This window comes from Mixophyes fleayi, chromosome 2 (assembly GCF_038048845.1).
Source record: "Mixophyes fleayi isolate aMixFle1 chromosome 2, aMixFle1.hap1, whole genome shotgun sequence".
In the NCBI taxonomy this organism is placed as follows: domain Eukaryota; kingdom Metazoa; phylum Chordata; class Amphibia; order Anura; family Limnodynastidae; genus Mixophyes; species Mixophyes fleayi.
Window position 1 is genome coordinate 305239324 of NC_134403.1, and position 144179 is coordinate 305383502.

The 144179-nt window shown below is 39.6% G+C and overlaps 1 protein-coding gene across 1 annotated transcript; it reads left to right on the forward strand.

Annotated features, from left to right (window-relative positions):
• Positions 1-30445: 30445 nt before the first annotated feature.
• Positions 30446-87773, forward strand: LOC142139150 (interleukin-5 receptor subunit alpha-like). Its single transcript, XM_075196511.1, has 11 exons — positions 30446-30692; positions 48715-48823; positions 52953-53104; positions 54533-54674; positions 59443-59551; positions 59647-59828; positions 62239-62390; positions 79002-79149; positions 82007-82097; positions 85748-85835; positions 87605-87773. Exons 2-11 carry the CDS (start codon positions 48730-48732, stop codon positions 87677-87679), a joined length of 1233 nt encoding a protein of 410 aa, XP_075052612.1. The 5' UTR covers positions 30446-30692; positions 48715-48729; the 3' UTR covers positions 87680-87773.
• The last annotated feature ends 56406 nt before the right edge of the window (positions 87774-144179 follow it).

Sequence of the window (144179 nt, forward strand, 5' to 3'; positions counted from 1 at the left end):
GGTCACATTTGAGACAGAGCAGCCATTCAGAGGGAAGAAATTGGGCAGAGTTGAGCTGAGCAAAGACATTTCTAGCGAAGTACAGGGTAGGCTCACTTTTGCTGCTTGCTTTATGAAGCATCCAAAACCAGCCAAAGGGCTATTTACTCTAACAAGGAGAGCAAGAGCTTAACCTTCCCTTACATTAGTGATACCCAGCTACAGGCTGGACAATGCAGGTTTGGTACCTCTATTGGGGAAGGGAGGATGAAAAACAATGTGCACTACCACAGGTTTTCAGTCTCTTTCTGAAAAGTTCTATGTGTCTTCCCCACCCCTTAAGAATACAGGGGGTAATATTGTGTGGTGTTGTACATTGGTATACCATCTTCCTACCATCCCCTTGTGAGGACTGAACAAGATTGGGACTCATTGAGTCAAATCCAAGTTCAAGTTATTCTAGTGTACAGTACTACTTGCTACTAGACGTGTTTAAAAACTCAAAAGTGGCAAAACAATTTCACCTTAAACATTAATTTTTGTAAGCAAACAGAGGCACCCATATAACATATTCTTGGCCTATAGTTGCATTCTTTAGATTGTTGGTGCAGTAATTTATTACTATTCTCATTAACTTTGTTAATCCAGATGCACCAGTATTTAGAACATAAGAAGTCTGAGTAGCAGAAAAATTGGAACTGTCCTAGAAAAGCTGGCACACCTCTCCAGTAGTAAGTTGCCAGCTTCTAAATAATTCCTGTCACGTTGGTGCTTGTGACCTCTAATATTGTTTGATGATACAGTGTTCTTAATAGGTCTATTCATTTTCACAATATGGATAATAGCAAATCAAATATTGCACTATTGTATAACAGATACTGTTCAAGGCTTTTACATGTCCTTGAAAGCCAGATTTACAGCACTTCTTTTTAATGGAATCAACACAACTCATAAAAGATAATAAAAGCAAAAGAAAGGTTTTTATGAGCTTTACAATAAGGGACAATATGCATTTATTTATGTGTACAATTTTTTTTAGACAAAACAATCAAAGGAAAAATAACATTTTATTCTACTTACATGTCATCATACAAATCAGTCCGTGATGTCCTGACCCTCCTAAATTAGCTGTTCTTTTATATTATTTTATATTGGTATATTTTTAAATTAATATTGACATATTATGTTAAAACATATTTTTATTTAATCTGTAATGAAAAAGAAAGCTATTACCTTTTAAAAGACACATGAAAAATTTTAGCATTATGAGAAAGGGATGGAGGAAAGGCTTAGATTGAAGACAATCAGTTAAGAAAAATAGACAAAATTTGTTAGATGGAATAACGTGTGATGCTATTGGTCATATTGTATTTAGCAAAGTTATTGTATTCTCTAACACATAGTTCCATGCTAATCTCTGGATACCATGAAACAATCAGCACAGTCTGATTGGTCTTCTTCTACTCTCTGGATCTTTGTAATAGTGATTTTGTCTAAAGAGTTTTTCAGAAAACTCAAAATAGGTCCTGATAAAAATAAATATTTCACACTTGTAAGAAAATAATAAAACTGGAGATTTCTGCTGAAGAATGACACCTCCTCCACAATACAGGACCAACAACTTATTCTGCAAATTTCAAAGTGCCGTTTTGGACATACCCAATTGCCCTTCCTGGGTTACATCATCTCTGGTATCGGACTCTGTATGGACCCCACCAAGCTCAAAGCTATTTTTGACTGGCCTCAACCTTCAGGTTTGAAAGCTACCCAGAGCTTCTTAGGTTTTACTAATTATTATCGACAATTTATCAAGGGTTATTCTGACTTGGTCGCACCCATCTCCACGTTAATCTGGACAACATCTAACGCCAAGTAATGGCACAAAGAGGCAATACAAGCCTTTAGTTCTCTCAAGAAGGCCTTCCCTTCGGCTCATGTCCTACCGCAACCCAATTGTCATCATCCTTTCTTTCTTTAGGTGGATGCAACTTTTTAAGGGACTGGGGCTGTCCTCTCTCAGCGTGACTCCTCTTGGAAACTACACCCCTGTTGTTTTTTTCTCACAAGCTCCTACCTGTCAACAAAAAATTAAGGCATAAGAGATAAAGAACTCCTAGCAATCAAATTGGCTCTCTCTGAGTGGAGACATCTTCTAGAAGATGCTTTGTTCCCAGTAACCATCTATACTGAACACAAAAACCTTGTCACTGAGTAAGGGTCAGAGGACTGCCCGCACAGCCGGCTCATGTGATATTAACTCCAGAGAGGCGCGGAGTCTAACGGTGAGGGAGATGTTCGCCAGGTACTCCCGCAAGGAAATTTTGAGGTAGCTGCTCCCAGTCGCGGCCCTCTTAGGGGGTGAAGAGTAAGGCTGTATTGAGAACTAAGATAATAACTGAAGATGCCACGGATGAGAAGTAGCTCCATGACTGAGAGGCTAAGACGCAGTTTCCAAGGGCAACAGTAGAGCCAATGTACTGAGAGTAAGGAACAGCAGGCGAGTATGCAGGTTATACTGGAGACTGGTAGCGATGATCTGCGGGTAGATATGCTGGAGACTTTGAGAACAGGTAGCAATAATCTGCAGAGTGCTACCACAGGTTAGGGGAGTAGACACAGTGGCAGTGATGATCTGTGGATAGGTGTGCTGGAGACTCAGAGAACAGGTAGCAATAATCTGCAGAGTGTTACCACAGGATAGTGGAGTAGACACAGAGGCTGTGATGATCTATGGATAGATGTGCTAAAGACCTCAGAGAATAGGCAGCAAACAGGAGCCAGGGAACAGGACATCTAAACAGGAGAGTAGACCTGAAGATATGACAACTTGGTAGAGAAGCAGGTGCTTTAAATAGACAGAGCTGACAGGCAATTAGCCAATGAAGAGGAATCAGGAAGTATTGAGCAAGCCAGGTGTGTGCATGCTCAGTTCAGACCAGCAAGTGAATGCAGGAAGAGGGAAACAGGTGAGAACAGTGACCATAATGCAGGTTTAACTGGTGCAATGTGTGACAAACCTCTTGTATTTACAGTCAGCTAAGTGCTTGAATCCCTGCCAGGCAAGATGGTCTCTGTTGTTCTCCCAGTTCAACTTCATTTCACCCAGGTTTGAAAAACAAAACAAGAAAGTAGATGCTCTCTCCCATTCCTTCGACCTCTCTGACGCAGAACCTCCAGAACAGAATACATTTATTTTGGACCCTAAAAGTGGGGTGGCTTTAAATCCCAGAAGATTAATCTTCTGCCCACAGGGTAAGATTTTCATTGCTCCTAAATTACTTATAAAATTACTACGTTGGGCCCATACTTCACACTTCTCTGGCAATACTGGCATTAGAAAAACTTGGAATTAATCAATCGGCGTTACAGGTAGCCATCTCTCTTTCTTGATGTCAAGCAATTTATTGCTGCATGTCTAATTTGTGCCCAACACAAAGTGCCTTGGCAAAGTCCATATGGACTCTTGATTCCATTGCCTGTTCCTGATTGCCAATGGTCTCACCTGGCAAAGTATTTCATCACAAATCTACCACCTTCCAATTCATGTACATATGGGTCATTGTAGATCTCTTCTCTGGAGCCACTAATTTTGTACTTCTCTAGGGTCTTCCATACTTTCCTCTTAAAACATGTTGTTTCCAATTGTTGTCCTCTGCTAATAGTTCTCCACCTGCAAGTTTGATCCAAAATTAACAGGAGTACGAGATCAAACAAATTTTAGACTCTCGTATATCCAGGGTTATATTGCAGGTTTTAGATTGGAAGGGCTATGGTCCAGAAGAATGCCCCTGGGCAAAGCTACCAATGAACATTCTACCTGGTTACTTAAGATTTTTCACATAAAATTTCCTGACAAACCTTTTAGGATTTCCACCCTTAAAAAGGGATTACTGTCACAAAACTTACCTACTCCATCTCTTCCGATTCTCTCTGCCTTGGTGTGGCTGTCGTTGCTTCTGGCTTCTGCACGGTCATGTGATCACACCTGGGGGTGACTCTTTTGAATCTCTTTAGTATTTTAGACTAGCTCTAACATTGTAGCACTGTCAGAGTAATAGGTTTCCATGCCTGTCTGACTTCCTGTTATGCTGCAGTAGCTGAGTTATCCTGTACTTATCGTTTGGATTGCCTCTCAGCTATTAACTCTTTCTGTACCAGTCCTTGCCTGTTTTTGGCTACACTCTATTGGATCCTGATTTTGTACTGCACTATTGTCTGTGTACCACTTCCCGGCTTGTTATTGGACTTCCCTTCTGCATACTGATTTTGTACATAGTTGCCACCAGTGTACCAGTCCTCAGCCAGCTGGCCTGCTTTTGGATTTCCGTTTCTCTATATCTGCTCTGTCTTGTATCCTAGTGGCTGATCAGAGGGCAGCAACCTGGGTGTTCCCGGTTGCAAAGATCATCCAACTTTGTCTTGGTTCTTGATGAAGACCGGGGAACCCGTTAGACTCCATGCCTCTGTTTGGCTAGTGCTAAACCAGACTAAAACTTGTATCCATCACCTCAGCTCTTTCCTCCTGATAGAATCGTTACAGTGTGAGAGTGGAGGTGATAGCACAAGCAAAGGAGTTAGAAGGTGTAACGGATTAGCTCGATTAGCGCTGGCTTACCTGAGGTGCGGAATCTAATGAACTCCCCGCTGTTCACTAAGAACCTCCGCAAGTCGGGATGGAATAAGCCGCCCCGAGTCACAGATCGCGGTCCTCAGGCTTGCCTCAAGATGTAGTATAGCGGGAGGAGAAGTGAGTAGAGAAGATGTAGTCAGACAGCCGGCACTGGTGCACGGAGGAACTACAGTACAGAATCGACAGGCAGACTCAGCGTGAAGAAATCCGGGTTCGGTACATAGGCTGGAGGCAGAGGTACAAAAGCAGAGGCGAAGAATCGTCGGACAATTCGGATGAGGATCACAAGCAATAAGGAATGTTCAGCAAGCCGGGTCGGTACACAGGGACAGGAGATCCAGAGAGGTGAAACAGCCAGGGACTGGTACACAGGAACACTCACAGAAGAAGCAGGCACAAGGATCCCCGAGGAGAACAGGAGCCAGGAAGCAGGTAAATTGCTATGATTCTCACTGTGTGTCAGAGTGAAGATTAAATACCTGCAGAGATTCAAAACACCCGCCCCGAGTTGCAGTCATGTGACCGTCAAATCCGGAAGTGCTGCTTCCGGGACAGATGGTACGGCGGTGGAACGAGGAGAAGGTAAGATCCTAACAGAAGGAGGGCTAATAGGCTTGACTAAAGAAATGATTTTTAAGGGCAAGCTTGAAGCATTGAAGCAAAGAGATTAATGTGATAAGGCATGGGAGATCATTCCACAGGTGAGGTGCATCCTGGGCAAAATCCTAGAGGTGTGAATGGGAAGACGTAATTTGTGTGACAGTAAGACGGTAGATAGAGATGAGGATGGAGACGTAAGTTGGGGAAGATTGACAGAGGGCTTTGTAGGTGAGGATGAGGAGTTTAAATTTAATTGTATATGCCAGGGGTAGCCAGTGAATCAACTTGCAGAGAGAAACAGCAGCAATAAGGCAGACAATAGCATTGAGGATAAACTAAAGTGGGGCAAGGCAGAAGTTGGATATGCCAGGGAAGAGGAGGTAATCAAGATGAGCAATTATAAGAGAGTGAATAAGAGTTTTGGTAGCTTCCATGATGAGAACAGGCTGGATTTTGGCAATATTCCAGAAGTAGAAGCCACAGAATTTACAGAGGGACTGAAAGTCAGGTTTGTAGGAGAGAGAAAGGTGGTACTGGAAGCTAAAGGAGCTGATAAGGTGTACAGGGAAAGCACTGGGTCAAAAATGGATCCTTAGGAAATTTTGGCAGGTAAGGAAAGAGGGAGGAGATGGAGTCAGGTGTGGAGACCAAAAAGAAGTGGTTAAAGAGGTAAGAGGAAAAACAGGAAAGAACAGGAACAGTGTTACAGATCACTATAAATTAGAGAGTTTGCAAAAGGAAGGGATGGTCAACAGTATCAAAAGCAGCAGAGCGGTCAAGAAAGATGAGAAGGGAGAAGTGTCTCTTTAATTTAGTGGTTTTGGTGGAGTGGAAAGAGCAAATTCCAGACTGAAGTGTGTCAAGGAAGGAGTGATAGGAGAGAACGGAATTAAGATGGTGATAAACAACCTATTTGAGAATTAGCAGAAATGCATAAAGGGAAATTCCCAGAATTGTTCACAGTGGGACAAATATAAATGTGTGGATCTGTTTAGTACAGGCACTATTAGCCACAAATCTTAAGAGGATTTACGCCTAAGGAAAAAGTTATTGCACAGTGTTGGTGAAATAACGTCTAGTAGTCCCAATAATTGTGATATCCGTAATCCAAAGAAAATATTAAGGAGCTCCTAATTTTAAGTATAAAGGCTCTGAGATGGTGCTGTGCCAATGATAACAATGACAGGTAGTTAGTGTAGCCGTGATTATAAAGTCTCCTTGTAAACGTCAGTAACTTCTCCACACCCCCTTTCCTCTTGGCTGCATATCACCCTTTATTAGGAAACACAGGTGTCCCGAATTCTATTGTTGCTATTTTTAACCTATTTGAGAAGTTTGCAGGAAGGAGTGGGATTTGTGGATATGGAGGCAGAGAGATTGGTGTGAGAAGGGACTGATTTAAGGAGATGTTGTGACATATGGTCTCAATTCTATATGTGAAGTGAGTAGAAAAGTTGAGAGCAGAGAGCATGGAGGGGAGGAGGAGAGGAAGGGGAGATGAGGGAGTTGAAGTTGGCAAAGATGTGACAGGGGTTGGATTGGGATGAAATGAGACTCAGACTGTTCAGAGAGTGATAGGGTAGAACTCTAAAGAGGTCACACTGGAATTAAAGTGAAGGAAATCAACATGACAACTTAGCTTTCTTTAGAGTTGCTCCACTCTAAGGGACCATTTGTGAAGGTAGCGAGTAAGCTTGGAGTGCCATGGTAGTGATTTGATAGTGACAGCTTGGGTGACAGTGTCAAGGGCAGTGCCATGGTGTGATTTTTGAATGAGACAGTCTGATAAGGGTAAGAACGGCTGGTGATGGGTAGGTGGAGGGAGATAAGGAGGAGGAGAAAGTGATAGGATATATGATATCCAGGTTGTAATTGTTGAGTGTCGCTTTAGGGGACGGGGATAGAGAAGGTTATGACAACAACCACACCACAGAGTAGAATTAATGGACACAGTTTTCAACCCAGATCTATTTACAAATGATAAATTCTGTTAATGTGGAATCTACAAATAAAAGTGTGGAATGGCAAAGCAAAAGTGGAAATTGAGGATTTTATCACCGAAACTTTGCACCTCTGCAGCTTGCCTCATCTTTAGGCCATCCCCACCAAATCAAAACAAATGCAAATACACATGCATGTATATTTAATAGAAATTTCCAGTATTTATATATAACGGATTACAATTATTGACAGTATTGACAGACTGGCACACTAATATTCTCTTTATCAGTAAAGAACTTCAGCAAAATTACATGTCAAAATAGGTATAAAAAATGGTATGAGCAGTGCTCCACTGAATAATAATGATCTGTAGATAAAAGAAATATATTGAAGTGTGCACATTGCAGCAAAGGACCTCATAAATATTTTTAGAAAATTTATGACAGAGAAAGACATGATTTTAGATTGACAGATCAATAATCAGTGCTTAATGTCAGTATATCTCTGTAGGAATGGGTGCAAGCAGAGAAACAATTTCCACTCTCCTCTCCTCCTTGGGCTCTGTCCCATTATGGTGACCTGACAGACTTTTAATCATACCATAATGGGCGTGATTCGTTAAGGAAAGTAAAGCAAAGAAATGAGTAACTTTGAACCTTGGCAAAACCATTTTGCATTGGACAGGGAGATAAATTTAAAATGTGATGCAGATTTATAACTGGGATAACACATATCCTAGATCATCTTTTCACTATCAAGTCTTTGCATCCTACATGAAAAACAGCCAGTATTTTCCTTATGTGCAAAATAATAAACTCATTTGCACCTCTTGCATTGCAACATGGTTGTCACGGGCACTAGGAGTCTTTACCCAGGGATCACCAGGTGGTAGGCTTACCAGAGCAATGTAGATGGTAATAGGGTACTCTGGTAGCAGGGTGATCACGGAACAGGCAATGGTAGAGGATGAGATGCTCAGGAAAGTCTATGACTAGCAGCACTGGTAATATGGAGGTAATAATACACGAGGAACTGTATGGACAAGGGCATGTGAAGGTAGTCAGTGGTCTGCGATAGCAAGTTGTACCACTGCTATAGTGAGGAGGAATGTCCAACAGAAACGAGGTGGTGATGAGAGTCAGCGGTCTGCGGATAGCAAGTGGTACCGCTGTCTGAGTGAAGGAATGGAATCCAAGTGGAGGTATCCGGGTAGTCAGTGGTCTGCGATAGCAAGTTTTACCACTGCTATGTGAGAGTATACTGGAACAGGTGATACAGGAAACAGGGATCAGTGGTCTGCCTTCAGCAAGTTGTACCACTGAATATATATGTGAGGAGGTGTACGGGGAGAGACTGCAACACAGGATGTACACAGGCACCTTAAACACGATCCACAGTAATATGCACAATATATATAAATGACTGAACAGGTCTGCAAATATAGAAAGTCTCTTGAAGTAATCCAGCACAAGATAACACAGTCAATGATGGCAATAGACTCAGCGGATAGCAGACTCCAGAGGAGAACCAACACAGTCCAGCAAGATATGCAATACACCAGCACAGTCAATGAGAAGTATGCATACCGTGGTTCAGAAGTAGGCAGTCAGATAGGAGTGCAGCGATACCTGAGCGGCAGGAGGCCGGCAGGATGAGAAGTCCCTGGATGGATGAGGCAGGGGTCTAGTAGGTGCAGCGCACAGGTAAGTAGACCAACAGGGACACGAATCCACAGGAATCAGTAGAACGTGGAACTGGACTCATGGAGGACCCAGGAGAATGGAGATGATCTAGCAGAGGAGTAGCTGATGAGATACGAATCCAATGCTGACAGGAGGGTAGAGACCAGCGGGACACAGGAAGGCGTGGAGAGCGGATCAGCAGTAGATGGACGATAGCGCTGACAGCAGCAGCAGGACTCTGCGGACACACGGAGGTAACCAGTAGCAACCAACAGGTGCCAATAGCGATGGAACACGGGAGAGCAGAGTAGACCAGGAGCTGTTGATCACGGAGAGTAGCGGATGGCAATAATAGCAGCAGTCTCGAGGAAACACGGGAGAGATGAGATGAGGCTGACTTGCACAGGGGCAGCGGATAGGAATCAGCTAACAGTCACGATGATGAACACAGGCGAGTTGCAAGCTGGAGACTGTAGTGCACGGAGGCAGCGGCTAGGAATCAGCTAACAGTCACGATGATGAACACAGGCGAGTTGCAAGCTGGAGACTGTAGTGCACGGAGGCAGCGGATAGGAATCAGCTAACAGACTTGATGATGAACAGGTGAGTGGATGTGGAGAGAAGGCTGTAGTGCACGGAGGCAGCGGATAGGAATCAGCAAACAGTCACAATGGAATATGATAGCGTTGAAGTGGTATAGAAGACTGTAGTGCACGGAGGCAGCGGATAGGAATCAGCAAACAGTCACAATGGAATATGATAGCGTTGAAGTGGTATAGAAGACTGTAGTGCACGGAGGCAGCGGATAGGAATCAGCTAACAGTCACGATGATACAGTTGATGGTAGAAGTGGTATGGGAACCACAGTAGTAGAAGTGGTTTGGAAACCACAGAGGTAGAAGTGGTTTGGAAACCACAGGAATCAGCAGCGCTGAATACACGAGGAAACACAGGAACACCTTCATGGGGAATGAGACTCCAAGATCAGGCAACGTGGTGTTGACCACAGGTGCTTAATATAGGGAGTGTTGCCTGATCTGCCAATTGAGTTAAAGGGACATACACTGAAGTATAGGAAAGGGCTGCGCATGCGCAGACCCTCAGGATGGAGGACGGCCACGGTTCCTAAATGTCCGGGAAGAAGCACTCACAGTCCGGTGAGTGACAATGGTTTTGCCAAGATCCAAAGTTACTCAATTTTTGCTTTACTTTCCTTAATGAATCAGGCCCAAATTGTTTAACCTAGTGTAAGTAGCAAATGACAGGGGTACATTAAAACCACTGATAAGTGAAGTTAATAACATTGATTATCTCATTACAATGGCACCTATTAAGGGGTGGGATTTATTAGGCAGCAAGTGAACAGTCAGTTCTTAAAGTTAATGTGTTGAAAGCAGGAAAAATGGGCAAGCATAAAGATCTGAGCGACTTTGCAAAGGGCCAAATTGTGATGGCTAGACGACTGGGTCTAAGCATCTCCAAAATGGCAGGTCTTGTGGGGTGTTTCCAGTGTGCAATGGTTAGTATCAACCAAAAGTAGTCCAAAGAAGGACCACTGGTGAACTGGTGACAGGTTTATGGGTGCCCAGGGCTCATTGATGCATGTGGGGAGAGAAGGCTAGCCTGTCTGGTCCAATCCCACAGAAGAGCTACCATAACACAAATTGCTAAAAAAGTTAATGCTGGCCATGATAGAAAGGTGTCAGAACACACAGTGTATCACAACTTGCTGCATATGGGGCTGTGTAGCTGCAAACCAGTCAGAGTGTCCATGCTGACTCCTATCCACCGCTGAAAGCACCTACAATGGACACATGAGCACTAGAACTGAAACATGGAACAATGGAAGAAGCTGGCCTGATGAATCACGTATTCTTTCACCTCATGTGGATGGCCAGTTGCATGTGCGTCATGTACTTGGAGAAGAGATGGTACTAGGATGCCCTGGTTAATGATCTTCTGGAAAATCTTGCATTCATGTGGATTTTACTTTGACACGTACCATCTACCTAAACATTGTTGCAGATTAAGTATACCCCTTCAAGTAAAACTTTTAATGATTAGGAGTACTTGTTTTAATAAAACAAGCAGAATGCTATTTCCTTGTCAGCAGGGCTGATGGTAGCATGCCTGGTGACCCCTGCAAAAAATAAATGTGCGGCCTCCTCTTTTATAAATTATTGTTCATTCAATAATGCTTATTCTTAATACAAATCATATAATAAAATTTTAACAATTATTATTATTATCTTTGACTTATAAGGCGCCACAAAGGGTCCGCAGCGCCGTACATTACATATACAGAAAACAGAACCAAGACACAACATGATACACAAATATATACAAACACAGGTGACAGGGTAAAGCAAATCAGATTATATCTGACAGATAGTGAAAGGGATAGTAGAAATCAGCAAGAAGAAGGCCGAAGAATAATAAAACAGGGAAAACAGGGCTAGCGAAGCAGGCCAAGAGATACAGAGTGTGAAGGAACAGTAGAAGGAGCACACAAGGAAAGAGGGCCCTGCTTATGACAGCTAACAACCTAAAGGGAAGGAGGAGACACATAAAGAGTGGTACTAACTAGGGGAGAGAGCCAGGACAGGAAAGTTAGGAGGACTGATAGACTTGAATAAAGAAATGAGTGTTAAGGGCACGCTTGAAGCCTTTGAGAGTAGATGCTAACCTGATGGAACGTGGAAGATCGTTCCACAGCAGGGGAGCTGCCCGAGCAAATACCTGAAGACGAGTGTGAGAGGAGGTGATCAGTGAAGTAGTGAGGCGGCGGTCAGAGGCAGAACGGAGGGGGCGGGTAGGAGTGTAGGTAGAGATGAGATTGGAGATGTAGGGAGGGGAAGATTGACTAAGAGCTTTAAAGGTGAGGGTGAGGAGTTTAAATTTAATACTGTAGGGTATGGGGAGCCAATGTAGTGGCGGGAGAGAAAAATGAGACGGGCAGCAGCATTGAGGATAGACTTAAGAGGATCAAGGCGAGAATCAGGTAGGCCAGAGAGAAGAAGGTTACAGTAGTCAAGGCGAGAGATAATAAGCGAGTGAATAAGGGTTTTCGTGGCTTCCGTGGTAAGAAAGGGACGTATCTTAGATATATTCTGAAGGTGGAAGTAACAGGATTTTGAGAGGGACAGAATGTGAGGCTTAAATGAGAGGGAGGAATCAAGGATGACCCCAAGGCATCGGACTTGGGGGACAGAAACGAAGGTAGTGTTATTAACAGAAATAGAGAGGGGGAGAGGTGGGAGAGTCCTGGCAGGGGGAAGACTATAAGCTCGGTCTTGGAAATATTGAGTTTAAGGAAGCGTTGGGACATCCAAGATGAGATGGCCGAGAGACAGGAGGAGACACGAGACAGAATGGAAGGGGAGAGGTCAGGGGATAAAAGATAGATTTGGGTATCATCAGCATAGAGGTGGTACTGGAGGCCAAAAGAGTGGATGAGGACACCAAGTGGGAGGTGTAGAGGGAGAAAAGCAGGGGGCGAAAAACGGAGCCTTTAGGAACGCCAACAGGTAGGGGAAGAGGGGGTGATGTAGAATCATGAGTAGAGACTGAGAAGGAGCGGTTGGTGAGGTAAGAGGAAAACCAGGAGAGGACAGTGTTACATAGGCCTAAAGATTTGAAAGTTTGCAAAAGGAGTGCATGGTCAACGGTATTGAAGGCAGCAGAGAGGTCAAGAAGGATAAGAAGGGAGTAGTGTCTATTGGATTTAGTGAGGAGTAGGTCATTAGTGAGGACAGTTTCAGTGGAGTGGAGGGGGCGAAAACCAGATTGGAGCGGGTCAAGTAGTGAGTGAGAGGAAAGAAAGGAGGTGAGACGGTTGTAGACAACCCATTTAAGGAGTTTGGAGGCAAAAGGAAGAAGCGAAATAGGGCAGTAATTAGAGAGAGGCGGGATCAAGGGACGGTTTCTTGAGTATGGGGGAGACAAGAGCATGTTTAAAAGAGGAGGGGAAGATTCCAGAGGAGAGGGAGAGGTTGAGGAGGTGTGCAAGGTGGGAGCAGGCTTCGGGAGAGAGGGAGCAGAGGAGGTGGGAGGGGATTGGGTCCTGTGTGCAAGTGGAGGGGGGAGAGGAAGCGAGAAGGGTATGGACTTCATCTGCAGATACCGGAGTGAAGGAAGAGAAGGAGGGTGAGATAGCTGGAGGGGAGGGGAGAAAGGAGATAGCAGCAGCAGAGGAGGGTGAGACTCTGCCCTCCTTCACAGTGCCCCCTCGTCATCACACTGTGGCCCGTCCTCATCACTGTGCCCTCACCTCATCAGTGTGCCCTCTCCTCATCACTGTGCCCCCTCTTCATCACTGTGCCCCCTCATCATCATACTGAGCCCCCTCCTCATCACTGTGCCCTCTCCTCATCAGTGTACTCCCTCCTCATCACTCTGCCCCTCCACATCACATTGTGCCCTCTCCTCATCACTGTGCCCCCTCTTCATCAATGTGTCCCCTCCACATCACACTGTGCCCTCTCCTCATCACTGTGCGCCCTCCTCATTTTACTGTGCCCCCTCCTCATTATACTGTGCCCCCTCCTCATCACTGTGCCCTCTCCTCATCAGTGTGCCCCCTCCTCATCACTTTGCACCCTCTTCATCACTGTGCCACCTCATCACTGTGCCCCCTCCTCATTATACTATGCCCCCTCCTCATCACTGTGCCCTCTCCTCATCAGTGTGCCCCCTCCTCGTCACTGTGCCCCTTCTTCATCACTGTGCCCCCTCCTCATCACACTATGCCCTCTTCTCATCACACTGTGCCCTCTCCCTAACTGTGCCCACTCCTCATCACATTGTCCCTTTCATCATCACTGTCCTCCCCTCCTCCATCACATTGTGCACCCTCCATTGCTGTCCCCTGAATCGCACTGTGCCCTCTCCTCATCACACTGTGCCCCCTTTTCAACACTGTGCCCCCTCTTCAACACTGTGCCCCCTCTTCATCACTGTGCCCCCTCTTCATCACAGTACACCCTCCTCCTCACACTGTGCCCTCTTCTCAACACACTTTGCCCCTCTTTCACTGTGACCCCTCCTCATCATAACTGTCCCTTTCATCATCTCTGTCCCACCCTCCTCCATCATATTGTACGCCCTTCATTGCTGTCCCCTGCATCACATTGCTGCCCCCTTCATTCTTTATTTACCTTTCTATGACCTTCTTTTTCTTCTCTTCCTCTTCTGTTAGTGTGTGCCTCCTCTCTGCGCTGCTGCCCACTGACAGTGTCGGGACGTTATGATGTCACGCCTGACACTATTAGTGAGAAGGGAGCTGAAAGGAGGAATACTTCACCACCTTTTATTCTTGTTTTGTTAGTGTCGGCGGGCAAGCGGGGATGGCAGACGGAGGGGACCGCCTCTCAGACTTGGCGCCTCACCCCGGCCTTGCTTACCCTGCTTAATGCATTCCACTGGGCCTGCTTGTCAGTAAAGTTCACTGAAGTGGTAAATTGTGTCTAAGGGTTAAGGAGATATTGAAATATCAGACTATGTGATATAACTGTATGGATTTTCATTAGATTCTTATTTATGATTCTGTTTACAAACTCCAAACCAATGAAAATCATATACTCTATAAAGTGTTTAAATTATTCCTCTCTAGTGTAGAGAAAATGAAAAAAATATCTCTTTTGCCTTGAACAGGCTTATTGACGGCACAAAAAAGTTACTCCTTAACAACCCTTTTGGTAATTCACATATTATGCTGACAAAGTCACTATTTTATTTTTGCAAGTGTACTCCTTACTAGGCAAAACTTTTGCCTACCTACAATAATATTATCTAAATGCCATCCCGATTCACCTATTGTCCAGGCAAATTCTGTGGGGACAGGCTAAGTTGACACCATTCATTTATTTCTCTGTAAATATTGCTTTTGTTAGCTTCATGCATGTCTTAAATTAATCACAACAAATATGTGTACCATTAATAGAATCAATACTTGCTGTGTTCAAACCTGTAAAATCTAGAATACCTTACAAAAAGTGCCTCCTCCATACCCAGTCGCTCATGGATAGACAAAAGTAGATGTACGATATGACTGAAGAGCCTTTGTTCTTTTGTACCATCTTAAATGAGCCACAGTATTATATTTTCATATGTATTATATACTGCATGATCTGTGTTATGTACTGTGCTCACTTATCTATATATTTTACAAGCAGGTCCCACTATTCCAGACAATAATCCAGTATCAGGTTGTGAAAGCTGCATTAACAGGTAGGTGAGAGCTACCCAGTTTTAATACAGTTTTAATACATAATATGTCATGTCCTCACAACCCTTGACCCAAAAAGGTTTCTATACCAGGGCCCCAAATTCCTCTTGGTGGCCTTGAATGGGAGATATAACAATTGGAAAATTTTGTTTGCACATTTAATAGATAACAAGGCACAGACAGTATATGCACTCATTTATTTTGTACATTACAATCTCCCTATCTGCTTATATTTATATAAAAATAATATAGCATAGTAGGAGAGGGGTATGAGTGGGGTGGCAGAGAGATGCATTAGCATTACTGGAGTGGTAGAGTTGAAACTATAGGGTGCTATTTTTCCTACTACGCCATTAACCACAGCTCTTCGGAGACAAGAGGGGCACCGGGACTTTTCATCCCTATTTGAGGTAGTGCATGTTTTAGCCCCACGATCAATGGATTGCTGCTGGTTACATATTTGAGGTGGCGCTATGCTGTCTTTTTAATTTATTTATGTGCAGATACTTATTAGAGTTTTCCTATTCGTGAATATGCTAACCAGCGCATGCACAGATCGATTGCTCCATATGAGAAGAAATAAGATAGCTCTCGTGTACTCCCATATTATATATTGTACAACTGCATAGCAATATAAATGCCCTATATGGATACAAAATGAAAAGACAGTTGTAATCAGAGTTTGTCCTTACCACTGCTTCAATATGACATCTGGTGGGAGAATAAGTGTACTGCATGTTAAGGAATGTAATTAAGTCTTAAAGCTCATGAAACTTCAGTAAGGTGATACAATGTGTTTCCATGAAGCACAACATCACCCTACAGTAATTCAGTTATTTCAGTATGACACACAGGTTGTCACTGTAATGCTTGCTGTAAATAATACAGCAGTTGCCGCAATATGCAGAAGTCATGTCTATCTGCAGTAACAGCTACTGTAATTACTTTGTGGATACATAATATTATTTTAGAATTTATGTAAGTTAGAGGGATTCATGCCATGGGACTGGCAATCATTTCTCTAATCTTGCACATGTTAATCCATGTGTGAATGTTAAGAAATATATCACCCAATTTTCCGCTAGTGTATTACTATTGTTGAAAAACTAAATAATTTAAGGCTGTCTTCCATATGTCTAATATGTGTATTCTCCCCACCATTATAAGCAAGCTCAGTGCCAAAAGCACTAACCAAATAACTTTGCAAGTAGAGTTTGTTGCACATATGGTACTGAATTTGTTTTCTCCATTTAACTCAAATTCCACATATAGTCACATCTAAACTAATCAGAAATCTGTCACAAGATAGCATGGAATCACCCCTCAATCCATAATCATGGTGCATAGTTCACTGTTCATCTGTATGGTAGGAAGCAGGCCTCATCTACAATAAACACGGATTTTGGCAATTTACTACTTTCCATAGCTTAGATTTGTTATTTAAATGAAACGTAACTGCTACAATTATTTTATGCCAGTAAAAAGTAATAAACACATTCAGTTTTTTAGTTTAAAAATAAAACTATCGGTGACCTTTAAATCCGGCATGGCACACAACTATTCAATAATGTTCATCGATAGTGCTATTTGTTCTGCTCATGTCACTTGAATACTTGAATGCACATGCAGGGCATATCTCCATATCTCTCTCATGATAGATAGATAGATAGATAGATAGATAGATAGATAGATAGATAGATAGATAGATAGATAGATAGATAGATAGATAGGTACAATGCCTATGGAAAATGATCATATCGAAATCATTAGCTCTTGTCAGATTACAGTTGCATTTGCAGTACAGTTCAAAGCACTATTAAGAAGTGGATAGTTTATGGCACCACCAACACCTTGCATAGATCGGGCTGTCTCTCCAAACAGGATGACACAGTCAGGAAGATATTGAACAGGGAAACTACCAAGGGGTAAATGTATCAATCTCCGGTTTTGTAAACTCGCGGGATTTCTGTCATCTTGCCGAACTCCCGCGAGTTGACAAAACCGGAGATTGATACATTTACCCCCAAGAGACCAATACTAACTTTGACAGATTTAAAAATCTTTATGGCTGAGATTGGTCGATCTATGCATTTGAGAACTGTCTCACAATCTTTACACAAAGTTGTATAGCAGGGTGGCCAGAAAGAAAAAGTGCCACAGTCAGTCTCGTTTGCGCTTTGCAAAAAATTACTTTGAAGATTCTGAAGCCATATGGAGTCAGCAGTCCAGAGAAGCAGAAGCCCCAGGTTCAAATCTTGCCATCTGCAAGGAAGAATGGGCAAATATTCCCAAATCTAGGTGCACAAAGCTGGTAAAGACACATCCAAACAGATTGATGACTGTAATTATAGCAAAATATGGCCCTACAAAGTATTAAATCATGGTACTGGTCAATTTTCCAAGTCTGTTATTCTAGTTTTTAATTTTTTATTAGTTTTCACAACTTTTTTCTTTTTTCTTTAGTTGAATGCTGTAAGGCGAAATGTGTAAATAAGTTGGAAAAGTTTAATGTAATTTATTTCAATTTCCATGGTGTAAAATGACAGAAATCAATAATTTTTATGATGAATTTGAATAAGTATAAATAAAATATAGTGATCAGATACAGCGCTGATGAATAGACACCAGTGGTCAAAGAGGGCCAGTATACAACATTGTACCTTACTGTCCCTTCTGCCACTTCTTTCAGAAGGACTGATCAGCCATCTGCTGTTCCATCTACCCTCTTCCTCTTCCTGTATCTCCATCAAGACTACCCTCCTCCTGATGTACCCACTACCCCAGCATCTCTCTTCACATCATGGTAAGTAACCTAGAAGAGTGGCTGCGATCACGCCCCCCCCCCAGCAGTATGACTCAAATTGTGCACCCCAGCAGTGTTGCTCCAATTGTGCCCCTCATGCAATGTGGCTCCGATCGCAGCCCCGCCCCGAAGCAGTGTGGCTCCGATTGTGTACCCCCAGCAGTGTGGCTCTATTCGTGTGTGCTCCCCATAGCGGTGCAGTGGCACATTCCCACTACATGAAACATGATGCATGCATCCCATTCACTCGCCAGGTGAAGCACAAGTAAGAGGGGAATACAAGTGGTTAATGAAGGAACAGCAGACCAGCTGAGAAGTGATAGAGAGTAGGAATGTTCTAAAAGAGAACAGTGGGGAAGCAGAAAGAGTAAATAAATGAGTGAGAGGAAATAAAGATAGATTAGAGGAACATGGGAGAAGATGGTGCTGAGGGATAGGTGAGAGGGATGGGGAGAAGGTTGTGCAGGGGGATAGGTGAGAGGGACTGGGAAGAAGAAGATGGTGCAGGGAATTAGGTGAGAGGGACAGGGGAGGAAATTGTGTAGGGGATAGGTGAGAGGGAGGGGAGAAGATGGTGTACAGGATAGTTAAGAGGAACAGGGATAAGATGGTGCAGGGGATAGATAAGAGGGAGAGGAGTGAAGATGGTGCAGGGGGATAGGTGAAAGGGACAGAGGAGAAGATGGTGCAGGGGTAAAGGAATGCTGAAAAGATTTTTTTATCAGAAACTATCAAACAAGAGATTCCCAGGAGTTTCAGATGGAGCCATGTCTTCTTCTGTTTCAAAATCTCAGTCAGATCAGTCAGAGTAGCCAGAAATACTGTGGAAGTATTGAATTGTTTTCAGGGATGCTCTCTTTTGTTTTCTAGTCTGCTTCTACATGTTATTCATATAAAGCTCTACTCCGAGTTCCCAGGCACGGTCTGTGGTAACTATCTATTGCTGTCTTGTGGGTCTTCACAGTGATTACGGTACTCTGTGTAAATCTGCATTAGCATTACTTTAGAGACATTGTTTACATTCTTGCATTGCCTCAGACTTTGCAAACCTGCACCAATATTTCTTCAAAGGTATCGGGCCTGATTTATGCTCGAGTGAAACTTGCGCACAAGTTGCGTTTTAAAAAAAACCACAAAACTTGAGCGTAGCTCTGACCGCATCGAAATACAATTGTATCTCAAGATATGTTTCCATTTGAATCTGGTAGTATAGACATATAGAATATAGCTGATACACAATATTTATATACTGTCCAAATATTATTCATCCTCTCATTAAACTTACTAAACAACGTAATTCAAAATTCAAAATTGAAAACCAAGAAAAATGTGATTAATATAGAGTATTTTGCGCAAAAGATCGTTGTAGATCAAGTTGGATAGATCACATTCAATAATATATATAGGGGTGCAGTCGTACTGAGGTATCAAAATTGAAAACCAAGATTAATATAGAGTAATTTGCGCAAAAGATCAATGTAGATCAAGTTGGATAGATCACATTCAATAATATATATAGGGGTACAGACGTACTGAGGTATCAGGGAGCTTTACTCATTTACTGGTAGAAGGGGAGGTCGTAGATGCTACATTAGCAATCCATGTTTATACACAAATATACACAATCAAGATATTCAGATATGGTCAAGTATGAACAGTGATGGTCAAAGATGGCCAAAGGTGCTACGAGCCATCGCGATTCATTTCTTCCAATTGGTCCGGGTCCCGGTCATCATGATTTGTTCATCATGAACAGTGGCAACATAGGCTGGAGAGAGCTGCTCATCACATCTCCGTCTTTACAGATCATAAGAATCTCCAATACATACAGTCCACCAAGACCTTGAACTCCAGACAAGCTTGATGAGCCCTCTTCTTCACTTGTTTCAATTTCCTCATCCCTTTCCGTACAGGGTCTAAAAACATCAAAGCCGATGCCCTGTCCCGAAGTTCTGAGAAGTCATTCCTCTTCAGTTTGATTCCTGTCCGATCATCCCCATCTCCATCATTTTCAGACTGACTCAAGACTTGGGCATGACTCTTCATCAGCTTCAGCACCTGACATCTCCTGAAACTCCTGTGAACAGGCTGTTTGTTCCCAATCATCTGAGAAGGCTAGTGTTAGCTGAGTCTCATGACTGCAAAACGTCTGAACATCCAGGGGTGTCTAAAACCATTAAAAACCTGTTCCAAGCAATCTGGTGGCCCTCCTTGCCTGATGATACTAGAGAGTTTGTGCTTTCTTGTGAAGTCTGTGTCAGGAGCAAATCATGCAATGCAATTATCCTTTTGATCCACTCATGCCCTTATCCATCCTGATAAGACATTGGACACATATATCCATGGACTATTGTCGACCTACCTCTGTCTTCTGGATTTAACAATAACTGGGTCATTGTGGACCGGTTTAGTAAAATGGTTCATTTCATTCCTCTGGCTGGATTACCGTGGGCTAGAACCCTGGTCTCTCTGTTCACCCAGCATGTCTTTCGGCTCCATGGTCTCCCTGTCAGTATTGTGTCAGATCATGGATCCTAATTTGTTGCTACCTTCTGGAGATCTTTCTATGCCCTGCTTGGAATTAAGCTCTGCTTATCCTCACCCTACCACCTACAGTCAAACAGACAAACTGAAAGGGTTAACCAATCCTTAGAGCAATTCCTCCATTTACATCTCTCAAAGTTTTATGATAATTGGGCTATTCTACTTTCATGGGTGGACTTTGCTTGCAATAATTCCTGTCATTCTTCTACATGGGTCTCCCCTTTCTTCTGTAATTTCGGTCTCCATCCTCGGGTCAACTCTTTGGCCTCACTGATGCGTTCAAAGTCGCTTGGTGCTCATAGTACTGTTATTTGTCTCCCCAAGATATGGAGAAAGGTACATATTGCACTCAAGCAAGCTTCCTTTAGGTCCAAGCACTTTGCAGATGTGCATCGTAGACAGTGTTCTCTTAAAGTTGGAGACTGGGTTTGGTTCTCAAAACGGAACATCAGGCTTCATCAACCATGCGATAAACTTGGATATAAGTTTATTGAACTGATTGTCATTATCAAACAAGTTAACCCTGTGGCTTTCAAGTTAGATTTCCCAATCTCCCTTAGAATTCCTTATACTTTTCATTGCTCGCTCCTCAAGCCAGTGTCCTTGTCCCACAAGTTCAAGCCTCGTCGTAGGCATAGACCTTGCCCTGTTAAGGTGGATGGATGTCTGGAGTACATAATAGAAAAGACTCTCTAAAAGAGTCCAAAGACAAGCCCACTTCCCCATACACTAGAAGGATTATGGCCTAGAGGAGCGTTCCTAGATATCTCATAAAAATCTACATACAAATAAGTTACTTAAGGAGTTCTTAAAACAATTTACCAGGAAACCAGGATGTCGGGGTCCCCTGACCCCTCCTCAAGGGGGGGGGGCTAATGTTACGAGCTGTCATGGCTCGTTACTTCTGGTTGGTCCACGTGATGGCAGCTCGCTATGTGTTTACGCTGGACCTTAGTAAGGGGTGCTGGCAGATACCCCTTATCAGGGAGGCACAGGAACAGTCCGCATTCACCACTCCATTTGGTCTATTTGAGTTTACTGCCATGCCCTTCAGAATGAAGAATGCCCCGGCCACCTTTCAGCGTACAGTAGACCGTTTGCTAACAGGGTGTGAGGAGTTTGCCCAGGCATACCTGGATGATATAGTAATTTTAGTGAGACCTTGAAGGACCACCTGCAGCATGCGGCCCAAGTATTAGCCCGAATTAGCCAGGTTGACAATCAAACCAGAAAAATGTCATATGGGGATGGCGGAGGTGTTGTACCTTGGGCACAGGGTTGGTGGAGGAGATATTTGACCGGAGCCGTCAAAAATTTATGCCATCCTGAATTGGCCTCATCCCACCAACCAAAAACAGGTACGCGCCTTCCTTGGGACAGCGGTGTACTATCGCAAGTTCGTGCCCTTTTACAGCACCATTGCAAACCACTGGCTGATTTGACACCCAAAAAGTACTCCCGACAAATTGACTGGACCCCTGATTGTGAGCTGGCCTTTTCCCAGCTTAAGGATATCTTGTCCCGGTCCCCAGTATTAGCAGTCAAGTGAAGTGAAGTCAGATACAGAGTCAACAATACAACTAGCGGATAAATGGAGGCTAATGTAGCTTTGGCAATATAGCCTGTAGAGTAGTGGCACAAAAGATAGAGGCAGCGTGAACAGTCCAGCCAACAAGGCCACAGGGCCAAGTGCAGCTTGAGCGATACAGCCTGTAATATAATAACACAATGAAGATACTTGCAGCACGAACAGTCCAGCTAGCAGAGTAACAGAGACAAGTGCAGCTTAGGCGTTTGGGCCCGTAGTAAAGCAGCACAACGAAGACAGGTGCAGCATGAATGGTCCAGCCAGCAAGGTAACAGAGACAGGTGCTGCTTGAGTGGTATAGCCCATAGTACAGCAACACAGCGGAGACAGGTGCAGCGTGAACGGTCCAGCCAGCAAGGTAACAGAGACAGGTGCTGCTTGAGTGGTATAGCCCATAGTACAGCAACACAGCGGAGACAGGTGCAGCGTGAACGGTCCAGCCAGCAAGGTAACAGAGACAGGTGCAGCTTGGGCGATATAGCCCGTAGTACAGCAGCACAGCGGAGACAAGTGCAGCGTGGATAATCCAGCCAGCAAGGTAACAAGGACAAGGAGGCAGTGAGGATCCAAGTAAACACATAAGAGACAAAGTCCAATCAGGCATCAGGCAGGTAACTTGATCAACAGGCAATGAGGAGAAGGAGGAAGTGCCTTTTCAAGTTTGGAGCCAGAACTGAGATCCAATTGGAAACATGCAGAGGACACAAAGGCTTAGGGTCTGTGCATGTACAGAGCCAAAGCCAGGATGCCAGGATTTGAAGCATACTTCAATGGGGAACAGGTGAGCGTCTTGGTCCTCGGTTGTGGAAGCCGAATGAGCGCTGTGTGACAAGAGGCTACCCTGGAAGCTCGATGTGGGTGACTAACTTGGCCAAGAGATGATGTTCTGCCAGAGTTAAGGGGCCATGCTGTATTTTATCCTGTTCTGCAGAATAAATCATCCTTCTATTTTTCCCCTAATACTGTGACCAAGGGATTTGGGAACCACGTATCTTCACAAGAACCAAAACAAAAATACCGGGGTATGTGCACATGCAGTCATCGTGTTTTTGCTTCGGCCTCTTCAAGAGCATATCTTGATGCGGTCACATTCATACTCTATATTTTGAATTTCACATATCTTAAAATATTTGCAACTCAAAGTACAACTGCTGAATTTAGTCTGTACTTCTCAAGGAACTTCTACTGTTGGCTAAGGCAAACCTCTGCTTCTACCCAAGCACCACCAATTTGTTATGTAAATCGTGATTTTGTGGAAATATAGATGCACCTGCTCAAAATGAAGCATACAGCACCTTCAAGTATAATTTTACATTGTGCCACAGGTTTTGCACATCATAAACTAGTCTTTTCTTGTTTAGGCATTAATTAGGCATGTTCTTTTTGTGTGTGTGCTAAAAGTCAATGTCCATAGTTTTCTGACTGTGATCTTTACAGGAAACCTAGTCTGTGCCTTGGTTTGACCAGCACTATCCTTCATTATCCTTGATATACTGTATGTTACTACACTTGGAAATGTAGATAGGATTAAACTACATAACCAAGTGACAACTCCACATAGATCCTTCTCTGTAAGTCTCAAGTAACAACTATAATGTATTAGTGTACTTTGTAAACAAATCTTTATATTGTACAATATGCTGCAATATATTCAACTGTGAAATATGCAAAACAATATTATTGAATAATTTCATTTTTAAATCACTTGATGAAGGTTTTATTATTATAATGCATTATTTTCAGAGAGCATATCAGATGCATTAATGTGACAGCAAAATTAATTTTTTTGTGGCTTTGTAATTTGCAACATATTCTGTGCTAGACGTAAAGATCAGCAAACATTTCAAAACTGATTCGCCAAATATTTGCCTCTGCCTTTCGGCCACAAAAAATGTACGTTTCACCTGCATAATTTGGCCATAAGCTTTCCAAGTTCTATCCCTAATGCTCCACACACCACAATGCAGTGGCTGCCATGGTTCCAGCTTTATTCATAGACTATAATTTCCTCAAAATTAGATCTATCAGTAGGATGGCATACTATGGAATGGTGAAGCAAAATTAGAACTTAAAGATTGTATTCCAGGAACTTTGCACCGCTATGAAGCGGCATGTCTTATATAGCAAAATTCTATTCATTTCAAGTTTCACTCACCTGTAAGTGTGTGTTTTTTAAAAAAATCACAGACACAACTCAACTTGCAAACACATACTTTTGCTTTTGCTGTCATGTTGCTTACTACGTTATATATCTTTTTTTCTTAAGTTTCCAATTTACCAGCTTTATCTCCATAAGGATTACAAACAGTGCCCAGGGGGGGGGGGGAGCTGTATATTGAAATTATTTATACATTGTATTTCAGCAACAAAACTTTGCTTTTCATTGTGATTTATTAATATGTTATCACCAGAGCAACTCAATGACATTCAGCTTCCCCAGTGAAAGCTATCCAGAGAAATGAGTTACTTATTTCTGTGGAGACTCCATTTTGCCTTGCTTAACATGTGCAGGAGCCTGGTGCATCTGTGGAACTGGAATCCAAATTTGAACTTTCAGCTCACAAATATTAGAAACTGTTTTACAAATATATATACAAAAACATATAGCGGTAGATATAATATATCATTTATGTTATATGAATCCTTGTATTCATTTCAAAGAGTGTTGCACTGAAAAAAAATTCTGTGGTATCCTGCTGTTAATACAACTCTGTATTGGCGCTAACAGTATAGACATTGTGATGGTACAAGTACCACTTCAATACTTAATAAATAGGCTTCCCCATGCAAAAGCCCTATTGCAGTTTTAGATGGTAATAGGGCTTTTTACCTTTGATAACGAGGCTCTATAATACCAGTATGACCTCAAACATAATACTAGCAAGGTCCCCAAACAGTACACTCACCACACCTAGTATGTAGTTCTTTCCAGATGAAAAGTATTTTGTGAAGTTGATATGATTAATTTTATGACACACAAACAATAATATTATTAGATCTTTTAAAACTAGGGATTGTAGAAAAGATTTCCTAGATCCATTACATATCATATTTTGCTACTTTCAGCCAGGAAAAAACAGACATTTATGTGGGGACTTTCCAGTTAACCACAAGATAGAGAATTAGGAAGTAAGTTACAACATATAGTTTCTTTTCTAACCCAATACTGAATATTTGTCTTATATATTGAAGAAATGTATATAGAGTATGGAATACATGTACACAATTTAATTTTTTACAAATCACTCATCCATCATTTTAAATTTACTCAAACAGATATCCAAACCTCTTGAATCTCGTCATTCATTTCAAAAGAAATTTATCTTAAATTATAAAAAAAAGAAGCACAATGGAACAGTGCTGGATTAAGTGTGTAAGTAATCACAAATATACATGCATAAACCAACACTATGTATACCAGAACAATATATAAGAGCTTTCAAACGGATAAATAATACAATTAGTAGTAAAATAAAAAATTAAAATACTTGACTTAAAAGTTAAACAATAGAATGTAATCTTAAGAAACAAAGTAATAAATAATATTCCAAAAACATACATATAAGCAAATGTATATCTGCGTACACATGTGCATTTGTATTTAAATTATTTCTATGTGATGTTAAATACATCACATAGACTGATGTTTGTATAGTATTGTTCTTATTGTATTGGGCCATGTCCAGGAAATGTATCTGAGATCATGAGTAGTTGAGAGTGAGTCTAATGGTTGGGTGAAAATTGTTGAAGTTTTAATGGAAAGTCAGCAGCTCATCTTCAGAACCAGTCCAGATTAGCAGCAAATCATCAATATAATGGAAGTATGCTAGAGGTTTCATTGTACAAGTTAATAAGAATTCCTATCTTAGTCTATCTTGATGATCTGCCCCCCTGTACAAATTTCATAATGTAACAGCTCTTAAATGTTGTGCCATTTGTAAACTTGCTTGATAAAGGGGACTCTGTGCTCTGAAAGCTAGCAAATATAATATTTTTTTTTGGTTAGCCAATAAAGGTATCATTCCTATAATTCTTTTGTCTTTTTTGACACAAAAGTAGCATCACATAGATTTTTCTGGCTAACACGGTACTGCAATAATAATAAAAAAAATATTTTTTGGTACACTTTTGATAGTGGAAGATACCCCAATGTACCGAACACAGATGGATCTTACTGAAGGAACTGGCACAACTGAACAGCAACATCTTCTTCCTATCCAGATACAAAAAATAGAATCTTTTTTCCAAAGGCCTCATGATCAGGAATCCAACTTGACACACCTACAATACTCACTTCTCATAAAAGCTTTGCTACAGATGATCTGAACGACTGCGAAATCACCTTAGTGGACTTTTCTATAACAAGAGGAGACCTATTCAAGATAAGATTAATTCTCTAAATACCACAATACAGGGACCTGTTTCATATCCAACCAAGAGAGTACTACGTGATTTATTTTATAAATTACAACATCACCTAATCATGAATAAGAAAAAGAAACTCAACAGACTAAGGATGAAAGCTGGTCTCAATGTGCCAGACAAAAAGCAAAATGCACATAACAATATGGACACATCGTCATCTGTTGTGAACCTCTCACAATATGAGCCAAGCAGAGTGGAAAAGAGTGTTTTGTCCAGAGGTCTTACATTCTGTCCCACAAAACCACTTGACAGAGATCATTTTTACAGTGATGTGGAAGAATTCTTTCGAAGATTGCGGCTAAAGCAATGCTTTTATGACAAAACAGACATCACATTACAAACTGATATGCAACGAAAAAAATCCTAGACAGAAAAAGAGGACAAACTGGACCCCACAGCCGGGACACAACCAAACTATTGATCACTATATAGACTGTTTAAAAAAAAGTTAAATCTGAGATTTTGGACAAACACGGCAAAGTGACACACAATCTCAATGCGGAGGAGAGGAATGCTATACAATCATTAAAATATAACAATAATATCTGACACAAGACACCGCAAAAACATTAATTCATGCACTCATCATCTCCCGCATCGACTATTGCAATTCCCTCCTTACTGGTCTTTTCAAAGTCAGACTTGAACCCCTACAATCTATTTTGCATGCAGCGGCTAGATTGATTTTCCTTATTAACCGTTTTTCCTCTGCTGAGCCACTCTGTCAGTCTCTACATTGGCTGCCTGTATTTCAACGAATCCAATATAAAATTCTTCTACTAACATACAAGGCCATCAACAAAATTGCACCGACATTCATTTCCTCACTGGTCTCGAAATATCTCCCCACTCGACACCTCCGTTCTGCACAAGATCTACGTCTCTCCTCCACTCTCATCACATCCTCCCATTCTCAGTTACAGGATTTTTTCCGGGCTGCACCCACGTTGTAGAATTCCCTCCCTTGCACAGTAAGACTTTCCTCTAGTCTTCAAACCTTCAAGTGTTCACTGAAAACCCACCTCTTCAGACAAGGTTATGATATTCCTCAGCCACCATCTTAATTTCCCTAGATTACCCTATTACCATCCTCTACACAGCTAACGCAAGACAACAACCCTCTGACCAACACTGCAACACACACACCCCACTCAATACTTTTACCTTTGCGTTCTAGCTGGTCCATTGTGCTATATGATATAGCACATCCCCTTGTGTTTCTAACTCCCATTGTCCCATAGATTGTAAGCTTGCGAGCAGGGTTCTCTTACCTCTCTGTCTGTGTGTATTACCCAGTATTGTCTTATCAATGTTTGTTCCCAATTGTAAAGCGCTACGGAATTTGCTGGCGCTATGTAAATAAATGTTGATGATGTTGATGAATATCATCATTAAATCAGCAGATAAAGGAGGAGCTGTAGTTATTATGAACACATCAGATTACATTCAGGAAGCATACAGACAGCTCTCGGATAAAAAAAATACTACACTCTGATTATGGAAGACCCCAACAAAACAATACACAGAAGAATTTATAAAGATCATAATTGGTTTCAACACTGTATCATCCTCTCTACTGGACCTTATACCGGACAATCCCAAAATGGGTACCTTCTACATGTTACCCAAAATACATAAAGAAGGTAATCCAGTGAGACCAATAATTTCTGTTACTGGGACCTTAATGAAAAATATTTCTCTCTGTATAGAGAATGTTCTAAAACCCTTGGTGAGACGAACATCCAGCTATATCCAGGATGCCACGGACATTCTCTGCAAAATTTCAGCCCTGGGTCCACTACCAGAAGGCTAAATACTGGCAACTATGGATGTGGAGTCTCTGTACTCTAACATACCCCAGAAGGATGGCATTGCCGCATGTCAACACAATCTTCAAGGAAACAGTGTACCCATGGAGCCCATCCTGCAGCTGATCAGGTTCGCACTCAGTCATAATTACTTTTCTTTTGGGGAAAACATATACCTGCAGTGTATGGGAAGAGCCATGGGTAGTAAGATGTCACCTCAGTATGCTAATCTTTTCATGGCTAAACTAGAGGAGGAATTCTTATCAACTTGCACAATGAAACCTCTAGCATACTTCTGTTATATTGATGATTTGCTACTAATCTGGACTGGCTCTGAAGATGAGCTGCTGACTTTCCATAAAAACTTCAACAAATTTCACCCAACCATTAGACTCACTCTCAACTACTCATGATCTAAGATACACTTCCTGGACATAACCCTATACAATAAAAACAATACTATACAGACATCAGTCTATCATAAACCTACAGGCCACCCAGCATATTTAAGATGGAACAGCTTTCACCTAGGACACATAAAGAAGTCCATCATTTACAGCCATGCTCTAAAATAATTTCAGATTTGTTCAAACAGTGAAGACAGAAAACAACACCTGGTATCACTGAGAAATACATTCCTACAACAAGGATACCATCCAATAGTTATAGTTGAACAGATCCACAGAGCCACAAGAATCCAAAGGAGTAGCCTACTAGATTACAAACAGAAGGAGGTTAACAGCAGGATGCCCCTAGTGGTCACTTACAATCCCCACATGAACATCTTGGGGAAAATTGCTGCTAACCTTCAACCCATATTTCAGAAAGACAATAGACTGAAGAAAATATTCCCAGATTTACCTCTCCTTTCATACAAGCAGCCTCCCAACTTAAGAAATCTCCTCGTTAGAAGTGCCCTCCCATCACCATCAGAGACTGGCACCTTCCCTTGCAAAAACAAAAGATGCAAAGCCAGCAGCCATGTCCTACCAACAAACACCGTCCACATACCCAACACACAATAGGAATATAAAATCACTAACACATTCTCATGTACATCATCCAATGTGGTGTACATGATACAGTGTACAAGGTGCCTTGAGGGAATTTACATTGGAGAGACCAAGCAGAAACGTCAATCCAGGATGAATTTACACAGACACACAATAAAAAAGACTCTGGACACCCCCGTGGTTAAACACTTCTCTGGACCAGGACACTGTATGACAGATTTAAAAGTCCTAAGACTGAATATTGTGCCTTTTTCTAAGTCATACATTTGTAAACTTGCCTGATGAAGGGGCCTCTGTGCTCTGAAAAAGAAAAGCCAATAAAGGTATCACTCCTATAGTACTTTTGTATTATAGGAGTGTATTTTTTGACACAAAAGTATTTAACATCACATAGATTTTTCTGGCGATACTGCAATAATAATAAAAAAATATTTTTTGCTGCACATTTAAATTATTTCTAGTTATGATTTTTATATTTTTTATTAGGATAATTTAAAATAAAATTGTATTGTTTAATAAAATGACCCACTGGTATTAATAAAATATCAGTAACCACAAATGTCACAAAATAACACTAATTTCAAATTGAACAGAATACCTGAACTGAAAATGTAAATATCAACCAAAAAAGGCTCAAATGCAAATAACAAACAGCGAACCTCAAACACTATCTGCAAGCTGCAAACATATTTGAATTTTGAATTGACTCAAAATGTTCTAATTATCTACTCACTGACTTCTCATGATGGATGTTAGATAGCAAGTTTATAAAAGTCACAGGTACTTAAGTTATTCTGTGATTAATGAAAAGAAAAACTTTACCCCGTTGAATATCCCTCTGTCTATTTGTGAATAGTTTTCAATTCATTTGAAAATAGTATAGAAGATGGGTCAGTCTTTTTATACTGTTTTCCAATTTATTTTCAACTGTGGGTCAATCCAAGTTCTTGGTCCACAGAGCAGCTTCACTGTACTTAGTTTAATTTTTAATTTAGACTCATTATCCTATTTTAGGGGAAGCCAAGTCTTCTTTACTATGTTTTACCAGCGAGTTGCAATAATTTAATGATTACACTTCTTACAACAACAAACAAATAAACATCACCATCATTTCTTTGGTTCTTCTGTGGTCACTCCTCTAAGTTCAGCCTTATGATATATCATCCTATTATTTTTGTTTCTGTATCTGACACATTTCCTTTTTGCTTACTTCCCTGTCTGCTGTGAGATTTCAGTTTGAATTGCACAAGCCAATATTAAGGAACTTATGATTTGTGATTTAACTAAATAGCCATGCACGTCTCACATATACGATATCAATTTAAATCTTCATCATAAAATAGAAAGGAAACAAGCCATTTCTGGATTGTAGTTTCAGTTAAAGGGCTGTTCACTGGATGTAGTTTATTTTGTGTATTTTGGCTATTGGGATGCAACAGCTGTGAAACTAGAGGTTAGTAATTGAGCTTGTGTGTTCTGTAAATCTATAAATTGCTATCATGTGTATAAAGATTAGGATATATGTTCTAAAAAGGACAGGAAATAATTAAAGTCTCACAAGTCACCTGAACCTTGATTGTCAAGTATTCACCAGACTGCAGAAATCGTAAGATTGTCAATTCTTAAAAGGAGTTTATTTGTCAAATATCATGTGATCTGGGATTTTTGCTCTATAGTAAATCACTTTATACATTTTTGTGCAGACATTTTTATTACAATTGTAGTAATAATATTTATAAGTCTAAACTGGCAACTGAAATGCTTCACAAACAGTGGTCAGTATACAAAATGTTACATTCAGAAGTTTAACCAACCTAGGGCTATGAGTCTAGACAAATGTACTCAAAATATTTTCTCACATAAACAAGTGATTTAATATAAGGGTGATACCACACAGGAAGTTTTAACACCAACTGTTTTCCATGTTCAGAAGTGTTCCTAACTATTAGGAAAATGCAACACTATTAAATATCACTTTCTCCACTTATAACACTGTCAGTCTTATTTTTTTTTTTCAATTAAAGCACACATTTTCTACTCAGAGAAATTAATTATTTAAATTTGGAGAGATAAGATGCTGCACTTTAAACATAAAGTGAAAAGCACTCGTGTGACATCACCCTAGAAAGAAAAGAGCAGCAAATGTCAACTGTAGTGAAAGATTATTTTTCTTGTCATTCCAAGTAATATATTTAATCATCTATAATGTTATTTTTAATCTTTAATAGCAAAATCATTTGACTTTGTACGCTAATGAACTGTTTACAATACTCAAATGTTTAGCAGAACTGTAGTAATATTGGACTTGCAATTCTTAAAAATAGAGGAACTAAAAGTATTTCTAAATTCCAGATTTTACATGTAAGCACATGATGTAAACCATAAAATAGAAATTCCACCTGTGACACTCAATATGTATATAAACCATGCATGAAATATTATTCTCCACCATTAGTTGTCCAGACATAACCAAATCTATATAAAAATGTACACAGTTGACAAAAACTCATATTTATAGTATACTATCATTTCTTTCTTTCTGGGGAAAAAATGATGATCAAATTCTTGCATTGTAGCTGCACTCACTTGACCAAGGTGATAAAAATTCTCTTATAACATTCCTCCACATGTCAGATGGCCTCTATAAATTCTTCCATCTCCTTATAGCATTCATACATATGTTTCTGTAAATTATTTTATCCATTCTTTAATCGGCTTCCATATTTCTTATGAGATATTCCAACTTTCGTTCATGTACTCAAAAAGATATAAGACAAAGATACCAGAAAAATCTGCCATATTACCCTTTTTAATGGGGTAAAAACTAAGAAATGAGATTTACAATTTATTAAAATCTTTAAAGCATAATATAAAATACAATGTACCTTTCTGGGTCATTTGCAGGTATTCGTATTGGATGCACACTTGAAGTTTGCATTTCGGTAACACTTATAGATGAATATCCCAGGTCATTGTGTGTTCCTCAGGAAATCAAGGGTTTTGTCCAATTGGATACCTGCCAACACATTCAAAAAAAGTTTTTGGAACATTTGCAAATGTATTTGGCTTTGTCTGGACTTTAATGTTAGATAATAATAGTTGATGCATAGTTTATATATGTACTGAGCACCATAGGTGGAATTCTGATTTTATAGTTATATGGGGATTTATTTGAAGTTTGGTGGAATTTTACAGGTTGTCTTCTGAATTGATTAGTGTTGATGCGTTTTATGCACCAAAGGGGTTCCACTCTTTGTAGACATGATAGGCTGTAGTTTTATAGTCAGTAACAAGTGTTATGTGTATACAAATACAGATAAGTAAACTTACCTTCCTTATTACTTTCTTTATCACTGCTGTCAAATGAAAGTCAGGCAATAAAACTAATGATTAACTAATTAGGTGTCCTAAAATAAAATAGTTGTACTTACCGTATTTCTAGGGACCCTCTCTCATCAACATCATCATCATCAACATTTATTTATATAGCGCCAGCAGATTCCGTAGCACTGTACAATTGGGAACAAACAGTATTAAAACAATTACTAAGAGATCCCTGCTCCTTAGCTTACAATGTATAGGACAATGGTTTGATACACAAGGGTAAGTGCTCATCATATTGAATATTTGTTAAGCTAGAATGCAAAAGTTACAAAGTATTTAGTGGGTTGTATGCTCAGTCACACAACTATGTTGGTCAGAGGGTTGTTGTCTTGTGTTAGCTGTGTAGAGGGTGGTAATAGGGTAACCTATAGAGATTAGGAGGGTGGTAGAGGAATTTTATAAGTTTGTCTGAAGAGGTGGGTTTTCAGAGAACGCTTGAAGGTCTGAAGACTCGAGGAGAGTCTTGTGGTGTGAGAGAGTGAATTCGATAAAGGTAGAGTAGAAACTGCTAATTGAGGAGATGATACCATTTCAAATCTGATCTTATCAATTTTGTCCTTGCAATAGGAAGCAAGGTCCTGGGCACTGATGGTATTCCAATGATTTGAGGTGGAAAGATTGATAAGAGATTTAAATGTGCTAGAAGCCTGAGCATAGATGAGAGATTGGAAGTATGCTTGTTTAGCAGTGTCCAGAGCATCTCAATAGGAGTGTTAGATAGCAGTATATGCGCTGAATTCATTAGATGTACAAGATTTACGCCAGTGATGTTCAGCTTTACAAGAAAGTTTTTGTAGATTTCGTGATACTTTAGTGTGCCATGGTTGACATCGAAGTCTATGCGGAGTATGAAGAGTTGCTGGAGACACCTGATCAAGGGCAGTTGATAGGGTATGGTGAAATTGAGGAACTGCCATATTATGGGAGGAGAATGTAGAAATTGGGCAGAGAAGGTGTTGGAGAGAGGTGGAAAACTGTTGAAAATGAATAGAGTTAATATTCCTGCAGGTCTGAAGTGACTTGGAAAAGTTTGACAGCAGGGAGGTTAAAGAACTGGGAGTGAGCGAGTAGCTAATAAAATGATCATCTGAGAGTGGGAAAGGAGTGTTAAGCAAATTAGAAACCTGAATATAGAATTGAGAAAACAACATCAAGACAGTGGTCATCCTGATGAGTAGCAGATTTAGTCCACTGGGAGAGGTCAAGTGAGGAGGTTAGAGAGAGCAGTTTTGAAGCAGCAATGGAACGTGGATTAGCAATAGGGATGTTGTTGGTGGGGATTTCAGAAGATAAGAGGTCAAGAGCCATGCAGAGAAATGTTCAACAAACTCTTTGTGGTGTTCAGGGGGGCCATAGATCGCAACGATATGCATAGAGAATGGGTTAAAAATCCTAAGAGTATGTATGTGAAGATACTGGGTTTTCTAGCCCAATTCTACCCACTTTATGTTGGCTGGCCACCCAGGGGCGCCTTACTATGCCAGGAAAACCTACCCAGTACCTTCTAGGATTCATATAGTCACTCAGGCAAATGCAGTTAGAAAGTAAAACAATACATTTATTGTAATAAAAAAAATTAATAGAATATTATATATACACAGTAAATAAATGCCAGGCAAGTTCACCACATAATCTGTCCCTTACACCACTAGCTGAAGAAGTTACAATCACCTGGCTGTCCTGATTTGCAGAATCCAAATACCATGGATCTCTCTCAGCTGCATATGTAGTCTCTGGTAGAGAACAGAAACTCAACACCAGACCTTGCACCTTCCAGGAATTAAATCACAGAATGAACATCATCTCCCCCCTGGAGTGGCTCCTTATATCTAGGGTCAAATTTCCACATTGTTTTCCCCTCCCTGGGCAAACCCCTGGATCTCTCCCTCTTTAAACATTGGTGGGTGCTGGATCAGGGGGTTGGAGGGGGAGTGGAGATGAGCTATTATTCTACAGATGTTCCCCTGCAGTTTTGCAGACAGAATGTCTCAGGAAGTCCTGTAGAGGACAAGGGGTACTAATTGGCCTTCCCTACCTCCAACTATCAGATAACAGTTCATCCCTCTTGAAATTAACCCCTTACACTACTTTGTGATGTCACAGGGTCCTCAGCTGTTCCATGCTCGCTATGGAGACAGGGGGTGGGGGATAATGAATGTAGCGACAGTCCCCTCACCTGTATCATGGAATCTCATTTTTACCCATAACCCACATGGCTTCACTTTAAGAACAATCAATAACAGCTTCACTGCAATATCAACAATAAACAATATACATATTTACAATGAGCTTCAATGTCCTCTTATCTGCATGTAATAAGACACTGCAGTTGTACTCTGTTGAGCTGGGGATCAAAAACAAGGCCTGTTAAAAGTACATGCCATAATCCACATTTTGTGAGAAACAAGGGACAGGCTGGTTGAGGAGTTATCAAACTCGTTTTGTCACAATGTACTTCAAAAGATGTGAACGTGAGTATTGGGACATTTGGTAGAACTGTGAATGTAGTTCAACCCCACCAACTCCACCTCCTTGTCTGCCTCCAGGTCTGGGTGTGTGGGTGAAATTGAGGCCACCATGTGAAAGGGCTGAAGGTGAGGCAGTGTCTGATTGCGTGAGCCATGTTTCTGTTATTGCCATAAGGTTAAGGTTGTTTGAGAGGAAGAGGTCTTGTATGGAGTTAAGTTTGTTACAAACAGAGCGTGCATTCCAAAGGGCACATTTAAAGGACTTTGAAAGAGAGGGGAGACAGGTGATGCATTTGAGGTTTCCTGGATTTCAGTTGTGTTCAGATATATGTGTGTGGGAGAAGTGTGGGGGACCTGGATTAGGTAATATATTACCAGCTAATAGAAGCCGAGAGGAAGAAACATAGGAGAGATGATTGTAAGATGTGTGTCATTTTACTTTCTGGCGACAGGATGAGACTGATATAACTATTGAATTTAAATAGTACAACAGTTCATGAGTGTTAACTAGAGGTGAGTGAAGTAATGAAGGAGCAATGTGGACAGAGGTGTGTGTTGCAGGAAGGGTGAAGGAGGATATAGTTGTAACTTATGTTAAATAAGAAACTAATTTGCACCCCTTTTATTGTAACATGATTTGTCCCAGAGAACATTTTTATTGCCTTACTTTCCATAATGCCTTATGCCCTCCATGTACAGATTGGGGTGCAAGAGGGGGTTGCCCACATTGTATAGACAAAAAACTGGGATTTCTGTACATGGAGAGTGCAAGTTCCATCTCTCTTGCACCCCATTCTTTACATGAATTAATTCCAACTTGTGTCAGGTGAGTCCCAGGTCTCCCATGGCTGCCAGTGCTTGGGAAAGACTTGCCTTTAAAAGCTGTATACAGGTAAGCCTTTAGCCCAGATAAAAAAGCATAGCATTGACAATGTTAGGACTGACCAGAATGGGAAGACTTCGACGTGAGTTGGTCAGCTTAACACATATCACAATATGTGGAACTAACATTCCCTGTATTTAATATAGAAAAGTAGTTAATACAGCATTAATTACATGTTTGGATAGTGCAGAGTATCCCTGTTGTCTCTCTCTCTCTCTCTCTCTCTCTCTCTCTCTTTCTCTCTCTATATATATATACATATAATCTTTAATGGCTGAAGTACACAAATTCTACAGCCTCCAGACAGGAAAATGAGGTACAAAGGTTTGTTTTTAACAAAAGCTACACCTTCTACTCCATGCAGTCTTGCAGAACGTTGACTGTTTTAAAACTCAAGATATTTTATTTTAAAATAACTTTTTCCCCCCTCATCTTTAGCAATTGAGCAGTTGATATGGAGGGAAAGAATACCTAAAAGTCCCCATTGCTGTTTGATGACATTATTATGCTGGGTGTGCAATGATGTAACTAAGCCCTGTCCCCTCCCATCCTCAACACTACAAACAATTCTAAAGAGCAAGGGTTTGGGGATTAAAATCACCCCAATCCTAGTACCCACTTTTTTAAATTATGTGGACCCTGAGAAGTAGTTCTCTGGAGTCCCTACACTGCAGAAAGTGTTATTAAGTTCAGAGATTGGGAGGGCAGTCCCCTAAAAAAGAAATCTACAGAAAATAAACAACATAGATGTTATCAGAGCATTGATTAGCTACATAAAAACATATAGCATTTATTTATTACAAATTCACATGTGCATTTCAAAATAAAAAACGATTATGCATCAAATACCAAAAATAGAGGAGGTTCAGAAGCACTTGCATTAAATAACACTGGTCAACATGATTTCTTTTCACAAGAAAACTGAATAGTGAACTGAAGAGTGACTCTAGTGCAGTTTAAACTTCTGAATTTAGATATGTAATTATAATTTTACCATGAGGCATAGTGTGCTTGTGGCAGTTACTTTTCTTTTTTCCTATTTTAGTGTTCTTTATGGTCTGTCATACACACACAGGCAGACAGATAGGGGCGTACAATATATGGAGGCTCTTGGACATCAACATTCGCCAGATGAGTGGCGATCATTCATAGACTCATCAAAAGTTAGTTTGAAGATTGTTTTTCTGCATAGCGGCAATAAATTCTGATCAATACCTGTAGCGCAATGCACTGATATGAAAGAGATGTATGAAAATATGAATTTGCTGTTAGAAAAATATGTTTGAAAAATATAACTGGAATATCTGTGGTGATTTGAAGGTCATTGCTGTATTGCTTGGTTTGTAACTTGGGTACACTAAATTCTGCTGTTTCTTCTGTGAATGGGACAGCAGGGATCGGAAGTCTCACTACATTAGAAAACAAAGGCCTGAACGTGGATCTCTTAGGCTACAGAAAAAGTAAACAATTAATGATATACCAATGACAGGATAAATTAAAAAAAATCCCGATCAGCATGCCGATTGATGTGTACACACTATACATGATTATATTCAGATCTCTGCTCTTCGTCTGCCAAAAGTGAAAGCTCAGGTCTTAATTCATTGAGAGACATCCAGCCCTGGCAATTGTATTGGGCAGCCTGTCTTGACACAGCACTGTGCCGAGTGCTGCAGAACTGTTTCAACAGATGGTTGGTGTTAAAGTGTGTCATCACAGTGGGGATTAGGGCAGAAAGGGTGCATTGCTCGAGCTGTATGGTCTTCTGCAAGTGATCTTTAAGGAGGAAGAGCAACGGAAAACAACAAGAGTGCAAAGACTTATACAGCATAGCTGGCTGTAAATACAGTGTGACAACTTTATCTCTGACAGCTGAAGCTTGACCCCAGGAACGGATGCTGCTCTAATCTCCTCATACTGCGATTTCCAAGCACTCTGCTTATGATACTCCAATATAGTGTGGGACTTCACTGGCTGTAAATACAGTGTGAAGGCTGTATCTCCGATGGGAAGCTTAACCCCAGCAACTACGCTGCCCTAATCTTATCCGTTCTTCCATTCTAGCCAGCACACAGAGGGTTAAGAGGACATATGGAGGGGAAGAAAGGGGGGTGCAGCCCGTACCATTAATATCAGTCTCTTCTCTAAAGCAAAATTTTGAAGGATATTTTACCATGCTGCAAGCCCCCTCATCCTACCTGCTCTCCGTCCCCAGAGTTCCTCTGACAGCTACAGACAGTTGACAGAGACTGTGGATCATGACAAGGTCAGCAGCAGGCAGACAAGGTGAATGAGACCTGTCACTCTGAGATCCACTATTGGCCGACAATCAGGTGAATTCATACTAGAGATGTTCACTGACTCCCGAGTTTTGGTTTTGGTGTTTCGGTTTTCGCAAAACCGCCCTCGCGTAAAACACGCGAGGGCGGTTTTGGATCCCGTTATTTTTTCTAAAATCCCTATTTTTTTGATATAATCACATAATTTGTCTCTTTTTTATCCCTACATTCTTATTAATCTCAATAACATTAATTTCCAATCATTTCCAGTCAATGTTTGTCAAGTGACAAGAACACTGCTATCCCTCTTGTTTCTGTATGAGCAATGGCACTGAGCAATGGCACTGGAGACTGGAGAGTGACAAGAACACTGCTACCACTGTTTCTGTGTGAGCAATGGCACTGAGCAATGGCACTGGAGACTAGAGAGTGACAAGAGCACCGCTACCCTTGTTTCTGTGTGAGCAATGGCGCCGGATCTCCTAGGGAAGAAGGTACTTATGGAATCGAAAATTGGCGAGATCTGACAACGCAACAATGATGTTTTGCCTCGATTCAGGTCCGAGGATGCGCAAAAGTAACGAGCCAGTTTGCAAGCCTACTTGGATTTCCTAAGTTCGGGTGGGCTCGGATTTCAGAAAACCGAGCCTGAGCATCTCTAATTCATACACACTGCAGGATCAGAAGTTGATTGGAAGGTGATTGGTCATAAAATATTAAACAGTACGACCAACTAAATGAAGCGATGATCGGCACTCTGAGACGACTTTAGATCATTGTGTAGCAGGGGCGCACGCAGGGGGGTTTCTGGGTCTCCAGAAACCCCTCCGCTAACGAAGTGCCCCACATATTGGCACTGTACTATACAGCAGCTGCAGCGCTGTCAAAGAAGCGTCCGCAGCAGTGCTATATTGTATACTGCACCGCCAGACGCGCAGCAGCTCTCTCGTGTGTTTTCTTTTTTTTTTTTCTTTTTTTTCCCCCCAGCAATCCTGCGTGCGCTACTGTGTAGGAATACACACTCACGCGATATCTGACTGATATCCGGCTGATTTGCCCAATTATTGGACGAAAATGCTCCAGTTTGTACATAGCCTTATTCCTGAGCAGTAAATTGTTTTAAATACCTCTTTAGTGGATCCTGGAAAAGTGTATTTTCTCTACTACATATTATACTAGGGCTGATAATACAATATGTAAAAGCAATTGATAAAACCTCTGCTGCATTTATGCATTTGAAATGTAAATTTCCAAAAGTAAATGATGCAAAACTGAAAGAAGAAATTTTTATAGGGTCACAAATAAGATCATTAATGGTTGATGAAAATTTTCAGAAACTGTTAAATCCACTGGAAAAAGCAGCCTGATTGTCATTCAAAAATATCTGTTCTTGTTTTCTCGGAAATCATAAAGCAGAAAACTATCGTGATATTTTGAGTGATCTAGAGAATTCATACAAAGATATGGGAAGCAACATGTCTTTAAAACTTCACATCTTGGACTCCCACCTAGACTTCTTCCCAGAAAATCTTGGAGCTGTCAGTGATGAGCATGGCGGGCATTTCCATCAGAAGATTTCTACGATGGAAAAGAGGTACCAAGGCAAATGGAGCCAGTATGCTGACTGACTATTGCTGGAACACAGTGGAAAACAAAATACGGCCAAAAATATAATTTATCATTTAGACTTACGAAAGAACTCACTTTCTAAAATTTAAACGTATGTCACAAGAAAACCTTGCCTGATGGAAAAAAAATAAAAAAATAAATAAATAAATATATATATATATATATATATATATATATATATATATATATATATATATATTGCAGTAGTTGATACAGCTGGTTAGTTTAAACTCTATTTAACAGGCGGTGGTAAGCGATTTCATTGAGCTTGTGATTTCCACTGCTGTTTAATTTCAAGTGCTGTTTGTTTAACATGTGGAGTTAGATCCAATAAGGATTGCTGTGATGTGTTGAGTGAGTGATATACATTGGGGAATTATGCTGAGTGTTTATTGAAGGGCATTTGTTTTTCTGTGTGTTCATTAAGTGTCTTTTTTTTTCTCCTGTTAGAGCTAGTGGGTGTGATTTAATTGCATTAGTTGATACAGCTTGTTAGTGCCAGCTCTATTTAACAGGTGGTGGTAAGCGATTTCATTGAGCTTGTAATTTCCACTGCTGTTTGATTTCAAGTGCTGTTTGGTTAAAGTGTGGGGTTCAATTCAGGAAGGGGTTTAATCTAGAGATGGGCAGGCTCGGTTCCCCAAGATCCGAATTCATCCGAATTTTTGCCTATCCGAGTACAGAGCCGAGCAGGCTTAGTACTCTCCCGCCCATTCGGAATCGAAATCGAGGCAAAACGTCATTGTGACGTATTCGTATTTCTGAGCTCGGTTCTCGCGAGATTTGAAAAACATAAATACCAGCCTCCACAGCAATCCATCGCCATTTGACAGAGGGAGAGAGCAGGGTTAGGTCAGAGGCTAAATTAGCGCAGGGACAGAGCAGTAATTGTACACCTTCATCATCATCATCATCAACATTTATTTATATAGCGGCAGCAAATTCCGTAGCGCTTTACAATTGGGAACAAACATTGATAAGACAATACTGGGTAATACATACAGAGAGGTAAGAGACCCCTGCTCGCAAGCTTATAATTTATAGGATTGTATAGATTGTATTCTTTCTATTATTCTTTCATTTCAAATCTATTCAATTCTATTATTATTAAATCAAAATCTATTTGCAATTGTTAGAGCAGCAAGACAGGAGGAAAGAGGAGGCTTATTTTTCAATTTGTTTGCACTACAAATGCTTTGGGGTCTCCCATATTCCACAGTGTTTTAGACTAATTTTTCTGGCTGTCAAAAGTGATATTTGTCAGCAGTATTTCTAAAATTTGTTTGCACTACAAGTGATTTTGGTTGTCCAATATTCCCCAGTGTTTTACAGTAATTTTTCTGGCTGTCAAAAAGGTCATATTTGTCAGCAATATCTATATAAGACAATATTTTGCACTACAAGTGATTTGGGGTGTCCAATATTCCCCAATGTTTTACACTAATTTTTCTGGCTGTCAAAAAAAGTCATATTTGTCAGCAGTATCTTTATAAGACAATATTTTGCACTACAAGTGATTTTGGTTGTCCAATATTCCCCAGTGTTTTACAGTAATTTTTCTGGCTGTCAAAAAGGTCATATTTGTCAGCAATATCTATATAAGACAATATTTTGCACTACAAGTGATTTGGGGTGTCCGATATTCCCCAGTATTTTACACTATTTTTCTGGCTGTCAAAAAAAGTCAAATTTGTCAGCAGTATCTATATAAGACAATATTTTGCACTACATGTGATTTGGGGTGTCCGACATTCCCCAGTATTTTACACTATTTTTCTGGCTGTCAAAAAAAGTCATATTTGTCACCAGTATCTATATAAGACAATATTTTGCACTACAAGTGCTTTGGGGTGTTGAATATTCCCCAGTGTTTTACACTAATTTTTCTGTCTGTCAGAAAAAGTCATATTTGTTAGCAGTATCTATCTAATACAATATTTTGCACTACAACTGCTTTGGGCTCATTAAAATGTATTCAAAGCAGTCCACATATGAGCAGAATCAGCAAGCAGGTGCTAGCACCAGTTCTAATGGTAGTGTTCCCAGTACGTCATCTGGTAAAGCCGATGTAAAAGTACATAGTCTTTTTAAATCAGGGAAAAAAACACACACCAAAAAAAAATGTAGCGTGTTGAAGCGAAAAAGAAGTGTAACTGAGGAAAAATTAACTGCCGATAAAAAAAAAATTGCCAACATGCCATTCTACACATGCAGTGGCAAAGAAAGAATGAGGCCTTCGCCTTTCTCTATTACTGCCAGATCTAAAAATATTACTGAGCCTTCTTCTTGTAAGGTCACTCGTGAGCAAGCAAGACCAAGCAATTTGAGTCTAAAAGTGGTGCACAACTACTGTTACGCAGGAAAGCCGAGCTGCAAGAAAAAAGTAAGGCATTAGAGGATAATGTATGCTCTGAATCAGAAATGGCACCAATCCCTGTGGAGAGTCCATCCACCAGTGGTATGTGTAATCGTGAGCATTCTGTTAGTGACAGTGTACCCATAAAGAATGGTCCTTTCAGCAGTTCTGCTGATGTGTGCCTGAACAGCCCGAGTGTAGCCGGTGATACACAAATTGAGGATGCCACTTTGGAATTAGAAGAGGATGAGGGGGAGATTTGTGTAGGCGACGAGGGCGCTAATGATGATGTTGATGATTATGATGCAGACAGATACCAAATTGCCTTTCTCAATTTCTATTTCTATTCTAGATTATATAATGGCTGAATAGTTTTCTATTTTACTCCTAGTGGAGAGGGGATCTGATGCAGACAGATACAAAATTGCCTTTGTCCATTTCTTTTTATATTCTAATTTTACAGTCTATGCAGGCTGCTTTATTTTCTATTCAACTACAAGTGGAGGGCGGGGGGGGGGTCATAGACAGCCACCAAACTACCTTGGTCCATGTATTTTTTATATTGTTCAGTCTATGCAGGCTGCTTTTTTTCAATATAACTACAAGTGGAGGGGGGGATATAGACACAGAAACCAAACTGCCTTTGTCCATTTCTTTATATATTTAACTATAAGTATAGGGTGTAATATACATCCAAAGACGATGGCTGCATTGCCAATAGGCTAAGATGAAGATGAAGACAATCAGGTTTGTGTGCAAAATGGTAGGATGGCCTACCACGGATTAAACTGTTTTCTTCCTAATTGATTAGCTTTAGAATTACCTTACGTATCCAAGAAACAGGTGGAGCACTAAATTCAGTTATTTTATGCCCAAAAACATTGATTTTTAAACAAAATAGCAAAACAAAACCAAACAAAACCAAAACCAAAACACGCAATGGTGGTTTGGCAAAACCAAAACCAAAACACGACGGTAATGCAGATCCAAAACCAAAACCAAAACATGGGGGTCAATGAGCATCTCTAGTTTCATCTGGTAAGTGACTAGCAAAGGTTAGTACTGTCGAGTTCACTGTAGGCTATAAGAAGTTAGGTTAGCCATAATAAGATGAGTGGTAGCAGGCTTGATGATCTCACTTAATGCATATATTGTCATATGTATGCACACTTGGAGCAGTTGTTCCAAGGTTTATACCTCTGTGAGAAATGTGAGCAATTGGTCTCTTTGGAAGCGCAGGTAACTGATCTAAAGCAGATCATTGCAACATTGAGAGAGATTGCCAGCCTGGAGTAGTGTTTACAGCTCACCGTTAATGCGTTGGCTGAGCAGGGAAAGAGGAGGATGCACAGGTAGACAGCTGGGTAACAGTTACTAGGGGTAGCAGAGGGAGGAAGAGGCAGGTCAGTTCTAAACTAAGCAATCCCAGCAGATTTGCCAGATTGGATGAAGATACTGTGGAAGGCAGTTCAGAATTGGTTGAGTTGGGTGAGACTGCTTCCTCTAGCAACCAGGGGAACGGTCTCTTCAGCATAGAGGGGACCAAAGTTACTCAGGGACCCAGGCAGATTCTGGTGGTAGGGGATTCAATTATTAGGAAGATAGATAGGGCAATCTGTTACCGAGACCGTGCATGCCGAACAGTGTGTTGTCTCTTGGGTGCTCGGGCTCGGCATATTGCGGATCGGGTGGACAGATTGTTGGGAGGGGCTCGGAATGACCTGGCGGTTTAGGAGCATACTTGCACCAATGACCGAGTTAGAGGAAGAAGGGGTGTCCTAAGAATGATTTCAGGGACATAGGTCGCAAACTTTAGGCAAGGACATCCAAGGTAATATTTTTGGAAATACTACCTGTGCCACGCTCTAGTCCATGGAGGCAGCAGGAGATTAGGGAGGCTAATGCGTGGCTAAAAGACTGGTCAGTTGCTATCTTTATTGTCAAAATGTATTGCAGCTGAATGAGGAGGGCGCTGCTGTGCTAGGATAGAGGATGGTTAGCAGGTTGGATGAGATTTTAAACTAAGCTTTGTGGGGGAGGGGCAAGCAAGTATTTATGGGATAGACATTGAGAGTAGTAAGGAGGAATTTGACAACAGTCAAGGGGGTGGAGAGGGGTGAAAGGGAAGCATAGCTGATAAGGAGAGGCCCTTTTTAAAGCAAAAATAAATATCTAAGAGAGGTAATAGACTTAAGTGTATGCTTGCAAATGCAAGAAGCCTGACAGGTAAGGTAAATAGGGGAGTTAGAACTAGTAGCAATGAATGAGCAGTATGATATTATAGGTATTATGGAGACCTGGTGGGATGATACACATGACTGGGCAGTAAACTTGGAAGGCTATACTCTCTTCAGGAGGGAGAGGGTAAAAAAAGGGGGAGGAGGAGTATGTCTTTATATTAAGTCAGAGTTAAAACCAAGTATTCAGGAAGTTATTTACGAGAATATTTGTGATTATATAGAGGCATTGTGGGAGGAAATATCCAGCAGAGGAAAAAATTCAGGGAAGCTGCTGATAGGGATACGCTATAAAACGCCAGATATTAGTATGAGTGAGGAAGACCAACTTCTACAGCAAATTGAAAAAGCTACACAACTAGGTCAAGTTTTAATTATGGGGGATTTTAATTATCCGGACATTGATTGGAGTACTAAGACCTGTGGTACAGCTAGGGGAAATAGGTTTCTGAGCATGTCCCAATTAGTAGAGGAACCAAATAGTAACCTGACTATACTGGACCTAGTAATAACAAATAATGTAGACGTAATATCAAATATTCAAGTAAGGGAACACTTGGAAAATAGTGATCATTTGAAATTAGTTTCCAGAAGCAACAGTATAAGGGATCAACTAGGATTTTAAACTTTAGAAAGGCAAATTTTAATATGCTAAAGGAGTCTATATATGTATAGACTGGGACAAAGTTTTTGAAGGAAAAAATACGAAAGAAAAGTGGGCTGTCTTTAAAATGTTGTTGGAAACAAACACGTATAAGTTCATTCCTATGGGAAATAAATGTAAAACAATAAAGTCTAAACCAATGTCGCTAAATAAAAAGGTAAGGGAAGAAATGCAAAGAAAGAATCGTGCATTTAAATTGTTTAAGTCTGAAGGGTCTGAGAAGTCCTTCCGTAGGTACAAGGAATGTAATCAAACATGCAAAAAGGAAATTAGATTGGCTAAATTAGAAAATGAAAAACAAGTTGCAAAAGAAAGTAAGACAAACCCCAAAAAGTTTTTTAAGTATATAAATGGCAAAATGATTAAAAAAGATAATATAGGAGCCCTAAGAAGTGAGATGGGTGAATTGATAAATGATACTAAGGAAAAAGCAGAGGTATTAAACACTTTCTTTTCTTCAGTATTTACTAGAGAGGAACAAATGGTAGGAATAATACATAAAAATGGGAATGAAACCGTGCCATTAATTAATACTTGGTTGACAGGGCCAGGAGATGTCATTTAATATATACAACCAAGGGTTCTAATGGAGAAAAACTCAGAAATAGCTTGACCGCTATTCTTAATTTTCATAGATTCAATCTCATCAGGCTCAGTACCAAGGGATTGGCAAATAGCAGATGTGGTGCCGTTTAAAAAGGGGACGAGATCACAACCAGGGAATTATAGACCTGTAAGCCTGACATCGATAGTGGGGAAACTACTGGAAGGTATATTAAGGGATAGTATTCAGGATTACTTGGTGAACAATAAGATTATTAGTGGGAATCAAGATGGATTTGTGAGGGATAGGTCATGTCAAACTAATCTAATTAGTTTCTACGAGGAAGTTAGTGGGAACTTGGACCAGGACAGCACAGTAGATGTGGTCTACTTAGATTTTGCTAAGGCCTTTGATACAGTGCCACACAAGAGGTTGGTTTACAAAATAAGGGAACTGGGTCTAGGAAACAACATTTGTACTTGGATCAAAAACTGGTTGGAGAACAGTAAACAGAAAGCTGTGATAAATGGAACATTTTCTAAGTGGTCAAAAGTTTTAAGTGGAGTACCTTAGGGTTCTGTGCTGGGGCCACTCCTTTTTAATATACTTATTAATGACCTTGGTGATGGTTTAGAGAGTAAAGTTTTTATTTTTGCAGATGACACTAAACTCTGTAAGGTAATAACATCAGAGCAAGATGTAGCTTCTCTACAGAGGGACCTAAATAAACTGGAGGATTGGGTGGCAAAATTGAATATGAGGTTTAACATAGATAAATGTAAGGTTATGCATTTAGGGATCAAAAACAAGAACGTAATCTATAAATTAAATGGAATTAATTTACGAGAATCTATAATGGAAAAGGATTTGGGAGTGCTCGTAGACAGTAGACTTAGCAATAGTGCTCAATATCAAGCAGCAGCTGCAAGGGCAATTAAAGTATTAGCATGCATAAAAAGTCGTATAGATGCAAGGGAAGACATTGTAATTTTGCCACTGTATAAATCATTTGTAAGACCTCATCTTGAATATGGAGTACAGTTCTGGGCACCACTCTATAAAAAATATAATTTGGAACTAGAAAGGGTTAAAATTGATAAATTGATAAAGGGTATGGAGTCATTAAGTTATGAGGAAAGGTTAGCCAGGTTAGGCATGTTTACTTTAGAAAAGAGGCTTCTAAGAGGAGATATGATTACTAAGTACAAATACATTAAGGGTCAATACAGAGAACTTTCATGGTCACTTTTTACCCCAAGGACTATACACAGGACACACGGTCACCCCCTAAGGTTAGAGGAGAGGAAATGCCACAACCAGAAAAGGAAGGGGATCTTAACAGTAAGGGCAGTCAAGATATTGAATTCACTGCCAGGGAAGGTTGTGATGGCAGATTCAATAGATATGTTTAAGAAAGAGTTAGACAAATTTTTAGCGGAAAAGTGTATCCAGGGATACGACCGTTAATTAAAATGAAGAATAGTAGTGGATATAGGTTAAAAATAGGACTGCCATATTGGGTCTGGGGGGATTTTCACAATTGAAATAGATTGGCGGTTGTTTACTCTGGATCAAGTTCAAATATAGTTGAGGGATCGCAGGAGATCCAAAATAGGTTGAACTTGATGGACTGGTGTCCTTTTTCAACCTCATCAACTATGTTACTATGTTTTATATATATATATATATATATATATATATATATCTATAATATAAATGTCTAGTGGCGTGTGTTAGTCTGTCTGTGTGTGTGTGTGTGTGTGTAAAAAATAAAACCAAGCTGCAGCGCCACCTGTTGGGTGGAGTTATACACTGACCTACTAAATTCTTAGTGTGTGTGGAAAAAAAAATTCAGAAAGGGCTGAAATTTGGTATACTAAGATGTTTTTAATTTGTTAATTTAATTTGTTAATTGTTAAAAGTGTTTATAAAGATTTAAAAAAAATATATATATATTTCTTGAAGGAGAAGTGACAGTTGGGAGTGGTTGGTGGTTGCCGGGGGTGACAGTGGGGAGTGGTTGGTGGTTGAGGCCTGGGCTATGGCCCAAATGCATGACAAGAACCTTTTTAACACCTTAAGTAGCTTGATTTGACTAGAATGCATGAGTATCATGCACGGGTTAACTTGTATATATATATATATCTCATGGCAAATCTACTGCCCATACACTTCCCTTGCTGCTTCTACTATGTTAGTGGCATTCTAGCCAAATAAATGGAAATAATTAGTGGTCTTCCAACCTGTATTTAGGTTTTAACAAAGCTGAATGGTGTGTAGTCTCTCTATGACCAGTAGTTCACTGGCATTTGAAAAAACATGGATTTACGTGTGTTTTTTAATGCTAGTAAAATCATATGCCATAAATGGTTTTGGTACAATGGTCACATACCCACTTCTGACTGCTCTTAGCATTGAGACAGGTGGTAGCATGGCAGATTATCTTGAAACTGAATGCAAACACTAGTAGGTTAATTAGCTACTATTAAATTGACCTTAGTCTCTCACGGTTTGTGTGTATGTATGTTAGGGAATTTAGACTGTAAACTCCAATGGGGCAGGGACTGATGTGAGTGAGTTCTCTGTACAGTGCTGTTGAATTAGTGGCGGCACTATATAAATAGCTGCTGCTGCTGATGATGATGATGAAATGGGTTAATGGGGTATCCTTCATTGACTGCTCGGTCCACAGTTGCAATTGCTGGTCCTCATGTCAAACATAATTGCATTTGGCCTGTTGTGTCACTGACGTTTTCTTAATGCCAGTGGGTAACTTCCCGTAACGTGCACAAGCGAATTTATAAATTGAGGTCTCAGAACAGATAAATTGCAAATCCTTCTTTTTAAAAATACCAGTGAAGGTTTCTTTGACGTTAAAAGATCAGCTTTAAGCAATAATAAAAAAAGTACAAATCATGTAAACTTTATTAGGTTGTAGGTACTCATGTTGTAGGTAAAAGTGAAATTTCTACAAAATTTTATGTATAATAAAGTATGTTGATTCAATTCTCTATTTATTTTTATTTTTAAGGGACCAAGTTGAATAATGGCTTATAAAGTCAAAGGATGGTTATGGATGTTATTCATGGCAATCATAGAGGTTTATGAATTGTCACATGTGGCAGATAACAGCTTAAACTGTAAGTTTATGATATGATATGATAGCTGGGGCTTTGTATTTCTGCTTTATTTAACAGCATTTGAAAAATTACAAAACAAGTCCTAAAATTATCCACCAAAACAGTGTGTCCCTGCTAACTTTCAAGCTGTTCTATGAGAGGCTACAACACTTTAATCACTAACTTAAACCTAGATCAGTGCACCTCACCTAACGTTAGGGTCACATTGCATTTTAGCTCTTAAGTTCCACGTAGCTTTAATGGGAAGCACTGTTTCCCTGCCATGCTTGAGCACTAAGCAGCACTAAGTAGCACTTTAGCATTTTATTCTTGCTGGAAAAATATTGGGCCTGATTCACTAAGAAAAGTAAATGAAAAAAATGAGTACGTTTTCTCCTGGACAAAACCCTGTTACAAAGCAAGGGATGCAAATTAGTTTATTTTGCGCATAAGATAAATACTGGCTGTTTTTTTATGTAGACCATAAATACTTGATAGCTTTATTTATACACTGAAATTTAAAGTTGATCTAGAACATGTCTTACCCCAACTATAAATCTGCCATCACATTTTAAATTTGCCTCCCTCTCCAATACAACATGGTTTTACCAAGGTGCAAAGGTACTCGTTTCTTTTGCTTACCTTTCCTTAATGAATCAGGCTTACTGTGTTCAAAATGCTTGTGTTATATTATACTAAAGGGGCTTTAAACAGGAATATTATGATTTAATTTCTAAATATTTGCAACATGTCCAAAAGTGTCATGGGTAATATCCCTACCCCCTAGCAGATATCCAGTCATATTTATATCACTTACAGTACAAGCAACAATAAGCACATGCTGAGAGTTCCACAGCTTTAAATTCTGAACCTTGTGACTGACAACAAAATCTCCAAAAATTGACCTGTTTCGAGTTCTGGTCCTGCTTGTTGATTGATTTCTGTTTGCTAATAAACTGGGCAAATGTACTGTATTTGTTGGCTGGAAAATTATACATGGGTCATTGTACCCCCTATTACAAGTTATAAGGCTATTACAAGTCAATCAGAAGTTCCAAAAGCACAAGACAGTTGAGTAAATTCTTTATACACATCACGGAACTCCAAATGACTATTAATGCACGTTTCAAAAATATAGAGTATACAAATGCATAGAGAAAATAAGACTGCACAGTGACATACAAATATAGAGCAGAGACATACACTGAAAATAACAGATATACATAACACAAACTAACATAGAATACACTACCAAATAAATAATGATGCACATTTTTTTTTGCCCACCACAGTAAACCCAGTGACTCACTTCCCACCCCAGACCTTTGCGACTGATTATGTAACCCTTTATATTTGAGGATGTGCTGGGTCTCTGTAATTTTGAAATCCACAATGTTCTTGACATCATTCACAAGCCTTAGATACCAAGGGCTAGATTTACTAAGCTGCGGGTTTGAAAAAGTGGGGATGTTGCCTATAGCAACCAATCAGATTCTAGCTATAATTTTGTAGAAGGTACTAAATAAATGAAAGCTTAAATCTGATTGGTTGCTATAGGCAACATCCCCACTTTTTCAAACCCGCAGCTTAGTAAATCTAGCCCCAAGAGTAGTTAGAAAAATACTCTGGCAGCTTGGGGCATGCGAAATGCTCACCCATTGCTATGGCTAGGGCTTTCACCGACAGCAAAGGATGAAATGATGGCTAGCAACAACTGCAGAATGTATAGTATTTATACAGCTATGAGTTACAATTTAGTCAATGGATGCTTATTATATTTGACTATTTTAAAAGGTATTCATTTCATTTCTTCAAATAAGACAAAGAGAATGTTATATTGTCATGCAAATTACCTTTCTCTTATTATATGGGGTTGCTCTATAACAGATGAACAGCCAAAAACACACTTACATACAATTTAAGGGTTTTATGGGGCACTGAAATGGAGAAAAGGTGTATTGCTGTTCTCCTAATTCCTTATAATGTCATCTATTTTCCTTGGATTTTCTTTACTCGCCTTAGTTTAGTTTCTTCTTCGCATTATTGTCATATTAGAAATTTTAGCCAATCAATGTTTCAGCCACCAAAATTAAAACAAGTATTATTAATGGTTCATCAACCAGTCTCTACTCACACCTTGCATGAGTCATCAAGGAACGCTATATATATATATGCTTTTTCTTTAATAGGTCACAAATTGTGCGCACATATGCCTGTATTCGAGTACAAGCGGATCTCAAGAAACAGTTGCTCATAATTGCACGCACCTGTTCCGGTATGCATATGAGTCTGTCATCACTATCAATCGGCACTTACCCCTGCCCTGTAGCTGGTGCAATCAATATGGTTAAAAATCACATACATGAGAGATGCCCAGAGCTTGAATCAAAGTAATATGCGCGCGTTCGACCTTCACACCCCCTTAATGTACATTTTCTATGCTCTTTCCCAACCCCCATTCGCCCATGAAATCATTGACAGTTGGTGTTGTCCTTTGCATTCAAAGATGAATTGCATGCAAGCATAGCAATTTTACACAACATATGGCACGTAATGGGACTTACAACCATTGATGAATCAGGCTAACAATGTTTACTATAGAGATAAATATTCTCTAATTTTACACGTGTTTGAGCTGATTTCATCATGCTGAACACAGCCAGGAAAAAATCTATGCTAATATATATTTCCTAGATTGACTGTACATACCCTAAGATTGGACCATTAGCTTAAATTACAAGTTTTCATGCATTTTTTGCACTTTATAAATGTAAATCCTTATTATAACACGTAAAAACACATAAAAATAAGTTTGTTTATATTTGTCAAGTGCACATTAGGGACAAGTTTGCAAGTAGATTTCAATGTCCCTATGTGATTATAGAATTTGCTTTGAAAATGAATAAGATTGTCATGAATTTTGGTGGGCCAAGCCATATAATATGTGGTTTGACAAAGCAAAACTGTATAAACTTATATATGATTTTTTTTTATTATTCCAATTGATATTGCTGTGGCTCTTAATAGTGGATAATATGGGCTTGCAATGAATTACAGTGGCTGAAATATAATGCTGTAATTATTTAATTTTCATCAACTACGCAAACCTAGTGTCATGAACCTAAACAAGTTATCATTCAGGGTTTACAATAGGGAAGAGCAAATAATTTTGTCCAAATCTTAAATTCAAATGCGTTTATCTGATTTAATACTGACGAATACATTTGACAACTGGTCCTGCGTCAGAGACATAACAATAACCATATTAAAATCACATCAGTCACAACCAGTCAAATGAGGCAATTACAAAGTAATAGTCATCATTATATGACTGCAAGCATACAGTGGTAGCATGTAGCCAATATGAAACTCACTATGCCCGGTTGTATGAGAAAAGACTCTTAATGCTCTTACTATCAAACACCCTTAATTTACAACTTGCTTAGCGCGAGTCCCACATCCCCAGAAGCAGGTCAGTGTAATTGCCAGAATCACGCAAGTCTGCAGAGATGCATATGCTTGCACTCACTTTCTAAGCATGCACAGAGTGATTTCACACAAGATACACCAAGCAAACTGGAGTAACTTCTACTCCGCATCAGCCCCCAGGTCTTTATAAAAAATATATTTATTTAAAACAATTTTTGATCACAACAAAAAAAGTGAATAAAAATATTAGCATATACAGCATTTCGGAGAGACCACAGACTCCCATTCCTTGTGAACAATGATATATTTTCAATTCATATCAAGCAATTTGCTAAAACAACTCAAAAGTTGAAAACTGAACACCAAACACCCTCCCTTTCTAAAATCCAAATAGTTATATTAGCGATATAACAAGATAATCCTGATTGTGAAATACTTTAATCTACTGTAACAACACAGAAATTACTCTAGGAAACTATGTTTTCACTAGCAAACTACTGCATTGTTTCAAGGAGTTGTTCTGACTAATTTTATCTTGTTATCATTCACTATAATATAATTTAAAAGATTACCTTCCCAAAAATTAGCCCATATAACAACCATGTTTGCTATAGGGGCTAAATAATTACTTAATCTCCATTAAAAAAACTTTTTACATATACATGTTGTGCATTTCTCATTATTTATGTTTTATTATTAATTCATTGCATTCTATTTACAGTTTTTCTTAAACAGCCTAAAGTTAGAATATCTGGTTATGGCTTGAATTATGTCAATGTTTCCTGGGGTTCAGAGGTGACTACTGAAATAATGAATTTTGATGGTTGCTATAATTTTTCATATCAATTTCTGGATAAGACAACGTGGATAATGGTAATCAGTGCTTTAAATGTATCTGTTATTCATTAACTAAATCTAATTTTGTGCATTAATATACATTTAGTGTTCTTTATAGTGCAATTGGTTTATTGATAAATTGAATTGGTCATGAGTTTAGGCAACCTTTTACAGGAGCAATACTTAACATTTCTCATTATTTTATCATTAAGTTTTAATTATCATTGCTTATTCCACAGTATTCATTAGTAAATCCTTTTAAAAATAACCATCACTTAGCTAATAATTGTGCCATAAGAGCCAGTGATTAATCCATAAAGACATGATGGCATAATACCTTATACCAGTGTCTGTGGAGTGCTGGAAGTTAAAGACCTTTCGATTTAGAAAGCAGATCACATAAGGCAAAAAAAATTCAATATTGCATGGAGACCTGTACACATATACTGGCTTATATCTCAAATACTAATTCATTAACAAAACACTTTGAGGTTGATGCTGAGTGGATGCATATGTATCCAAAAAAAAATCTCTAAAAAAATGCACATAAAAATAGCTCATTTATTCCCGTATGCTGAGTCGAATGCATTTCAAGATGTATCTAGCTCTGCACCAGCAGCATATGCGCCAGGTTTATGTCAGGTGTACATCAGAAACACTTACACCTATCCATGTCATAGGCGCAAGAAGTTTTTAACATTAGTGTTATGTAAGCAAAAAAACCATTTGCGCTCTGTTTGATTTAAATTAAAAACCCTCTATAATATAGCAGGTATCACTTTCCTTCTCAAAGTAGCAAATCATTCAAAATCATTCTACTTTATACACCAAAAATCATATAATAAAGTTATGAGCAATGGAGAAAGAACTGTCAGCTTCAAACATGATTTCACAATCAACCAATCAGTGACTGTCATCACTGGTGTGTATTTGAACCAGCCCTTATAGACATGGACAAGTCATACACAGGTGCGGGCTGGCCCGGGTGGCAGGGGCGCATCGGATCCCCGGGTCGCTCAGTTTTAGCGCTGTTTACACGCGATGCAGCCGCGTCCGCATCGCGTGTCATGTGATGCGGCCGCCTGTGCGCCCCCCTTGCTGATATATGCCAGCCCGAGCCTGGTCATACAGCTACTGAGTGTTATTCTAATTTGCATATGAATGAAGGTGTACACTTTATTTGTGGGCATGCGCAGTACAAATATTTTACACCAAACAAACGGGTGTATGCTCAACACAGGATGAACCCCAATAAGAATCTGAATAATGTGTGCAGGAGAGTGTGTATACAAGGGTTAAAATGTTAACATATAGTTAATACTGCTATTAGAATTTTATGGTTTGTTCTTTCCCAATGACAATAACCAGAATAAAAAAAACTATCTTTTTTCTTTTTAAGCAAACATTGTAGTTATAAAGTGTTCGATGATGAAGATTCTCCAAATTTGTTTTAATCATTCTTAGGAGATACTGACAGAAAACTATAAGATTATTAATCTTCGCCTGCATCCTGGGTTCATAGCATCAGTATCAAACGCACTTTGTGAGAATAATGTAATAATGTTAGAAGGCAACCAGACTGAAATTGTTTACAAGGCTGCGAATAGTAAGTGTAAATTATCATTAATATGACATTTAAGTACCAATTGCTAAATTGCATGTGTATATAATATGATGCAATGATGGGCAACATGCAGCCCAGTCTCCTTCATGTTTAGAAAGTATACCATTAGAAGACTAAAAGGAAATTATCTTTTTCTAGATTGACCTGTGCTTCTATCACATATCACATGCAGCAATGTACACCATAGGTTATCATCCAAGAACTAATTTCCTACTATAACAACATAACACAAATCACGTGACAATTTGTTGAATTGCAAAGTAATGTCCAACCACAGTGTAAAAAAATTCTGGAAGTTCTCTGGCATGGTGTATCTCTCGTTATGAATGGGATTTATTCCTCTTTCTCCAGGTGAAACATGTAAAATAAAGCAATGAAAAAACATCATAGTGCAGACCACACATTAATTTTATATTTAATATTTTAAATGATCCACATTAGCATTCAATGTTTTATAAAAGTGTCAGTAAGAAATAGATAATTGTTACTTGTTAGAATCTCTCATACTGACTGTGTCTTGGATAACATTTTTACCCACCCTCTCGAAAAAAAGAGGAAGAAACATCAGGTGGATTTCCAGGGGTGTGCCCCCCTTTTCAGGAGAACTGCCCTGGTACCAGCGTTCCTTTTTTCAGCTGCTGATGCCCAATTAAGAGTATATCTGTAAACCAGTGTAGATGCCTCCTCGCATAACACGGCTTCTTGATTCATCCTCCATTGCTCCATCAAAAATTTTCAGACCTTCAAAGGTGTTGCTTTTTAAAACCCCCAATCCACTGTTGAAGAGTAGTTAGCAATTTATCCATAATAGGAGTTAGAAGCACCGCATTTTCAATCTCTAAACTTTTGTAGATGTGCCTCACAGGCAATGTTAAAATACTGCAGCTTCCAAAGCTTTACCTCTCAGTTCAGGGGTTAAGTACTATGCCCACTGCCAGTCAGCTGGTACTGACTGCACGTTTTTTGAAATCCCACAGAAAATTGTTCAAATCTCCATCTTTTTTGCACAAATGGGTCAGCTAATACAATCCTCTCTGGTTTTCTAAAGAAATGGGGAATTTAGTAGAGCAATCTTTAAGCCTCTCATTCTACGCCCTTTGTGCTGCTTTTCTCTGCAGCCTCTTGCTTGACTAATTTTTCTGTCTGGCACTGTGGTAGCAGTTGCATTTTTGAAGCAGTTTGCAAATAAATGTCCATAGTAGTATCTATAGTTGAATTATTAGAATCCTCTTCTGAAAGCAACAGTCCAGTAACTTGTGCAATTTCCATGGCCAGACCATTCTCTGAAGCAGGGCTGGGCCACCCATCTTAGCTTCAAACATCAGACAAGAGAGTTCTATTAATCAATCTTTGTTTTTGCCAATGTTGGAATTCCACAAAATAAATAGGGACCACAAAAAGGGAGTGAGCTGCTGCAGATTATGTCTTTAAAATATTGTAAGCATTGAGTTCTGTCTTTGGTGGATAACTAAGCTAAATAATTGGTGTAATTCTCAGGAACTCCTGGCCTTATTTATAATTTAACATTCAATCAGCCAGTCACAAATTTACACATAGATACATATGAAATCTGACAATATTAGGTACATTTTTTGGGACAATATGTTACTACTAAATCTTCTCTCTGGGGTTACCATTTAAATTAGACATATGTCATGGTCCTATCTTCATCAATTTTATATAAATATAGTCATTGATGCCAGTATGATTTATGAACATTATTTCTCTGATGTATTACCTTTCCTATATGTATATATATGACATGCTAGACCTTATGGTTAGCATCACTTTTATGATTTCAAAGAGAACAGGACACAAGCCACAGCAGGATGTCTGGATAGGACAGCTAGAGAGCAGACACAGGCATGGTTAAATTTACCACTTTATTACTTGCCCACATTGAGTAAACATGATAAAAGCAACTCAACATGGGAATGATCATATATATATATAGTTTTATTTTAGTCACTCCAGACAATATCAAGGTCAGAACTTCACCAATGACTTCAGGATTCTCCATAATGCATTATAATCTTTATACTGCTCATGAAGTCAAGGTTAGGTTGAGCACAGATCTTGATGCTATTGATAATAGACCTTCAATATCCTTTCAAAAGCATGTTAACAACATACTGTATTTATTAGATTCTAACACGCAATTGATTGTAAGAAGTACACTAAGACTGAATCCTGTCAATAAAATAAAACACTAAAATATTATATCTACTGCTAACAATTTTTTTTTATTATACCAGTGATAGAAAGCAATTTACCGGCACTAAAAACAACAATAGGGAAACACACTAGGGGGTATATTTACTAATCTGCGGGTATGAAAAAGTGGAGATGTTGCCTATAGCAACCAATCAGATTCCAGCTATCATTTATTTAGTACATTCTACAAAATGACAGCTAGAATTCGATTGGTTGCTATAGGAACATCTCCACTTTTTCATACCCGCAGATTAGTAAAAAACCCCCTAGTGTGCAAACCCACAGTTTAGTAAATCTAGCCCTAAATGTAAAGAATATACACAAAACAATAATACTGTACAAAATTTCACCACCTGCATTATTCTTTCTGGGGTCAGCTTCCAAGCTGTTGATGTCCATTCTGCCAATTTTGATGCCGGTCTTCATTTTTCTGGAAGGTGTCAGCGGAAGGTTGTCAATCAACAGCCGGGAATCATATTCCTTTCTCAAGTAATCCTTAAATGATTTGTTGACTGAAACATCGAGTGACTGTAGTTGGCTAGTTATGCCACCAGGAAACACAACAAAGTCAACACATTGTTGTACAATTTTATTTTTGACTTAGTTGGACAAATGTCCACAAAATGCATCAAGTACTTGGATGTTTAGGTGGTGTGAGAGAAGCACTGGTAAAGAAGTGAGTGGCAGGTATATAACTCCTAAATTCCTGTCATTGGTATTTTAAACCACCAGAGAGATTGTTAGGTGTGTGGGAAAAGCGTCCCAGTGCAGTTTTCAGAGCAGACTAATTAGGAGTTGCACCTGTTTGCTGCCTGTAAAAGACTGCAGCTCTGATCACTCTCTCTCACTGTCTGGGGAGGAGGTCAGATGGCTCCTGAGAGAAATTTCAACTTTGATCTGTGAGTTCCATTGTTTGGTTTAAGCGAGGGACACTAGACCCCTCACTCTAGAGAGAGAAATACCCCTGAATTAGTAGCCGAAGGCTAGGATTTTGTTTAGATTTTGTTCTGTTTGCAAGCTGGTGAATAAAACTAGTTGAGACTATTGAACCTGAAATACTGGATTTGTGTGATTTATCTGGCTGAAGTGCAAACGTCCACCCCAGAGGACGGCAGCCCCATTACGATCTTGTCACAATGGGTTACAAAGACTTACGGGACATTTATTCCACACAACATTTAGCCAGTTTCCGATAAGCTCTGCCATACCCATCCATTTTTCTGTGCATGCACAATAAGATCTTTGAGAAAAATTTAATTGTTCGGTATGGTTTTAGAATTATATATGGTGCAACTTTCGACAATCAGCGGTGATGAAATGCATCACAGTGATATGCTGCTTTTTGTTGTCAGTACTTGTAATCTTGATTTCTTTATCACCTTTAAAGTTGACTGAGTAATTTCGAGGCATATCAAAGAAGACCAGCGTTTCATCAGCATTTCCAATTTGACTGAACTCATATTTACTTTTTTTCCTTAATTTGATCACGTATCACTGAAAGTTAATTAGCTGCTGTTGAAAGTCTGCTGGAATTTTTTGACAGAAAGATGTTCAGTGTCTTATTGTTGATAATCTGCTACAATGCATTAAGTGTGTCACACTTAAAAAATCTTTTAGTATTTTTCTTCAGAAATTTCTCGCTATTACTTATATTTCTTAACAAACTCGGTGCCAGAAAGGATTTCAGGTTTTTTTGTCCTTTTAAATATGATATCAGGTTTTTCCGCCACTATAAGACCCAAAATAGGATCCATGCGAATGATCTTCCAATGTTTATTAAGGGTATATTTTATCTTCTTTTCATCTCTGCTAAATTCCGTAATAAAAGGGATCATTTAATTTCTAACTTTTTTGGCTTTATAGGTTAACAATGCTTCTCTCTCAGTATTATTCTTTTTTTTCCAATGCTCCAGTTATTATTTTCTGAGGGTAACACCTTTACCTAAATCTATCCACATAAATCTGCAATTGTTCAGTACATACCTCCCTATCTGAACAATTTATTTTTATATGGTTCAATTGAGATTTACGAATATTATTTTTCCATTTCAAGGTGACAACTGTTATAATATAACTAGTTGTTGGTGTGATGGAAAATTCCTGTAATATATACAAATACTCATCACGACTAAATATCCCATTTTTCAAGGTCTGTTGAACTAGGTTTTTTAGTTCACCTGCAAAATAATTAGTAGGATCTTTATCCAATATTCTGTATGACTTTTCATCTGCCAACAATCTTTCAACTTCTAAGATGTAATCAGTCCTATTTAATATGACAATTGTCCCCTCCCCCTGTCAGCCTGCTTAATAACATTCTTGTCATTATTCATTAAGTTATCAAGTGTCCTCATTTCAGAGTAGGAGATGTTCGTTTCACTAATTTCCTCTTTGCATTCTATGGTTGCTACTGGATAATTTACTTTGCACAATTTTTGTAAAAATGTACGCCACCATATCGATGATGTCCTGAGGTGGGCTGGTTGTGAAATTTACTTCTTCTTATTTTCACACTCATATATTTCTCTTCTTTCAGTTTACATCAACAATGTGTCATGTGCACTATACAATTTAACCAATCTCAATTGTACGTGGGACTTGAAAAAAGATGCTCCAGAAGACACAGACTACTCTTTTGCGTTGCGGTACTTTACAGTTTGCAATAGTTTATTTCCCTGAGTTGTTTTCTCTAAGTTGCTGCAAAATTTTAATGAATAATTATTTAACTTGATTTGTTTAGATTAAGAACTAAATGTTTGGGTTGCAAGCAATATTTCAAAAAGCAAGGAAAAAATATTGGATGTCACATGAAAGATCTGTTTTCGATATATGATAAAAATGAAAATCTGCAATATAAAATTAGGATTCAGCTCTTCAATCATATATACAATTTTACAAAAACCTTTAGAACAGAAATAATAGGTGAGTTTCATTTGATATCTATCTATCTATCTATCTATCTATCTATCTATCTATCTATCTATCTATCTGTCTATCTGTCTATCTATCTATCTATCTATCTATCTGTCAATCCTCCAGCAGAGAATTAAATTTCCTGTCTTGATATGGCATGTTTTCATAACATTATGAAATTACAAAACAACATTTAAAGGCATTGTAAATATATATTAATTATCACTAAAACTCCCTATCAGTTCCTTCACATAAACTTTCTTCCCTTATTGTAACCTGCCAGATTACCCTTTCCGTAGTAGCCATGCTATTAGTAAAACAATCTTGCTCTCTAAAATATTATATATTCATCAACACTCCATTTATCAAAGTGGCAATTTTCAGTTGCCCACCCTGAAAATTTGTTGTACCTGATTTTTTCACAATTCTAGGTAAACAAACTTTGCCCTTGGAAATGTTGCTGAAGCAATGAATATTGAATAGTAATGTACTGTTATATGTAAAAAGTTTATCCATACGCACAATGTACCCAATCACCCCACTACATAAATTGTCAATTAATGTTTCAGCCATTGGCTAATGAAATACTTACTCCTCCAGATAACTTACCCGAGAACCTGCTCTGTGAAAACACAATGTTGGCAGATATGCTCTTCTAACCAAATATGATAATAATCTGTTAGTGTTATATGTACATGTAAAAGAGAGCTTTAGCACTCCTTGTGTTCAATTTCTACTGGAGGTTGTGGTCAACCCCCAGTTGCGTCACTGCATGGAAAATCAGTTTGTTAATAGGGAGATTAACATCTCAAGCTTTCCCATTATTGGCATCTACTGTAGAAAACATGGGGCCTACAAAAACATCCAGGTTATATACCAAGTTTTTCGTCAAGTTGCTTTCCGGCCTTTACCTGTTATTAAGAAATTGAAAACTTTAATATCAAAAATTGTGGTTTATGACATGGAGGATCTTCATCCGCAACTAATAAATTGATTCTATTTATAATCCACGAGGCATATCTGACTACAGCAAGGTCGCACCAAGTCTAATTATTGACAGACACTAGTTGTCAACATTAAGGGCAACCTCATGCAGATTTAAGGAATTTAGTAAGGCTTTGTCTTCATTTCCCCACATTGGTATAGTCTGTTAGGAAGCAATGTATTCACAAACAATTGTATATATTTGCCAATTCATGTAGAAATTAAACTATGCCTTGTTTGACTAGTTGCCTACTATAACTAACAAGTTAAGGGAAGACAGGAAAAAATTCTGAGAGAGGAGACAATTCTCCCTGAGAGAGCTTATCAAAAAGCGCTGTCCATCTTATTAAACATCTAGTTGTAGGAGCATGGTGATGTGAATTATGTAATCTCATCTCTGCCACTCCATTTATTGAGGTGGGTGAGAGCTAGAAAAAGTAGAAAAGTATACTTTTGGGGACTGAATCAGTGAATTTCTTTCAGAGAGACCTTATTAGGTTGCAAGGAAATACATGACTCTAATCTAGATTTCACCATTTTTTGCTCACTATAGCAGCCTTGATTGAGGAGCACTGTGTCAATTTATTGATCAATTATGCAAATATTAAAACTTTACATAGCAAGATGCCATAACATTTGCATAATTGATCAACATTACACGAAAAATCTCCTCCTACACAGATGTGGTAGTGTTAGCACGAGGGGGTGCTCCCTTCTCCCCTGCTTTGAGTTCTCTCACTCTTGCAGCCTGAAAGAAACTCTTGAAAAAAATGTCCAGATACATGCATAGATATATACAGTCAAAGTGGTTGGTATATAGTATACTGCCACTTCTCCCACTGACTTCATTGTAAAACTGTTTAGCCCAAAAGCTCTGTTAATGCTTATAGTTATGCATACTTAAATAGGAAAGAAAGTAGGCTTATCTGGAGTAAGAAATCTTCTTTTTCTTCAATGATCAAATATATTGATTCTTGAAGTCTCAGTTTTGTCTGTTGTTGGTTCTACAAAGCACCCACAAATAAACCAAAAAGGCCAAGAGGCCATTAATATGGTGTAAATTATTTTTATTGGTTAAAAACATAAGTAATAACCCGTACATTGTTTAAATTGGTCAATAGCTTATCTCAAATCCCCTAAATAAATAAAGTTGAAGACATCACTCATCAAAATTCCTGACATCAACCTTTTTTTTTTTAAAGCAGGCACATTTTTATCACATATATAGCTGGTAAATTAGAGTAAATTAGACTAATGTGTGTTATTCAAATTAAAGGAGAACTACTGTAAAGGAGGGACCAGGGGGATAATTGGCCATTAAGGTGAAGAAAAGGATGGAGTAGTAATGTTATGCCAGTTATAAAGTTTTAAACATGTCTAACTGTTTAAAGAATTGGTCATGCTTTAATTTTAGTTTACACTTTGTTGATTGTAGAAATACTGAATCCTCCAATCAATATTTCAGTATCATCTGAAAATGGAAATACAAAACTTGAATGGTATACTCCTCCAAGTGTGATATCTACACCAAACTGTTTTCAGTATCAAATAAAGGTTATAGAGACCCAGATAAATCTAATATTCAAGGTAAATATAAGATATAAATCATTAAATAGTATGGAATTTTAGCAAAATGACAGTACAAATGTAAATAAATAGATTACTAGGTTTTATGGGTTTGGTTAAAAATGGACTTTGTGTTAACGAGGAAAAATACATTTGATAGAGTCAATTCTTATATGTTTTACACTGAATGTAATTAAAATGTATATAGACAAACATTGTCTTAGCGAACTACACATATTTCAGTATTCACTTACCAGATGTTCCCAAAGTAGCACAATTATGCCCTAGTGTTCACAACCTAGAATGTTATTAACAACTACAAGTGGGACCCTCAGTCGGGGAAAATATTCTGTTAGCCACATAGGTACGTGGAACAAAATTACAATCTACAAAACTGCAATCAGATTTATAACATTTTGGTTGATTCATAGTCTTAACAACTTTAGCATGTATCTGTAATAAAGAGTTCTCTCCAGAGTAGTCACCATAATTATTTTTATCTTGTTTTAAATCAGGAGGCAAAAGCCAATGATCCACTTCATGACAGATCCCATACGGAAATAAGAAACTTCTTATCATTATTATGTGTCCTGTATTTATGGAGTGGCATAGGGAAGGCAGCTTTGGTTGTGTGCCTATCACAGATGCCTGCATTTCCTTCAAATGATAAGTAATTTTTATCAGATAAGTTATGGTCCCATAATGGGCTTTAGCTAACTCAATGGCCAGACTTAACACCAGATTAGGAAGTTGTTGTTCTAAGGCTATGCAACACAAGAGGTAAGGCCATTGTGGAACATTTTGTTGGGTGACTTCATTAGAGGAGATCACCTGGAGTATATTATACCTGGAAACAAAATTTTGCACAAATTTCTGTTATACTAACAGTCTGTGAGGTCATAGGATAGACCACTACCTATCCTGAAAACAAATCTACACATGCCAGTACATACTGTAACTTTCTCACCTTAGGAAGTTGGAAGAAGTCAATCTGTTTTACCTGGAAAAGTCCTTCAGTAGGTGGGAGATGAGAAGGTTCTATTTGCACTGGCCTGTCTGGATTGCTCCTCAAACAGATAAGGCTACACTCATAATGTTTAGAAGTAAAGGTGGGGAATCCAGGGACATACCAGCAGACTTACCATGTCCCTTTTACCTACACAGTTTAATCTGTGTGACAGCTCAGCTAGTACAGGTAGGAGAAACTTAGGTACTACTGACTTTCCTTCTTTACTGAACCACAATCTATGTGCACCAGTGATAAATCTGCTATTCTTCCATTGGGAGAATTTCTGTTGAGAAGAAGCTGATTTCATAAATATTAGAGTCTGTTTGTCAGGTACAATAACAACATTCAGCATCATGGGGATATCTCTGCGATCTTTTGACACCTGGGGGTAAATTTATCAACTGGGGTTTTGAAAAAATGAAGATGTTGCCTGTAGCAACCAATCAGATTCTAGCTGTCATTTTGTAGAATGTACTAAATAAATGATAACTAAAATGTGATTGATTGCTACAGGCAACATCTTCACTTTTTCAAACTCGCAGCTTTATAAATTTACCCCTTGGTCCTGTCCGGAGGAGGGTGTATGAAAAATACTGGAATGAGTTGTAATACATTTAAGCTCCTGTTAGTACTCCAGAGACATTTCAATTACTCTTGAACTATTGACGTATACTTGCAAAAACATTTTCCCTCAAACATACATGCATTTTCCACACATTCATCCACATACAACAACAATTTCAACTTACAAAACATTTTTCTTACAAACTTTCTGTCATAGAGTATACTATTTTTAAATGAGAGATTCTGCAGCATCAATTTCCACACACAGCCCTTCTTTGCTTCTTTTTAACACACAGAAGGACACAGAAAGGGTAGGGCACACTCTTTCCCAGAGCTTCTCACAGATCTTCTTACAGAATTGGGAGCACAGGAGAGCTGTAATACATCTGATTCAAAAAAATTCATATAAGGGGAAAAGTTCATTTGTCTTGTGGATTCCCCATCTTTTACGATATCTCATAGCAGTTATACAATCTATCAGATCTTTGATCCACTCACTTAACCATAATGTGTGCTACATATCAGGAAGGAAATAGGCTATAGGCTTCTTAAAGCAAACTAGTATATGCTTTCCACTCTTTTACATCTTTGCCCAGCACAGTCTGTAATTGTCCCAAAATGTGCACGTCAAAAAGCCAGACATAGGAAAGAAACATGGTCTCAGTTCTTTCTGTTCCATTTGTACATATACAGTCAAGTCCATAAATATTGGGATATCGACACAATTCTCATATTTTGGGCTCTATACACCACCACAATGGATTTTTTAATGAAACTAACAAGATGTGCTTTAACTGCAGACTTTCAGCTTTAATTTGAGGATATTTATATCCAAATCAGGTGTACAATGTAGGAATTACAATGGTTTCTATATGTGCCTCCCACTTTTTAAGGGACCAAAAGTAATGGGACAATCGACTCAAAAGCTATTTCATGGACATGTGTGGGCTATTCCCTCGTTATTTCATCATCAATTAAGCAGGTAAAAGGTCTGGAGTTGATTCTAGGTGTGACATTTGCATTTGGAATCTGTTGCTGTCGACTCTCAATATGAGATCCAAAGAGCTGTCACTATCAGGGAAGCAAGCCATCATTAGGCTGAAAAATCAAAACAAACCCATCAGAAAGATAGCAAAAACATTAGGGGGTAAATGTATTAAGCTCCGGATTCTTCAACATTCGCGAGTTCGGGCATCTTCGGCGTTTAAATTTAAAGCGGCGCTACCTTGTAAAGGCAAACTTCCCTTTACAAGGCAGCGCCGCTTTAAATTTAAATGCCGAAGATGCCGAACTCGCGGGTGTTGAAGAACCCGGAGCTTAATACATTTACCCCTAGGTGTGGCCAAATCAACTGTTTGAAACATTCTTAAAAAGAAAGAACGCACCAGAGAGCTCAGCAACACCAAAAGACCCGGAAGACCACAGAAAACAACTGTGGTGGATGACAGAAGAATTTCTTCCCTGGTGAAGAAAAACCCCTTCACAGCAGTTGGCCAAATCAAGAACACTCTCCAGGAGGTAGGTGTATATGTGTCAAAGTCAACAATCAAGAGAAGACTTCACAAGAGTGAATATAAAGGGTTCACCACAAGATGTAAACCATTTTGTGAGCCACAAAAACAGGAAGACCAGATTAGAGTTTGGCAAACATCATCTAAAAAAGCCATTACAGTTCTGGAACAACATCCTATGGACAGAGGAGAAAAAGATCAACTTGTACCAGAGTGATGGGAAGAGAAGAGTATGGAGAAGGAAAGGAACTGCTCATGATCCAAAACATACCACCTCATCAGTGAAGCATGGTGGTGGTAGTGTCATGGCGTGGGCATGTATGTCTGCCAATGGAACTGGTTCCCTTATATTTATTGATGATGTGACTGCTGACAAAAGCAGCAGGATGAGTTCTGAAGTGTTTCAGGCAATATTATCTGCGCATATTCAGTCAAATGCTTCAGAACTCATTGGACGACGCTTCACAGTGTAGATGGACAATGACCCGAAGCATACTGCAAAAGCAAACAAAAAGTTTTTTAAGGCAAACAAGTGGAATGTTATGCAATGGCCAAGTCAATCGTCTGACCTGAATCCGATTGAGCATCCATTTCACTTGATGAAGACAAAACTGAAGGGAAAATGCGGCAAAAACAAGCAGGAACTGAAAACATTTGCAGTAGAGGCCTGGCAGAGCATCACCAGGGATGAAACCAGCATCTGGTGATGTCTATGCCTTCCAGACTTCAGGCTGTAATTGCCTCCAAAGGATTTGCAACAAAGTATTGAAAAGTAAAAGTTTGATGTAGGATTGTTTAGTTTGTCCCATTACTTTTGGTCCCTTAAAAAGTGGGAGGCACATATAGAAACCGTTGTAATTTCTACACTGTTCACCTGATTTGGATGTAAATTCCCTCAAATTAAAGCTGAAAGTCTGCAGTTAAAGTACATCTTGTTTATTTCATTTAAAATCCATTGTGGTGGTGTATAGAGCCCAAAATATGAGAATTGTGTCGATGTCCCAATATTTATGGACTTGACTGTATCTCATATAATTTAACCCAACTATCTCTGGTGTCACATCTGGAAGTTTTATTCCATCGATGTTTGGCGTCTCCCAGTTCTCACCCACAAAAATCTTTATAATCCTGCAACTAGTGACATAGGAGTGTCCACTCGCCAATAGGACAAAAGTCAATTTACCTCCGCACTTAGTGGAACAATGCAAGACTCATTCAATCTCACTGGGTATCAATACAGACTGTATAGCAGGAGAGTAATACATATATCTGCTGTTGTGTATTAATAAAAAGAAGAACATTTGAATCTTACCTAGAGAATTCAAGGTCGTTTTCCAGCTACGGCAGCACTTCTCAAAGTCAACAAGACTTTCTCTTATAAGACAGGAAGTGAAATAAAAGGTAAAGGTAATAAAGCTCACATTTTAATTCCGGGCACAGTCAATCCCTGTCCTATGATTAGGAGTTATCATCTTTCTTCAAGAGAGAGCTGTCTGTGAAATTCGAGTCACACTGCACCAAGTTGTTATAGTTAGGATTTTTCCAATCAGTATGAATTCAAAAATCATAAGCCTTTGACTTAAATGTGAGTTTCTTTATTTAGGCTTGAAAGCATAGGTGAACCATTATAACAAAGATCTGAACAGCAATTAATGCATTTGCACAGTCTTTAATACCGGTCTTGTTAATGGGCAGATTTTAGTTTACAGTGTGTGACCTTTTCTGGGTCCTCAGTACTTCTGGTGTCTCTTGTAACTTGACACAACCAGGTACAGGAATGTGTCTTATCTCTCTGTTAGGCAGCAGTCTGTGCAGACTATTAGCTCATGTTAACTGTTAAACATAAATATATATATATATATATATATATATATATATGACTCAGTTTTGCGCCAGTTTCGGATCTCAAAACAAGGCACAACATAATTTCTGAGAAAATAGCCGTGCTCTGCTCTGAAAATACCGTTTACAGTTAAACTGTAGAATACAACGTTAGACAGGGTGAAAGCAGGACGGAGAAAACAATAGAATAGTTGTCATTATTGTAAAGCAGTTCTGTATGGGTCAGTCAGCTAGAATAGTTTGCTGATTAATTGGTTGTAATTTCAATCTGTCAGGGAGTTTAGATGGAGTAATGGCTACTGATTGTTATTAATGCACATCTATATAGTACTAGTATATATACTAAGGTAACTATCATTCTGAACTGACTAGTATATTTAGTGGAGAAAAACATTGTGCTCTGGCTATACTACTCTTAGCAGCACAACCTCCCCCCAAAATTACATTTATTCCTTTTAAAATTTCAAGCTTTTCTAGTGGAATTAATGTGGTGTGGAGCAGTGACATCTGTTTTAAGATGGAAAAAAATAAGATGTTTGTGTGTAAGGGTCAGCAGCATAAACCTCAAAACATTTTTCTGATGTTCATTACTTGTGAAGTTGTTAAGGGTCATTCAATAACATCTCTATAAGGTGAGAAAAAAGGGTGCGTTTCAGCGTCAGCAGATGAACCCATTATGGAACCAGCAAGGAAAACATTTTGCAATCCTGTAGGCGCTGACAAATCCATGCATTTTCCCATAAATCTTAATGCACGTACACAAAAGTAGGTACAAGACATCACATCCTCGCATGACAAGAGTGTTTCTTTATGGTATGAGTAAGGTAGAACTGTGCTGCAATTCTGTCCTTGTGAGTCAAGCAAGGGGACTGATATATTTGACGGTTACCATGTATATCTACATCCATTTGTTATGTCCAGTTTCGTCCATGCCAGGAAGCTCGGTGGTGTTTGGAGTCTAAGGTACCTGTTCCTCTGGGGGCACAGGGTCCATAGGTGACCTAAAAATGCAGTGTAAGAATTATGTAAAACAGACAAAATAGAAAGGACAATGGTTGGCTTTCCCGCACAAGTATGTATAACTGACTTTGATGCAGATTTGCTTGACTAAAACATCTGTCTTAACAAGACGATGCATTTGAAAGCCCACATTCGGAGATATTAAAATGAAAGCATTTGGCACTGGCAAAGAATACATGTATAGATGGAAATATGATGGCTGACAATTTATGCTACATGATGAGGTTAGAGAACCGTGTAGACTATTTCATTATTTTTTTTAAATGAATCAGAGAAAGCAGATGCAACAATGGTAAAGTTGCAAAATCCTTCATCAAGACAGCTCACTATAGACTTGGGCCAAAATTGGTGAAAATTTGGACAGTGTGATTTTACAAAATAGACTGGAAATAACTAGAAATGAATGTTAAAACTATAAATAGAAATATAGGAGCAAAAACAGCTCAAAAATCACATAATTTTACCTATTTTTCACAATTTTTTTATTAAATTCACATCTAAAACCAAAACCTTTTAGGATTTTTGAGCAAAACCAGTAACAAACCCAAAACACAAAGACATTTTAGTACCAAAATCACATCCAAAACAAAAATAAGGGGATCAGCGCACATCTCTAATATATTCCTTTATGAATTTGTTTTTTCATCCAAGTTCCATAAAATTCATAACATAAGAACAATCATAGTGACCATTTTGTTAAATCCAAAGTCCATTAAAACAATAACAGACCCCCCCAAAATAGATCTTAGACTGCAGACAGTGTTATAGATTTTTATACCTACAGAATGAGTAGCCTAGAAGCTGTTTCCTCCTTCTTAATCAGAGAACTGTCATAATTGTTGTGTAGGCGGGTTTCTGGCAAGCTGGAAGCCCACTAATTTTTGTTTCTCTGGTAACTAAATTAATTTGACTTGTATATATTCGATTTCAATTTTACAATTTACAATCCCTATGAGATTTCTCATACATAGAAATATTACTACATTAATGGGTACATAGCAAAACGCATACATTTTAACTTATGTAGGAAACACCATTAGGTTTATTCTTGAGTTTCCCTGGTATTTCTAAGAGGTGCATATCCACCAGACTTAGAATCTCCCTCTCCTTACTCCTTCCCCAAATATTGCCTGTTACACCATGAAGTAACCAAGGGATGTTATGAGGCCCATCTTTTGTGATTGGCAGATTATAATAGTAGTAGGTGGAGAGATCACCCAGGGCCCAGAGAAGCAGGGGTCCCACTTATATAACCCCATTTACTTTTGTCTTTTCCACCTTCTTCTGCTTGGCAGATATGTGCCCTGTTATTGCCGTGGGTAAAAGTGACAAAGGGTACAAAGAGCTCAAGATCCTGACAGGTGAGAGCAGCCACACTGGATTTACTGCCCTATTACTAAAGTGGGAGGTGGGAGGCTACAGCAGAGGGTTCAAGAAGGTCAGTATTCTTCTAGGTGTGAGCACCCTTACTACACAATGCGCCTATCAAAAACATTTGCATTCAGCTTGTGGCTTTCCAGCTTTTTGAACTACAAGTTCAAACATGAATTACGGGACATACTTAGACTTCAACACTAGTTCTACAACTTGCTTGATTTCAATACTAGTTGTACAACACCTAAGGGTAAATGTATTAAACTATGTTTCTGGCCAAACACAACTATTCAGCGACATTGCCAGCTAGGTTTAAAATAGCTATTTAATTAAAGAAACGCTTTGGCTTTAATCAAATTGTCATTTTAAATTTGGCCATCAATATCACCGAATACTGGAGATTTGCCAGAAGAACAGTTTAATACATTCACTCACTAAAGTGACAAGATGTCTACCTCCACAAAATGGTGTAAATCAGCATAATCTGTTGATAATGACATTGCGACTGTCAACAGTATTTTTGTCAACAGTCACAATGTCAACATTTTAAACATGACAACAGAATGAATATGTTGACATTTATACTGGTATAACTGTTGACAAATTCATCATCGCCATATCGTACCCAACCCTGTGTGATGATGGGTGAGTGCTATCAATTCACGATTAGCAACGTTGTAAGATGTGTATATATATATATATATATATATATATATATATATATATATATATATGCAGTTCCTCTTGCAGCCCTTCACTTCTCATAATGTTCATTTGACCATTTGACATGGTGTCACGGGCACTAGGAGTCTTTACCCAGGGATCACCAGGTGATAGGCTTACCAGAGCAGTATAGGTGGTAATATGGTACTCTGGTAGCAGGGTGATCACGGAACAGGAAATAGCAGATGATGAGATGCTCAGGAAAGTCTATGACTAGCAGCACTGGCAATATGGAGGTAGTAATACACGAGGAACTGTATGGACAAAGGACACGTGAAGGTAGTCAGTGGTCTGCGGTAGCAAGTTGTACCACTGCTATAGTGAGGAGGAATGTCCAACAGAAACGAGGAGGTGATGAGAATCAGCGGTCTGCGGATAGCAAGTTGTACCGCTGTCTGAGTGAAGGAATGGAATCCAAGTGGAGATATCCGGGGAGTCAGTGGTCTGCGTTAGCAAGTTGTACCACTGCTATGTGAGAGGATACTGGAACAGGTGAAACTGTAAACAGGAGTCAGTGGTCTGCCACTAGCAAGTTGTACCACTGAATATATATGTGAGGAGGTGCACGGGGAGAGACTGCAACACAATATATACACGGGCACCTTGACTTTGATCCACAGTAATATGCACAATATAAATGTATAAATGACTGAACAATACTGCCAATATAGAAAGTCTCTTGAAGTAGTCCAGCATAAGATAACACAGTCAATGATGGCAATAGACTCAGCGGATAGCACACTCCAGAGGAGAACCAACACAGTCCAGCAAGGTATGCAATACACAGCACAGTCAATGAGAAGTATGCATACCGTGGTTCAGGAGGCAGTCAGACAGGAGTGCAGAGATACCTGAACGGCAGGAGGCCGGCAGGATGCGAAGTCCCTGGATGGGTGAAGCGGTGGTCTAGTAGGTGCAGCGCACGGGAAGGTAGACCAGCAGGGAACACAGGAAAGCGTGGAGAGCGGATCAGCAGTAGATGGATGAGTAGTGCTGAGGAGTAGCAGCAGCGGGTCTCTGCGGGAACACGGAGGTAGCCAATAGCAACCAGCAGGTGCAGTAACGATGGGACACGGGAGAGCAGAGTTGAACAGGCACTGTTGATCACGGAGAATAGCGGGTAGCAATAGTGGAGGCAGACTCAAGGAAACACGGGAGCGTTGACAAGGACTGAAGACTGAAGCGCACAGAGGCAGCGGATAGGAATCAGCCAAACAGTCACGATGAAACACAGACGGGTTGCAGGTTGAAGACTGTAGTGCACGGAGGCAGCGGATAGGAATCAGCTAGCAGTCACGATGATGAAACACAGACGAGTTGCAGGTTGAAGACTGTAGTGCACGGAGGCAGCGGATAGGAATCAGCTAGCAGTCACGATGATGAAACACAGACGAGTTGCAGGTTGAAGCCTGTAGTGCACGGAGGCAGCGGATAGGAATCAGCTGGCAGTCACAATCATGAACAGGTGAGTGGATGTGGTTGAAGCCTGTAATGCACGGAGGCAGCGGATAGGCATCAGCTAACAGTCCCAATGATACATGGTAGAGTTGAAGTGATTAGAAGACTGTAGTGCACGGAGGCAGCGGATAGGAATCAGCTCACAGTCACGATGATTCAGTAGATGGTAGAAGTGGTATGGGAACCACAGTAGCAGAAGTGGTTTGGAAACCACAGAGGTAGAAGTGGTTTGGAAACCACAGGAATCAGCAGAGCTGAATAAACAAGGAAACACAGGAACACCTTCAGAGACTCATGGGGAATGAGACTCCAAGATCAGGCAACGTGGTGTTGACCACAGGTGCTTAATATAGGGAGGTTGCCTGATCTGCCAATTAAGTTAAAGGAACATACACTGAAGGTTTGGAAAGGGCTGCGCATGCGCAGTCCCTCAGGATAGAGGACGTCCACGGTTCCTAAATGTCCGGGAAGAAGCACTCACAGTCCGGTGAGTGACAGTACCCCCCCTTTTAAAGGTGGGCACAGAACGCCTGGAACCGGGCTTGTCCGGATTTTTGGAATAAAACTTCTTCAGAAGGGCAGGAGCATTAAGATCTTCAGCTTTGATCCATGAACGCTCTTCAGGACCAAAGCCCTTCCAATGAACGAGGAAACGGAGGACTCCTCGCGAAATTTTTGCATCCAATACCTCAGTAATCTCGAAATCCTCCTCCTGATGAACTTGAACTGGCTGCGGTGCTGAGGAAGGAGTCGAGAAACGGTTGATGATGAGAGGTTTGAGCAAGGACACATGGAAGGCATTGGAGATCCGAAGATTCTTAGGAAGAAGAAGTTTAACACATACTGGATTGATAACTTGAATGATCCTATATGGACCAATAAAACGAGGGGCGAATTTCATAGATGGAACCTTCAAACGAATATTTTTGGTAGATAACCAGACACGATCTCCAATTTTTAGTGGTGGAATAGCCCGCCTCTTCTTATCTGCGAAAGACTTATATTTGTTAGATGTCTTCTTTAAACAGGTTTTGACCTGAGACCAGATATTTTTGAAGGTCTGACAAGCAGTCTCCACAGCAGGAACTTGGGTGGGCGGGAGGGCAGGAAATTCCGGAAAAGACGGATGGTGACCGTAGACCACAAAGAATGGAGTTTTGGATGATGACTCATGGTACATGTTGTTATGGGCGAATTCAGCCCAAGGGAGCAATTCTACCCAGTTGTCTTGGTTGGCTGAAGAGAACATCCTAATAAAAGTCTCAAGATCTTGATTGACTCGTTCCGTTTGTCCGTTAGATTGCGGATGGTAAGACGATGAGAGTGCTAATCGTATGCCCAAGGTTTTACAAAGGGCCCGCCAGAATCTGGAAACGAATTGTATTCCTCTATCTGACACAATCTCAGACGGACATCCATGGATGCGGAAGATTTCTTTAATGAAATGTTCAGCCAGAGTAGACGAGGAAGGTAAACCGGACAGAGGGACGAAATGAGCCATCTTCGAAAATCTGTCTACCACTACCCAAATAGTATTGTGATTCTTACTTGGTGGCAAATCAGTAACGAAATCCATACTAATATGGGTCCAAGGCTTGGACGGAATGGGTAGTGGTCGCAGCAACCCTGCTGGAGTTCTGCGGGAGGATTTGAACTGAGAACATAAATCACAGGAAGCAATAAACTCTTTGACGTCTCTCCTCATTGAAGGCCACCAGTAACTACGAGAGAGAATCTCAAAGGTCTTATGTTCACCGGCGTGTCCAGAAAAACGAGAGGCATGGAACCACGAAAGGATTTTCCTCCTCAGAGTAGGAGGCACGAGGGTCTTCCCAAATGGTAGCATTTTGGTGGATGAAGCAGCCAGAGAAATACATTTGGGGTCTAGAATAGCATGGTTGGGAACCTCTTCTACATCAGAGGACGTCACAAAAGCTCGAGATAGAGCGTCAGCTTTCTTGTTCTTAGCAGCTGGTTTGAAGGTTATAATTAATTCAAAACGGGAAAAGAAAAGAGACCATCTTGCTTGACGAGGGTTCAAGCATTGAGCAGATTGCAAATATGACAAGTTCTTATGATCCGTGAAGATCGTCACCGGATGGCGAGCTCCTTCCAACAAGTATCTCCATTCCTCTAATGCAGCTTTGATGGCCAGCAACTCCTTGTCCCCGATAGTATAGTTTTTCTCTGCGGGCAGAAGACCCCGAGAGTAGAAGGCACAAGGATGTAATTTTTGTTGCTCCGAGCGTTGGGAGAGAATAGCTCCTAAGCCCACATTAGAGGCATCTACTTCTAGGAAGAAGGGGAGTGTCACATCAGGTTGTCGCAGAATGGGAGCAGACGAGAAGGACTCTTTGAGGATTTGAAAGGCTTGGAGAGCCTCAGATGACCATTGCTTAGTATTAGCCCCTTTCCGAGTTAAGGCCACAATGGGAGATGCAATGGATGAGAAGTCTTGAATGAAGCGTCTATAGTAATTGGCAAAACCTAAAAAACGCTGGATGGCACGAAGAGTAGTTGGCTGAGGCCAATGTAGTACAGCATTTACTTTGTCTGGATCCATCTTCAGGCCAACTCCGGAAACTATATACCCCAAGAATGGAATCTGGGGTAACTCGAATGAACATTTTTCCAATTTACAGAACAATGAGTTTTTCCGTAGTCTGGAGAGGACCTCTGCCACATGTTGGTGATGAGAAGGCAGGTCCTGTGAGAAGATCAATATGTCGTCCAGGTAGACAACGACACATACATATAATAAGTCCCGAAAGATCTCATTGATGAAACCCTGGAAAACCGCGGGGGCATTACACAGCCCGAAGGGCATTACTAAATATTCGTAATGCCCATCTCTGGTGTTAAACGCGGTCTTCCATTCGTCACCGGAACGGATTCTAATTAAATTGTAGGCACCACGAAGATCCAACTTAGTAAATATCCGAGCTCCCTTGATGCGATCAAATAGCTCAGTGATCAGCGGAATGGGATACCGATTCTTGATAGTAATGGCGTTGAGTCCACGAAAATCTATACAAGGGCGTAATGATCCATCCTTCTTTTTGACGAAGAAGAACCCAGCTCCAGCGGGAGAGGTGGAAGGTCGAATGAACCCACGCTGGAGATTCTCCTGTATGTACTCAGATGTGGCTTGAGTTTCAGGTAACGAGAGAGGATAGACCCGACCCCTGGGAGGAGTCTTGCCAGGTAGAAGGTCGATCGGACAATCCCAAGAACGATGAGGAGGAAGACGTTCAGACTGAGCTTTATCAAACACATCGGCAAATGAAGCATACTGAGGAGGGAGTCCCGGGGAGGAAGATGAGATGGAAGATTGCTGTACTTTAAGAGGAATAACTTGAGAGAGACAACGATGGTGACATTCAGGCCCCCAAGACGTAACTTGAGGGGTGCGCCAGTCAATCTGGGGAGAGTGACATTGAAGCCATGGAAGGCCTAAGACAATCGGACTTGTCGTAACAGGAAGAATTAAAAACGAAATTTCTTCATGGTGTAGTACACCAATCTGAAGGGTTACTGGAGACGTACTCTGGGTGATGAGACCATTGATGAGACGTGATCCATCTATAGCCGTCACAGTAATGGGTGTTTTTAAAGTGATCACTGGTAGGGACCATTGATTCACTAGTGATTTAGAAATGAAATTTCCTGCTGCTCCGGAATCAATCAATGCCTGTGACTCAAAGGATTTAGTAGCAAAGGAAATCGTAACATCGAAAGCGCAGACTTTAGATTTCATAGACAATGGAGAGGACTCCAGGGACCCTAACTTCACCTCTCCAGAACTAGTTAGGGCCTGGCATTTCCCGATTTCTTAGGGCAAGAACTGAGCATATGTGTGGAATCAGCACAATAGATACAGAGTCTATTCTTTACTCTTCGTTTCCTCTCTTCTAAAGATAATTTGGAACGTCCTATCTCCATGGGAATCACAGAAGGTGAAACTGGACGAAATTGAGGGTTTAAACGAAGAGGTGCTTTAGCAGAAGTAGTTTTCTCAGATTCTCTTTCACGAAATCTCATGTCTACACGATGGCAAAGAGAGATCAAATCTTCTAGTGACGAAGGAAGCTCTTGGGTAGTCAGTGCATCTTTAATTTTATCGGAGAGCCCCTGCCAGAAGGCGGCAACTAATGCTTCAGTGTTCCACTGAAGTTCAGAGGCTAAGATCCTAAATTGAATGACATACTGTCCTACTGTATGGGAGCCTTGTCGCAAACGAAGAATGCTGGAAGCAGCGGAGGTCACACGACCTGGTTCATCGAACACACTTCGGAACGTGGAAATGAATTTGGCACTATCTTGTAGAATTGGATCGTTTCTTTCCCACAGAGGGGAGGCCCAAGCCAGGGCTTGTCCAGAAAACAATGAGATAAGATAGGCCACTCTGGAACGATGGGTAGAAAAATTTTGAGGTTGGAGTTCAAAATGGACTGAACATTGGTTAAGGAAACCTCTACAAGTTTTGGGGTCCCCGTCATATTTTGACGGAGTAGGCAGGTGAAGCGTAGGAGCTGTAGACACCTGGGATGGCACTGGGGAAACGGAGGAAAGCACAGGAGCTTCAATACTAGCTGTAACAGTCTGTCCAGATGTTCCTTGGGAGGTTAACGATTGGTAACATTGAAGTAACAGCTGTTGGCGAGCATCCTGTTGCTCCACACGACTGACCAGATGCTGCAGCATCTCTTTAGCAGTAGGTTCCGTATCTGGGTCTGTCATGGCCTGATCTTACTGTCACGGGCACTAGGAGTCTTTACCCAGGGATCACCAGGTGATAGGCTTACCAGAGCAGTATAGGTGGTAATATGGTACTCTGGTAGCAGGGTGATCACGGAACAGGAAATAGCAGATGATGAGATGCTCAGGAAAGTCTATGACTAGCAGCACTGGCAATATGGAGGTAGTAATACACGAGGAACTGTATGGACAAAGGACACGTGAAGGTAGTCAGTGGTCTGCGGTAGCAAGTTGTACCACTGCTATAGTGAGGAGGAATGTCCAACAGAAACGAGGAGGTGATGAGAATCAGCGGTCTGCGGATAGCAAGTTGTACCGCTGTCTGAGTGAAGGAATGGAATCCAAGTGGAGATATCCGGGGAGTCAGTGGTCTGCGTTAGCAAGTTGTACCACTGCTATGTGAGAGGATACTGGAACAGGTGAAACTGTAAACAGGAGTCAGTGGTCTGCCACTAGCAAGTTGTACCACTGAATATATATGTGAGGAGGTGCACGGGGAGAGACTGCAACACAATATATACACGGGCACCTTGACTTTGATCCACAGTAATATGCACAATATAAATGTATAAATGACTGAACAATACTGCCAATATAGAAAGTCTCTTGAAGTAGTCCAGCATAAGATAACACAGTCAATGATGGCAATAGACTCAGCGGATAGCACACTCCAGAGGAGAACCAACACAGTCCAGCAAGGTATGCAATACACAGCACAGTCAATGAGAAGTATGCATACCGTGGTTCAGGAGGCAGTCAGACAGGAGTGCAGAGATACCTGAACGGCAGGAGGCCGGCAGGATGCGAAGTCCCTGGATGGGTGAAGCGGTGGTCTAGTAGGTGCAGCGCACGGGAAGGTAGACCAGCAGGGAACACAGGAAAGCGTGGAGAGCGGATCAGCAGTAGATGGATGAGTAGTGCTGAGGAGTAGCAGCAGCGGGTCTCTGCGGGAACACGGAGGTAGCCAATAGCAACCAGCAGGTGCAGTAACGATGGGACACGGGAGAGCAGAGTTGAACAGGCACTGTTGATCACGGAGAATAGCGGGTAGCAATAGTGGAGGCAGACTCAAGGAAACACGGGAGCGTTGACAAGGACTGAAGACTGAAGCGCACAGAGGCAGCGGATAGGAATCAGCCAAACAGTCACGATGAAACACAGACGGGTTGCAGGTTGAAGACTGTAGTGCACGGAGGCAGCGGATAGGAATCAGCTAGCAGTCACGATGATGAAACACAGACGAGTTGCAGGTTGAAGACTGTAGTGCACGGAGGCAGCGGATAGGAATCAGCTAGCAGTCACGATGATGAAACACAGACGAGTTGCAGGTTGAAGCCTGTAGTGCACGGAGGCAGCGGATAGGAATCAGCTGGCAGTCACAATCATGAACAGGTGAGTGGATGTGGTTGAAGCCTGTAATGCACGGAGGCAGCGGATAGGCATCAGCTAACAGTCCCAATGATACATGGTAGAGTTGAAGTGATTAGAAGACTGTAGTGCACGGAGGCAGCGGATAGGAATCAGCTCACAGTCACGATGATTCAGTAGATGGTAGAAGTGGTATGGGAACCACAGTAGCAGAAGTGGTTTGGAAACCACAGAGGTAGAAGTGGTTTGGAAACCACAGGAATCAGCAGAGCTGAATAAACAAGGAAACACAGGAACACCTTCAGAGACTCATGGGGAATGAGACTCCAAGATCAGGCAACGTGGTGTTGACCACAGGTGCTTAATATAGGGAGGTTGCCTGATCTGCCAATTAAGTTAAAGGAACATACACTGAAGGTTTGGAAAGGGCTGCGCATGCGCAGTCCCTCAGGATAGAGGACGTCCACGGTTCCTAAATGTCCGGGAAGAAGCACTCACAGTCCGGTGAGTGACACATGGATTTATTAGGTAAGGAAGAGACCACAGGGTTTAATTATGAACAGAGTGCAGTAACAATCTATATGCATTCCTGCAATATGCAATTTACCATGCCAGAGTTTGATAGTCTTTTTGCAATTTACCGATATCCTAATGCTGCCGCAAATGAAGGGTGAGGGATCCAATGAAGCTCCCATTGTAAAAGACCAGTAATTCCATCTTTTGCTTCTCGCAGCTTAATAAATTGAATTGTGCTGTTGTCTCCATAAATGTCTAAGGGGCAGCGGTAAGCTCCACTGATGGGTTTATGCCCGGAGAAATGTTTAATTTCTCCAGCATTAACCCTTTGTTAAATACCGAAAAACGGTGAAAGAGCCATTTCAATGCTAAGATTTTGGATCTTCATTGCTTCTTAAATAGAACCCCAAATGTGGCTTGGAGAGGGAATGTTTGTGACAGATGAAACAAAATATTTTGTTATAAAAATATTTAAATGATGTATTTCAGGATATAACTGGCATTGAAGTGGAAGAATATATATTTTCTGATTTGGACAAAGACAAAAAATATTCTGTGGAAATAAGGGCCAGGAAAAATTACTGTGCAAAAAGCAAGTATTGGGGTGAATGGAGTAAACCAGTGTTTATAGGCAAAGGTAAGTTGCATACAAAATGTTCATTCTGTCAAATACTTTTTGTGATGGAAATTGTGACTGTGACTTGTAATGTGATCTATGTTTTAGCGGCCTGGCCTCTGACTATTCTTATTTACATTTACACTTGTGTTTTATGCACACTTGGTCCATAGCAGCATTTCCTGATTCTTTTACTTTATATCCTACTTATATATCCCTATGGTGACTCACAATATATTGAATTCTAATAGCTTTTGATTTACACTGCTTGGTAAGTCTACTGGTGTTTTGTTTTACAATGCACTGACTGGGACAAACATTTGTCTCTAATTGTCATTAGTACCATTAGCACTGGGGTCATATGTTTGATTCAAACCAGAGGATGACCTGTGTGGAGTTTGTATGTTCTCCATATGTTTGCATGGTTTACCAACCACAGTCCAAAAACACACTGATAGAGTAACTGGATGCTGATAGGTTAATTAGACTGTAAGCTCTAATGGAGCAAGGACTAATGGGAATGATAAATATTCTCTGTACAGTGCTGCGTGATATCATATAAATACTACTACTTCTACTACTACTACTACTAATAATAATAATAATAATGATGTGTGCAGATACCCAATCAATACATTGTCATTTAAACAGGTGTATTTTTGATATTGCACTGGCTGTGCTAAAAAACCCACATATGTTTTCCTGTACTTGTCACTATCACTAGTCGGTCTGTCTGTTCCCCTTTATGATATGGGGAAGTTAATGTCAAGTTTATTATTTTGACTTTCAGTCACTTCGTAGAGCATTACTACTTGAGTGAAGAAAAGAAAATCATGCCCCAGAAATGTAACAAACTTTACTTAAGTCAAAGCAGGGGTTTTGTAGATTTGAGTCGATCATATGACGGAAATCAGCACAAGCTTTCTAAAACTGGGACTGGTTTAGAATTAATATTTTTAATAATGTATTTATTTTACTTTAAACAGTGCCAACTCATGGGCCTGATTTTGAGTTAGGGGCAAAGCAAAGAAAAGAAGCAAATATGCACCTGGAAAACCATGTTACAATGAAAGGGGTACAAATTGACTTATTGTTTTGCACATAAGGAAAATACTGACTGTTTTTTTCTTGTAGCACATAAATACTTGATAGCTTTATTTTTACACTGAAAGTTGATCTAGAACATGCCCTATCCCAACTATAAGTTTGTCCCTAAATTTTAAATTTACCTCCTATAATTCAACATGGTTTTTCCCAGGTGCAAAGTTACTGCTTTTATTTGCTTTGCTACTAACTCATAATCAGGCCCTATATGTGAAAAAGAGGTCAAGGAGGTTCTTCCCCATTATCATCATCATCATCGTCATCGTTGTCATCGTCATTATCATCACCTTATGTTTAAATGCTTTAAAATGAAAAGATCAAGTGAAGCATTGCTATTCCACCTTACAGTTACTCAGTTTGAATCAAAAATGGCATACAGCTAACAAAATCCTCAATTGCATGAATAGTGAATAGCACTGATTGTTAAGATTAGAAATAATATACATGAGAGTGATTCCTATACTGTTGCATCCCACGTTTAGCTCATGTGCTTTTACTTATTGTACAGTAACTATACACACTTACCAAGATATTGAAAGCATGATAGAAAATCTCAAGGAAACTTAGTGACTATTTTAGCAGACATATTGCATAACAAATAGTCTTACCATGTTACAAAGATGGATCAACTAGCCACAACATCGGCTCATGTGTGAACTAGAATTCTATCATGGCTAAGCTTGCGAGATGAAAAGCCGTCTATGACTATTTTATGCCACATCCAAAATTTGTGGGTAATAGTTTACCTAAAATGGCAACTCATGGCAAACCTTTGATTATACAAGACAAAACCCAAATCAAAACGCTTCTCTACATACAAATAAAACTGCAAAATCTCCAACTAAAAGTAACACATCTCCACCAACCAAACTTTTTAGCACCTTCTCTAGCTCTCATTTACTGCTTGTGCTGCCTGCTGCTCCCATAGTGATTGTAGGTGGCTGATGGGGAAAGAATGGGGAGAATCAGAGCTGAGATCTGGCGAATAAAAACAAATCAAGATTTGCAAGCAGAATTCTAAAAAAAATAATTTTGCTGTAATTTGCATAATTTGAGCCAACATTAGGCCAAATTGCTTTCAACAGAAATTCAGAGTCTAAACACCTAAAAGAGATTTTTTTCATTGCAATAACGGATTTATGCACTGCAATCTGACCATACTAGACATCTCTTAACAGACTACAGTTTATGAAGTTTCCCATATAGTAGATTTAAATTTAATGTATCCATCTAACATTCTAGGTAGATTTAAATTTAATTTATCTATCTAACATTCTAGGTCACTGGACTGAAATTCAAACTACAGATGAGTAAAGCAATTAGACCACATTGAGATTCGACAAAATGCTTGTAATTGAATCAACTGAATTTCATCTATTGAGATTATGGATACCAAATAATGATTCAGTATGGATAAATTAATTAAACTATACGAGTCTGTTATACTATTATCAGTACATATATACAGTAATGTGTCATCACTGGTTGAGGCAGAAATCAGTGTACTGTATGTAGTACATCTGCAATCTCAAAGCAATTAAACTCATAATTGATGTCATTGAAATCAATGATTATATATCTTTGTTATTCAAGTCAAAGCAATGCCATGTCTGTATAAATTCTGGGTAAAGGTCAGCAAGTAAAATAAGTATAAATGCAGTTGAATGAACACAACGGGAATCAAAATGTTAATAATAAAACTAGCTACCAATGTATTAATAATTTTGAATGTCTGACAACACTTTTTAAACATTAGAATATATTCTCTTTTCAGACATGGGAGTATTTCCTTCTTGGATTTTAATTTTGATTATTGTGATTGTGTCGGCTTCATTAGCTATTCTTGTTGTATTCCTAATTAAAAGGTAAGCATTTCGCTATTTATTTGCTGCAATGAAACCTCTAAATATGTTTTTGCTGTGTGTATTAATGAATGTATTAATGTATTAATGCATTAATGTATATGGTCTTCATCATTTTTAAAACACAGAACAATTATAAAGAGTAGTAGTTATGGACAAAAGGTTTTCTCTGTTTACAGTAAAATATTTTTGTATATATACTGGGTGGTCCAGAAGTGTGAAAACACCCTTTTAAAATGGAAATTCGTAAGAAAATATTAATCCTGTCAGTATGGCAGCCATCTTGAAGTTGGCCATCGTGGATGCAACTCTAATTTTTCAAATGGAACGGTAGTCATGTGACAAACAGATGCAGAAATTCATAAGAAATGGTGTTGTTTGTTTTAACATGACTATTAATTCTCAAATTTTAACATAAAGTTTATAGGATAGGTTCGAAGTGCTGTCCACCATGTTGCAGTGTTAAGGCTATGCTCTTTCCCCAGTCCTGATGAAATTTGACCAACATGTCTGGCTGAATCTGAGCACAAGCATCAACAATTCGTTGTTGCAGTGGATTACAATCTTGTGTCTTCACAGTATAAACACGTTCCTTCAGATAACCCCACAGAAATAAATCCAGCAGAGTTAAATCTGGGGATCTTGGTGACCACTGGACTGGACATCTACGGCCAATCCACCTTTGGGGAAACTGCACAGCACAATAATTCCTGACAATGAGTCCATAATGAGGTGGGGCACCATCTTGCTGTAAAAAATTAGGATATGACCCATTGTTTGATAACAATGTGGGGAAAATCTCTTCATTTAAGAACCTCTTGTAACCTGCTGCTGTCAATGTTCCATTAATGAACAATGTTCCCATGATACGGGTACCCCACAAACTACACCACAACAACTGTTTTGAAGAGACTACAACCATAAAGGGATCCATCCAGTGAGGGTTTGTATCTGATCAGTACATATGGTTCTGTTTGTTTACCTTGCAATTGGCAAAGAAATTTCCCTCATCACTAAGAAATACCTTTTGTAAAAAATGCGGGTTCAGTTGAAGTTGATGTGCTACACAATGTGCAAACTCCATCCGTTGTTATGGGTCATCCTCACTCAGGTGTTTCAACACCTGAATCTTGGAGGGATGCCACTTATGTGAAGACAAAATTCTCAAAATAGCCATATGACTAACCTCACATTCATGAGACATACCGTGAGTGCTACATTGTGGACTCTTTAAATATGAGGCCAGCACAGCAGTTATGGTTGCTTCATCTGTAGCAGTTTTTGCAGTCCACTTTTTGGTTTATCTGCAACTGAACCGGTTTGTTTAAATTCGGCAAGGAGTTTGACAACTGCACTGTGACTAATAGGTGGCCTATTTGGGTGACATTGGTTGAAATAATATTCTAAAGCATGTGTGCTTCATTCTCCAGATATCAACACAATCTGAACATGTTCTGTTTGTGTTAGTGCCATTGTCATTAGTGTCACTACCTGCAAAAGAAAAGTTAGTTAAAACTTGAGAATAAATAAAGCTATGTTAAAACAAAGAACACCATTGTTTTTTTTATGAAATTATGCTGTTTGATATGTCATATGACTACCTTACCATTTAAAAAATTAAAGTTGCATCAAAGATGGACATCTTTAAGATGGCCGCCACACTGGCCACATACTCTTGCAAGTTTTTCACCACACCCAGATCATATGTGAAACACTGGATTAATATTTCCTTACTCATTTTCATTTTAAAATGGTGTTTTCAAACTTATGGACCACCCTGTACTATTTTTTATCCTTATCAACAGACCTACTATATTTTTCCTACAAACTGAAAGGTAATATTAATGTGGTGCAAAATTATATTTTGGCCCTGAATGCTACGAAATTAATTTATTAAATTAGAGTGAGACAGCTAAATGAAGAAGTCTTTAAAACAAAATGATATGTAGTACGCTATACATGGCAAAATGACATTTCATTAGCATAATATTAAAGCAAAAAATAATATATATAGGTTACATGCATCAATTTGTTAAAAAGAAAAAAAAAAATATTGCAGCATAAATGTTAATATTAAATGTTAAATGGTTTGAAAAAGAAATACCATGTACATCAGATGTTACTGTCCCTTCAAATACCCTTTTACAGCCTTGCATATTTTCATATAGCCAAGATACTTCCATTGCCACATATGTAACCAGATAGCTAATATGTCCCATATATCCAACATACCTCCATATATTACATATATCATACTTGTAGTTTATAGCCAATATGGCCATATAGTGCCTATATAGCTTTACATACCCCATGTATAGTATATACTTTGTAAAACGGCCTCCTATTACTCACTCCTCCCCCTAGGACCCAAAGTACTCACCTTTATTGGGGTGGATGGAGTACTCAGGATGGTTCCTCACTTGCTCTCTGTCTGCCCCTCCATCAATGCCCCAGTATTTTTAAAAGGTCAGCTATTTTCTAAAAATGGAGTTTAACATCGGAAGCTAAAAAAATTATTGTAATTTTAGGCAGGAATTGAACACATCATTGCTGAGCTCAATAGTAAATTGTGGTGGAGGACCCAATGAATGCACTCGGAAGAGCAGACTAGGGGCTAGATTTACTAAAAAATAAAGTGGGGATGTTGCTTATAGCAACCAATCAGATTCTAGCTTTCATTTATTTATTACTTACTACAAAATGACAGCTAGAATCTGATTGGTTGCTATAGGCAACATACCCACTTTTTCAAACCCGCAGCTTAGTAAATCTAGCCCTAGGGGCCTTTTCTGAGTGCAGTGTGGAGAGGGTGCAGCAGCATCACCAGGCCCTCCCAGAATGGAGGGTGAGCATCCGAGCCCCTTACTGGCCATATCTCCAGCAGTGGCTTTGGTTTCACCACTTATTTTAGTCTAAGTGGTCTTAGTAGTTTATCACTTTTCATCTCCTACATTCATCTATTTATGATTATATTTTAAATGTCCACCTTGAAATGAAATTTTTCCTTCACATAAACACTTTATTGTCAATGGATAGATTTAATTGTCATTGGTTTTGCTACAGTTACAACAAAGCAATATATCCATGTATATGTACTTTAAGCTAGGGTTTGCCTAGATGGCCCATTCACAAGGTCACACCAAAACATGCATATGTGTGTATGCAGGGCCATCTTTCCTATTGGGCACAATGGGCAGGTGCCCGGGGGCCCTGCAGCCCAGGGGGGCCCGTCGGAGGCAGCAAAAAAAAAAAAAACCCTGAAAAAAAAGAAGAAAATACTTACCTTGCGGTCAGCTGGCGATCCGGCTCCCTCCCTGGTCTCTTCCTCCGTCGCGCTCGCAGTGCATGTTGGGCGTGACGTCATCACGTCCCCGCCCGACAACCATTGCGGAGCGCGACGGAGGAGGAGACCAGGGAGGGAGCCTGATTGCCAGCTGACCGCAAGGTCAGTATTTTCTTCTTTTTTTTTTTCAGGTTTTTTTTTTTTGCAGGGCCCATATATATAATCATTTTTTATTTTTTTTTGTATATATAGGGGCCCCGTTGCACTGCTGTGCCCGGGGGCCCAAGATGTTCTTAAGAGGGCCCTGTGTGTATGTGCTTGCAAATTTGTTTTTTCTTTAATAACGTAAATATTATTTGAATATCTACAGATATATGAAGATACTTTGCGTAACATCTATTCCATATCCATCTAAAAAAATTAAACATTGGCTTTCTTTGAATGATATAAGCTCACAGGTAAATATTTTCCATAAATTGAGTGTATTTTCACACCACTTTTATCGTATTTTGAACCATTTATTATATATATATATGTATATATATATATATATATATATATATATGTACAGTATATTAATATGTTACAGCGAGAGCAGGATATAATGAATTCACTTTATTGACTTATAGACTAAATCATTGTGCTTGGGTGACCATTTTCATTTTAGTTTATGCCTGCTTAAAGCTGCACTACCACATATACATGCTGTATTTTAGATGCATCATTTATTTTCCTGGGCTCTGCTAGTTCTGTAGCATAGAGTCTGCATAATAATTATGTTGGTGGAGGGGGTGCATAGGTGGGAGGACTAATCACAAGAAGAATGGAGAAGTTCTGGGAAAGATGGTAGTGCAGTTTTAAGTCATTAATGTAATGTCTAGGTATTCTCTGTCCTCAACAACAATAGCAGGACCAAAAGTTTTTTTTATATGTCATATGTGTAACAAATTTAAATTAGCATTTAATAGGCTTCACTAGCAATTCTTATTTAGTAATATAAAAATGGATAGTGTGACCCTGTAACTAGTGCTCTGTGTTATCCAACCTAATTATTATTAATAGGGGAAAACAATAGTGAACATTCATCACAGGACTAGTTATTTTTAATAGATGGAAAAAATGTTGTGACTTGCAACCAGACCCAATGTAAGATAGGTGGATACATGCTGTAATGAGGCAAATAGTTTTCAAACCTCACCCATTTTGGTGGGCCTGATTCATAAAGGAACACAAAGTGAACGCAATTGCTTTTTTTTTTTTTAAACTGATAGAAAAGGCAAGCAGGTACTTTTTCCACATGAAAATGATCTCAAAAACCGTTTCTAGTTGAATAGGGGTGCAAGTACTCTCTGCCTTTATGACACTTGCAATATGTAGATAGTTACAACATACTGCAGGATACGTACAATGCATCTGTATAAATAAAGTCAGAACTCACAGATACAAAAAAATATTAAATGCAGTAGTACCTATTAATAATATAATCATTAATGGAAAAACATTTTTAACATTAAATATATTTGTCAGGATGTTATTAATGCCTATTGTACATAAAATGTATTTTTACAGTTGTTCTTGATTGCAAGCATATGTTCTAGCATGTATAAGCGACCATCATCACTACCATTCGGCCCTTACACATGCCCTGTAGCTGCTGCAAATGATATGGCTGAAAATCAGAAAATCATGTACCGTACAGATACCCAGAGCTTGAACTGGACGGATGTGCAGGTGCTCAACTGTAGGCGCTCAACCTTGGCATGCCCTTATAGTTCATTGACTATGGGCATATGACCCTTCCCTCCCCCGTTCCGCCCTTGATATCATAGGCTGTTGGAAGTGTCCTTTCATATAGTTCATTTCTGAGCATACGTAGGGCAATTTTATGCAAATCATGACAGATATCAAAGTTTACATTCCTTAATGAATCAGGCCCAGAGTGGGCAGGGGTGTTTTGTTGCAGTAATTGTCATCATATGCTTTGCCACTGCAAACTTGATGATGGTAACTTGCTTTATTCAGCAAAACATTTTGGTGTCAGCTGCAAAGCATGTGCCCCATAAGTCATTGGTAAGGGCATTTAAGGTAAAAAAGCATGTGTGTTCATTTTCATTATTTACAAGCTGCACAAAAATGATTGTATATAAAATCATTATGTTTTTTAACCATGATTTATATGCTGGAATCTATTTAAAAATGTCAAATTTATTATTTTTCAATTTCATAGGGATGTATTGCTGTACACAATGAACAATCGGTACCTATCACAGAAATAGAGATTGTGACTGCTTCCAGAAACTGAGAAGACAGCCATTGATGTATATAGTGTAGTTAAGAAAATATGTAATCTTTATTGACATACCTGAAATAAAAAGGAACTGTATAGCTAAGAGAAATTACAATTTGTTTTTTCATAATACAAGTTGTCGGCGTTTAGTGAACATTTGCACACATACACATTACATTTAAAGGCACTATAAGTGAGTACACCACCAATTATGTCATACTATGCACTTGATAACATCAATCCCACCTCAGATTTTATGCTACATCCAATGGTCAAAGTGGGCCATTACATGGTGGTATGCAATACTGTCTTCATTGTAAAACATTTCATTCACTTACACTTTCCATACCACTATACTTAAAACTTCCATACCACCACTTCTAAATTACCCGTTCGATCAGTGGCTATACCTATATGATGTATCCTGTAAGGATATCACACATGCAGAATGACAGGAGGACAATTGGAGGAAAAGTGGGATAATTTAATTAAAAAAGACAGTTGACATAAAAAAAAAAGTATAAGCTTTATCCACAAGTTCAGTACACATTTATAAATGCTAAGTCCTGTAATATGAATATTAGTATACATTTATTTTGCTATATTTGCATAAAGAACACAATAAAAATATGCTTTGCTCATCGTTAAAGTAGAAAGAAGCCTGAAATAAACAAATATTGTATTATTTTGTTTCTTTATTTGACTACTTTGAAAATCATTAAAAAGCGTCAGCTTCTACACAAACATATTTGTGTGGCAGATTTTGTGACATAACAGCTATGGATGCTATACATATCTGTTTTTCTCTTCCTGCAATTGATTTGACTTTATATATGTCAACATATTTCACATTATTGTACAATTACTGAGTGAATTAAACATACCATGAAAGTCATACAGGAAGATAGGAGTGTCTCTATATTGAGGCAATTCAAGGCATCCTTCTCAAACAGCACATATTGGGGGTTGCCTCAAAATGGAAGGGAATTCTTTTTTAAAAAAAGTAGTTTTCCTGATGAAATTGCATAAATAAGTGGTATTTATGTTGGTAGATTTAATAATGCTTAAAAACATATATAGGATGAGAAGGGCACCATTATATTTATTATATATGCACACACACACACACACACACACACACACACACACACACATACACATACACACTATTATATATATATATATATATATATATATATATATATATATATATATATAATTATAGTACACCAACAGGGGCTGTAATGACATTGTATTCAAATATTCAAATACATATACTGTAATATATACATATGCTTTGCTATGAAGTTGGTCCCCCTTTTGCAGCGATAACAGCTTCCACTCTTCTTGCTTTCCACAAGATGTTGGAGTATTTTTGTGGGAATTTGTGCACATTCATTCTGTGGAGCATTTATGAGGAAAGGCACTGATGTTGGATGAGAAGGTCTGGCTCACAATTTCCTTTCCGGTTCATCCCAAAGGTGTTCGATGGGGTTGAGGTCAGGGCTATGTATAGGCCAGTCAAGTTCTTCCACACCAAACTCATCAAACCCTATCTTTGTAGTCTTCACTTTGTGCACTGGTGCACAATCATGTTGAAATAGAAAAAGGCCTTCCCCAAACTGTTGCCAGAAAGTTGGAAGTATAGCATTGTCCAACATGACTTGGTGTGCTGAGGCATTAAGATTTCCCTTTACTGAAGATAAGGAACCTAGCCCAAACCCTGAAAAACAGCCCCATACCACCATCTCTTCTCCACCAAACTTCACAGTTGGCATAATGCAGTCAGACAGGTAATGTTCTCCCAGTATCCACCAAATCCAAATTCGCCCATCTGACTGCCAAACAGAGAAGCGTGATTCGCTACTCCACAGAACACATTTCTACTGCTTGATTTTATACCCCTCTGGCAAAGGACCTGATTGAAACACCTCAATTCAATAATTAACAGGTGTGGCCCAATACTTTTGTCCATTATGTGTATATATAATATATATTATGACACAGGTACCCTTCCCATGTGACACCAATAGAGAAGTAAACATAGTGGGAGGGAGACAATTATACATAGAGATAGCATTCTAATGATTGATGTATAATAAAGATAGCATCACAATGACCTCCATACAAAACAAAGAGCATTCTAGTGACCAATATACAATACAGAGAAAATCCTAGTGACTGATATTTAATACAGAGAGTATTCTAGTGGCTGCCATACAATACAAAGAGCATTTTAGTTTCCACCATACAAAACAAAGAGCAGGAAGCCTCTTCTTGTCGGACATTGTGCCCCAATGTTGTGCCTGTGATGCTCCCCCATAGCATGCAACCACTGTATTCATTTTTCCTCCTATCATGGCCCTATATTAATTTACCCTCATATCATGCCCCCCTATTGTCCCATATCATGAACACTTTGTAATAATACACCCCCATATCATGGCTCCAGCCCCCACCCATTTATGCTCCCCATTTCATGACCCTATGTATGATATCTGTGCTGCTGCCAGCAGTGTCACATCTATAAGGATGCTTTAGAGTAGCCTGAATGCTTCCAACCTAGTGGTGCTACTGACTGCTGCTCCTCTGTGATAGGTTGGTACTGAGCTGTGAAGTTACAGAGCAGTGCCACACTTCCAGTCTGTTACTAAAGTGGAGGAGCAGCGGCCAGCAGCAGCACCCTTACTGGAATCCCCCTCCACTGCTCCCTCCCCTCCCCTCTGCATGGTCTTAACAGGTAAGAACCAGGGCTGAGGTATCCATAAGGAGGGCATCTGAGGGTGTAGGGCACCTAGTACCCTTCCACTGGGCATGATGAGACTATAATTGTGCTGCACTGATGGGCTCCTAAATATTCCAAGAAGCCTACAGGAGCAAAAAGGGAGCTGTGATTGGGGCAGGAATCCCTGAAAAGCAGGTGCAGGAAACCAGCAGCAAGAGAGACAGCGGGAGAGGAGGCTGTGTGTAGGAGAGCAACACAGTGTGACATACAGAGAGGTGGAGACATCAAAGTGGAGATCAGAGGAAGGGCTGAACACTCATCATGATATCCACAGTGGAGGCAAAGTGCCCGGGCCACCAGTGAAGCTGTGGAACAAAGCGAAAATAGGGATAGGAAATCTCCAGAGGAGGGCACCTGTATCAGTGTATTCAGTTGCATATTCCCTAAACAAGAGCTACCATTGAGAGGATAGACTAGTTAGACCTAAGCTTAGGCAAACTGTTATAGTGCTGTATTGAATTGCTGCAATATTAGGGCAGAATTACATGTGGACATGAGGGAAGAGGTTTACTGTAGAAATACATAGCCCAACAAGTTTGGCACATGCTGCTTTATATGAGGTGGAGGAATATTCAGCATTATTAAAGAATTTCTGGTGGGTCCAGCACATCAAAGTATGTGTGGAAAGAATCAGTTGTATAAGGATAATCTGCATGTCAAGAGGTCTGTTAGCTACTGTGAACAAGTATTACAGATTTCCTTGCAATTTAGTGTGGATAGAGATGTGTATACTCCATGAAGGAAGGGAGCCAAGATGTGCTTGCAGGACTGTCTATGTTGCTTTGAACTGTGTTAGCTGCTACAGACATAGACTGTCCTAAGTAACTGTCATGCTGTTTCAATAAAGAGTTCCTATTTTTCCAGTATTATTCTATCCAAGCTATTCTTATTGGAGTCCATGATTTCAGCCTGAGTGTGAGACTCTTCTTGTTCTTGAGTTTATTAACTAAGAATTTTAAATTAAAGAGTCTTCAACTTCAATAACTTTAGGTACTGTGCACCACCCATTAGTGAGTTCTCTGATATCAGGGTTTGGTTTGTCCACGGAGGGATTTTCCTAAATCGATCCCTGGTGGTGGGACCGTCATCCCATGGTGCAGTGAGGATTCAGGTGAAGGCACTGTCAGAAGGTCAAATGTGAGAAAGAGACACAATGAATTAGGCACATTTACGCATTACACACTCCCCGCCCACTATTACAGAAAGGGCATGTGAGCAGGCATGTCATGTGTCAAGGATTTGGTAGCATAATGCAACTATTGGTGGCCTTATGAAGCTATAAATCACATAATTGGTGGCATATGATGAATGTAATATTTTGACATTGTGAGAATATGGTGTCTGTGCTGGATGCTGAGCTGAAGGCAATAGCACCATGTCACAGGGTGAAAAAAGCTGATTACATGACAAGATCCATTTTTTAGTACATGGCTATTTTCACATTACTCAATCTATTCAAGAGAAATCACCATAGAAATCATTTGTTTTTCAAATCTATAAAAAAAAAAAAATCAACAAATGTTGCAAAATCACTGAAATCAGAGATTTCTGCAATGTTATCTATAAAGCAGAAGTTATCTAGGAAAGGTTGATTAATAAATTGCTATTGAAAATGCCAAAAATAAAACTCACTGGTTTGAGACACTCAATTTTGCTTCAAAATCTATAACGTGAATGAGACAAATCTACATTCACTTCACTGGCCCTTTAATTTTAATGGGGTCTACATGTAGCGCACATGCTGAAAATCCTATTGAAATTTATTGGACAAGCTCCACTAATAAATAAATCAATACAAAATTTGCAGCATGCTCTCCCAATTTCTCAACAAGTCCCAATTGAAAATAGTCTAATTCACCCAAGCACCCCATATTTGATTGAGAGAATACCCACCTTACAATATGCCCTATCCGTTTAATGAACCATAAATTGGATTAGTCCTGCCAATATCGAGATTCTTGGGCTAAGCACGAAGAGCTTATTATAATTTGGGGGAACCCCTTTACTTTTCTGTAAAATATTTTTTTCTGTACAGTGCATGTGTACAAATAAAATTGTAAGCTTACGTGCGTGTGCAGACACTTGCACGTCCTTACACCTGGAGAGTCTAACTTTGGCCGTGTACAGTAAGGACATATTTGCGTAACTGTGAATAAGGCTAACCCACACGGAGATGCAGATATGCCATATCACTTTCAGGTGACTGAGGGCTGGTGCAAATACACATTGATGATGATAACGGTTACCAGCACTAGATAGGTGCCATCTCTGGCTAGCCACATCTGGCTGATTGTGGATTCACCTTTGAAGCTGAAAGTGATTGTATCTATAATATATGATTTTGTGGGCATACTTTACAATATTTTTTTTTCTTTCAGTCATACAGTTTCACAAAGCTTCTTCTGTTCACTTCCTCAGTAAAAAGTAATCACTTTGATGCAGATGGGTTCAGCTATTGAGGTGATTCCTCAATCATCCAATCAGAAGCAATAAAGTAGTGGTGCCATTCATCATCTTCATCATCATGAATTTGCACCTGCCCTGTAGCAGATGCAAAAGGACATGCATCTGTGCTGGCCTACTTGAATACAAGCTTACTGCTCTTAGCCTATGTCAGACTGCCACTTCCCTCCTTACTCCAGTCATTAAAAAATCGTGTCAGATGTACCCAAGCCACAAAAACAGAGAATTCACACAAGATACATTGCACAATGTTGATTAGTTCTGACTGCTTCACATCCTGTTAGTGAGTATCAGACATTTGTGGTTTGTGAGATTGAGAATTACAACTTGAAAAAAAATGCCAGTCAAGAACTGGTTGTCAAACGATGTTTGAATGAGGATGCAACAAAAATTATTGTATGCTCATACAAGCTATTTTTTCAAGACATGATAAAAGAGCAACAAGAATGATGCACTACATTTCAGGTGACCCTCTTCTTCCTTAGTTATAGTATCTTCTGGGTCGAGACAATGAGTTTTTGGAGTTTTGCTAACAAGTGCCACCATTTACAACAGTGTTAAATGTCATGTTTTTTTTGGGCACACTGGAGGTCTATTTTTGCCTAATGTTATTGTAATGCTGATTTTTGTATATTATAGCTTGTTGTATCACATGAAAAATATTGCACCACTACATGTTCCTGTATTCTCTTATATTTTCATGTGACTCACTTCCTCATCTTCTTGTGTAAATGGGAATGAGGCAACATGTATATTACTCCAGAAATAAGTTGCCTTTCATTTTAAAATACAATGGATAGGGGTAATATATGAACTAGAAAATTAAATAGAACAAAAGTGAGAAGCTTTTAAACGATTAAAATGGGTATAACAACAATATTATTTGCACAGGGTATAAACATGTGTTAACACATGCTGAGATCTTAAAAACTTGGAAGAATTTGAGTTTGCAGTTAGTTCATGTCGAACTGTTTGCAAGCGAATAAACAATTTTATCCTTATGTTTTTTTATTTTGCTTAGCACCTGTAATTAAAGTGGTAGAGGAATAATATGTCTCCCCTCCTTATGCAGTCAGCTGAGGTCTGACCTCCTACATGTGAAATAACTACACGTTCTTAGAAATTTTTGTAAAATTAATAGTGCAAAACGGAATAACTATGTAATAAAGCTGCATCCAAATATATTCTATGGTACTTTATCTTATAAGTACAACACTGCAGCAGCAAACTTGTTTGCAAACCTATTATAGGTAATGCATTCACTTTTTAGATTTATCTCTTTCTCTTTTGCAGTGTATGCTCAATTCATAAGTGTATAGAAAGCAATGCATGAATATTGAAACTACAAATTTGTAAATATTTGTAGATGGCAATATATAAGAAGATGCAAAGCATTTATTAAAGTGTATTTAATTGTTATAAATAACTTCAGAAAAAAATATAAAATCAGTCAGGCCATCACCTCTGACTTTTCTTCTTGAAATTTTTATAAACTTCCTTTTAGCTATGATAATGTCACAAGTCAACTTGGTGTGGTCCATTCCATTGGTTTTGAAACACAGGTAAGAACTATGAGACTTCTGATCTGTTATATTTCAGCACTTTGTTTGGAACTAAAAAGCTAAATGAAAAGAGACATGATATATTCTGTTTTGCAACTTTTTAATTTGTTTCAATGCCAGTTTTAGACAAAAAAATGCCAGGCAAAAATCATGGTGGGGGCCGCAACGTGGTAAATTTTGACCCAACGCTTAATGCAATTTTACATGCCTCCTTGGCAGCCATATTGCATACCTGCCACGTGGCCAAGTAAAACTGGAAGCTAGCCTGATCAAGCATGCACATATTCCTGGAGACTACAAAGTGGTCAGCCTTACCACTCCCGATCAATATCTCCAGGCAGCCCCAGTAATATTTTATTAGTAAATTATGATGATAGGAGGTTTTCTATCACTGCGATAAACAGGGACAGTAAACCATCCATATTGCCAGTTTTTAATAAGTAGGCCTGTTAGTATACAATGCTAAGCCATATTTAGTAGGGCTCTATCTGCTTCCAAGTACAGAAAGTTGAGACATGGCTGGTGCTAAATCTAATCTGCAGAGCCATACTTGGTGCTAAGCCTAAAATGAAGATCTATAAGATCTATAATGCCAACTCTAATATGTAGACCAGTGGTCGAAGTAGGTAGGTATAGATGTTATGTCATGCCTCAACTTCTCTTACTACCTTCATTGTAAAAGTATCAAATTCCATTCACTTACATCTTCCAAACTGTCACTTCTAAATTTACATACTGACACTTATAAAATTCCACTATGACCACTGATGTAGACCTATATAAGGTGCTAGGTCTAACACACAGATGCATATCTAATAGCAAGTGAAATATGCAGATGCAAACTTATAACTAGTCCCAATTCTAATATGCGGATCCATATCCGGTGCCAAGCCTAATAAATATGCAGACATTTATTTGGTGCCAAGTTAATGTAGTTACTAAATCTTGCAGACTCTTTTCGCCTGATTCATGTTCAGACGTACATCTACTTGCATACAGTATCTTGCGAGAAATAGATTTGGTCATTCTCAGTAACTGATCTTAGACCAATGAACGCAATTGCATGCAATTCATGTACAAATGAAAATTACACTTACTACTGCCAATGACTTGAAAGGCATAATGGGGGAAAGGAGGATAGCATAGGCCAGTTAGAGTAAAGGTGTGCCAATGGTGGTCTAATGCAGATGCAGCAGATTCAAGTCCTGGGTTTCTCGTAAGTATTTTTGTTTTCAACCATATAATTTGCACCAGCTTTGTGCCAACTGATAGTAATGACACAGCATAGTCTTTGTTTTAAAAACTACACGTATGTGTACTAGTAGATAGCACAGAACATGTGTATGCAAGTAAAACAGAGTATAAAAAGGCATTGTATGTACTCTTAAAAAGCATCTTTTGTATTTAATGTAAAAAAGCTAAAATATTAGTTGTTCATTTATTTTATAATATAATCTTTTTAATGCATTTTGATAATTGCACATATGTGTGTATACTGCAATCTGTTCTTTCTGTCTATGTATGGCAAGTACTGTGTAGGCAGAGTATATATACACCCAGATTCAAATTTAAACGTATCTTAAGATACTCTTGGATTTGAATACGGTTGGAACAACTCTCAGGTTTAAAACGAAACTTGTGTGCAAGTTGCGTTCTGATTTGCATCAGGCCCTTTCTGTCTGTCCATACAGTAAACTGCTTCTTCCATACTACCAGTTACTGTTCAATGTTCCTATCAGTTAGTTGGCTGGAAGTGCAGTTTCCTGTCCTGTGCTGAACCCCAGCAGATAAGTTCAGTGTAGACCAGGATCTCGAACAGCTATAAGCCAGTGTTAGAATTGTCTTTTAGCTAGAGTGGGTCATGGGCAGAGACCAGGGGAAAGAGACCAAATCTAATGTAGAAACCCATATCTGGTGTCAAGTCTAAAAAATATACAAAGCCTCATTTGATGTTATGCATATGTACTTATTAACTCTTGCACGTTCCTTCTCCTGTATAGTCCCTTCACCAGATCCTGCATAATGCATCTGTTGGCCTATCAGCCATTAGTATTGCTTCCATTACTGCAATGTATTCCACCAGTTAATAAGAGTTCAGAGTTGGGCAGTAATCCTAAGATCGATTAGGCAGTGATGAAACTGTTCAGGAGAAAGTGAGTGGTGGACTGGACCAGACCACGTTCAAATCTCATGGATTAGTAAGGGGAGCCTCTGATTTTATGTACATGTATATACTTTTAGTGCTTACCATTTTGACACTATTCATGTTTTAAAGTGCCCACATCCAGTTCAGGATCCATACTGTAAACAGCAGCAAAATATGTATCTATGTCAGGGACTGATGCTGTAGTTTCTTGTGCTGCTCTTATCCTGCCTTAATAAAGGAGTATATAATGGAGAATCCCTATAAAACCTAAACCTCCACTTTCCAAAGCAGCTCCTCTCCCAGACATGAAAAAAATATATTTTGGGGAGAGAACAGAAAAGCTCAAAAAACATTATTGTAGCAAAAGCAGCGGCAGGAAAATATTTGCCTGTCAATAATGAACATTAGAATGGCAAATGCCACCCAGGCAACTGATAAACTATTAAAATCTGAGATTGGATAATCCCTGAATTTAAGGTACTGAATTAAACCAAATAAGATTGTACAGATGCTAGAAAAGTATGTGCAATGCAATAACAAACAAATCAGTTAGCAATGCTCACATAAAGGACAAAAGATGCTCTTAAGTATTTGAAGACAACCATTGGGACTAACATTTGGTCACCCCTGTTTTCCACTCTGCAATCAGTGGTATGGATTTTGCTAAATATTACAACATATATGTTATCAAGTAAGGCCTGATTTAAGGCATACAGTTGTAGGCCTCAAACAAGGGGATACAATTGATTGCAGGAGCAGGCTCTGATTGAAAGCCATTCTATCTGGGTCCAGTCTTTATTTGTTTGGTTTATGATTTGCACCAAGCTTTACTTTAGCCTGTATATATGTAACTCCCACTAGTGGCGGTTTAGTAAATCCTGCACCCCGGTGAATACAGGAGGGGTCACCTAAAGGGCAAGTTAGGTGTTCCTGAAAATTGACACAAGCTGGTTGCTATGGTGACAACCCAGCCCAGTCTGCTAGTGACTGAGAGGAAGGAGGGTCTGTAGAAAGGGGGAAAAATAAATATATAGAGTAGACAGGGAGACAAGAGATGTGATTTAGTAGCTAGGGACTTGGGAGAGTGGGGAGGAAGCTCCAAGGCTTCCCCAGCATTGCCTGGGAGTGTGAGCGAGATGACTGCGCAAGGGCAAATACTGTGTGCCTGAATGGGGGTATAGTCCTCAGAGCAGAGGCCCCTGGAGAGAAGGAAAGAATTGCTGCAAGTGGCAGCATGCATACACTATGGGATGTAGGGGTGTCATATGTGTTGGAGATAAGCTACACTGTGATTCTGGTTGAACTGTGAGTAGCGGTGAAACTGCTGTGACCAGGAGAACCTGGTATGTACTATGATGAAACCAGCAGTGTGGCTGCATATACAGAGGGAGGAGTCCCTAATCCCAGAGAGGGGGGAAACCCGATATCACTAAAGAGTACCCCAGGAGAGAGAGAGGGACATTTTGCATGGAAGAGACCCTGTAGTGAGGGTTGCTGCAAGAGGCATTATATCTGAAGTGTCAGAGCATGGAGCTGTGCGTACACAGAGAGAAGTGTCAGAGCCCAAAGGAGAAATCATCCCCGCAGAGGAGGGGTGAGCTACAGTTGAGAGTTACACAGCATGTGTCAGAACTGCATTGAGAAGCTTCCTGCCTGTTAGCATCCATGTGAATGCCCCTACAGAGAAGGGAGAACTGTAGTGAAGTATGGAGTATTGGTGTCAGAATCTGCCTGCAGTCCTCTGCATTGCATGCTGCTTTGCATTGGAAGCTCCTGCCTTCTGGACTTTGTACTTATATTATGTTTATCTGGCAGTACCTCTGTTCACCAGAGATGCTGCTATTGTGCCTTTTTCCTTTCTTATTGCTAGAGGTTAACGTGTCACTAATTATCTCCTGCACCTGGATGTTCCCTATTTATACCTGCCTCTCTGTCTCTACTGTGCTGGTCATTGTTGTTTTGTTGCCTTCTTCTTTGGTTTGTCTCCTAGTTGTCAAATGCCGGGGACCCACTAGCCGGGACCTGGCTTACTTAGCTCTCCGGCGCTCTCACCGAGTCCCGCTGGCGGCCGCTATCTTGGACGGGTCTGCGCATGTGCAGACCCAATTTCTGTGTTAAAGGCTTTCTCAGCCTCCTATTGGATGAAGGATCTCCCTCCACTATTTAAACCTGCCTCTTCCTCTCCTCTGAGCCTTAGGTTCACTTAGTCATACTTTCAAGTGGACGTCGCAGCTCCATACTGTTATCCTGCAATCCGCAGATCTCCAGGCTTCACAGCTGCTCCGCTATCCCAGCGGTCATCCTGCAATCCACAGATCTCCAAGCTTCACAGCTGCTCCGCTATCCCAGCGGTCATCCTGCAATCCGCAGATCTCCAGGCTTCACAGCTGCTCCGCTATCCCAGCAGCCATCCCTGCGATCACACTGCAACCCGCAGATCTCCAGGCTTCACAGCTGCTCCGCTATCCCAGCGGTCATCCTGCAATCCGCAGATCTACAGGCTTCACACCTGCTCCACTATCCCAGCGGTCCTCCTGCAATCCGCAGATCTCTAGGCTTCACAGCTGCTCCGCTATCCCAGCGGTCATCCCTGCGGTCACCCTGCAATCCGCAGATCACCAGGCTTCACCACTCCATGCTGCTCGCTATCCCTGCAGTCATTCCTGGAACCCTCAGAAATCAAACTCATTTAACTCCGTGGATCCTGCTCCACTCCCAGAGGACCGCGACCTGCGTGGTGGTTGCCGCGAAGTCCATACCACCTTGCGGGGGTTCTTGGTGAAGGTCAGCTGCTGCGTTAGACTCCGCGCCTCTGGTGAGTGTTAGTATTGGCAGGTCAGGGGTCTGTATTCCAGCTGACTGTGACAGTAAGAACAGGCCATGACGGATCCCTCCATGGAACCTTCAGCAAGGGACCTGCTCCAGCACTTGGTCTCCCAAGTAGAACAACAAGATGCAATACAGCAACAGTTATTACAATGCTTCCAAGCCTTGGTCACCCGTGTGGATTCTCTAGAAGTCACCGCTCCTCCTGCCAGAGTGGATCCCCCTGTTGCCGCTTAACTCACTGAGCACCTTTCTGCATCTGCCCCGTCTACGATCTGTTTGCCTACTCCCACTAAATTTGAGGGAGATCCGAAATCCTGTCGGGGCTTCCTCAATCAATGTTCCATCCACTTTGAACTTCAACCTCAGAATGTCCCCACTCATCGCTCCAAGGTGGCTTATATCATATCCTTGCTCTCCGGACAGGCCTTGTTTTGGGCCTCCCCCTGTGGGAGAGAGAAGACCCCCTTCTGAGCGATAGCGCCGCCTTCATTGCGGCTTTTCGAAAAATATTCGATGAACCCGGTCGGGTTTCCTCAGCGGCTTCCAGAAATCCTCCGGCTCCGTCAGGGGACTCAATCGGTAGCACAGTATGTAATCCAATTCCGGACCTTATCCTCAGAACTCCAGTGGAATAATGACGCCTTGGTGGCCGCCTTCTGGCAAGGTCTTTCTGACAAAGTCAAGGACGTTCTGGCTTCCCAAGAGCTGCCTTTCACCTTAGACGCCCTAAGTTCCCTTTGCAACAGAGTCGACCTCAGATTCCGGGAGAGATCTTCAGAAAAGGAATCTTCCTTCCGTTCCTCCTCCAGAATGGCACCTCGGTTCCAACGCCCATTATCTCCCGTGGAGCCCATGGAATTGGGACGGTCTCGCCTAACTCTGGAGGAACGAAAGCGCAGACTGAGAAACAAGCTCTGCATCTACTGTGCTGACATGGGACATCTACAGAATTCATGCCCCAAGAGGCCGGGAAAAGCAAAACCCTAACCTGCTCTGGGGAGGTCAGGCTGGGGTCTTCCGAATCCTCTCCTATTTGTTTTGGCTCTAAAACTTGTTCCTTTCCCGTGTCCATCCTGGTCTCCAGGAACTCGTTCACTACTTCTGCATTAGTGGATTCCGGGGCAGCAGGCAACTTCATCTCTCAGTCCCTGGTTACTCGGTGCGCCCTACCCGTTATTCCTCTAGAGAGGGCCATTGTCGTTACGGCCATTGATGGCTCACGAATACCTAAATGGATTATTACTGAACGCACTTCCCTGCTCAGCCTTCAAGTAGGCGTTCTACATCAGGAACAAATCTCTTTCTTGGTCCTACCTGTCGCTACCAGTCCACTCATCCTGGGCTTACCCTGGCTTTAACTTCATTCCCCGCAAATAGATATATAAATAGTGGTTACCCCTCTTCCACAAGGCCTTCCTCCTCAGTATGCTGCTTATGCTGAAGTTTTTGATAAGGCTCGCTCTGAACACCTTCTTCCTCATCGACCTTGAGGTGGTACTACAACCCGGGAAGGTACCACCCAAGGGCCGGCTATACCCACTTTCTTTGCCGGAGACCCAGGCGATATCAGTCTACATCAAAGAGAATCTCCACCGTGGATTCATCAGGCCCTCTACCTCTCCAGTCAGAGCAGGTTTCTTCTTCGTCAAGAAGAAGGACAGTACAATACGACCATGTATCGACTATCGAGGCCTTAACGCCATTACAGTCAAAAAACGCTATCCTATACCTCTTATCACGGAACTCTTTGATCGTATCAGGGGTGCACAGATTTTTACCAAATTAGACCTCCGCAGGACCTACAACCTCATCAGAATCCAGGCTGGAGATGAATGGAAGACGGCATTTAAAACCCGGGATGGTCACTACGAATACCTCGTTATGCCATTTGGATTGTGTAACACCCCGGCCGTCTTCCAGAGCTTCGTGAATGAGATCTTCCAGGTCCTTCTCTATGTTTGTGTAGTCGTCTATCTAGACGACATTTTGATATTTTCTCAAGACCTCCATTCTCATCGGAAACATGTAGCCAAGGTTCTTCTCAGACTCAGACAGAATCAACTAATCTGTAAATTGGAGAAATGCTCCTTTGAACTTCCACAAATTCCCTTTTTTAGGCTACCTGGTCTCTGGATCCGGTCTCGAAATGGACCCTGAGAAAGTACGAGCTGTCTTACAATGGCGACTTCCAACGAGCCTTAAAGCTATCCAGCACTTTTTAGGCTTTGCCAATTATTATCGGCGCTTCATTCAAGGTTTCTCCACCATTGTTGCTCCCATAACTGCCCTCACCCGCAAAGGGTCCAATACCAAATCCTGGCCTCCCGAAGCCTTACGGGCATTCCAGTTTCTAAAGAACGCTTTCTCCTCTGCTCCAGCCACCTGACACGTCCCACCCTTTCTTCCTCGAAGTCGACGCTTCCAACATCGGTATAGGGGCCATCCTGTCCCAGAAATTCATACAGTACAATCTCCATCCCTGCGCCTTCTATTCTAGGAGCCTCCTGCCCGCCGAGAGGAATTATACCATCGGAGATAAGGAGCTATTGGCTATTAAGGTGGCGTTGGAGGAGTTGGGATACCTTCTGGAAGGAGCCCTGTATCCAGTAACTATCTTTTCCAACCACAAAAATTTGTCATATCTACACTCTGCTCAATGTATGAACTCCCGTCAGTCCCATTGGTCACTGTTTTTCTCCCGCTTCGAGCTCATTATCACCTTTAAACCTGCCACTAAAAACAAGAAAGCTGACACCCTATCTCGGGCCTTCATTCCCACCTTTGACTTGGAGGAGGAGTAGGTTAAACGCCCTCTCTTGAACCCTAAATGTGTGCAGTTGTCTGCTTCTACTCCCTGTACTCCACCAGTGGGTAAGACTTTTGTTGCTCCCGCTCTCCGAAAGAGGATTCGCTCCTGGTATCACGCTTCTCGCTTCTCTGGACATGTTGGAGTCCGGAAGACCCTGGAGATCATATCCAGAAACTACTGGTGGCCCACTGTTCAAAACGATGTAAAGGACTTTGTAGCTGCCTGCGGTACATGTGCCCAACCTATTCCTTCCCGCCCGTGGTCCCACATTAGCATGGACTTTATTACGGATCTCCCTCCCAGCAAGAGATTTAATACCATCTGGGTCATCGTAGATAGGTTTTCCAAGATGGCCCATTTTGTTCCTCTGGTGGGCTTGCCATCCTCTCCTATTCTAGCCAACCATTTTATCAAAGAGATTTTCTGACTTCATAGATGTCCTTCCGAGATTGTATCAGACAAAGGAGTATAGTTTGTTTCAAAGTTCTGGCGGACCCTATGTAAAGTCCTGGGTATCCGCATATGCCTGTCATCCTCTTACCATCCACAATCTAATGGACAGACCGAGAGGGTAAACCAGGATCTCGAGACCTTTTTGAGGATCTTTTCTTCAGCTAACCAGGATGATTGGGTGGACCTGCTACCTTGGACAGAGTTCGCTCATAACTATGCATAACATGAGTCCACTTCCTCTACTCCCTTTTCCACTGTATTTGGAATTCATCCACTCCTCCCTGAACTTTCATCCCTTCCTCCCACCCAGGTTCCTGCTGTGGATTCCGTACGTCAAAGATTCTCTTCCATCTGGACTCAAGTTTGGTCCGCTCTCAGGAGAACGTCTTCCAGATACAAGTTTTACGCTGAAAAGCGGAGGCGGGCCGTTCCCGCTTTTAAGGTCGAGGATCGAGTCTGGCTTTATACAAAGAACATACACCTCAAGATTCCGTGCATGAAGTTCGCACCCCGTTATATAGGTCCTTATAAGATCCTGCGAATCCTAAATCCAGTCTGCTTTAAATTACAGTTACCCCAGAGTCTTCATATCTCCTACTCCTTTCATCCCTCCCTGTTGAAACCCCTTATCATCAACCGTTTCTCTACTCCTTCTTCTACATCTTCAACTGTCCAACTCCAACAGGATAAGGATTTTGAGATAACTCACATTTTGGACTCAAAAACTTCCAAAGGTGGCATTCGGTATTTGGTCCATTGGAAAGGATATGGGCCCGAAGAGCGCTCCTGGATCCGCGCGGCCGATATCAATGCTCCGGGGCTTCTGAAGAAATTCCATTCTAAGTTTCCCAGTAAACCTGGCTCCAAGTGTCCGGTGTCCACCCTTAAAGGGGGGGTACCGTCACACGCCGGGGACCCACTAGCCGGGACCCGGTTTACTTACCTCTACGGCACTCCGACCGAGTCCCACTGGCGGCCGCCATCTTGGATGGGATGCGCAGACCCAATTTCTGTTTTAAAGGCTTTCTCAGCCTCCTATTGGTTGAAGGATCTCCCTCCACTATTTAAACCTGCCTCTTCGTCTCCACTGAGCCTGTTCTTAGGTTCACTTAGTCATACTTTCTAGTGGACGTCGCAGCTCCAGACTGTTATCCTGCAATCCACAGATCTCCAGGCTTCACAGCTGCTCCGCTATCCCAGTGGTCATCCTGCAATCTGCAGATCTCCAGGCTTCACAGCTGCTCCGCTATCCCAGCGGACACCCTGCAATTGGCAAGTCAGGGGTCTGTATTCCAGCTGACCGTGACACTGGTTCTTCTGTGCTCTTGGACTTCACATCAGTACTCTGGATCCCTCTTCATCTTACCATTCCTCCTGCATATGCAGTATTCCTTGCAACCAGTATCCAGTCATCTCAGAAATTCCTGTGCAGTTTCAGCATTATTTGGTTCATACTATTTATCTGCATTTTGATCAATAAACACCTAAATTCTTTATCACATCCTGGGCTCCAGAGCGGTTACTTATTTTGACGCATGATAACTGGACTGTAAGAGACATGTGAATGTTATGTTACATCTAGATAACATTAAGAACTGCGCAGGAGGAGTAAGGAGATACTTGCAATCATATGCATATTGCTCAATAAGATCTGTGCTGAAGAGACTAAGGAGCTGTATATATTACCGTATTGCTGCAACCATTATGATTATTGTGCTGGAGGAAGAAAAGTGTAAATAAAGTGTTTAGTTTGTCATAGAGATGGTCTGGTGCCCAAATTATTGTGATTTTTTATTGCACTGAACAACAAAGTGACATGACCTGTGTCCCACTACTTACAAAGAAGCACCTGCATGTGCAGGGACCCCCTGGTCATTTACACCCATGTCCATCAGCTAGTCAGGGCTTGAGAAAGATGTGCACTGTGTAACTTCGCACACCACACCAGACACAGAGACAAAGGGTTACATATAGATATCTCTTACCATCATGCAAGTGACAGCTACCCAACACCACCAGTAATTTCTGTAGCGAACTTTACATTCAAAGGCACTCCTTGTAATATAATCTAATTATTGACAGTCAAAAGATCTTCATCCCAAGCATTTACTCTAAGGACCATCTAAAGCAAACTCTCAGTAGAACATTTCTAGAAAGTTGTGACTGGGTTCCCCCTTTCACTTCCTCACACATACTGCAGAAAGTGTTTTAAGTATATTGTTGGTGCATTAGGGAACCCTGTGAACAGAATAAAACTGTGTATAAATAATCTATGTATAATGTAAATTTATACTTACTGAACTGGTGATCTATTGTGGTCAAGGATGCTCTGATAGATATGCTCTGCCTGAGGGTCCAGAGCATGTTGGTAATCAACCTCTCCAAGTGGTGCAGAGTGGGCAAGGAGGGGCTAATGTGTATTCCCACAGATCTTTATCTATACCTCCTAAAGCTTAATTTGGTTTAGGAGTAGCACTAGATTTGTGGGACAAAGTCCTGGAAGTATAATTAGGTGGGATATTTAGAGGTGCTAGTGGAAGCTGACCCTCTTGGCTGTGGACAAGGGAGTGAACAGACATGATTGGTGAGTGGCGGTGTCACTGGTGGTAGTTAGTGATTACTAGATTTTACAGCCAGCAAAACTATAAAGTATTGTGAAGCAAATTGAAAGAAACTCAAAGTGCAACTTGGTATGGTATATACATTATACAAAAGGATAACTATGTATTCTAAGCATATATTGGGGTGCCCTTAAGCACTTAAGCAATGATGCTTACATGTCCCTATATATATATATATAGAAAAGTAGAAAAGCTATTAACAAAATTAAACTGCCTTGTTTACCAGAAACTGTTCTGCTAGACCGGGATTGGCCAGACTTTCTTGCCCTTTGTGACTGTGAGAAAAAAGGGTGTTTCTTCAGCCACTAAGTCCCTAGGAGAGACATTTCCATTTGACCCTGATTTAATTATAAACCCAGTAAAAACCCCTTGCAAAAGATATATTATACCAAAAGGACAGGCACACAAATAGCAGAGGTTATACCAAAATTGGCTGTCTTCTTGAGGTGGACACCAGGTACAGGATAAATCTATGGATAGGCTCACATCAAGTTTTTTTTGGCAAGGTATCTATGCAGAATTTGCTAGATTTTGTGCAGTATGTCTTGATTGTCAATGAATAGCTACAAAACAGCAAGCCCCTTTTCCACTGGCTTCCCTGTCGTTTTCATAGTGTTCCTTTCGAAAACATAAGAGTAGGCCTAATAGAACCTAGTGAGCCATCCTCATTTTGGTTGTGGTAGACTATGTCACTCTGTATCCGGAGGCTTTCCCTTTATTTATTGCCATAGTCAAACAGGATGCCTATAAGTTAATGGAATTGTTTTTCCAGTTGGACTATCCAGAGGAGGTTCTCAATGACCAAGTGAGGACCCCTTGTATCATCTGTCTGAGTTGATACAAGGAGTCCTGAAGTGCTGAAGAGTAACTTCAGTGAGAAAGTCTGTATACCGTCCACAGACAGACAGTCTAGTAAAATTATTTCATTACATTTTAAAATCCATGTTAAAATGGTTTATTTTAACTTACTTTAGCTTAGTTACCAGATGTTGGACCGGACATTGTAGCAAGGTGAAACTGGAGCAGGTGTTGAGGAGGTCCAGAAATGTGGTCCTTGATCAAGCTGGGTAGATTACACAGCAAGGTAAGAATTGTAATAAAGTTGCAAAGGTCAACAGGAACGTAATCCACAACACCAGCCGAGTCAGTACACAGAGTAAGAAGCACTCCAGAAGCTATTAGCAGATTGGAAAGAAATGTCCTCTGCAGCAATATAAAAGAGCTTGTGTGATTTTAATATATCAAGATAAAGCAATAAAAAACACTACTCTGCTGAGGAATCAGTCAGACCAATCCCCACAATTATGAATTCATGGAGTGTTATAACAAAAATAATTAATTTCAAAATATTCAATAAAAGCTATACATAAAAATTTCTAAGTTTACAATTTATTTATATATGTATATTTTTTATTGAAACTTATTAAAGGAATTATTTTTTGCTAAAACATTCCATGAATTCATAACTGTGGGGATTGGTCTGATTTATTCCTCAGCACAGTAGTGTTTCTTATTAATTATGATGGAACTTATTCTGATGATATCGTCATCTGTAACAAACAATGGAATGCACATCTTAATCGTATGCTGTTCTGCAGTCACTGCTACAATCAGGTTTAATGGCTAATCTAAAAAAATGTATGTTACGGAAAAGAGAGACAAAATAAATTGTGGTTGCCTAAAGCCCTGCTTAAGAGGGTCCAGGCCCTAGACAATGCCAAAGGCAAACAGTTGTGCTCCTTTTTAGGTCTGGTGGGCTATTAAAGGAGATTTATTCCCCAGTTCCGTAGATTGGAGGCTACTTTAATAAACTGGAACAAAAATTGGGCTCCAAATAGGGTAGCATGGTCTTCTGAGTGTCAGCCTGCTGTTGTTACCATCAAGAGGATACGTTATGAGCATACTGTATTACGGTTTACTACATATGGATGCACCCATTGTGGGACAAGGGGCAGTCCTGTGTCAAAATGTTAAAGGGGGTAGAGCATCCAGTGTTATATTTTCAGATGAAAGCTGTACCCTCAGGAAACATTAATAGAAAAAGAGTGTCTTGTAGCCTAGATGGTCATAGGGAATCTTGGTTATTACCTTGGTGGGGTGTATTTTATTGTGGGTTCTGATCATGCCGTCTTAAGGTGGCTCCATTCTGTGAGTGACTCCAGTGCTTTCCTTAAGAGATGGTTCCTTGCACTCCAACCTGTTAGGCAATCACAGGTTGTCTTGTAGTAAAAAAAAACAATATGGAGATTTTTGCAGTGTCAAGAGCATACACAGAAGAAGTACATGCTCTGATGTAATGCAGCAATGAGTAACTAGCCACAATAAATGTTAGAGACTACCTGGGTAACATTGCTGATCATGCAAATCCCTTTATGGCCACAGTCTACCCAATATTAGAATAGCATGGGAATAACTAGTTTATGTTATAGTAGAAATAGTTAAAGAGTTTTTTGCATTTTCAAAAACAGACAAGAAAAGCACAAGCTTTAAAGTAATGCAGGGATGAATAATAAGCCATAATGTAATGCAGGAATCATGTAGGAGTAGTACAACAGTCTTTTGGTGCAACACACATATAAACAATATCTATGAAGAAATACTGGTGCAGGTTTATACAGTCTGAGGCAATGCAAGGATATGAACAATGTGTCTGAAAAAATGGTGATGCAGATTGACACAGTGTCAGTAGTCACTACAAAGCCATACTAGAGTGCAATACATAGTTCCTGCAGTCCATGCCTGGGGATATTGAGTGGAACTATACATGAACAGTGTGTAGATGCAGACAAGAAGTCAAGCGCCAGGAGTCAAAGTTAAGCAGGGCCAGGAATTAGCAGACTTGTATGATGCAATCCAGGTATTAGCAGGGGCTGGCTGGCAAATTTTAGCCAGGGAGCGAGATTCAGCTCAGCAGTCTATTAACAACATTTTAAAAGCAAAAGAAAAAAGTCCAGGTAGCCAAGTGACTCAGCCCAAGGTAGCCAACTATGGGATTGGACCAGGAGTAGATGCCCCTAACCCAGCCAGCCCCTGGATATCATGATACAAAGGACTACAGAGCCAGCACCAACAAAAGTATTATCAGGAACAAACAGAACACAAGTACAGGAACCAGGAATCTATAATGTTCAATGCTATCACAGGCAATGAGTGCATGACAGGAAAGGTTTAAAACAGTGGAGTCTTCCAATCAGCTTACAGAGGAAGATACAGCTGAAGTGCATTGCAGATCTGAGTACCCAACAGAATGTAAAAGAGATTTAACCCTAAGGCAGCTGTGCTATTTGAGGTGCAATTCTGCCCAGGATGCTTGGATATTAATGTAGACTTTTTGTTCTGAGAAGGGCTGTAGTCGGGGACCATTCTTTTAGTTGGGTATGTGGCAGCATGAGAACAGCATGCCACATCTGAGGAAAAGGGTAAACTTCCTGTAAGCCAGGAGGAAGGTCCACCTGATCCTCATAAGGAATGGGTTTGTCTCAAGTTTAGTCCTGGTTGGTGTCTTGTGAGATTGGAATTCTCCCACCTCTCCACTGGAGAAATCTATTTATACATCCTGAATTTTCTACATTGCTTGGTTTGCTATACACCTGTAGTTCCATGTTATAATGTGGATACTCAAAATAAGCTTCTGCTTGACACTAGCTGAAGACTTTAACATTTTTACAGATAAACAGAACAAAATATTATAATGATTGCTATGATAGAGGGAGTAGGGGTGTATGCTGCTATGATAGAGGGAGTAGAGGTGTATGCTGCTATGATGGAATGGGGTGTATGCTGCTTGCTACTAAAAATGATGGGGTTTTCTGCAGCAAGCTGCTATTATGGATGGTGGTTGTATGCTGCATCCTGCTATTATGGAGGGGGTGTATGCTGTTATGATGGAGGATGGGTGTATGCTGCATGCTGTTACAATATATGAGGGGAGGGTGGTTGTATGCTACATTCTGCTATGCTTTATAAGGGAAGGAGGGGGTGATATGCTGCCATAATGTGTGAGGGAAGGGGGTGGTGTATTAATATAATGTGTGATATGATGGTAGGGATGATGGGTGTCTAGTGCATGGGTGGGATGTAGGCTATTAATTTATTGGTAGCTGTATTGAAAGTACTGTGATTCTATGGGGGCTCATTACATAAAGATCCTTACAAAGTCAGAACTTGAAGAATGTGGAAAGAGGGGGGTTCAGTACGGTCTAGAACTTGCAAAGTGCTAGCTACACCCCCACAGTAGGTTGACCACACCCACTCAAAGATTGTCACTCCCGGTTAGATGGAGGATGGGGCGCCGGTGTCCTGTCTCGCCCAGACCACTAAAATGTCTAGTTACTGCACTGTATTGGTCACCCCTCACACACCTATTATCATCCAACATATTAGAATGGCAATCAGCAGCAATCCCACTGCTAAATGGGAGAAAGATTTTGATGTATACCAAAAAAGAATCAGGAATCATGATCTATGAAATCTTTAGTTCTAAACAATTTATAGAGAAATACCAAGTGTGGTATGAATAAGCCTGTAAAGATTCTGTAAACTTGGCTAAATATGTCATACAGATCAAAGGTGTTGGATGGCTTGAAGTCTTGCATGGTACTGAGAACCTCCTCTAGGGATAATGCAATTGTCCATAAGGGTAATGTGGTCTTGTAAAAGTCTTATGCGAGGACAGTTTTGTTTAAAATTCCATGTTTGCCTTTTGTATAGATTTTTAGTTTATATATTTAAATAACATTATGAAAAGCAATTATTGTGCTATAAAAATCAATATACCAATGTTTTTGTATAACAATGCCATTTTCTGTTGAGCTAATTTAATTTAAAAGTAAATATTAAAAAAGGTACATCAAGAAATATTCACAGCACATGTATTGCATGAAACCTATGAAGCAGTCATGTCATTCATAACAAAAAGTTAATTAAATGCACCTGCCTGTATTTCCTCAATTTACACAAGCATATTTGCTTACTAAAAAGTGCACGCAGATCATATTTATAGCAGTGTTTTTTTTTGCATGAGCATAAAATGTATCTCCTTTCCCCTGTCCTTTTTTATATCTATAACAATATAAAGAGTAAATAATTAGTACTGTAGCTTCATAGTCTATACTTTTCCAGTCAATGACATTCTCAAGGTCTCATGTTGCCTACTGTTTGACCTTGGATTTAAAAGCATAAAAAATAAAGAAGATACAACCTTGTAGCAGAGGATCTGTTCATCAAGATTAATTCTGACAATCTAATGCTGAAAGAAAAAACACACATTTATTTTTTTCCCCGTATAAGTCCATTTATCTCATAAGTCTGTTTTTTACCAGTTCTTAGAATCAAGACAATGCAGTGTCCTTCATTAATTTGAGAATATATTGCAATTTCTTTGATATTCCTTGACATTTACAATATTTGCTATGTAAGGGAACTTAAATTAATGTTGGTAAAAATTTTATGGCAGTTAACTATTCAATTGAAACACACTTGTAACTGACCAAATTGTTCAATATACACTAAGGGCCAGATTCATCAAGTAACACGAAACAAACATAATTTACATTATTTTTAAACGTACGTACATCGGTTATACACATGTCTGTATTGATTAAGGAGCGGATCTGAAGATACTCCTATTGATGAATTTGGTTGTTCTGTGCTAGCAGACAATACACTGCAGGATACGTCCAATACATATGTGGAATATCAAGTCACTAAATGACGCACTGAAAAACAAAGCTATTCAATTAATGTCACCTGTTAATAATAAAATGAATTACTGACAAAACATTAAAATTTAAAAAAGTGTTTTTTTTTTGTTTTTTCCCCAATATAAAATACATTAGGATGTTATTATTGTCTCCTGTACATAAAATGCATTTTTACTGTTACTCCTGTTTGCAAACATATGTTCTAGAATACATACACAGCTGTCATCATTTATAATCGGCACTTACACCTGACCTGTAGCTGGTGCAAGTGATGCGACAGAATATCATTTTTGAGTTCACTAAAGCTTGAATCTGACACTGCTGTGTGCGCTTGAGCTTGATACGCTCTTACTGTACACTGTCTACGTGCATACGTCCTTTCACTTCCCTGTTCCGCTCCTGAAATTGTGTGCTGTAAGAAGGGTCCTTTGCTCTTGAAAGTGAATTGGACATTCCTGCATTCTCTGGCGTAAGCTCCAGTTCTGGACACCCGCTGGGGATTTTACGCCAAATAAGCAAAGTACCGTCATTTATGCTCCTTTTTGCTAATATGCTGCATAGTATGAAATCTTTTAATCACACATTAATGCAATCAAACATTGCAGAACATGGTATTGGAACGAATAAGAAAGGCTAATATATAATACATGATAACTGTCTTATTGGTATGGTTTTAAATAGTAGACATGACGGAAGCTTTACATTCATAAAACATAATATGTAATTACTTTGTGATTACATTTATTTTGTAGTTATTCAGTTAATATCTATTATTTTAAAATAATTGCATTTAATGTAAACTTAAATTATTATTTAGAGCTCTTTAGTTCCTCCAAAATATCTTAAACTGCATACTGCTGATGATTCTTCTTCATTACACAAAACCTCTCCTACCGTTTAGCCTTACACTCTATAACTTATATATAAATAAAGACACTGACAACTTTTCATTTTGATAAAAATAGGTCACAGTTTATTGGTTAGTGAAAATATGGTGGCGACAAAATCAATTGCAATTCAGCTGCAACTAACAGCAAAACCAGTGTATGGCCACACGCACTAACCACTGGTCCCAAAACATCGTCCTTTATGATTGGCCAGTGATAAATCTGGTGTCATAGTGACTACTCCGCCTCAACGAAGGGAGCAGTGACATATTGACATTACAATTAGTGATATCAACATGTGAATTAGTCACTGACTGCAAAAACTTCCCCACATCGGGAAAAAGAATATGGTTATGTGATACCCCAAAACCTGAGTACCCTGGGGTGTATCTATATATAAATTCATGTGTGTACTCATGGCTATGTTCATATACCTGCCTGGTTAGATGTGGCTGTGGAGCGATGGGCAAATGTATCTATATGTAAATTCATGTGTGTACTCATGAGTCATGGCTATATTCATATACCTGCCTGGTTAGATGTGGTTACATTTGTTAATTGATATAAGTGTTTGTAAAGATTTAAAAAAAAAAAAAAAAAGATTCTAGCAGGGAGAAGTGACAGTTGGGAGTGGTTGGTGGTTGCCGGGGGTGACAGAGGGAGAGGAGTGTGATACTCAGGATAAGTGATAGAAATCCCTGTGTCTAAGCAGTAGAGAGATCTGTGAATACACACGTGCCTATGTACTGAGGACAGTGTGAGAGGAGAGAGACAAGTTGGAGATGTAAACTAACAGTTAAGCAAACACAGTTCAGCATAACACCCACCATTATATCACTGCAATTGAACAAAAAATCAGGAGTTACTTATACCACTTTCATACTGCCGTCCCAGCAATATCCCGGGTTGTTAACCCGGGATATTGCCGGGGCACAGGGCAGTCTAGATAAGAAGAATCCCGGGTCGGGCGGGTTCATACTGCATCTGCCCGATCCGGGTTTTAGAAAAAAAAAAGCGAAAAAATAAATTTTGGTTTACTAAAAAATACAAAACAAATGTGTACTTAACTTATTTTCAGCCAGCGGTGTCTCCGGTGCGTTGCCGGCTGTCAGGGGGACCTCTGGGTACTAAAATGACGTCATTTCTAGTCCATTAGAAATGACGTCATTTTAGTACCCAGAGGTCCCCCTGACAGCCGGCAACGCATCGGAGACACCGCTGGCTGAAAATAAGTTAAGTAAACATTTCTTATGTATTTTTTATTAATTAAAATCTTTTTTTTTTACTTTTTTTTTACTTCACAATTTATTTTTTTTACAGTATGAATGGTGAGACCCGGGAATTACACGGGTTGCACCATTCATACTGCAGGCGAGCGGGGTCCAACACGGGAATTACCCCTCGCAAAAATTTAGACCCGGTATTTTGTGGTTGGACTATTCATACTGCACCAAGACCCGGGTTTTTCAGCGTGCCTCTGCAAAAACCCGGGTTTTTGGTGCAGTATGAATGGGGTATTAGACACATTTTACTGATCCCTATATACTTGAACTGCTTACTAAAAAAAGAATCAGTTTTTCAGGAAAACTACAGAAATAGTGTTTTACCAAACTCTTCTTGTGAAGGTCTGCAACCACTTAATAAAGTGTCTATTCATAAAGTCCAACAGGATAAAAAAATATAAGCTGTTTTTGAAGGAAATAAAAGAAAACTTATTCTCAGTAGAAGAAAGAGACTGTGCAATCCAAAATATCACCAGTTTATTTATCATGAAAAAGAAATTTATGGGCCCCAACCACGTGCACCACTTCTACAAATAGTTCTTGAAATATATGATGTGGGTCTTAAAAATTCTATTGAGAAACTCATCTCTTTATCGTGTTAAGTTATGTATTAATATTAGGTAAATATAAATATATATATATATATATATGTGTGTGAAGATTTAATAATTTGTTCTGGCAGAAACATCCATATACATAGAATTCCAATTAGATATTAGTGTTATTAGTATGGTGAATCTAAAGGTTTGTTAATTGTAAATAGTTTCAAAGTGATAAGATATTGTTTAAAAATAATTGTGCGCTTCTAAGATAAATATTGGAGTATTTCTTATTAATAAAAGGAAATTAGTTCAGAAAACACTTGTGTCATCGTAATCTCTGTGGATAAATCTACTTACCTCTATGGTGCATAGAAAATCCGAACTGTTGAAACCTGAAAGAGAACTATTTAATACTGTTAAGGTGCAACTTCAACGTATTACTCTAAATAACATAACACATTTTCATACACTTTCGGACAAATACTGCAGCGACCTTCCTGGATGGTAAGCGACAAAGCCTTGAATCAAACACATGGCAGTTCCTACCATATCTAGGACACATTGGAACACAGCAGTGGCAGAAAAGAAAAGTGGTGCAAGATGTAATTGTCCTTGGGCCCTCCCATCCACCCTTATGGTGGAACTTAAAAAGTACATGCACACTTTAACAAACCAAGCACTTCAGCCACAAAAGTGTCACTCCTTGTGGCTGAAGTGCTTGGTTTGTTTAGGCCCCCACAAAACAAGATAACAATGGCCTTAACGCACCTAACGTAACAGTGCTGTTAATTAACTCTACTGTGGCAAGATGTTGTTGTCATCATCCTCAGCCTCAACATCCTCATTAGCACCCTCGTCGGCTACACCAATATCCCCCTCATCCTGTTGCAATTCCAAAGTGGCATCCTCAATTGGTGTATCACCGTCTACACTCAGGCTATTCAGGCACACATCTGCAGAAATGCGGAAAGCGGCCTTCTTTATGGGTACACTATCAGAACGCTCACGATTACACATAGCACTCGTGGGTGGACTCTCCTCAGGGATTTGTGTCATTTCTGAATCTGAACATACATTTTTCTCTAATGCCTTACTGTTTTCTTCCAGCTCGGCTTTTACACGTAAAAGTATTTGGGAACCACTTTTGGAGTCAGAATGACAAGGTCTTGCTTGGTCACGACTGACCTTACAAGAATATGCCTCAGTAACAGTTGCAGAACTCGAACTCATAGAGAAAGGCGAAGGCCTGATTCTTTCTTTGCCACTGCTTGTGTATAATGGCATGTTGGCATTTTTTTTCTGCAGATAACTTTGCCTGGATTACAGTTCTTTTTTTCTTGACCAAGGTAAAAGGTGTTTTTTTACATTTTTGTTTCCATGACTTAAAAACACTATGTACTTTTACATACACTTTACCAGATAACGTACAGGGATTACTGTCATCATGACTGGTGGCAGCAGCTGCTAGGTGCGCCTGCTCTTCTATGTATTGCTGTGAATCCATTTTGATAACACCATACAATTTGACTGCAAATTCAGAAGAAAAGCCTAGTATTTGTATTTCAGCAATGACAATTAGAAATGGAGCAATGGAGCTATTCTCTTTGTGTGTAACCTATATAACACTGTACAATTTGACTGCAAAGTCAGAAGAAAAGCCTGCCAGGCCAAGTATTTGTATTTCAGTAATGACAATTAGCAATGGAGCATTTCTCTTTGGGTGTATATAACACCGTACACTTTTTGGTGCAAATTCAGAAGAAAAGCCTGCAAGGACTAGTATTTGTATTTCAGCAATGACAATTAGCAGTGGAGCAATGGACAAATTGTATTTGGGTGTATATAACACCGTACACTTTTTGGTGCAAATTCAGAAGAAAAGCCTGCAAGGACTAGTATTTGTATTTCAGCAATGACAATTAGCAATGCAGCTCTCCTTTTTGTGTTACCTATATAACACAGTAGAATTTGACTGCAGAATTACACCAACCCTCACAGCACTAGTATTTGTATTTTTCTGCAATGAGAATTACCAACAAAGCTCTCCTTTTTGTGTGTTACCTATATAACACAATCGAATTGCACTGCAGAATTACACCAACCCTGCCAGCACTAGTATTTGTATTTTTCTGCAGTGAGATTTAACACTGGAGTTATGGAGCTCTCCTGAATGTCACTGATTACTTTGTTTAACACTGCTACCGCCCTACTCTTTCAATTCTCTAAGTTTGCCTGCCCAATTGCTCTACATTCTATGCTACCCCTTCTCTCAAATGGCGCTAGATCGTCATGGAGGGCGGTATTTATAGATTCCAAAACTCGCGAGATGATGATGATGATGATGATGATGATGAGATCCGAGATCCAACGACGTCATAATGACGTTTTGCCTCGTTTTCTAATCTGAAAAAGGGCAAAAGTACTCGGATCCCCTAATTGCGGGTGTGTTCGGTTTCGGAGGACCCGAGCCTGAGCATCTCTAATTAAATTATTATATTGTGTAGAAATAGGGTAATAAGACTTTATGCTAACATTCACTATTAACACTGTCAAGCCACATCCCTATGCGATCTATAAGCTTTCGCTATGCAATTGTGGGATGTGAAGGAGTGAGCTTGCCAGGTCATGCATGGAATTATCCCCCCAAAATGGCCCAGTGAAGAAGTAAGTTAAGCTGTGCAGCTCCCTGACAGTATGTCTTCTGCCCAATAATATTGTATTGTTAAATTGCAGCAATAAGGGATCTTTTTGCAACCGCAATAAATGGCCCCCTAGAGAGGAGCCTCTTCACATAATGTTATATTAGACATTAGACAGATGCACCTTTGCAAACCTAAAATGTTACAGTGACCTTGTAGATACTCCTGTGAAGTTGTTAAGTGTTTGAATACAGCTCCAGGTGCATGTGGTACTTTATTACAGGGAGGTTGGTTGGATCTCAATTTTTTCCACCATGGTGAGATTAGTTTAATCTGATTTTAAGGAGTCCTTCAGCCCTCAAAATCAGTTGTGCAGAGACTAATGTGTGTGCAAAGGGATTGGAGTATAGGATGGAGCGCAATTATCATACAAAGATAAGTAAAGGGTTAGAAATACAGGATGCACAGAATAACCATCAATGCTGCTGGGATTTAAAGAATGTAGCATATAAAATGAATTTCAACCAACTAATTCTATGAGACATATTTATTACCTTTCATAAAAATAGATGGATAATTAGATTTAAAAAAATCTAATCAAATGCTGCATATCATGTACAATTACACAGAAAATAATTACTACTGGTAGAAATAAAGAAACTGCAGGAAATAATCAAAATAATTTTTATGCCACAAAGGTCAAATGTGCTTGGTTTTGCACGGGTTAAAAAGTCATCAGAAAATGTTATTCAATTATTATTGTTCGTTAAAGTGAGGCCAAGGAGGGTAATGTGACATTTTACATAAAATTTTATAAAGCCCCTTGGCCTTGCAAAGGACGTAAACATGCTGGTTGTTTCATGTTACCGTAGAAACTAATAGCAAATGTCCTTGTAAGCGTTAGTGACTAGGAAAGTTGTAGCCCTTTCAGATACTGAAAGTAGAATAAAGTTTTTCTTTTATTTATTAGAGTATATGGTAGTAGTATATGGTAGTAGTTCTTTATCTTATCTCTGAAAAATCGTTTGTTTTGCATGAGACATAAACCATATGCATTGTACATTTTTTTTTTACAATAGTTTGATAATCAGTTACATAATAATATCAACAACAAAATAGGTCTAGAAGAGAGATACTCAGGCTCGGTTCCCCAAAAAACAAACACACCGGAACTTAGTAGATCCGAGTACCAAGTCAGCTCGACTCGATACTTTCGCTCGCCCATAGAATTGAAAATGAGGCAAAACGTCATTGTTACGTTGTTGGATGTCGCAAGTTTTAGATTCTATAAGTACCGCCCTCCACGGCGATCCAGCGCCATTTCACAGAGGGACAGAGAAGGGGTAGCACAGTTCTTGGTAGTCTCTAGAGCAGTTGGGCAGCGTCATAGGTAGAAAAGAAAGAGGAGGGGTAGCAGTGTTTTTCAAAGTCTCCAGTGACATTCAGGACAACTCCATTGCTCCATTGCTAATTGTCATTGCTGAAATAGAAAAATTAATAGGTCTGACAGGCTTGGTCTTCTAAATCTGCAGTCACATTGTAGTGTGTTATATAGGTAACACACAAAGAGGAGAGCTGCATTGCTCCATTGCTAATTGTCATTGATGAAATACAAATAATAGGACTGGCAGTCTTGGTGTGAATCTGCAGTCACATTGAAATCGGATCACTAGATTTTGGTGACTGTGCTTGATCCTCGGTTTAAGACCTATATCTTCTCTTTGTTTCCAACTGACCTGGTGAGCAAGATGACAGCTCAATTGTTACGTGACAGGATGGCGTCCACTCCTTGATTTTTCTCTCAACTGCTGCTAGGAAAAAACTTAGCTTTCCCAAGAGACCCAGGGATGATGCAGATGACTCAGCACAACATTTTGACATCTGGTCTGGTCTAAAAGAATTGACCAAAAAATGTGACACCTCTGCCGTAACTCCACCTGATCCTACTATTAACAACCAAAGGATGGTGGAGGATTATTTTCACAACAGCATAGAAATAGACACATCAGACAGTCCTTTTACATTCTGAAACGAATAAATGGGAATTTGGAGACCCATGTACTAACTCATTTTGCACTGCCTAAGCTGCCCACCCTCCAGTGTGTACTCGGAAGGTGCTATCAGCACAGTCGGGAACCTTGTCAGCGATCGGCGTAGGAGGCTACTTTCTCAAAATGTGGAAAAGATGATGTTCATAAAAATGAACTTCAAGTTCCATGTGGAAGGCCTTTCCCGCCAATTACATTAAAATACTGAGACTTCTGGAATGGTGGATTCCAGCGATGATGAATTAATAATGTGTGAAGATGATGTACATACTGATGAGGGTGAGGATGAGGCTGAGGATGATGACAACAACATCTTGCCACAGTAGATTTCATTAACAGCACTGTTACCTTAGGTGCTTTAAGCCCATTGTTAGCTTGTTTTATAAGGGCCCAAACAAACTAAGCACATCAGCCTCAAAAGTGGCATTCATTGTCGCTGAAATGCTTGGTTTGTTAAAATGTGCATGTCGTTTTTAAGATCCAACATAAGGGTGGGTGGGAAGGCCAAAGGACAATTCCATCTTGCACCATTTTTCCATCTTAGACACCCATTAATGATGCAGATGACTCAGCACAACATTTTGACATTTGGTCTTGGCTACTGTAAAAGAATTGACCAGAATTTGTGACACCTCTGCTGTAACTCAACTTGATCCTACTATCAACTAACAACATCCAAAGAATGGTGGAGATTTTTTATTTTTTTTTGAACGTTATAAAGACAACAGTTTTCTTAACAAAGAACAACGTTGCTTGCAGAAGTAATGTAAGCATGGATGTCTAAATAGATGTGTACATGTATTACCTTCCACTTTGCTGCTGTTTCATCAGTATTGCAGAAAGTGTTTGTAATCTGCACTTTGCGTCAAAGGTACCTAACTATATTATAATTTTTGGGGAATTGGGCCTGATTCGAAGCTCAGTGATGAACTTCCTTTTTGCTGTGAATTACAATGGCTCTCTTTAGTGCATTGTCTGGCATCCTGGATTGGTCTGGGTCTGATAAAAGCACGCATCCCAGGGGATTCAGCGCTCGTCACCATGTATTAGCTGTAGAATTACCACAGTTATCCAAGGAACGAGTGGAGCCAAAAAATGTACTATAACTGATTTCATGATCCGAAGACAATTCCATCTTGCACCACTTTTCTTTTATGCCAATGCTGTGTGGCAATGTTTCCTAGATGTGCTATGAACTGCCATGTGTTTGAGTCATTGCTCTGTCGCTTAGCATCCAGCCAAGGCGCTGCAGTCTTTGTTTGAAAATGTACGAAAATAATATTGTGACCGCTGAGGTGGTCAAAATTGACTGAAAATGACTTCAAATTAGTGTTATTGAGGTTAATAATAATGTAGGGGGAAAAAAAGCAAAAATATATGATTCTAACCAAAAAAATAGGAATTTTGGAAAAAAATTGGGATCCAAAACCAAAACACGCAAGGGCAGTTTTGACAAAACAAAAACACAAAGTTATTCCAGATCCTAAACCAAAACCAAGACCAGAACACGGGGTCAGTGAACATCTCTACTTTAGAATCTCACTGTCTCTCTATGTATTAACATTGCCAGAGTTAACACTACATATTTTGCTGTCATTTGCATAAAGATTTCAAAATAATAAAACTTCACTAGTTTTATTATTTAATTACTATGGGCCTGATTCATTAAGAAAGTAAGTAAAAAAAAAATTCTACTGGAAAAAAAACATTTTACAATGCAAAGGGTGCAAAATAGTTATTTATTTTGAACATAAGTAAAATACTGGCGTTTTTTTCTTGTAGCACACAAATACTTGATAGTTTAGTTGTACACTGAAATATAAAGATGATCTAGGACAGTGTTGGCTAACCTGTAACACTCCAGGTTTTGTGAAACTACAAGTCCCAGCATGCTTTGCCAATATATAGCAGCTTATTGCTGAAAAGATATGCTGGGAATTGTATGTTCACAACACCTGGAGTGTCACAGGTTAGCCAACACTGATCTAGGACACGCTCTACCCCAGCTATAAATCATCACATTTTAAATTTTCATCCCTCTCCAATGCAACATGATTTTGCCAAAGTGAAAAGTTACTCATTTTTTTGCTTTACTTTTCTTAATGAATCAGGCCCTATATGTGCCTATATGTGACCCTTCTGTCCCAATAATGTGGCACTATATTTAATTTCATGTTATTACGATATGTGTCTTCGCTTTCCAGATTTGTGTGTGTGTTCCTTATGCATCGAGATAACAAATTTCTGACATTATTGTGTCAAGAGTTGTGCATATTATGCTTAAAAAAAAGAAGAGGTAATAATTAGGGGTGTGCACCGGCCACTTTTCGTGTTTTGGGTTTTGGGTTCTGATTAGCTTCAGGTTTTGGGTTCTGATTGGTTTTGCCAAAACACCCCACTTAAGGTTTTGGTTCTGATTTAGGGTTTTGGGTTCTGATTTTTTTTTTTAAAAAGCATAAAAAGTGCTAAAATCCATATTTTATTTTTGTTTCACTCCTACACTATTATTAACCTCAATATCATTCATTTCCACTCATTTCCAGTCTATTCTGAACACCTCACACCTCACAATATTGTTTTTAGGCCAAAAGGTTGCACCGAGGTAGCTGGATGTCTAAGCTAAGCGACACAAGTGGGCGGAACAAACACGTGGCCCATCTAGGAGTGGCACTGCAGTGGCAGACAGGATGGCAGTTTCAAAAGCTAGGCCCCAAAGAGCACATAATGCCAAAAAAAGAAGTGCAAGATGGAATTGTCCTTGGGCCCTCCCACCCACCCTTATGTTGGTGAAATAGGACATGCGCACTTTAACAAACCAATCATTTCAGCGACAGGGCCTACAAAACTGTGGCTGAAATGATTGGTTCATTTGGACCCCCACAAACTGAGGTGGCAAAGAAAAATAAGAGGTGCAAGATGGAATTGTCCTTGGGACCTCCCACCCACACTTGAAGAAGTGATAATTCATTTTTATGAACATCATCTTCTCAACATTTTGCGGAAGCAACCTCCTTCGCCGCTCACTGACCAGGTTCCCCGCTGCACTAAAAACTCTTTCGGAGTACACACTGGAGGGGGGACAACTCAGGTAAAATAGAGCCAGTTTGTACAGGGGCTTCCAAACTGCCTTTTTTTCCTGCCAGTAAAAGTAAGGACTGTCTGACATGTCTACTTGGATGGTGTCAGCAAAGTAATCCTCCACCATTTTTTCAATGGTGACAGCATCCAATGCAGCGACAGTAGACATGTCAGCAATGGTTGGCAGGTCCTTCAGTCCGGACCAGATGTTGTCTGCATCCCCGCCAGTGGGTCGTTTAGGAAATCTCAGCTGTTTCTTCGCAGCCACAGGTGTGGAAGAAAATGATTTTTTTTTGACTGCAGGAACAGTGAACGTAGTTAAATATTGCAGTACTAATTTTTTTTGACTGCAGGAACAGTGAACGTAGTTAAATATTGCAGTACTAATTCTTTTTTACTGCAGGAACAGTGAACGTTGTATTGCAGTACTAATTCTTTTATACTGCAGGAAAAGTCAACGTAGTTAAATATTGCAGTACAAATTCCTTTATACTGCAGGAACAGTGAACGTAGTTAAATATTGCAGTACTAATTCTTTTATACTGCAGGAACAGTGAATGTTATATTGCAGTACTAATTCTTTTATACTGCAGGAACAGTGAACGTAGTTAAATATTGCAGTACTAATTTTTTTATACTGCAGGAACAGTGAACGTTGTATTGCAGTACTAATTCTTTTATACTGCAGGAACAGTGAACGTACTTAAATATTGCAGTACAAATTCCTTTATACTGCAGGAACAGTGAACGTTGTTTGATATTGCAGTACAAATTCTTTTATACTGCAGGAACAGTGAACGTTATATTGCAGTACTAATTCTTTTATACTGCAGGAACAGTGAACGTAGTTAAATATTGCAGTACTAATTTTTTTATACTGCAGGAACAGTGAACGTTGTATTGCAGTACTAATTCTTTTATACTGCAGGAACAGTGAACGTAGTTAAATATTGCAGTACTAATTTTTTTATACTGCAGGAACAGTGAACGTTGTATTGCAGTACTAATTCTTTTATACTGCAGGAACAGTGAACGTACTTAAATATTGCAGTACAAATTCCTTTATACTGCAGGAATAGTGAACATAGTAATCCTCCACCATTTTTTCAATGGTGACAGCATCCAATGCAGCGACAGTAGACATGTCAGCAATGGTTGGCAGGTCCTTCAGTCTGGACCAGATGTTGTCTGCATCCCCGCGAGTGGGTCGTTTAGGAAATCTCAGCTGTTTCTTCGCAGCCACGGTGTGGAAGAAAATGATTTTTTTTTGACTGCAGGAAGAGTGAACGTAGTTAAATATTGCAGTACTAATTTTTTTGACTGCAGGAACAGTGAGCGTAGTTAAATATTGCAGTACTAATTTTTTTATACTGCAGGAACAGTGAACGTAGTTAGATTGCAGTAGTAATTTTTTTAGACTGCAGGAACAGTGAATGTTGATATATAGCAGTACCAATGGACTTAGCAGGACAGAGCACAGGACAAAGCACCACTGTACTCAGCAGGACAGAGCACAGGACAAAGCACCACTGTACTCAGCAGGACAGAGCACAGGACAAAGCACCACTGGACTCAGCAGGACAGAGCACAGGACAAAGCACCACAGCACTAACCAGGACAGAGAATACACAACCTCCGACTTCCATGTACAATGCCCGAGTGAAGATGGCGGCGGCAAGCGGGGAATTTAAAGGATCCGAGTATCGCGAGATCCGAAGGCGGTATAATGACTCATAGCCTTGTTTTCAGGTTTGCTAAGCACCGGAAATACCCGAACAGTGCTCGGATCCGCATTGCTTGGGGCTGCTCGGATAGCGGAGATCCGAGCCCGCTCATCCCTGGCAATAATTAAAGACTGAGAAAACTTCATATTTCATGGGTGTTACAGTTTACTGTATTAAAATAACAGCTATAAATCTTAGTGCATCTATTTTCACTCTAACTCAAATTTATTCCTGTTGTCTCAGCTTTGCCCTGTTGTCAATTGTAAGTTCCAATGATCATGGCCCTCTCTATCCTTTGATATCATACCTACACTTATTTTGTCTACCTTGCATGTCTCTTTTTTATGTGTGATCAGTTTTCCAGTCTGCTTGGCACCTCGGAGCACTGTGTAGCGCTTTACAAATTACTACTACTAATAATAATAAAATGAGTAGAACTGGATTTGGGGAAAGGCGACATAGAGCCGCAAATTTACAGAGTGTCATTAAGTTCCATTGTATTTCTTTTTGATATTTTTTTAAAAACAATAATTTATTACTTACATTTTATACAGATACAATACAGATAACTTTAATTTATTTATAACTAATGTAATATTGTGGGTGTTTGAACAATGAAGTCAGAGCCGAGCAGCTGTCTAGGGCGCCGGCTCCTGGGGGAGAGCGGCACCAAGGCCGGGGACACAATAATTATTAATATTATTAATAATTAGTTAAATGAATTTGGGCGGTGCGATCGCCCAGAGCAGATTGATGCCCGCATAATGTCGCCCTACACTGTAGCAGCACTGCATTTTAAAATCTGCCTGGCGCCCAGCTCCCGGCTCCTGGCAGCACCAAAACATCATAACGCTGCCTGTGTAGAAGAGCCTACAGGAGTCAGACAGAGACAGAAGCAAGAAACTAGAGGCGAGCAAGAAGAGAAAGGAAGAAAAATGAAGAAGTGAAGGTGAGTACAGAAAAGAGGAGGCTACAGAAACCGGGGGGGGGAATGCTATAAAAAGCGGGGAGAATGGATGGTATACAAAGGGGGGAAGAATGGAGGCTACAGAAAGGGGGGAGAAGGCTGCAGAAAATGTGGGTGTACTGGATGCTATAGAAAGAGGAGATAATGGATGTTATAGAAATGGGGGAATGGATGCTAAAGAAAAAGGTGGTGTGTGGATGCTATAGAAAGGGGGGGGTTGGATGCTATAGAAAAGAGGGAGATGGATGCTATAGAAAGTGGGGGAAGGATGCTATAGAAAGGGAGGAATGGATTCTATAGAAAGGGAGAGATGGATGCTATAAAAAGCGGGGTTATGGATGCGATACAAAGGGGGAGGAAGAATGGATGCTATAGAAAGGTGGGGAATGGATGCTTTACAAAGGGGGGAGAATGGAGGCTACAGAAAATGTGGGGGCAATGGATGCTATAGAAAGGGGGGAGATTGCATGGTATAGAAAGGGGAGAATGGATGCTATAGAAAGGGGGATAATGGATGCAATAGAAAGGGGGGGATGCTAAAGAAAGGGAGGGATGGATGCTATAGAAAGGGGTCTATAGAAAGGAGAATGGATGCTATAGAAAGGGAGGGATGGATGCTATAGAAAGGGGGCTATAGAAAGGGGAGAATGGATGCTATGGAAAGGGGGGTTATGGATGTGATACAAAGGGGGGAGAATGGATGCTATAGAAAGGTGGGGTATGGATGCTTTACAAAGGGGGGAGAATGGAGGCTACTGAAAAGGGGGAGGAGGCTACAGAAAATGTGGGGCAATGGATGCTATAGAAAGGGGGAAGATTGCATGCTATAGAAAGGGGAGAATGGATGCTATGGAAAGGGGGATAATGGATGCAATAGAAAGGGGGGGGGTGGATGCTAAAGAAAGGGAGGGATTGATGCTATAGAAAGGGGGCTATAGAAAGGGGAGAATGGATGCTATAGAAAGGGGGATAATGGATGCAATAGAAAGGGGGGGTGGATGCTATAGAAAGGGAGGGATGGATGCTATAGAAAGGGGGCTATAGAAAGGGGAGAATGGATGCTATGGAAAGGGGGGGTATGGATGCTTTACAAAGGGGGGAGAATGGAGGCTACTGAAAAGGGGGAGGAGGCTACAGAAAATGTGGGGCAATGGATGCTATAGAAAGGGGGAAGATTGCATGCTATAGAAAGGGGAGAATGGATGCTATGGAAAGGGGGATAATGGATGCAATAGAAAGGGGGGGGGTGGATGCTAAAGAAAGGGAGGGATTGATGCTATAGAAAGGGGGCTATAGAAAGGGGAGAATGGATGCTATAGAAAGGGGGATAATGGATGCAATAGAAAGGGGGGGTGGATGCTATAGAAAGGGAGGGATGGATGCTATAGAAAGGGGGCTATAGAAAGGGGAGAATGGATGCTATGGAAAGGGGGGTTATGGATGTGATACAAAGGGGGGAGAATGGATGCTATAGAAAGGTGGGGAATGGATGCTTTACAAAGGGGGGAGAATGGAGGCTACAGAAAAGGGGGAGGAGGCTACAGAAAATGTGGGGAAAATGGATGCTATAGAAAGGGGGAGATTGCATGCTATAGAAAGGGGAGAATGGATGCTATGGGAAGGGGGATAATGGCTGCAATAGAAAGGGGGGGTGGATGCTAAAGAAAGGGAGGGATGGATGCTATAAAAGGGGGCTATAGAAAGAGGAGAATAGATGCTATAGAAAGGGGAGGTGGATGCTATAGAAAGGGGGGGAATGGATGCTATTAGAAAGGGGGGATGGATGCTATAGAAGGGGAGTGGATGTTGAAGAAACGGGGAGGATGGATACTATAGAAAGGGGGGGTGGATGCTATAGAAAGGCAGACAGGATGCTATAGAAAGGGGGGGGAGAAAGGATGCTACAGAAAAGTTAGAGGCTATGGGGTCTATGTACTATAATAGTGCGGTGACAAATTGCAGCGATGCATAATAGAGCACCGCTGTTATTCACCAAGCGGGGGCTACTCTAGGATAGTTGAGGGACCATTTATGTTTTTACTATTTGCCCTCTATTTGGCTCTCCTTTGTTGCTTTCTATTAGTATAATTCATTTTACATCTACAGAATACATTAACAAATGCAAATAATTATAGAACGGTCTAGTCTAGATTATCTATATCATTTACATAACCTTTCGCTATGTATTTGTATATGTTAGCATATTTAATATTACATCTACAGAATACATTAATAGACAGAAACAGAGTAGAGCCAAGTACTGAGCAAATACTAAAAAAAATAAATGGTTGCTCAATCATTAAGCATTAAGCTGTTTGTTAAACGTTTCTAGGTAAGAGGGTTTGTGAAAAAAAATCTGGCATGTGAGAGGAAAGCAGTTTGGCAAAGGAACATGTTTGGGAAAAGCAGATGGAAGGGGCGGGGGCATTTTAAAGAAAAGCTGGTAGGCAAAAAGCTGTCTAGGACGATTAGGACAGCGGTGTATGTGAGAGTTAAGCTGGTGGGCAGGGGGGCATGTGAATGAAGCTGGTGTTATGCGGGTAGTGACAAAAGCTGATGGGCAAAGGGTGGCATATGTGAGAATAGCTAGTGAGCAGATGGGCACTTGAGAGAAAAGTTGTTGGACAGCTGGGGGCATGTCATTGTGTAATAGGTGTGTGATGTCAAGTTTTTTTTGTTTGTTCTGAAATCTGAGATTTGGAGCCTCCCCTCTAGATATCCTGCATTTACTCTTGGGCAGCAATGAAGCCTGGACAGCATTCTGCGTCAGACATGCATCAGTACATCTGGACATCAGAGCATCTGGACAGCAGCCTTACCTACCAGCCAGGAGAAGGTAAGACTTATTATTTTTATTTTAGAAATGTCAAGTGTGTTAGGGGCTGGAAAGTGAGATTTGTAGGGAGGAGAAGGGGCAGAAAGTTTATGCTTTGCCTAGGGCACTGAGCAACTTTGCACAGGCCTTGTTTCTGGATTTTCAGCCATGAATCTTTGTACATGTGCTAACATGTATTTATTTAGAAAGTGATTGTGTGCATTCATCATTTAGAGGTTCATATTTGCTTGTTCAAATTCAAGGACCTTTACGGTAGCATTGAAATGAGGTGGAGAGTAAATTAAGGAATATTTCTATCCTACCAAAAAGATGAGTTTGGCACACAGGTCAAATGACATCTTAGTATGTGTATATATATATATATATATATATATATATATATATATGGACATATACATATGTATTTTTGGTATACAGTTATATTGAAATGCAACATAGTGTTCCAATCATGGTGATTTGACGTCTAGGCATTAAAAACATTAGACATTTACTATGCGGTCTAATGTGGGCATCATTGTACACACCCATTGAAAGATAGGCAACATTGTTACTTCAAAGAGCCATAATCATTCATAACACAGTCCCACCTGACTAGTATGGAATGCAGACACTATTCTAGTGGCCAATATGCAATACAAGATAGAGAGCATTTTAATACCCAATATGCAATACAGAGAACATTCTGGTAAGCAATATACAATAATCTTGAAGAAAGCTGATCTTGGGTGATTAAGTAAACACTTTATGCTGACATTCACTAATAACAGTAGACAGCATTTATCAGCACCTAGATCTCCTGTTCTACCTTTCGAGAAACCACACAATATATCAAATATATCTTCATAGCCTAGCCAATAACACGTGGAAGAAATATTGCTCTAAAGCCATACATGGGTGCATGCAGAGAGCTCAAGATAACCAACAAAGGAGACAAAAATTATAGATAAAACATTGGAGGCACATATGGATTGCCAGACATAAACAATGGGAGGACCAGACTTGTGGATGGAAAATGAAATGACAGGGGGTATAGGAGGCAGGGTAATGGGCAGACATAACGAAGAGGAGAAGCAGACATTAAAGACAAGGGGGTTGCGATTGGGGTACAGTAGACAGGGAGGAGTGAGGCAAGGTGGAAGAGAAGACATAGGTGAAATAAGAACTAACAAACATGATCGAAGTCAAGAATGAGAGAGGAAAATGAAGAGAGGCAAAGGAGATAAGAGTGTGTGGGGAAGATGAGGCATAGATGCTCTTTGCTTTTTTATATTCTATATATAGTAAATAGAATGCTTTCCTTATTGTGTAGATCACTAGAATTTTCTCTGTATTGTTGTAAAGGTAAGGAGAATGTTGTCTGTTTTGTACATTGATCAAAAGATTGTGCTTTGTATTGTGTATCAGTCAATGCAGGAGGGCAAGTTGTATGCAGTAAACAGTGTTGCACGCTGCATCACATGCTTTACATTCCCTCCATGATGTTGCATGCTCTCCATACTGTAACAAGCTCAACATCCTCAAGATTGTAAGATCTCGCAATCAAGCCCTTCTTCCATACTGTCCTCCTCTTTTCATTATCTATGCCTTCTGCACGCCAGCTATATTTTATACCGCCTCCTGGTCTCTCTGTCTTTGGTCTTCACATGTCTCTTGTCTTTATACCTCTATCAGTGGCTTTGATTCTATTAGTTGCACCCATGCTCAAGGGCACAGGTTCGGCATGTGCTGATTCATTAACCCACCTCCCCTCCTTCTTCTTCTATATATAGTGTATTGCTATACTCCCATACATCTTATTTCCGTGTATGGCCATATGTAGCTGTATTAAGAATTGTATAGCAATATGTTTATGGTATTGTCTTGGTACTATGTACTATTTTGTTATATGCTTTCTGCAAGGTGCTGATGATTCTTTGTGGCGCCAAATAAATAATGGCTATTAAAAGTAATAATATAAGTAATAATAATAATAATAATAGTAATAGTAATAATAATAATAAAATAGGAGTTTCATTTTTTTAGGTACAAATTAAACACTGATGCAGAGCATTTATTTCACACAAAACAAGGAGTATGTCCAGATCACATGTTTTTGAGAAGAGTCCCCATCAGTTTATGTATAATGTTGTGGGAATGCAGGTTCAGGTAGAAGTTCTTAGAATGAAAACACTAAAATGTCATTAAAGCTTGATAACAATATAAGACCACCTCATTTAGTGAATGAAACTTTTCCCTTATAGCCATCTTGCAGATAGAAAAATGCTGTGTGAAAACTAGAGATGGGCGGGCTCGGTTCCCCAAGATCCGAATCCTACCGAATCTAGGGTATCCGAGTACCGAACCGAGCAGGCTCGGTACTCTCCCGCCTGTAGAAGGTTACTTCCAAAAAATTGTGGAGAAAATGATGTTTATAAAAATGAACTACATCTTCCATGAGGAAGGCCTTCACCATCAAAGACATCCAAGCACTGACTGTTCTCTAATGGCGGATTCAAGCGGCGATGAATTGATAGTCTGTGATGATGACGTACACACTGATGAGGGTGAGGATAAAGCTCCAGATGATGACGATAACATCTTTTTAAACTTTCTATTTAAGTCTAGGGTGCAATCTACCCCCAAAGAGGAAATGGACTTGGGCCATTTACATATAACGTACCATCTTGAAAGGTTGCTGTTTTGGCAATTTCTCATTATGGGTAGGGTGTCATACACAGACTGACCCCAAACTGGCTTTGTCCATTTCAAATAATATTGTACAGTCTATAACGGCTGATTTTTTTGGTATTTTCTACAAGTGGAGGGGGGCCTATAGAGACAGAAACCAAACTGCCTTTGTCCATTTCTTTACATATTTAACTATAAGTGTAGGGTGTAATATACATCCAAAGACAATGGCTGCATAGAAGGAGAGGAAGACAATCTGGTTTGTGTGTAGAATTAATGAAAGCCTACCAAAAAATTAAACTGTTTTTTTTGATAATTTATTAGCTTTACAATTACATTACTGATCCAAGAAACAGGTGGAGCACTAAATTTGGTTATTTTATGCCCAAAAACATTGATTTTCCAACAAAATAGCAAAACAAAACCAACCAAAACCAAAACCAAAACCAAAACACATAATGGCGATTTTGCAAAACCAAAACCAAAACCAAAACACGAAGGTAATCGAGATCCAAAAACAAAAACAAAACCAAAACATGGGGTCAGTGACCATCTCTAGTGAAAACCCACATATCAGTGAACATTCCCGTAATTGCACATTCGTCTCATTTTAATATATTGCCTCACCACGCCAAATCTCAAAATTTAAAATGTGGACATAAAGGGCCTGTTTCATTAGGGATGTAAATGCCGATATGTGCTGTACTTTGGCAAAATTGCACTGTACATGCCCAGAAACTAACTTTACACCAGTGAATGTAAGAACATCCAATTCATTTCTGAACGCAAAGGACACATTCAAAAAGGCTACGATTTCATGGGTGGTATGGGTCAATGTACAGTAAGGGCTTGCAAAGCTTGAAAGCACGCAGCAGCATCTGATTCAAGCTATGGACATCTCTAAGCAGGGGGGGTGCTGGCAAAGTTGAGCCCGGGTGGGGGTGGCAAGACTCAACTCAGCAGCCTATTTTAAAGGACAAAAAATGCTGGTGGCCCAGTGACCCAGCCCAAGATAGCCCTCTATGGGATCGGACCGGGGGGCAGATGCCCCCCAGCCCAGCCTGCCCCTGACTCTAAGTTACGTGTTTTTCAGTCGTATCACTTGCACCAGCTACAGGTCAGATGTAAGTGCCGACTAATAGTGATGAGGGTTGTGTATGCATGCTGGAATATGTGTTTGCAATCACAATCAACTGCAAAAATGCATTTTTTGTGCGGGAAGCATTAATAATATCATGATAAAGGTATTTCATGGGGGGACTATTTTTTTTTTTTTTCAAAAACTGAATATACCGTGTAAATTTTTTTCTGTTCATTTTTCCTGGGAATTTATATTTCACATATGTATTGTACATATCCTGCAGTTTATTGTGTCTGTTTTAATACAGCAAGTGCCATTTAAGCAAAGCATGTCTAAACCCATATTCAAGAGACGTTTCTTTAGATCTGCTTCTAGCTGAATATGGATGTGCGCTTGCCCTATTTAGGTGCGTTTTTAAAAAGAACGGACAAGGGGTCTGAGTCATTAAGCAAGGTAAGGCAAAAAAAAGTAGTAAATGTTCTCTGGGACAAACCATATTAATCAATGCCAGGGCTGCAAATTAGTTTATGATTTTGCACATCAGTTAAATACTGGCTGTTTTTTCATCTAGCACACAAATACGTAATAGCTTTTTTTGTACACTGAAATTTAAAGTTGATCTAGGACATGTCTTACCCCAACTATAAATCTGTCCCCACATTTTACATTTACATCCTCCTCCAATGCAACATGATTTTGCCCAGATACAAAGTTACTCCTTTTTTTATGCTTTACTCTCCTTAATGACTCAGGCCCAATATGTTCATTTTGCGAGATATAAAAAATCAGGCCCAAAATGAGGTTTTTAGCCCACAAGTTATAAACATTCTCAATCTACCCCAAATCCTCTCATCATAACATGCAAACATCATTTTGACATCAAGCACCTGTCATAAAATCCTTTTTGCCAGGAAAGGATCACACAGTAAGGAATGTTGCTACAAATGCTCTGTTAGTGTTGCCAAAGCGTTTCTATACTTTGTACATCACCTGTATATATCCCGAAATTCAGCAGTCTCAACGTGTTTACTGTTTATTTTGTCTAATAACATATTTGGATTAACAGCACTTGGAGACACTTTTGGCCGAGCATTGAAAAGCATTAGTACAGTAAACTGCACACAATATCACTGCTTTTTACAAATAAAAAGCGGGCCAATACTTGCCAGTCTTTCAGAAATGTCTGCAAAGCTCCTGTGTTCACATGAGCAGGCAAACGTGTGGTACTATGCCAAGAGGTATAAAAAAGGTCGAAAAAACGCCTGAAGTACTGATTCACTGTGCTACACTTCTGTAATTAATAAATACATTACGGTTTTGCCCCAATCTAATAACTTTGTATTTCAGTCATTTACAGAGAAGTAAGGTATAATGATACTGGTGATATTACCTGAAGCCCATTGGCTGAGCAGATATACAAGCGAGTAGTCAGACATTTTTTGGGTAGGCACACAAGTGCATGGTCAGACGCCCCCTCTCTCTGCCTGTGACTGCCGCCTCACTGCTTCACTGATCATCTCTTCTCACTCCCGTCTCCAGGACTTTGCCCGGGTTCCTTGCCAGCTGTGGAACGATCTTCCACTTTACATCAGGTTTGCATCTACTCTCAAAGGCTTCAAGCGTGCCCGTAAGATTTGTTTCTTTATTCAAATCTATCAGCCCTCCTCCTAACTCCCTTATGCCGGCTCTCTCCTCCAGTTAGTACCACCCTATTTGTGTCTCCCCTTTCCTTTAGGATGTAAGCCCTCAGGAGCAGGGCCAACTTTCCTTCTCCTTCTGCCATTCCATCACCCTCTGTACCTCTTGGCCTGCTTCCCTAGCCCTATTTTCTTAAGCTTCGACCTACTACTTGCTGATTTCTAACATCACTTTCACTCATTGTCCCAGTAGTAATTTGATATATGATAATATATTAGATCAGGGAGTAGACAGAGGGACCTATCTCTGACAATGCCTCACAATATGTAGCAGTAAACATTAGAGATAAGGTTTTGAGGAATCTGATGAAAGATCCGAAATTGTTTGTCAAAACTTGAGTTTTGAATCAAGATCTTCTGTATGTAGTCCTCCCTTTTTATCTTATGAGCCATTTTAGAACAGACAGTATGTGGGGAGGATGTTAGCAGCAGTGCTCTGCTCTGAAAATAGCGTTTAAAGTTAAACTACAGAATACAGCGTTAGACAGGGTGAACAAATGACAGAGAAAACAATAGAATAGTTGTGAATAATATAAAGCAGTTCTGTAGCCATCAGTAAGCCAAAAATAGTTTGCTGATCAATTGGTTTTAATTTCAATCTTTCAGAGAGTTTAGACGGAGTAGTGCTAATGATTGATATTATTGCACATAAATACAGTATATAGTACTAATATATAGACTGAGATAGATTTCATTCTGAACTAACTAGTATATTTACTGTAAAAATATAGTTTTGCTAGTGAAAATAATCTTTTGTGGGGCAGTGACATCTTTATTAAGTGGGGGAAAAACGATGTGTTTTTGTGGGAGGGTCACCAGCAGAACCCCTAAAAATACTACTATATTCTACACTTTTTTTTATTTTTCAATACTTGTCAAGTTTTAAAGGGTCATTCTGTGAGATCTATATTAAGTGGGGAAAAGGGTGCGTATGAGTGTTAGTAGCAGAACCACTCAAAAAAAATTCTATTATATATTCTAAAAATTTTCTGTTTTTCAATACTTGTCAAGTTGTATAGGGTCATTCTGTGACATCTATATTAAAAAAGGTTGTTTGCATGTTAGTTTCAATGCAGCTGCACACCCCAAAAAAGTAAACAGGGTGTTCTTTGCATATTCTCCAATAAATTATAACGTTTGCTAACAAATAAGAACACATTTCCTAAATTAGAAGTAAATTGTGAAACATTTTCATAAGACTTGTAAGATAACATTCCCTTCTTTCCCTATCTCATTTGGCATTCCCCAGTGTGGTAGCAGGCAGCTACAAGTAGATCCAACTTGATCAAGTAACATTACTCCTCTTGGCAACCATGAATCACTGTACAGATCAGGAGCTTTCTAGTACTAGTAATGGCAGTAGTTGTACTTTTACTGTTACGACTTCTACTAGTAAAAAAGTTTATAGGAGAAGGAAGTTGATTAAAGCTTCCTCAAAATCCAAGCACTAGTTTTTATCCAATTCAGGCTTAAAGAAAACATCCTGTAATGAGCAGGAGTAAGAGAGAAGTTTTTGATGAATGTGATGATTTGGCCAAAATAGGAAAATAGCTAACATTACACAAACCACCCGCAGTGGCAAGACAAGGTTCAGACTATGCCCAGTTTTTGCTAGTAGGGGTCTTGTTACTGCTGGTACTGGTATACGTACCAGTACACTGAACCCCCCTCCTTGCAAATGTGCAAGAGGATGAGGGGCATAATTGTAGATCTGAAAAGTAATGTGTTGTACTTGGAAAAGATAATGAAGTGGATGGTGACGATTGTGTTGAACTAAGGCAGCCACCAGTGTCACCACCAGCACATGCCCATGATAAGCATATTACCATGTCAGGGCGTAAGACAAAAAAAATCTCTTCTGTTTAGAAATATCTTTATCCAAAATCAGTAAACATTTGTCATGGCATCTGTAGCCTTCGGAAAGTCAAAATATGTAGAGGTAGAGACAATGATCATCTAGCCACCTCCTCCCTACTATGTCATTTGCAGTGAGTTCATTCAAATTGTGTTTCCAATCGTGGCAAATTGTGTGCAGTGAAGCAAGCAGCCCTGCATCAGCTTCCAGCCAAACGGATAAACAGTTGCAATCCTTACCGCTGTCAAAACCTTCATCATCAACCTCCTCATTATTAGTACATAGTCCAGCATCCAATGATCATATGGTTCCCCTAATACAATCCATGATTCCCAAGACACATCCTTGGATGCTGCTGATGCTGTTGCTAGGGAGTGTGGGAAGGGAAGCAATATGACTAATCATTTTACACAAATGTCTGTGAAGCAAGCATTTTAAAGTGGAAATAAGTATGACAGTCAGAATCCTGTTGCACAGTCGATCACTAAAACAATGACAGCTATGTTAGCATTGGATGTACGTTCAATTTCTGCCATCAGTGCATCTGGTTTTAGATGCTTAGTTGAGGTCATGTGTCCATGCTATCAAATTTAATAATGATTCTAAATCTCCAGAACATAAATTCATCAAATGTACCATGAGGTTAAACAAAAATTGATTCAGTCCCTAGACAATGCCATTGTACTGACTGTCCACTTAACTACTGATATGTCCACAAGTGGTCCTGGTCAGAACAAAGACTATATGACTGTGACAGCCCACTGAATAGGTGTATCACCATCAGCATCAGCAGTGCCGGTAGCTTGACCATCCTCCTCCTCATCCTTTCAGCATAGTAGAGCTAGCACTCAATGCCCAATAAAAAAACTACAGATGGAACAACAAAGCAGGAAGACTGTTAGCTAACATGAGCAAACCTTGAAAAAATAAATAGTTGCTGTTACAAATCCACAGACCCATACACTGCACAAATTCCAAAGATATTTTACGCATTATTATTTTACTAATCTATATAGTTGTGTAACCATAAACGGTTTTTTACACAACGAAGTTCTGGAGACAGGAATTAGAGAAATGATTATGCATCATCATCGACATAAAGCCCCAGGACCAGATGGACATTCAGGAGACTACTATAAAGTAGTCTGGTTACCAACCTATTGGAAATTTAGCAAAAAATATGCAGATATTCCATACATTATTCTTAGATTAATGAGGCTTGCTCCATTTTTTTTTTCTGAGCTAAATAAATACCCTCTACAATTAACATCCTATAGGCTGATCACATTGTTAAATACTGATTTTAAAATTATGACCAAAATTATGACTAATAAGTTACAGTCCATTTTGCCAGAAGGGCAAACATAATTAAGATGGCATCTTTCTCTAGGCTGCTTTATATCTTCCTATCATTAGTACTGCTTCTTATGGTAAAAGATACAAATAAAATACATTTTTGTTCCATGAATTTATCTGTAAAGAAGGTAGACCAAGAATTAGCCTATGGTGGAATTAACTTCCCCGATGTAACAGCTTAAAATCATGCAATAATGCTCAGGTATATTGGCAAGACAATTATGCCAATATCTTCTTTCAAAAAAACATTCTAACCAATGTAAATATCAGGTACTTTCTTCACCAACATCACCAGTTTGCCCCTTACTGAAGAATGCCAGATAAACCTGGCACATTTTTAGACAAAAAGCTTGATAAAACGCTCATAAATCTAAATATTTACTCTTTATTAAAAACTTTCAATACCAGAGCAGCATTGCTGCCTACCCATTTACACTGTGGAGAGCGTAGGGGTGCATTGAGTCTTTTTACCACTTAATTAATAAAAGATTAAAATCTCCTCTAACATACAGGGAAGCTTTGGAAAGTTATGAAACCTTATGACCTTATCCAATAGCATTTTTCCTGAGGCAACCTTATGAAAGCACTGTCATAAGGACATTCTTGGATTTACACTAGCTGTATCTTTTAGACCAATTACTTATTCAGTCCCCTCTAACTCATTGAGCTATTGATAACCACTACAGCTTTCTTATGGAGATGATTGATTATTCCACAATCACCACTGATATTTCTCGATGGCTTGCCCATTTTCTATCTCTTACATTAAATATTCTAATTTGCACACTTGAAACTTCCTGCAAACTTCTAATGGCAAGTACATATAATGAGCTGTTTTTAAATTAAAACAATGTATTTAACACCACATAAAAGATTTCCTATGAATCTGTTCTCTCCCCTTCCCCCATTTTGCCTTGTACTACCCCCTTAACCCCTCTTTTTTTATCTTCCCCCCCTTATTTGTATAATTTAAAACAAAACAACATCTTCATGGTACCATGCTCATATGAAGCTGTATTTGTCTGTAAAAGCTATGTGAGAGAGTGTCATACTCAATGTTAAATTTATATGTGCATTTGTCATCTCACTAATGTATCTTTCAATACTTTGTAATACTGTTTAAGATAAGATGTTCCTAATAAAACATATTTAAAAAAAAAAAAAAAAAAAGATTTCCTATGGGTCTTTCATTCTTCCATTCTCTAATTTTTTGCACAGTGAGACAGATTTCTGCCACTGTCTTTGGGATTGCCCCATTATCCAACATTTTTGTCCGAAAGTTAAAGCTTATGCACAATCCAATTTAGTTCATTTTGTTCTGTTCACTGTATAATGAGCAGTGTTGTGGGGTTTCCCTCAAGAACAGAGGACCATAACAGCAGGTAGGAAACTCTAACTGGACATTAGTACCACTGCTAAAAAAATGTATGCTGCAAAATTGGACACAAAATTGTCCTCCATCGTTCTCTTCATGTAAGGAGAAACTGTTTTTTTTATTTTCCAAATGGATAGGGTGCAGGAAGTGTGAACCATCATAAACCTTGCCATATACAGATGTTGTCCATTTAATATTCAAGTTTTAAGGGTTGTTACGTTTGTATGGTGATCTTTGCTGACTGATTTGGGTTTTTTTCTGGGAGGAGAGTAACACTCATGCTTTATGTCTAATTCTATGTTCAATCCTTAATCCTTGGGGATTAATGTCTTCATTGGAATATCCAGCTTGTTTCCACTTTATTGATTTTTCTCGCAAAGTCTCCCCTCTCTACGTTTTTTTTAATCAAATTTATGGCTAGAAATAAATACTAATGTAACAACCCTTAATACCTGTGTATTAAATGGACCACCAACAATCAGTATATGACAAGATTCAGGAAACTACTGACAAGGTCAAAACCTTTAGGCCAGTAAAAGACTATAAAATATGGAAAAGTTCAGGATGCAACTGACAAGGTTAAGTCCTTTAAGCCAGGAACAAACAATATTATTTAATGATTTTTATTCCTACTAACAAAAAATATCTACTGTCAGACACAATTCGGTATTCTACTTAGATCACGTACTACCGGATCAAATTCTAGGAGAACTAACCACAACTATCTACTGTTTAAAATTTGCACTAAATAACTTGAGACATATACTACTTGAAAAAGGTTTCAGAAGTTACCCTCAATAAGACAATTATTAACCTGAGGACCTAAGCTCAATTAAATGCTAGACTAACACCTCTGTAAATAACAACCAATTGATAATGAATTATGCAGGAACATGAGTGAAGGATAAATAACATAATGGGCCCGAGTCATTAAGGAGAGCAAGGCAAAAAAAGGAGTAAATTTTATCCTAGCCAAACCATGTTACAATGCAAGGGGTGCAAACTTATTTATTGTTTTACACATAAAGAAAATACTGGCTGTTTTGTCATGTAGCGCACAAATACTTGATCACTTTATTTTTACACTAAAATTTAAAGTTGATCTATGAAATGCGCTAGCTAACAATAATCTGTTCCCACTTTTTAAATTTATCCCCCCCCCAATGAAACATGCTTTTGCCGAGGTTCAATATTAATGACTTAGGCCCAATGACTTCATGTGGGTTACCAATCCAAACATACAAGCATGTTTTTTATCCACCGCATTTTAGCCACGATCAATTTCAATCCTTATCACAAAAATAAGGATTGAAATACAGAGATTATTTATTAAAATTCTTCACTAGGAGCAGCAGTCATGAAAAACTGCAGTTCCTGCAAAGACCTGTCTCCTATGTCCTCTATGGTTACTATCACAAAGTGGCCACCTTTGCGATAGTGACCGGAGCGGAGAGCAGGTTTGTTGCGGAGATCCGAAGATCCCTCTACCACAATGCTCTCCCTATGGGCTTCAATGTATAACTTCAGCTGGCATTAGTCATCGTACACAAACATTTTCGGAACTTGTTAAATTGTGCAACATAGCAGTCTCCATAGATACCTGCGATATCTGCTGCAATACCCTCTTAATAAATTTAAATTTTACTTGAAAATATGGCTGATTTTGCTGAAAACACAGATTAATAAATAGGCCCCATGCTGTTCACTGCAGATCCACAACCACGTCTTTGAGAAAGTCCCTCAAATTGCGACGAAACGCATTGCAGGATAACTATTAATTGATATTTAGTTAGGACATAATGCACTGCATACTGCTTGAATCAGCCGACAATAACCACAAACAACATTCAACATAGAACTGACAGAATCTGCACTAATAAGCACGGCATATATGAGAAACAACATCAGCTGTGGACACAGCTAACTTACATAACCATTACCAGATTGCAAGTTGCTACATTCATCTGGGGATCAGATTACAGAGGACCGGCCAGGGGTAAATTATATAACCTATGCCGAAAGGACCCTCATGCACGATACAGCAAGAAGACAATAAGGTATTTAATAACAAAAAATTTTTGCTATATTATTGCAAAGGACAAAGATTTTACTGGATCGTATTTATCGTTAAAACAGTCACATTGGACTTGTGATATTGCTGCGCTTTACAGTACAAATCAGAGATTGAACTGCAATAATTGTGTTAACATGAAACTGCCCCATCAACACGAAGGAATGTCATTTACGTGAACTACTAAATCGATTTATCACTACATGTGAAAGATAATAACAGAAAAGGATATTCTATTAATTCCTGAATATTATAAAAAGCAGAGCAGGAAACGTGAAGACTTTACCTTTTCTTCTACTTATACCTGGACTTGAACTTGAACTGGTCCTTCCAAATACACAAACAAGTTATTGGAAACACTGACTTTGAATCAATATTCAATTCAATATTATCACACTAGTTACCCTTTATCCTGATGAACTTCGTTGCAAGAATTGTGCCTAACGACATTTTAACATTCAAAAGTTAATAGATGTCTGTCTCAATTTGATATGTTGCCATAACATTGTACATTAAAGTATTTTGACTGTGAGCATTGCAACAATACCATTATTGCCATTCATATACATTATTTTCACTAAACATCCTATGGGGTATATTTACTAAACTGCGGGTTTGAAAAAGTGGAGATGTTGCCTATAGCAACCTTTCAGACTCTAGTTATCATTTTGTAGAAGGTACTAAAAAAAAGATAATTAGAACCACATTGGTTGGCAACATCTTCACTTTTTCAAACCCGCAATTTATTAAATCTAGCCCTATATCTTGAACTTTATATTATATTATATCCCAAACCAACCTTATTGAGGGATAGGAAATATGAATTATTACTATTATCACAGAAAATATTGGTTTGCTCTTATCCTAATCCGCAGTGTGACATGCCTAGTTACTGCACTTTGATCCTTTATTTATGTATATCCACTTGCTTATTATGTGCTTTTAAAATTCCATGTATCAAATTTGAACCCTTTGAAATGCTAGAAATATTGGACTTACAATGATGGCTCTTGGGACACAAAGTAAAATTAACTCCTAGGTTATCCTCGACAAGGACCATTAAGTCCTGAGCTATGAGACACACAGTGAACAAGTCATATTTTATCCTCCCATGAGAACAAAAGGTTTCTTTTTTTCATTGCACAAGCCTGACCTTCAGTAAAATTTATATGAAAATTAAAGAGAAATGAAGGTCTTATCACTGGCGAGCAGCTATGATATGACTCATTCAAATTACCATTATTTGGAAATTAATGACTAAGGTTCTTTTTCGTGGGTTATTTCAGGATATTGTTTAGGCATCGGATTTTGTGACAGTGTTTTTTTTTAATACCAGGCTGAGTGAAGTAATCATTTTTTTCCCCCACAATGTCCTTGGGAACATAATGACAATTAGGAAGCTAGACCTTCACTTCAGAAATATGCAGTCCTGCGTGACATTCCATGCCAAGCTGTATCATTGTTTAAAATGTCTTTACAGCTTTTTAAATGTAATTTACTGAGAGACGTTACCAATGTTAGCGGTATATCTAACCTACAATATCAATAGGTATCTCACCATAAAAGTTGCCAACTTCTAATTATATTATAGTTAAGTGAATGTTATATTTCAAATATCTTTTTAATATTAGTAAATGCATACAACAATATTTTATAACATTTTATATTAAACAAATTTTATAGAATGAAAAAGAAGTTTCTTAAGATATACTTTGCAGAAAATTAAAAACAGATTGTTGTGTGCAAAATAAAAGCTACTGTAGTATGAGTAGGACCAGTTGTATAGCTATAGTGATGACAAAGGTGTTATCTATAATGAGCGACATTTCATATACTCCTTGATGTGAGTATTGCGCAGCTTAATGTCTGAAAATAGGGACGCTGCTACTGAAATGGAAAATTTTGCATTGAAATAGAGATGAGTAACATTTTTAAAAATGTTCCACAAAATATTCACCTCATTTTGCATATTTTGGCAAATTTGGCCTTAGGTTTTCCCAGTCCTATCCCAAACAACAACACATATGAATTGACTGCCATCTTCCCAGTATGAATCCAGCTAAATGCAATTTTACAAATACAGGGCATGATTTAGAGAAGAACACAATTTTGAGGCCTGAATATAAGTTTAAAATTACACTTACATAATTGTGGCCTAATGTGTGTATTTTGAGTTGTACATTAAGGCCCTGATTCATTAAGGCATGCAAAACGGATGTATTGTGCATTTTTTTAAAAAATAAATCCTGTAATTCGGGCTATAAGTAGATTTGAAGCAATGACAATGGTAGTGGGAGAAGCTGCGCTTCCTACTGGATGTAAGTGCAGCCACTAAGTAAAGCCTTTATGATGATAGGGGAGTTTCCACCCTCTAGAGGTTAATACAAAAATTGTTGTATTAGGTTCTAGGGAAGATGAAGATGTGTAATTGCAGGTGTGTTAAAAGTAAATGCACTTTAATGTAATAAGTATCACTGTGACATCAAAATGATCAATTCTAGCCAGTTATGACATGCATAAGCAGCAATATATTGAGATGCTGTCAATCATCATCATCATTTATTTATATAGCGCCACTGATTCCGCAGCACTGTACAGAGAACAAATTCACATCAGTCCCTGCCCCATTGGATCTTACAGTCTAAATTCCCTAATATAGACACACACTGACAGACAGATCGGGAGAGACTAGGGTCAATTTTGATAGCAGCCAATTAACCTACCAGTATGTTTTTTGGAGTGTGGGAGGAAACCAGAGCACCCAGAGGAAACCCACGCAAACACAGGGAGCACATACAAACTCCACACAGATAAGGCCATGGTCGGGAATCGAACTCATGACCCCAGTGCTGTGAGGCAGAAGTGCTAACCACTAGGCCACTGTGCTGCCCACCAATATTGCAGGATGTGGGCTGTGAGTTGTAAATCAAAGCAGTTCAAGTCAAATAATCACATAAAGACAAAATGCAGATATGCAACTTATATCTATGCAAAAATAAGTCCGTCCAGTGGATGATGCAAAGTATGTTAAGATAATTCAGAATGAGTTCAATAATGGATAGTTCCATACATAGACTGTACAAGTCTAATAGGTCCAGATGTTGTTGTGGGAAATATTCCCAATAACTCACGTTTGTGATAAGATGTTGCTTGTAGAGTAGTGACGTTCCTCTCCTATACTAATCTATACTATACTACTTTTATTTTATGTCACATTGGCAAGGAATTTGTTTTAAAAAGTCAGAAGAAGAAGAGAACATTTTGCATATTCATGTTTCAGATCACATTTAAATTATTTTTGCACGAAGAAACTGTGAGAGATTTAAAAAAATAAATCTTAATATGATTTCTGTATTTTATTTGTTATTGTTTATGTCATTTTGCATATCTTTAATTCACTTCACATCTCATTAGAGCCATCTCCACCCTATTGTTGTATCCTGTAATTTGATACCAGACTTGACCTGCCTGGTCAGCACTGGATAGCATTCCCAAGTGCAAACAAAACCCAGGCAAATAGCAGGGGGGTTCATCCTTGAACCTTTTGGGCAGTAGGTGCTGGGTAATATGTGAAAGTGAAAAAGTATAAATTGTTTTTGTTTTTTTTAAAAAAAAAATAATATTTATATATCTAAAGTCCCAGAGCACACTGACAAATCCTGGCAGCCATTGACTGCTTGAGAATGCTGATGCTAGTTGAACTACAAGCACCAACATGCCAATGGCCACGAGTAGCTGTCAGAAAATCATTGTACTTATAAAACTACAATTACCAGCATGCCCTGTAGTCAGGACCTGCTGGAGCATGTAGTTCTCACACAAATTTCATGGCTACCATTTCAGCACTCTCTTAAAGTCAAATAACCTCTTTTGTTTTGAGATGATCCAATAGGAAAAAAAATTAGAAACTGATTTCACCTATAGGAACAAACCAAAAAGCAGTAGGAGGCAGGAATCAGCAACAGAAACAGAGGCAGGCTGGGCTGGTGGGCAGGGGGCATCTGTCCCCATAGTGGGCTGCCTTGGGCTGGGTCACTGAGCCACCAACATTTTTGTTCCTTTAAAATGTTACTAATAGGCTGCTGAGTGGAGTCTTTCCACTCAGGCTAAAATTTGCCAGCTCTCCCCAGAACAGAACCTATAACTTGCACTGATATCTGCACTCATTACTGGCTGGAGATTGTGTTAACTGTCACATTGCTGGAATGGCAAAAGTTCAGCTCACAGCACAACCTTAGGTGGGATTATGTCACTGCACCAATTGTACAAAATCACAGAGGTCAGGGGCAAAGTGTATCAAGCTGTGATTTGCCTTTTTAAATTATTTTCTCAAGCAATTTGAAACCCACCGATGTATAAAGTGTGAGTTAATAATAAATTGCCAGTAAAGTGATGTAACTAAAAACAACATGTTACAAATCGCCATCCATACTTTTGGCCATCCTAAGAATACAAGTCGCCATATATATATATGAAGCTTCGATTTTGCAAACTCGCATGAGATTGCTGTGAAAACCGCAGAATCGACACACTGCTTTGGATAGGCGAGATTAGCAAACACATCAGCTTTCCACTGCTGGCCAATGTTACCATAGCAGGAGGCACAATACAAGTTTTTAATCATGGGGTAGTCCTGATTTCTTGTTTGTGACACTACAAGTGGTAGCATGCACTTTTATCCATGTGCGTGCTGCTATTTGTAGTGCCACAAGTATGTACTTTAAATGGTTTCCCCATCTGGAAATATTAAGTGCTGCCATATCAGAAAAAAATTATTACCCCACTGTTAATTAAATAGTATGCCACTATAATATAATAAAGTAACAACATTTTCCCTTACATATCATCATTAATGAAATTTGATCCCCCTATGTTAATTAATATTAGGTTTTGCCCCTCTAAACAAGAAATCATGATTACCCTCATAATTAAAATTTGTATTGCGCCTCCTGTTATGTTAAGAATGGCCAGATAGCTCTAACATCATGCTTTTTTTTCTGTTGAATTTCGGGCAGTTTCTCTTGCATCTCCAGCAAGTT

Bases quoted from the DNA above. Each gene is read 5' to 3' on its own strand.
- LOC142139150 (XM_075196511.1), top strand. From the start codon at position 48,730: ATGGCTTATAAAGTCAAAGGATGGTTATGGATGTTATTCATGGCAATC. The intron at 48,824-52,952 runs GTAAGTTTATGA...TTCTATTTACAG, and splicing joins GGCAGATAACAGCTTAAACT to TTTTTCTTAAACAGCCTAAA. The intron at 53,105-54,532 runs GTAATCAGTGCT...AATCATTCTTAG, and splicing joins ATAAGACAACGTGGATAATG to GAGATACTGACAGAAAACTA.